Source organism: Serinus canaria, chromosome 12, assembly GCF_022539315.1.
Source record: "Serinus canaria isolate serCan28SL12 chromosome 12, serCan2020, whole genome shotgun sequence".
NCBI lineage: Eukaryota > Metazoa > Chordata > Aves > Passeriformes > Fringillidae > Serinus > Serinus canaria.
The window spans coordinates 2214118-2358296 of NC_066326.1; the positions used below are offsets into that span (position 1 = coordinate 2214118).

At 43.9% G+C, this 144179-nt stretch overlaps 1 protein-coding gene across 1 annotated transcript; it reads right to left on the reverse strand.

The window, feature by feature from the left end:
* Positions 1 to 5369: 5369 nt before the first annotated feature.
* Positions 5370 to 81646, reverse strand: CNTN6 (contactin 6). Its single transcript, XM_050979266.1, has 20 exons — positions 81490 to 81646; positions 64940 to 65035; positions 57804 to 58007; positions 55689 to 55791; positions 47597 to 47781; positions 44902 to 45038; positions 41008 to 41137; positions 39887 to 40037; positions 24169 to 24296; positions 21940 to 22115; positions 21486 to 21603; positions 20516 to 20674; positions 20268 to 20417; positions 16200 to 16270; positions 13837 to 14071; positions 13221 to 13336; positions 11609 to 11795; positions 7461 to 7573; positions 6577 to 6745; positions 5370 to 5917 (listed from the first exon to the last, which is right to left on the reverse strand). The coding sequence occupies exons 1-20, from the start codon at positions 81629 to 81631 to the stop codon at positions 5802 to 5804; spliced, it is 2886 nt and encodes a 961-aa protein (XP_050835223.1). The 5' UTR covers positions 81632 to 81646; the 3' UTR covers positions 5370 to 5801.
* Positions 81647 to 144179: the final 62533 nt, after the last annotated feature.

Genomic DNA, 144179 nt, shown 5'->3' on the forward strand with positions numbered 1-144179 from the left:
CAGAAACCAGGATGGTTTCTAAGGGAAAAATTGGATTTTACCTGAGGAGGTGCAGCAGAGTGGTTGGAGCAGGGGGATGTGATGGGAGTGTGGCTGGAAAACCAAAACAAGGAGAAACAAACACAAGAATGGGGAAAGTTTGTGCTGGGCATTTCACTGAAGGCAATCTGGAAAGGAGCAATTGTTAGGGGGTGATGACTCAAGTGCAACAATTCCATTTATCTTATTGGAATATTAAGATTCCTATCTCATATATATAATTATTTGGGACACAAGCATCATATTCCCAACCCAGTACAGCACCTTACAAGAAACTTCTGCTCTTCTGGGACCCCTCAGCATTTCAGAATTATTCCAGTTCATTCCATAAAGATGACAAACATTTGTAGCTGCTTCTCAGTGCTGAAATATATTGGTGTCTATAAAATAGGTTAAGCAAAGAAACAATGCACACCAGTATGATTAATTTGACATTTTAATTGCTACGTCAGACCTATTTTCAAGTATTTAGTGCTAGGAGCTGACAAGAGAAGTTCCCAATAAAAAAGCCTGGATGATTGAAGCTATTTAGAGGCCCTCATTGTATTGGGCTGTCAAAATGTCCAAGTGACCTTTTCCTCATGGTAAATTTTTGCAGGGAAGATTTCATACAGGCTATTTTAGCAGTGCTGATTGCCCGCCCTCTCCCTCAGTTTTTAGATTAGATAATGGTCAGAGTGAGAGAAATGTCACATCCTTACCCAGACTCTGGATTTGGCCTGGGGCATTCTGTCTGAAGTCTCTGGAACCCTATTTAAATTTTTTAGGTGGATATTTCTGAATGCCTCATTTGCCATTATTTCGTATTTCCAGTTCAGAACAATCCTGGAGGTGTTGTCCCTCCTGTAAATTCAGTCAGGAGCAGAAGGAGCCCATGGAAAAGAGCCCAGCTCAGTGGAGGGAGGCTGGGCCCCTCCTTGGCAGGAGGGATGGGCTGGGGCAGTCCTGCTGTGCCTGGGAGAGCTCAGCATCCTGCTGGGAATGACTCTGGGACTGCCCCCAGACCTCAGTCCACTATTCCCAAGGCCAGCACACCCTGGCAGTGCCCAAGGCCAGGCTGGGCAGGGCTGGGGACACCCTGGCACAGTGGGAGGTGTCCCTGCCATGGCAGGGGTGGCACTGGCTGGGGTTTAAGGTCCTTCCCAACCCAAACCACTCTGGGATTCTGTGCCTCCATGACATTGTGGCTGCACCTACAGAGGCACCTGAAACTCATTTCTGGGAGCACTGAGGTGCAGCAACCCTTGGGCACGGCCAGGGCAATTCTGGGGATGTTGTCCAGGAAATATCCGTGCTGGAGGGGAATAAATCAGACATGGGAGGATGGGAATTACCTTAGAGCAGAGATTAACTCTGGGTTTAGATGAAGTACGCTGTTTTAACTTGTTTAACTCTTGTCACCATGATATTTTCTGAAAAATCTTTGCCCAGGATTTTTCTCCTGAGAAGCCTCAGAAAGGAAATGCAAACAATAATGATCTGATTGCTTGGGATGTGGGCTGGAGGCTGCTCACCAACAGCTGCACCTTGGATTGGTTCCATGGGAATTGTTCTTAATTGATGACCAGTCCCAGTCCAGCTGTGTCAGGACTCTGGTCAGTCACGAGCTTTTATTATTTATTTCTTTTCGAGCCTTCTGATGTATCCTTTCTATTTCTTTGGTATAGTTTTAGTATATAATATAATAAATATAATATAATTTATATGATATGATATGACATGAACTAATGTAATGTAATGATATTATAATATAATGTAATGTAATTATATGTAATGATATTATAATATAATATAATATAATATAATACTAATATCATATATCTGATCTCTATGATATGATATATTGCATCATGATATGATATGCATCTGATATGATATGCTATGCTCATGATCTGCTCTGCTCTCCTCTATATCATCTCTCTCATCTCTCTCCTATCACTCTACTTACTCTCCTCTCCTACTCGTCTCCTCTTGTCAATATCCTCTCGTCTACTATATCTCGTCTCTCTTGTCGCTATCTCTACTCTCCTCTTCTCCTCTCCTGTCCTATCCTATCCGTCTCTTTTCTCTCTATCTCTGTCTTCTCTCCCTTCTTTCATCTCCCCTGCCCTCTCCTGCACTCTACTCATCCTATCTCAGCCTTCTGAGATCATGGAGTCAAATCCTCATCTCTCCCCTCATCCTGGGGCCCTCCCAACACCACACCCTGTAACTTGCTGAGCTCACCAATGCTTGCAGAGATGGACAAAAGAGTGCAAGGCTCTGCTAAGAGGAGTTTTCCACCTCTGTCCTCCCAACAAACCACATTGGTTTATTCAAACTCTGACATCTTTCGAGCAGAGAAGCCAAAGCCATTGGTTTATTCAAGTTCTCACCTCTCTGGTGCTCCCTGAGCAGACAAAAATCCACGGAGGGGAGCACGGAAGGAGCCAGGATCCCCTGCCAGCCCCAGGGAGTGCCCAGATCCCTGGGAGCAGATGAATCCTCTCCTCCACACAGAATTCCCCACCACTGAGGCACAGGCTGGTATCAATAAAAGCTTTTTTGCTCATTTACAACACATTTGTTCGTGGATGTGATTTCGAGCTCGGTGTCGAGGCGTCGCCAGGGCTGCATTCCAACCCCCCACAGAAAACAGGGAGTTTCTGCACTCTGGGATGGTGTTGATTTAGGGGCTGGTGCAATAACACACATGGGATATTTTATTTGGTTTCTTGGCATTCCTATTCAAAAATTGCCCAATAAAGAAGGGAGAAGGTGTTAAATAAAGTTTAAATGCTCGTAAATCACAAAGAAACATTGTGCTCAGAGGGAATGGAAACATTTGGAGAGGCTCAAAATTGCTTTTTTCATGGAGAAATATTTTGTTGATGTGTTAAATTCAAAATGAAAATCCCTGACTGTGAGTCTCTTTCATGTTTTGGTACTTTGCTTAGGTTATCAAAAGAAAATAGGTATTATTTTTCCAGCTGTCTGAAAACTTTGGCTGCTCTGTGATTTTCTCTAAAATCTGCTAAGTCTGGGCCCAAAATTCCCTTTACTGGGCACCTCTAAATGGGGTTTTTAATTCAGGTTCTTGGCTGTTAAAAATCAGGAGCACTGCAGAGTTTTTCTGTTGTTTTCTTTTCAACTCCTGGTTTTTAGGGGATTTGTGCTGTTCCTATTTCCAAAGTTTTTCCTGCAACTCTAAGTGACAAAATTCTTTTTGACCCTTTCTCTTTTCTTTTTAATGAAAGCTGCCAGCCATGTGAACTCTCTCCATTTCAGCATCAGCTGCTTTAATAACACTTTCACATAAAAAGAGCTGGACTCTCAGTGCTTTGGGCAGCTCAGGCTCAATCTGTCCTGGTGAAACACCAACAAAAGGACTGGGGAGCTGAAGAGGAGAAAATGAACCTGCACAAGTTCTGCCGTGATTTGGGGAGGGTGGGAGGAGCTGGATCCAAAGTTTTTTCCCCTTAAGACTGCTTAGCTCTGCTCCTGAGGCAGAATATTCACCCTGGAAGCTGCAGCTCCAGGGGAATCCAGCAAGGGAACACTCACTCTTATTCCTGGGATTCTGCAGTTGTCCCTTTTTAAAAAGGGCTGCTCCCATGGGAGTGACCAAATGGAGAAATGCTGAGGTTAAAGAGTCTGATTTGGATCTTCTACAGCCAGAAAAGAACATCATTGCTGCACAAAAGAAATCTGAAGAAATGTTTCATTGTTTACTTCCCCTGCTAGGAAAAATGTTTTTACTTCATTAAGGTATTATCAGGGTTTTCTATAGCACATTCATTTCTTTCTAAACCATTCTCCTCTTTTGAAAGCTGTGTTAAACCTCTTCCTAATAACTCCTGTGATTAGGAACTTTGTAGAAATCCCAGAGGACAGACTTCTAAAAGTGACATTTTATTTCCAGAGCCTCCCTGTAATTAAGCATCGCTCAGGCATTCTATTGAGCTGTAACTGCTCTGCAGAAAATCTCTTTTCACTCGAATAAAAGGATGTTTTGGGTAAAGCCAGCAGAGAATTACATTTATGTTATGAAGTATAAGAATTTCAGATTCAGTTTAATGAAGGGAAATAAAAGGTACCTGTTGTTTAATGGGCACAGAAGGTCTGGGAGTGAGCAGAGCTCCTGCTAGGAAGGAATGATGCAAAAAACTCTCTCAAAACCAAATAGGACTGACCTCCAGAAAATATTTTATTGAATGCAGTATGAGAGTTATTAAATATCACCAGCTGGAAGAGATCTTTAATGTCCCTTTCAACCCAAACCATTCCATGATCCTGTGAAGGGTTATTTGCTTGGACATCAGTCTCTACCATGTGGCTCTGCAATGATTTTATCATTTTTGAGTTTATTTCCTGCCAGTCCAGCCCCGGGATTCTGTGAGGAATCAGAGAAAGGTTTGGCTTGGCAGGGACCTTGAGGAGGTACCAAAGTTTTGGAGCTTCCTCTGTGAATTCCCATTGCCATGGCCACGGATAACCAACATGGTTTAATGTGCTCTTTGAAGGATTTCCACGCTCAGCTGAACTTCCTTTACTCCTTCGTGTGCTGACACATCCTCACCCCCATTCCAACAGTCCCCTTTTCAAAAATATTCGGGGTATTTGGTTACCTTGTAGTTATAAATGTTTACAAAGATGACACAACGTGGATCTGACAGTGGGGAAAAGGAAATAAACTTCAGAGCAAAGAGAGAAGGAAGAAAAGATTTCCCAGTAATGACATCAGGCAAAGAACACCTTTAATCAGATGCAGCTCAAGCTGGCAGGAGCGTGGCTTCAAGTGTTGAGCTGCATCTCCTGACTTGAAAGCCAAGCTCTGGTGTTTAATTTGTCATTCTGGGGACTCAGGAGATTGAAGGGCTTAATTAGCTGCTTTTATTTATATTTCAAGATGATGAAAATCAATGTTCTTCTCATTTACCTTCACGCCCAACTCAAAGATGAATCTACACTTTCAAGCCACAGCAAAGAATAACAAAATCAGGAGAGAGCAACTGATCCTGCTTAGTGACAGCTAGATTTCAGAAAATATTCAGGGTGTCTGGAAGTTCTGCTGATCAGAACAGTCTTTGCACGGAAAAAGTCCTTTAAAATGGATTTGAGAATAAGTGAAGTGTCTGATGGTGTAAAAGGTGCTGCTGTTTCAGCTCTGCTTCAAGGCCTGCTGATGCTACTGAAAGTTCTTCTGTGGAATTCACTGGGCTTTGGGTTGGTCCATAGCAGACTCCTTTTATTTATAAGTTTTATGATAAATTCCCCTTTTCTGCAGAAAATAGCACACGAAAATAATGTGTTTTATGTCACCTCCTCTAATAGAGACAAGTGCAAAAAGTAAACAAATACCTTTTATTTAATTGAAAGTGGGTTTGTTTAACAGGATACATTGAAGAACATGAGATAAATAATATCCACATCACAAGAGTTTTAAATCCCTGCTCCCCTCCGTGGCATCAGCTTGCACAGGTTGACATTCCATTAAAATGCTGTTCCAATAACAACTACTTGGAGAAAATTTGAGACCACCCACGAGTCAATCCCAAATTAGGTTTGGCATCACTCCGTTTAATTAATGCATGTTGATTTACCCCTTCATTTCCAAGCCTCTTTTTAAAAACTCATGGAATACTGATGCCTAATATTTTCTTAATGACAGACCACTTCCACCTCCCTCCCCCTCCCCAGTGCTGATTTTCCTCAGGAATGTTGGTTATGGTGAAGAATAAAGATAAAATCTACACTTTTTATTTTTAGAAGTCCATGGCAGATCATTGCTGGAACCAGCAAGGAAAAGGGTTCAGAAGAACAGAGCTCAGCAGCAGGATCCCAGATGCCAACGGATGGTTTATCCTTTGGGATAATTTCATTGCTCCAGAGCTTAAACCTGTAAAAACACAAACAGACAGAGGGAAATCTGTGTCAAAAATTAGTTTTTCTTTGCATTTTAGCTTAACAGCAATCTCTGTCCTCTTTTCAAGATGAAACATTATCCAGAAATGTTATTTTTATTCATTTGTTTATTAAGTTGAGTGGCCATTTCGTGGAGAAGGGGTTTGGATCCACATCTCACCTTTCCCATGAGTATCTTCTTCAGGAGGGTTTTGACTATTTTGTTTCAAACCAGGCTATGATCTATAAATATAAAAATGCTCCTTTTCTATGAATAATAAGTTATTTATGAGATCAGAGGCTGCACCCTGGCCCACCCCAGCACAGCCATGGGGCAGGGCTGAGATCTCTGTCCAGGGCTACATTATGTGTTTGAACTTTGACTTCCCCAAGAAATCTTGTTCCTGTGTCCTTCCCTGAGCTCTGCATGCCAGGGCAGAGGAGACCTGCACTAAATATAAGGTGTGGAGCAAAACTTTCTCCTCTAATGGATGCCAGAATATCAGAGACAAATTTATAGGAGCCAGCAGCAAAAATCACCAGGAGGGAGGACACCTATGGCAAGGGACAATCTGGGAATCTGTTGTGCTTAGAGGCACAGATTTCTTCTTATGCAACAGCATTCAGAGGGGGGAAAAGAATTCTCTCACTTACTGGATATTTTTGGAATCCTAATTTCCTCACTGCTGCTGCCATCGCCACCGTCGCTGACGGTTCTTATCTCGATGAGATAATCTTCCTCAAACGGGACCAGGAGTTCAGCTGAAGTGTTGTTTGTCTCCAGGATATGGGCTTTGCTCTGCCTGTTCTGTCTGTACAGAATCTGAGCAGAAAAGGGATTGGGAAACAAGAGTTAGTTCATTTTGTTTTAAGTTTTAATGGGTTTTTTTCTGGGGGGGACTGAGGGATTCTTCTGTCGTGTCCCAAAGTTTTCTGAGCACTCTCAGCATCCTGCAGGGTGTTAAAAGCAATTTAAAGAGGGGAATAAATTCTGCAGGACTTTAGGGTGGCTACCACAGCAGGTGATTTCCTAGAACCCAAGGATAATCAAAGAATGCTGCACTGAAACCAAACTTTAAAATAAATTTGTATTTCCTTTAAAAGTAGATTTATGGGAAGGCTTTTTGGTTCATACATAGATCTTTGTGTATCTTTCAGTCTCTTTTCTAAAGGTCCATTTATGAACTGCCAGGGAGTGAGAATGTTTAAATGTTGTTTATGACTGCCTTTAATGCTTCAAAGGCTGTTCTTTATTCTTCATACATTTGTGCAACTCCTTCCCTGGAGTTATGAAAGCAAGAAACTTTAGGTAAGTGAGATTATGAGGGGACAAGAGAAATACAGGACTGGGAACAGAAAATCCCTCTGTTGGGATAAAGAAGTTCTACTCTGAATGATTATTTGTATAAACATCAGCCAACCATCCCAATAAATCCAGAAAAATCAGTGTTCCAGGTAATGAGCACTCACTTTCCACCAAATCTCTGTACCTGTGATGTAACCAAAATATCTGATGGATGAGTAAAGAAATCACTTACTTTGTAGCCCAGCACCTCAGACTCATTCTCCATTGTTTTCACATGCTCCCAGTTCAGGCAGATTTTGGAATTTGTCAGCTTCCAGGCGATGTTCGCTGGAGGTTGACTTGGTGCTTTCAAAAAAACAAATAAAAAGGATTATGATAATAACGAGACAAACTGAACATTAATTTTCATAGTGTAGCTGAATGAGCTGCTGATATGGGAGTAGAAAATGCTTGGGTGATTCCAACCTAAAAGAGCAAAAAACCATTTTCCAGTCCATCATTGCTCTGGTATTAGTCAGAATAAAGATCTATTCATAGCACAGAACCTCTTACTGTGAGACTTCATTTGCAAAATTAGGCACAGCCTGACAGTGTCTGACAGTTCAGGTTATATTTGAGAGATTTTGTGGAAGGAAAATGTTGTTCCTCTCTGTATTTCCATGTCCTAGAGGAAGTTTTGCTGCCTGGATCTCAAAAAAAGCTAAAACTGGGAGCAAACTACAGAAGCCAAGATTTCCATCATCCAGGACAGGTTACAAAGAGCTGCACATGAAAGTCTCCATGTGATCCACCATGAAACATTGTGGGATTTTAGAAATTCTCAGCACAATAGGCTGAGAGCAGCTTTTTCAAAGGCTTTTTATGCCTAAGTGCGAGGACTTTGAAAATTTGCCTACAAGTGAGTGGAATTGAATCCCGTGTGAACATGTGAGGGTGGAGCTGAGCCTTTGAACTGGGCTCAGATTTAGGCCAACAAGTTCTCCCCTGTTCCATGGCACATCCTGCCAGGCCCTGCTGGGTGGTGGCACAGGAAAGGAGGATTGAAACAGAGGTAAAAATGAGGAGAGATTTGGAGAAACACGTTCCAGCCCTGATCTTAAATTATTTAATCTGGGATCCTTCTCTTCCCCCACGTGTGTTGGTGAGTGATGGATGTCTCTTGGGAGGAACAGTTGATTTGGTGATAATTTCTTTCATTTCCCACAGAGATAAAACAAATGGATGGGTGCTGCTGTTTCATATCCATCTGCCTCGTGGCTTTGGAGAAGTTTAATCCATCCCTCTGGTAGGGAATGAGGTTTTGGTGGAGCTCCCAGGTGAATGTCCAGGGGTGTCCTTCCATCAGCCACACTGTCAGTGTTGGGAAAGATTCATTTCTTTATGAAGACATTTATCTACTCTCACATACATCAAACTGCAAATTTATTTAAATATGGCTTGAAAGCTCTTTTTTTGCTTTCAGGAAATATTTTATATGTGGAATTGGATAACAAAACAGTCACAAGAGGCAAAGGATGTCAATTACTTCATTGGCTGTGCACTCTGAAGAGGTTTGAAATCACTCAAAAATGGGTGAATTACAGCCTTGACCAAAGCTTTTTGACATGGAAACTTAAAGCTATCTTAATTCATGATCTTGGGGCTGAATAAACACCACAGGAGGATTTGCAAAACAAAATTATCTGGGTTTTTTTTTCCAGCCAGAAGCCAGAATAACCGGTAAGAGCACTTTCCCAAATCTATAGGAATATCTGCTAGCAAAACCAAGCAGTTCCAGGTCTGAGACTGGCAGATTGTTTCCTCAATTAATTTCTTGTATTCAGTGCTGTCAAGAACAACAGAAATCCCAAATATCTGCTCAAGTTTATTGAGGTGCTGATGTTGTCATGGTTTAGGTAACACTTGGCTTTGTTGCTGTACTGTGCTGAGGTTTGTAAGTGCAACTATCTCCAGTATCTATAGGTAATATTGATAGATTTGGGGTGTATATGTATCCATTTGTAAGGGAAATAGAAGAGGAAGATGAAAAAATAAAAGAGGAGAAGAAGAAGGAAAAGGAAGAGGAAATGGAAGTGGAATAGAAAAGAAAGTTGAATGGAAAAGGAAGGGGGAAGGAAAAGGAAGGGGAAGAGGAAAGAGGAGGAGGAAGAGGGATTTTTACAATCCATGCCATATAATTAAAGAACCAGAAGAGAACAGCTCTTGATGGAGCCATGTCCATGGTTTGAGGACCTCAATTCCACCTCCCTCAGTACTTTTCAGTGAAACCAGGATGTCACCTTGGACCTCCCATCGACCTTAGAGAAGAACACTTCAATCAGGATTGCACCTCTTTGGCAGAAGGATCATTTCAGCTCTGCTGAGCCCCTGCAATAATGGGATGAGCAGAAGGCTGCAGGAATGCTGGATGCTGAGCAGGAAGACACAGCTATTACTTTGGAGCTCCATCTCCTGCTCCAGATGCACATTGTTTATATTCTCCTGACATATTATCTCTTCTCTTATTGCAAGTGCTTGCATCTTCCACAGACAGAGCTTGAAATTTTAATCTAGATATTTAAATATTAAAAAGGTTATTTTGACTTTAATTTTTAAATGAACCATTAGCACAATCCTGAATTTGACAGAAGATGAAGTAGATGTAAAACAAAAGCAAATTTATTCCTCCTGTGTTTTGTCATTTGACTGCCATGTCTTTAACTTGTCTTTCATAGAGGTGCACATAGGAATAGAGGGAAGAATTCCCAGAGATGAATCTATTTTCTATTGAAAAATGGACTGTGATGAATTTAATGGAATCACAGAATGGTTGGGTTGGAATAGCACTTAAATTTCATTTCATTCAACCCCCTGCCATGGTCACAGATACCTTCCACCATCCCAGGTTTTTCCAAGCCTCATCCAACCTGGTCTTGGACAATTCCGGGGATGGGTCCTGTTTGAGCCCTTCAGAAATATCTTCTCTGGCTTTATTTTTGATTGTTTTATTTACAGTAAATATTGGTTTTGTGGCAATAAAAAAAATCAATTAACTCATTCTACAAGTTGTTCCTATCTTGTACTTGGAGTAATGGCATGGAACAGCATATAGAAAAGAGGAAAATTGGTGAAACTCAGGAGAAATATTTCCCTTTTATGCTAAAGGGCTGATCAATAATTTACTAGGAAAATAGATTCCAAGGAAAACAAAACAGCAGAGTGCTTTAATTTTACTATTAATTAAAAAAACCCCAACAAAACTAAATTGAATTTATATCAATGTATCCCTTATGCTGAGCTCTGCAGTGCAAAGTTCAGAGGGGTCAAACCCCCTCTGTATTTTGTGCTTCCAACAACTTCCTTTAAAACCCCCAAACCAACACAGCCTCACCTCAGAATCTCCTGTCTGACCTGTGGGACATCCCTCCTTTATTGGCTCTGCATCCCTGCAATCCCCTGAAAGCAAGGGGGCTGCTCTTCCAGGGCACACAGAAATCCTCCCTCCTGGGCACCGATTTAGGACCAGAGAAGTTTCTCAGTCACAGAGTTTGTCGTCTGAGTTATGAAGAAATTTGGGATTCAGTTTTCCCTGCTGTTGAAGCCTTTGGCAGCGATGGGTCCTGGGGAATGTCCCTGTCCAAGCTGGGAATTTGGGATCCTTGTGTGGGTGCCATGGGACAGAGAGAGAGGAAGTGTGGTATTGTCCACAAGGGTTCCAGGATGAGGGAAGAGACGAGAAAGTTCACTCCATGTATCAGAAGACTTGATTTATTATTATATGATAGATAATATATTAAAACTATACTAAAAGAATAGAGGAAAGGATCCCACTAGAAGGCTCAGCTAAGAATAGAAAAGGAATGAATAACAAAGTCTTGTCTCTGACCGAGACAGTCTGGACTGTTGGACTGTGATTGGCTCTTAATTGGAAACAGCCCGATGAGGCCAATCACAGATTCCCCCTGTTGCATCCCACAGCAGCAGATAAGAATTGTTTACAGTTTGTTCCTGAGGCCTCTCAGCTTCTCAGGAGGGGAAAAATCCTAAGGAAAGGATTTTTCATAAAATATGTCGGTGACAAGGAAGGGCGAGCGTCTCTCACAGCAGCTCATGAGAACTTTCAGGGAGTTGTAAAGTTGTGATAACTTGTTAAGTATACACAATCTACAAATGGTGTTTGTCTACTTTTGTCTTCTTCTTCATACACTCAAAGACGGTGTATGAAAAAGGTGTTTTTGTTAATTAGCCAATCAAATAGAATCTATTGTATCACCTATAAAAACCGCGCGGTCCTCTTGAATAAAACCTTCTTTTGCTCTTTCTACAATCCTGCCTCTCACTGTTCCTGTGTCATTGTTGGCACAACAGTGACCCCCTTGTTGTGCCAGATCCAATACTCACGGGATTTTTTGGTGGTGACATTCACCGGGGTGCTGGAGGGCCCTGTCCCCGCAGTGTTGTAGGCTCGCACTGCTGCAAAATACACCGTGTTGGCTCTCAGGCCCGTGATGTTCTTGGCTGTCACATTCCCACTGACTCTGACCTTCCCAGCTGTGCTTTCCTTGGGATCATCTATCCAATATAAAACCTAAAAAGCGAGAACAAAGAACAGACAATTCATTGTGTTCCAGCAATTAGAGGCTTGGCTGGGAAGCAGACATGCTGACAAGGAAGATTTCGAGGAATAGAGGATTTTTTTGTACTCCAATCTAGCAGGATGTAAACCCAGGCATGAATATTTATAGAGAAGCAATAACATTTCAGAGACTGAATCCCAATTAAGGAACTAAATGAAATCCTTAAATTTACAGATGTCCAGAAGGAAACCTTTGATAAGGTAAGGAATGATAAAAGCTTTGTTGGTTTTATGGTTGAACACAATGAAAGAAAACCTTAAGAGATACAAAAATGCATTTATCTCAATCATCTAAAAGGTTTTTTAATTGTTTTGTATCCTGGCTCTAGTTTTGATTCAGTGACATCTATTTAGATCTGCTATTTTTTTCAGTGAGTAATTGATTTAGGAAGGTTTGTGGACTGTACATGACTCTTATTACCTTCATTTATACCTTGCAGTGATAGCACAGGAATTAAAGTGTTTTTGACTTGTTTTCCTCTTATCTACAAATTAAAAAAAAAAAAAAACAGAAAAAAAGAAATTGCTTCACTATGCAAGTAAAATGACTGGGAATGATATCTGACATTACTTAATCCTAAAATGTCAGAATCATTTAGGCTGGAAAAATATCTTTAAGTCCAACCATTAACTCAGCAATGCCAAGGCCAGCACTAAACCACGACCCCAAGTGCCACATCCACACAGCTTTTAAATCCCTGCAGGGATAGGGACTCCTCCACTGCCCTCTTCAAATGTTTGAGTTAATGGTTGGACCTAATGGTCTTAAAGGCATTTTCCAACCTAAATTATTTTATTAGGAGGAGGGAGAAATTAAAAGTGCACCACAGCACAAGCTCTGGGTAGTGCTGGAGGACATTTAACCTGCCCTGCTCTGTCAGCAGTGCCACGTGTGCCTGTCCTCAGATCTGAGCACAGAAGGTCCAGGACAGAGCTGCAGTTCTGGGCTGTGAACCCTCCTGATTATCTCAGGTGGGTTGCTGCTCATGAGAGCCAGGGAAGAGCTCCACGCTCTGCTGACTTGGAAGCAGCCGTTTGTTAATTGGCAGGAGGAACCAGAAGGCCAAAAGGATTCTGGACAGGAAAGGGACATCTTCAAGGTGTCAGAGCCTGTCAACCCATGGCCCAGCCCCTCACCTCGTAGCCCAGCCCCTCACCTCGTAGCCCAGCACCTCACCTTGTAGCCCAGCTCCATACCTTGTATCCCAGCCCCTCACCTTGTAGCCCAGCCCCTCACCTCGTAGCCCAGCACCTCACCTTGAAGCCCAGCTCCATACCTTGTATCCCAGCCCCTCACCTTGTAGCCCAGCACCTCACCTCGTAGCCCAGCACCTCACCTCGTAGTCCAACCCCTCACCTCGTAGCCCAGCCCCTCACCTCGTAGCCCAGCACCCTGCCCGTGTGCCGGTTCCAGGGGATGGGCAGCCAGGACACCTCCACCGCCGCCGCCGACACGCTCAGCGCCGAGGCGCCCGCCGGGGCCATCTGTGGCTCTGGGACAGGGAAAACACAGCTGCTGGGACATGGTGTGACCACAAGGACAGTGCAAGGGGAGGGCAAACAGCAGGAAGAGCCCCTGGTGTAACCATGAGCTCTGCTCTCCAGGTATGGAGGATGTCAGCAAAACCTGTTCTCAGAATTGTCCGTTCCCCGTCTGCTGGAGCAGGTTTTCAGAGATCAGCCACACTGAGCGTTCTGAGGAACCAAACCCTCTGAGAACAACACCTTTGAGTGTCTCCCAGTTTTCCCAACACGCTCAGCAGGAGCACCTTGGGGACAAATGAGTTGAAACAAGCCCTCTACTGAAAATCATTCTGAAAATTTGCCCCTTGCTATTTTTAGTTCAGATTCCCATCTCCTGCCTCAGGTCTTTTACAAACATCCAAGGAGCAGGTCTGAGCATGGCCCTCAAAAGCCGTGTGAGAGCTGCCTGGCCATATCTGTCACCCTTTGTTGCTGCACACCCATTCCCCCTACGAGTAGCTCGTGTTACCATCCTCTCCTGAGTAGATGATGGAAATGGAGCTCAGGGTCCCTTCTCCCTCGTTGTTGTAGACACCAACTTTGACCTCGAAAGGAGACAGGGGTGTGATGCTCTCGTTCCTGTAAATGTATTTGCTGGATTCCACCGAGGCCACCGCAGCTTTGGTCCAGCTTGTTGAGCCAAGGGGACGGAACATGACGACGTAGCCAAAACCTTCCCCGTTCTGGAGCTCTTCTGACACTGGCTGTGGTGACAAGGCAGTCAATAAAGGTCTGCATGTATCCACTGTTTTAATTGAATCTTCATTCCCTGGCTGTATTTTAGTGGTATTGATTTAGTTGGCTGTGCTTTGGAGAAGATAATAATGTTTGCCCCATCCGTCAATGTAATATTGAAATAAAGATCAAAATAATAAATCTATCGGGGCAATCAATTTAGAAACAAAAGATCTGATCAGCTCCATTAAAGTTGTCTCTTTCAGGCATGAAGTTTGCAAAATTAAAAGCATTTCACTCAGTACAAGTTGTAGCTTGTAGATTTTTTTCCTTTCCCCAAAGGGGCACAGGAATGCTAATTTTAAATAAATGACTTTAAAGGGAAAAAAAAGAGTTGGGAAGGAACAAATGTATACAAAGAAATGTGTGTCAGTTGTATAATTGCCTGCCTCTGAGTACAGTACTGATGTATTTTTTTCAGCAAGGAGAAAGCCTCAAGTGCATGAACATATTCTTATTTAAGTTCTCAGAACAGAAATGTTCCTGCAAGTCAACATGGCAAAATTAATGTTTCTATTAATAAAATCCCATGTCAAGATACGTATGAAAGGCTCAAACTGAAAAGGCAATTACAGCAACACCGTGTCCAGCATGAAGTTTGATTTTTCATGGGATAAAAATACTTCCACAGTTTCAAAGCAAGAGGACATTTATGAAATAAAATCAGGATTAAATGGAGAAAGGAAATGTTTCTCAGTAAAAGTGCATTTATTTCAGAGGCTTGCATCAAAGGAAGGGGCATGGAAAAGCAGGCATGGAAAATGGTGCAAAAAGACAGAAAAAGGGGCAGGACCTGAGTCCTGGCTCCAACCTCTTCTGCAAACTCTGGGGAGCACAAACTGTGAGATGATAGAGGAAATCTGAAAGGACTTCAGAAGACTGCAGGGCACTTATGTTATTTTTATCATAAATTCCTTCTAATTTTAATAATAAAAATAATGATAATGAGCCTGCCCTGGCATTTCTAACACATGAATTTCCTTCAGCGTTTTACCAACACCCAATATTCCCCTTTCCATCTCTTTTCCAGCCCTGAGAGAGTTAAACGTGAGGGATGATGCCTCACTGGGGATTTATAGGAGTTCAAGCTACTTTCTAGAGCATTTAATTTGTTTTTGAGGCTTCTGTGACCTCAGATTTAATCAAGACATTTAGTGAGTTCATCACAGAAAGCCGCAGAGTCGTGTTCAGGGTTGTTTGCTGGCCATAATTAGGATTTCCTCTGATTGTTTTTTGGGACACACTGCGGAGTCCAGCAGGATAATTTGATTGAGATCTCTCAGGTTGTTTTCCATTTTCATGTTCTTCTGCTCCCAAAGAGGAGAAAATGAAACAAAAGAGTGAAAGGTGCAGATGGAGGAAAACTTAGTTCAGGGAAAGTGGAATTTCACTCTGTTTGCAGCACGGGGAGGGGAAGACATCCGCGGTGTTATTTATCTAGTGGGGATTTTTAAAAAATTTCTTTTGATCTGATTTCTCACTTTTTGACCAAGCAGCTACCCCATCACTTCCCAGGCTTTGCCAGAGGCTGCCTGCCTTCATCCCAGGAAGCTGCTGGGAGGCTGGAAAAGGAGGCTCCCTCCTACAGCACTCCCTTCCTACTCTCTGAAATGACCTGCACTCACCCTTTGCAACTTGTCTGGCATTAACTGCTCTGGAAATGTGTATTCTCTGCTCTTGCTGGAGTGCTGCAGAATTAAAGGGCTCATCTCCTTTAACGCATAATAGGATATGTCTTGTCAGCACAGTGTTCCAGAATGGAAAACATGTAAACAAAAGCAGGGAAAATGTAAATGCAGAAAATGGCCAAGCAGATTAGCGTGTTAAGCACCTCCTGTACAATGGAGATAAGAGGGTTATGCAGACTTCTAAACATCTTTACAACATGCCTCTTAAAGTGTTTATTTTTACAAATTGTTCCCTGTAACACAGAAAACTTGCTGTATATCTTACAGGCTGTTTGCTCTGCACATCCAGGGTGAAATCCAGGCTCGACCAAAGCCGGTGACCAAAAGCCTTTGGATTTCAGCAGGGCTGTGATTTCAGCCACAGATTTGTCCCTGTTGGACAGCAGAGGGTAACTGGGCTCAGAATTACCTCCCATGTGATGACCAGCTCGGAGCGGCTCCCTCCTCCTCCGCCGATGTTCGTGGGTGCCACCACAGGAACTGCAGGAGAAGAGGGGTTGGTGTTTGCAGCTGCTTCCCCAAGGCTCAGCCCTGGGGCCAGCCCTGTTTTGTGCTTTTATGGCTGATCTGGACCTCAGAAGTTCACTGCTGGCACTAATTTGGGTGGGAGTGTGGATCTGGGCAGGCTGGATCCATGGGCTGGGGCCAGCAGTGTGAGGTTCAACCAGGTGAAGTGCAGGGTCCTGCTTTTGGGTCACAACAGCCCCATGGAGCACTCCAAGGTGAAGGAAGAGTCGTTGGAAAGTGGCCCAGCAAAAAAGGACCTGGGGGTGCTGGTGACATCAGCTGAAGACAAGGCCAGGTGTGCCCAGGTGGGGAGGAAGGCCGAGGTCACCTGGCCTGGATCAGCGATGGTGTGGCACAGGAGCAGGGCAGTGATTGTCCCTCTGAGGCCACACCTCGAGTGCTGTGTCCAGCTCTGGACAAAGCTGTGGTCGGCCAAATGTTGGACTCAGTGATCCTGATCACCTCCTTTCCAAGGAGCTGATCAGAGCATTTCCTACCTCACCTGCAGCCATTCCACCTCCCAGCAGTGGAGCAGGGATTACATTGCACAGCAGCCCATTTGAAATGAACTGAAATGATGTTTACACGTTTGCTAGGGCTGAAGCCATAGATGAATTTGATACATGAGTACCCTGGTTCAAAAAATTAATTAAAGAACTGGGAGCATCAAGTATCTGACATTATTATGCCTCATCAACTAATTGGCAAAATGATGTTCCATTCAGACTGTAGCTGCAACACTACTGATTTACTAATTATGCATTTGTTCAGTAAACATGTTGTTGGAGCAATATATTAATTTTTTAATTGGTTGTATGCTTATCTGACTGAATTCAAAACTCACAAGTTGCTTTTCTCCTTCTCCCAAGACTAAAAATGTCCAAAAGTTGGCTGATGAGAGCTGGATTTCTCCAGCATTCCACAGTTGTGTGGCACCAGAGGTAGAAGACTGAGACCAGGGAACTTTGTTGAGGTTGAAGGGGCTCATGGTGGAGAGACAAAGACAATATCAGCATTTCCTGCCTCTTGCTTTATATTTCTTCTTTAAGGTCCCTTCCAACCCAACCCATCCTATGGTTCCATGATATCATGTTCTTGCTCAGCTGCAAGGACAAGTGCAAGAGAAGTGCAAGACAAGAGGACATCCCTGGAACAGGCAGAGACAGGAACCCTCTACAGGACAATTGGTGGTGCCATCTCCAAACTCGATCTTCAGAAATTTCAAGATTGTTTTGTCATTGTCTTCATTCAGCTCTCACTGTCTGAAAAGCTGATGTGTAGGGTGAGAAATAGGAGGGATGTTTACATCTCAGAAGGCTTTTTTTTCAGAGATTTTGGGTAAGTTTTGCCATATCTGCTTGTCTTTCCCCTTGACAAATGCATTAACCCAGCTCCAAGGGTGGCAATAAAAGCAACAGTGCTTAAAGTTCATAGAAACTGATGCCAGCCCATAATACAATTTATATTATATGTAATTAAATATATGATTTATATATAATTTCCAGATTGTAGCCCATATCTATTTTCTTCCTCTAGAAATGGGAGGAATTTCAGAATAATTTTGCTGTGCAGCCTTAAGAGTGAGTCCAAGAGCAAACAGCCTGGGCTCTTCTGGAGGCTTTCACAGAGCTGCTCATTTTTGTCACTCACAATCAATGTCTTTGGGCACATCAGAGGCAAACCATCTCAGACTGACTAGAACTGCCTGGGAACAGCAAAGCAAACTTTCAAGCCTGGTGTTTCAGTGTTTCATGAACCAAGTGATGCTCAATTAGCTCTGGTGTTAAATGTGTTTGGTACTTGCTAGATTTGCATGGGGGGAATTTTGTGCTGCGGCTCAGCAGAGCCTCAACTGGGTCAGAGTTGAGAAACAGATGAAAATTTACAGCTGAGTGCACCAACAGAGGCTCAATTAATTCTCAGCTCCATTTTAATGAAATGAACAGTGGCTCATTTGCATTCACAAATCTACTAATGCTCAGATTTTAGCTGGCAAAGTAGTTATTACAGCAGCAGAGCTCAAATTCACCCTTTCCTGGGCAGGTATTTTCTGTCCACACTGCCCTGCTGATTTCAGGTTCCTATTCTGACGAAAAGATTAATAAAAACTTATATTGTCCCACTGCACTGCAACATTTTCAGACAGGGATTTACAGCAGTGAAGGAGTTAAACAGCTAAAACCTGAAGTGAGTCTTTCTGTCTCTTTTGTTAAACTTCAGACAGAGCTACACTGTGCAGAAATAATCTTCCTTGTGTCATTGCCATGATAAATAACAATAATTTTATTGTTTCTTTCTCCTTGTTGCCCCAGTCTTGTGAATCCCTCTAATAAATAAATAAATAAAAGCTTTAAAAGATGAAAGCTTTCACTGCCTGTCTAGTTTTGAGTACTCCACTTTACAAAGCCCCACGGTGGTAGCAGCGACAAAAACATTCTCAGGATTAATTTGCTCTTTGTGATCAATCATGTAATGGAGAATACTCATTTGAGATACTCTGCTGGGAAATTTAAAAAATCTGACCTCCTCTGGAAGGTGCTGGGGTTGGAACTAGATGGTCTTTAAGGTCCCTACCAATCCAAACCAATCTGGAATTCTATTCCCAGAAACAAATGGATTCCACATTCTAGAAGAAACGTGTTTTCTTCTGTATAATGTACAATACTGCACTGTGAGTTCTGTCCTGAAATGCAGCTTGCCAAACTTCAGAGCTTGGCAAATGAGATCAACAGAGAAGAGAAAGTGGGTTGTAAAAGCTGCTTCCATTTTACAGCTTTCCATCCCATAAACGCTGATTTTATAGGTGGGAGACAGCTGATAAGCAGGGGGCTGGGAGGAACATAAAACAAACCAAAGGTCTGGGCTGCAGATAAATTGTACCAAACTGAGCAGGCCAAAGGACTGGCAGTGTTGGTCACCCAAGAATGAGGCAGCTTCCCCTGAGGTGCCAAGTCCCACAAGATAAATGAGTAAAGGTCAGACAGACAGACAGAAAGGATTCCCCTCTGGAGTCAGAAGAAGCTGTTGGTTTCACTGAGCTTTGGATGCTGTCATTCATTTCCTCCAATATCCAGAGTTAAAATTATCCTGCTCCTCCTGATGTCCCTTGGCTACCTCTGCAGCCAAGGGACATTCAGAGATTTCATGTGCAAGTCCCTGAGCAGGGTAATAACTTCGGGTTAATTGGGAGAACAAAAATTGTTCTGCCCAATTGCTTGAGTGAAAGGTTGGTTGGGACACATCAAAGGGAGGAACACAGGCTAACTTCAGCTTCTATCATGGAATGCCAGAAGGGTTTGAGTTGGAGGGGACCTTAAAGCCCACACAGTCCCACCACCTTCTATCATCCTAATGCCCTGTGCAGGCTGCTGTAGAATAGAGGGTCAGACAGAGCTAAAGAATAAAGTAGGGATTTATCCAAAGGATCTCCTCCATGGATCCACCTTGGGCAGCACCAGAGCCCAGCCAGGGCTGCACCCAAGATGACCCAAAATGGCCCCAAAATGCCCGGCCGGGCACGGGGTCTCTCCCTGGGATCAGCTCTGCTCCATTCCCACCTTGCAGTTCATTGTCCCAGCCCAGCTTTAGCCCAGGCACTCCCACCCTTGTTTTTCTCTCTCCAGCCCACGGGGTTTGTGCTCCTGGGCTGAGATTGGGATCATTTGTCCTTGGTGCCCAGCTGGAGCAGGAATTGTTTTGTCTCCTGCTCTGTGCACAGAGCTCACCATCCCATACTATGAAGCTCAGAATTACACATTAAAGCAGCACAGAATCTAAAAAATATAAAAACCAAAACCTGAGGCATCAGTCCCAGGTTGCTCCAATCCCATCCAGTAACGCGTTCTTGTGGAACACGTTGGATCCCTGCCCTTGGAATTGGGTAAACAGCCCTGTAGGAATGAGTGGCTCTGCCTCAGTGAAATTCCTGCAGTTGGGAGCTGGAAAAGCCTGGAAGCAGGGAGGGCCTTACCTGCTGCTTTGGTTTTCAGCAGAGCTGAAGGCCTGCTGGGCTCCCCGATCCCAACGCTGTTGCTGGCGACCACGCGGAACTCGTACTCAACCCAGGGGCTTAAATCCACCACGGTGGCCTTGTGAGTCCTGCCATTAATGACCTCGGGAGCTGAAGGCAAACAAGACAATGACACCAGCAATGGGGTTTTGAGGTAATTAATGGCAAATACTAAATAAAAATTCCAAGGCAAGTCCTGGGTTGCTCACCTGTGGCGACCGCCTGCCATCCCACCGAGAAGGGAGTCCTGGTCTGGACACTGTAGATCTGCACTGGGCTGTTGTTATCTGCTCCAGGCTTCCAGGATAACCCAGCAGTTGTGCTAGAAACATGTTCAACTTTAACATCTTCTGGTGGACCTGGAGGGCCTGACACGATCAGCATTTTAAGAGGAAGGTATTGGGAAGAGAAGATTCATCCCTGGAATGGGTTGGGCAGCTCTTACTTTCTCAGTTCAGGGGAATTATTCATGAAGGTGCAGTGTCATAAAAGCTGCACAATCCCTAAATGATGGCTCCATGCCTGGATTACATTTTTATGAGTCAGGAAAATTAATGTCTTGATGTCGCTAACATGAAAACTACAAACAAAGGAATGATTCCTTCTTTGTGTCTGACAAAGAAAGGCACCCAGTGTTGTCTTTTGTTGAACCATTGAACACTCTGAGAATTCCTACTGAATTCAATCAAAACTGAGGTTCAGAAGGAATGCGGAAGGATGGGGCACTACACAGATTTCTGATTTCTCCTAGGGTTTACAGACCTGCTCCCATGACAGCATTTCCTCACTGCTGGCAGTAAAAAGCTGAGTTAGAAAATATTATTTCATATTCTCTCCAAATAGGGGAAAGGAATGAGGTATGTTGATTTTCCCAGCCTGCACAGTGACCCAGAGATGCCTGAAGGAAATAACAACACTGCTGAGATTAGAGGATTTCCCTCCCATCTGTGTGGCCCAAAATTTTTTGCCAAAGACACCAGGGCAAAAGTGCAGAGTTTCCCCTGGGTTGGCTGAACACCAGGACCATGCTGGCCACAATTTTGGGGCCAAGAGTAAAAGAAAGAGAACATTTCACTATTGAGATGTAGAATTGACATCCTAGGAGCTATTTAAACAACAGCTGATGTTAAGAATTCCTAATTCCTCTAGAAGATAAGTGTGTCTCCCTTACAGACATACCTCTCACAATTATATCTGCTGTTGCAGATTGGCTGTCTAGAGAAGTTTGCACCATGCACACATATTTCCCAGAATGATTCAGCTGAATATTTCTTATCATCAAATCCCCAGCAGATTCCTGGAGAGATATTAAAAAAAAAAAAAAAAAAAAAGTAAACGAATCACTCACAACATGCTTTCCATACTGGGCATTTTTATAAATTGCTCAATATTAATACAAAATTCAGCTTTAAAATTAAAATATTCATAGCTATCATCAGTTTCTTTCATGGGGACATTTTTATTATGGCTTCACAAATAACTCAAGCGCCTTTATGAAATTTAGGGAAGAAAAATAAATGTTTGCAGCCCTTGTAAAGAAACAGTGATTTGCCAGGCATATAAACAGCGAGGGAGGAATTCTGATAAACATTCGTGTGGCAAAGAGTCTCGTTAAGGAGTTTGGGAAACTCACCCTTCCAATCCTTTCAAAGTGATGGATTCCTCTGCTCAAGTCAATCCTCTGGCCATTGAATGACCACGAGAAGGCCACGTCCAGGGAGGGGTCGTGGGACACCTGGCATGGCAGGACAATGCTCTCCCCAACTGTGGCATCTGTGTCAGAGGGGGGAATAGTGATCACAGTTCTTTCTGAGGAGACAAAAAAATTAAATTTTTTAATTAAAGTGCTAATTAAAATATTAGTTATTGAAGGATGTTTGTACCATTCGGGGAATGATTTCAAACTGGCCCAAATGTTCTGTAATAAAGGGAATTCTCTCTAATATGGAGATGATTTTAGACCACTTCTACGGCAGCCCCACGACCATGTTGTGTGCCTGAGAGTGAGCAGATGTGAGAGGAACACCCTAAATCAGTTCATTTTTATATCAGGAACACCCTAAATTATACTACTTCATAAAACCCAGAATCAATAGTTATGATTTCAGTCAAAAGCTTCAGATTTCTCCTAAAAACCTGCTCATGGTTCTCCAAACTTGAAGAATTCTCCTGGCCAAAAACTGCAGCAGAAGCAAAATTGCTGCTCCTCTCCACTTACTTTAGACACTGACATCCTTAATCTGAATTAATGGCAGTGGTACTTTACTCCACAGCACTGCTCAAGTTACAGCTTCAAAGAGTTCCCAGGCAGGAAAATTATTTATTTGATCATTTTTAACCCATTACATCGAGACCCAGACTTGCAGCTCTGATGAAGGGAAGTATCAGCTCGCTGAAGGGGAAAGAAATGGGTTTGTATGGCTTCACTTTTGTTGATATGACTGGCAGACAGATTAGAGATAACAACCACTTTGTTGTAAGCAATTCCCTTGAATAAAGCTTTTGTGCATGCAAGTGCTATAAAGTGGTGAGAATTTAGACACACGTAGAAAATGAGAGCAGAATCACTTCAACAACATTAATATGATCTGAAAATAATGTGAGAGGAGGAGAAGGAAATGTGCACGAGCTGGGTTAGTTCAGTGCTCATCACAGATTAACTCCAGAATTGAGGTGATTCTGAAATCACAGAATTCTGGAAAGGTTTGGGTTGGAAAGGACCTTAAATCCCATCCAGTGCCACCCCTGCCACGGCAGGGACACCTCCCACTGCCCCAGGGTGCTCCAAGCCCTGTCCAACCTGGCCTTGGGCACTGCTGTTATCATAAGAAATCTCCTTTATTATTGGCCTGAAGCTGTTTACCACCACCAAATAAATCCTGAAAACTGTCCTTTTGGGAATTACACTGGCTTTGGGCATGAGGTGTGTTCTTTAGTAGTGATAACAAAAAATAAATGAATTTATTACGGTATTCCCATTCTCTTGCACCTCTTGTTGTATCCTCCTCATCCCCACTAATGCAGAATGTTCACTTGGGTGATATTTTTTACTTCTTTTATGAGCTTGTCTTCAAAACTTCTATCTCAAATACTTTTAAAAGCTTCTTAAAAGCTCTTGGTTCTGCCTTATCCATCTATCTTGCTTAGCAACAGCAAACATGCATTATATGGCAAATCCCATTGCAGAGGAGAAAAGAGGGGAGATGAGAGTGCTGGAGGTGCAATAAAGACTTCTCCCACAAAGAATAAACAACTCAATGAGCAGCAATAAACTTAATTTGCACATTAGCTATGCTTTCCCAAGTTCTGACATTTCAGTTGAAAATAATGCTGAAGCAATGAGGCCTATAATTGAACAGCCCAAACTTCTCCAGAGGGGAAACAAAAACAAATGTTCCCTGCAAACAAGATCATTTCTATACCATGTTGTTACTTGGTGTTTTAATAAACTTCATAAATGCCAAACAAAATAGGGTTTGGGGTTTTTTTTTTCACGTTTTAATGGGATTTTCCCATATTGCCACAATGTTTGGGGCATGTGAAAGGGGGAGAACCTTAATGAGGTCAGAGCTGCAGAAACTCTGAAGTTCTTGGTGTTTTCATTGCTGGCTGTGCTGCAGCCCCATCTCAGGTCTCACTCTGAGCTGTATCAGTGCTAATTGCTCTGTCAGAAGGTGAATATTAAACAGATTTTTGCCAGATGCAAAGTTAAGCAGGAGGAGACACTGCAGGCTACAGCACCATTCTGATACTGCTGAAAAAAAGGATACTGAAATAAAATAGTTACAAAATCAGAGGATCTCGGGTTGGAAGGGTTTTTGAAGCTCATCTCAGTCCACAAAAGAAGGAAATATTGAAATACCTTTCACAACCAGGTTCCCTGAGTTTCTGGCAGTTCCAAACTGGTTTGTGGCCACACAAGTGTAAACCCCAGCATCCAGCTTGGAGATATTGGAGATCCTGAGGCTGCCATCCTCCAGGAGCACCACCCTGGGGAAAAACAAACAAACTGGAGCCACAGAATCCCAGAATGGCTTGGCTTGGATGGGATCTTAAAGCTCGTCCCACCCCTGCCATGGGCAGGGACACCTTTCAGCAGCCCAGGTGGCCCCAAGCCCTGTCCCACCTGGCCTGGGGCACTTCCAGGGATGGGGAATCCACAGCTTTCCTGGGCCACAACAGGAAAATAGAAATAAAGAAGACTTCTGGCAGAGGAATGGTAACAGAAATGCAGTGCTACTTTTAATATTCAAATATTTCCATTATGATTTTTCTCTTCTAGGGCAAGCTGAATCTGTGTTAACCAATTTCCACCTCTTCTGCTTATTAATTTCTATATTACAAATGTTTTATTGGCATCCTAGGGGTGATCATTCACTTCTCCAGGTGACTTTTTACAGCAAAATCTGGAATCTCAAGAAAAAGTCAAAAGACTCCACTTTCTACATACTTGTCTTCTATTTTACCACGGTTTTGTTGGGTTTGGGGTTTTTTTAACAGATCCCAGTGCTCCTAAGCCAAGCACAGTCGTGTGTGAGCCCAGCTGCCCGTGGAGTTCTGTCAGGATTATTAAAAGATTCAGGCTGACTGAGATGCTCCAATGCCACCTCAGAGGCCAAGGAGCCAAATCAAATCCATCCCTGTCCCACGGGGCCCTCAAACCCCCCTGGTGTCGCTGAGTTGGTCACGTCAGTTTGCAGAGAATTGGGGAAATTACATTTAATGGTAATTTCAGGAGCACTCCTGGGTTTTATGGACAAAATTAATTTTTAAGCTTGTTCATGTTTTTTTTTTTCACGTTATTGAGATGCTTTGGGATGTAAGTCAGGACAAGGATTGGATTGATTTCCTGGGATAAGCTGTCACTATGCCTGGCACCCTTCTGCTGTCACAGACAAGGGCAGGACTTCAGGATTTGGGGGAATTTCTACAGAATCACACAGAACACACATCCAGAAGTAGAGGATCTTTGAATCATAGCTAAATTAGCAATGAACTTTTGCACAGAAAATATTTTTTCTGTCACATTTTGGGGTTTTTCACCCCAGTTTTTCAACCTCCACCTGGTAAATGTGGAACTTGAACAAAATTTTTCTGAATTTAGAAGAAATTTAAGACATGAAGGTCCTGGAAGTTTCATAAGAACGGGGTCAGGGTCCCTGTGTGCACCTCCTCTTGTCACCAAGCTCAGCCCTCCACAGGCATCAGAGAATCTGTACCAAATTCCACATTTCCTTACACTCAAAAAAATTCAGTGTAAACCACAACTCCACAGGAAGCCAGGCTCCATTCACTCACAGCAGCACTGCATCATTTTTTATATCCCTCATTTAATTGACATTTAACTCTAATACAAGGCTCCTTTCATAAAACAGAAAATATCTAATTCATGCATCACAGCTTGGGTATTTAATATTTATTACTAACAACGTAAGATTGGGTGATGTACTGAATTATTAAAGGAAATGAACAATCACAAGAGCAGAAGTTGGAGCTGGCAGCAGCATCAGAACCATTAAACACACAAAAAACCCATCACAGTCTGTTTCTGTTTCCCATTCTGGCATTTATACATTTGTAACTGCGAGTGGAACACACATCAGACTTTGTCCTGCTCCTGTCCCTCCCTCCCAACAGCTCAGCTGGGAAGGAGAAGCACTAAATTTGGATTTCTGGTGATCTTGTGGCTTACAGCCCCCTAATTTCATGTGTCCCACCCTCATCTGACCTTTCCCTGTGGAAACTACCAAAATTAAAATTAAGATTAAGATTAAAATTAAAATTAAAATTAAGCAGATCCTTACAAAGATCTGCTCCTGAGCAGGGCAGGGTGGATTTGGGGCCAGGACAAGCAGAGATGTCCCTGTGGTGCTGCTGCCACTGGGGTGTGCAGCTGGGAGGGGAAGGGATTTAGGCTGGAGTGAAAAATCTTTGTTTCCTTGGCAATAATCACCAGGTGCTGCAGCAGCTCTGGGCTTGCCACTTGTGGTACAGTGAGGAAATAAGTTCAGGTTTCATAATCCATCATTTTGAACAGCAACAGAGCAAAGGAGGAGGAGCAAAATCCCCTCCTGACTAGAGAGATGTGTCAGCTGAAGGGTATTGTTGGGGTGAGAAGGGTGAAGGAAGTTGTGCCAGGTTGGGTTTTTGGGAAAGGCTCTTCCCCCAGAGGGTGCTGGCACTGTCCAGGGAATGGGCACAGCCCCGAGGGTGCCAGAGCTCTGGGGGAGTTTGGAAAACCCTCCCAGGGATGCTCAGGTGGGATTTGGGGAGTCTGGGCAGGGCCAGGGGTTGGATCTGATCCCTTTGGGTCCCTTCCAGCTGAGGATATTCCATGATTCTGTGATCCCATCAACTGGGCTGGTGTCACAGATGTCACAGCAGCCCTGGCTCCTCTCCCTCAGCCACCTCTGACTGCTCCAAAGGCAGCTCTGAACACAAAGAAACCTTTCCAAGCATTCCCCTTCTGCCTCTGCCATATTTTTTTGCATTAATGATGCTTTTCTTCCCATCAGCTTGCACCAACCACCAGAAAAACTGCTGGTGATAAAATAGGGGATGCAATGGAGTGGCTGGGTAACATATGGAGTTCATCAAGCAGTGTCCAGAGAGATTCCAGTGTGAATCAGCAAATGTTCATAAATTGGGCACCTGGATAATGATTCTTAACAAGCCACCTCAGTGTCTTTCTCTCCATCAAATATTGATGACCTGTTACTTTTCCTGCAGTTGTACCTAAAAGCTTGTAGGTGCAAATTAAAATCCAGAAGTGGCACAAAGCAAAAAAAAAAAAAAAAAAAAAAAAAGACAATCTCCAACCCCAAAAGCCTCAGTGTAGGTAAATACACAGGAAAAAACAGTCAGTAAAATACAGAATAGCAAAGGGGAGAAGCTCTGAAAGCTCCATCTTAGCCCCTGTGGATTCTGGTTGCAGCTTTTCCACTGAAGTTTGGTCAGGCCTCAGATTTTTCATCCCTGTATTCTTCATGATGAATGGAGACCTTGATAATTCCCATCTCTCTCATTTAGCCACTAAGAGGGGTTTGTACCCACTCAGGAGCTGGCAGTGTCACGTTTGATCTGAAGAAATGCTGTTCTGAAACAATATTTCAGTGGCTGGGCAGGCTGAGGAGGGAATGGCTCTTTTAACGGATCAAAAAGGAGCTGAGCAGAGAGGAAATCTGCTAAATAAAAGCTCCTGAGTTGTTTGAAACAGGTCACGCTACCTAACAACAATTAGAGCGAGCAGTAAATAAGACACTCAGGCAGAATTTGTGTAACAGCACAAAGGACTCCAGAGTAATTAGTTTAGTGGGGAAAGGAATGAAAAAAAAATGTTTAAAAAAGTGAGAAATTTCCAGCTGTCCTGAGGTCTGTGACAGGAGACGGATGGGAAGACAAAGCACAGCAGAAAATGAAGATGATGCATTTCAAATTCAAGAAGAAAAACAACAGCACCCTGAGAAATGGTGCCCCAGGTGCCAGGGACAGCAAAGTTGCCCTGAACTCCCTCAGAGCCAGGGCTTTGTGCCCTGGGTGGGTTCAGAGGGGCTGCACTTTGTCCTCTCCCATTTCTCTCCCAAATCAGGGAGCTGTGATGCACAAGGCCGTGGGAATATTGTCTTTGATGGGCTCTGGATCAAGCTCTGACAAACGGTTTGAAAAGGAGCTGTGAAAGGCACGTCTCACCTGCTGAAAGGCTCGCAGGAAACCATTCCTTTTCACAACATTTGAGGCTGTGTGAAGGCTATAGATAATAATTCTTAGCAGCTGCATCACAAGACAAGGTAATTCCAAGTGCTGTGAGGAGACAGAAAAGTTTAACTTGTCCAACACAATGCAAGGAGAATATTTTGTCTGCCAGGAGAACTGGACTTCTCTCAATGAGTAAATAAGTGCCTGTCAAAGGTCCAAAAGCACAGGATGTGAAGCAGATCTGATAAATGCAGAGCTGTGAAAGAAGGAGGAGAAGGAAGAAGTCAGGGCCCAGCTGAGTTCATAAAGCACTGAGAGACCAAGGGATTGCTTAAGCCCAGGCCTAACTCTAGGCTGGCATTTCTGATTTACAAAATGCTGAAATCTTGATCAGAGTCCTGCTTTCTCCTGTGCTCCCTCTGGGTGAGCAGCTCAATTAAACCAAGCTGCTGGGAGCAAGAGAAGAGATGAAAATCCACTTCTGGCTATTCGTGCAAAGTTCCTGCACACAGGGCAAGTAGGGAATGCACAGAAATGTTATTCCATGTAGAATTGTGGAATGGTTTGGGTTGGAAGGGACCTTAAAGATCACCCACTTCCATGGGCAGGGTCACCTTCCACTGTCCCAGGTGTCCAGCTTGGCCTTGGGCACTTCCAGGGATCCAGGGGCAGCCCCAGCTGCTCTGGGCACCCTGTGCCAGCATTTTGTCACCAGCAGTGTAAAATATTTCTTCCTCATTCCTAATCTAACCTGACCCTCTTTCACTTTAAACCCATCAGATCTAAATATTGAAATTCCCCTCTGAGTGCATCCATCAGGAGAGGAGATGAGCTCCGTGTGCAGGGAGGGAAAACAAACAGCTTCCCCGGGATCTGCTGGAGCCAGAGCTCCGTGTGATGTTCAAAAAGAAGAGTTTACAAAGTTTGTGCAGAAGCCAGAGGCTGTGGGGAAGAGGTGAGAGCTCATTAAAATTGTCACACATACTTTTTAAGTAAAGAACTTGAGAAATCAAGCAGGGATGATAGGTACAGCTTTTAATTAACCAGGCCAAACAAACCATCTCCGAGCCTGTTGTCTCGTGTGAACAAAAGATTGTTGATGGCTATTTGCTTTGATCTTAAAAGCATGAAAGAATAATATCTATTTAACAAGGCTGATGGAAGAAATAAAATCTGAGGAAAGAAAGAGGTGTCAAGTCATTAGATTTAAAAGTGCAGCAGGGGTGGCTTTGTGCAGCGCTGCATTGTTCAGCCGGTCTGTTTTTGGGAGAGGGGGATGTTAATTCATGGATATGAAATGCATGGGTTCAAACAGCAAAGGGCTTTGAAATCCCCATCAAAATCTTGAGCTGGATCCGTGTAAAACTGGGTGGATTCTGCAGCTTTCAGCACTGCCAGAAGGGCAGCTCTCCCTGCAAGGGTGTAATTCCTGTCCAAATAAAGTAACCCTGATACTTTGGGAAGATTCCCTCTCCTGTCTCCTGTCTGCTCTCACATCTGACACCTCCCAGCCTTATTGAAGCCTCATCACAGCGCTGTGCTGATAAAAAGAGAGGAATCTGGATCTGATGAAATCAGAGGCAAAGTAATTTTTATTATCTGAGAAATCCTATTTGAAACCACGTCTGCTCAGCCTCCCTTTGCTGCTCAGGAGCAAACCCCCTCTTTATTTCCAGGCTGTGCAAAGATATATTGTTTATAAATTTCTCCAGACATGCTGCCAGACACTGAGACAATATCTGACTCCTCTAATTTTACCAAGATTGAGGAGCAGGAGAGGCTGCATTAAAAACTACAAAGGGAAGTGAGTGAGGGGCAGAAAGATGAGCACAACTCCCAAACGCCTCGGAATTTGCAGTGATTTATGCAGATGGAAATGTGAGCAAAGTTTGGCTGAGTGAATGACTTGTCCCTGCTGCTGACAGCCCTGGTATTTTTGAAAAGGTCCCACCGAATCCCATCTGAGATCTGACTGTCTGTATCCTATGTTAATGATCTTTGTACCTGTTTATTCTATTCTGAGCATAATTTGTATGCTAATAGTGTTGCCATTTAATAAACTGCGCTTAAAAGATTTTCCTTATCTGCATGCTGATATAAATGAGCTTCAGGGTTGACTGACAATTAACTGGAAATCAAATAAATGTCATTATAATCTTTTAACTATTTGGATCAAAACAAAATTACACAATCCAGCTGAATAGTCTTATTAAAATATTGTAGAAAATAATATTATTAGAAATTATTTAATGACACTAGAACTCTCCCGTCTTATTTCTTAAAATTCTTCCCTCTTCCTAAAAATAGAATTATTTTTGCATCAAATCCCTGCAGTTGGGACCACAAATATTTATTTATGTAAATCTATACAGCCATCTGAACTGAGCTGTACTCCATCATGCAGATTCCAGAGAAAACACAGAATTTTCAGGAGCTGCTGCTGCCTTTACCATAACACAGCAAAAATTGGTTCGCCCTATTTGTAACACACTCTAGGATTAAATGTGAGGCAGATGTTCCTCTGTGATGGCCAAAGGAAAAAGTGACAAAAGCACCCAAATGTGCCCAAATGTGCCCAAATGTCTTGTAGTGACACATCCCAGAGCTGGCAGCCAGGGAATACTGGGCAACAGCACCTCTGTGTGTATGGGAAAGAAAAGCAGAAAAGGAAGGGAATTGCCAAATAAAACAGCTGCCAATTTCCTTGTCTTCCAAGTTCTGCTGGTTTTAGGAAATCTTTGTGACTCCACTACATCAGACAAGAGCTCTTCCAGTGCAGGATGGGATGTCCACACTGCCACCATTCTAATCCCACCATCTATCATCATTCTTAGGATCCAGGCACTATCAGGAGCTCCGACTCAGCCCTTCACACAACTAAATTCACTCCAGATGTAAAACTAAGGGGATCAGAATCTTTGATTTGGCACCTGTGCAGCAAATTCGGTGCATTTTTTTCCAAATCTGGGGCATGTTTTCCAAATTTGGTTCAGGTTTTCCAAATTTGGTTCAGGTTTTCCAAATTTGGAGCAGGTTTTCCAAATTTGGTGCATGCTCTCCAAATTTGGAGCAGGTTTTCCAAATTTGGAGCAGGTTTTCCCAATTTGGTGCATGCTCTCCAAATTTGGAGCAGGTTTTCCAAATTTGGAGCAGGTTTTCCCAATTTGGTGCATGCTCTCCAAATTTGGAGCAGGTTTTCCAAATTTGGTTCAGGATTTCCAAATTTGGTGCTGGTTTTCCAAATATGGTGCATGTTGTCCAAATTTGGAGCATGTTGTCCAAATTTGGAGCAGGTTTTCCAAATATGGTGCATGTTGTCCAAATCTGGTGCATGGTTTCCAAATTTGGTGCATGTTGTCCAAATTTGGTGCTGGTTTTCCAAACTGGGTGCAGGTTTTCCAAATCTAGTGCATGCTTTCCAAACCTGATGCATGTTTTCCAAATGTGATGAATATTTTCCAAATTTGGTGCATATTTTCCATCCCGCACTGGATTTTGATGCTGCAGCAATGCCATCAGCAGCAATGATGTGCATGGCAGCACAACTTGAACAGGAAGAGAAGCACAAAGGTGGAATTCTCTCATTACTTTTTTTCCTGCAAACTCCTAATTAAGAACCTTGATTCCCAGCCTGCTCAGTGGAAAAAAAAATCCAACGAGATTGTCTGGCTTTGGATGGAATCCTGAACATCCACCAGAAAATGTGCATGGAGCAGGGACATGAGCTGGAAGGGGGAGAGGGCACAGCACTGACACTCACTGGGCATTGGGTTATGGCAATTCCTTGTGACAGGGAAGAGTGACAGATTTCCTGGGACATCTCAGCAGGCAGGACAGCCCCTTGGAAAGGCTCCCCTTAACAAGGCTGTCATGACTTGAGTGGGAACAATTTCAAATGGCACTAGAGAGGTGTCCTGCAGAGGGGAGTTGTAATAAATCCTCTTTTTCACGTGAGAACATCTGCTTCATTTGCTCCCTCCGTGCTCCCATTTCCTGGTGTGCTGAACACTGGCACTGAGCACTCAGCAGTGCAGGCTGAAATGAGGTTTGTTGGCTTCTTCCCTTGTGAAGCTCTCCAAGAAGAGAGAAAAGAAAGGAAAAACCCTTTTCTCCTGTCTTCCCCTGCACCAATTTCCTCTGGCTGCTGCTTGGGTCAGGTAGCAATGGGGGTCCCCTCCTGCCTCTGCAGTGCCTTGACTTCAAATGGAAGCAGAACAGAGGGAGAAGAAAGGGGAAAAACAGAGAAAAATAAGATAAAGAAGGAAAAATAAAGTATTTCTTTTTTTCTTCCCATCATCTGTGCTCGTTCTGCCTTCTCTTCATCTCCCTCCTCATCTTTCAGTCAAGCTTTCCATTCCCCTGCCTTCACCCTCAGGGTGGGAACAAGAATAAAATAACCAGAAAGATGGAGAAGATGGAGAAGAGGGAGAGAAAGATGGAGAAGAGGGAAAGACTGGAGGCACTTCAGGAGAGTTTGGGGCGTTTTCTGACAAGCCTTTGGTTGTAAAACTTCTCTGCCAAAATGAGCAGTTCTGGTGATTCCTGTGGCTGCTGCCATGTGTGATGTTCCTCCCAGATCCAGTGGCACTGGGAAATGCCTACAACCAACAGCAAAACCAGACAAACCCCCAAACCAGACAAAATTCCCTGCTGAGAGCAAATAAATCCTCAGTAAATTCACTGGAATGCCTCTCCCAGTTCTCTGCAATTCCCTTCTCCTTTCTGTCTGAAACCAGGACCACTGTGGTGCCAGCACTGGATATTTTTAGCTAGAAAATGCTTCCTGCAGCTCTCAGCATTCCCTGGGGAATGGTGTGAGGGTGGGGTTTGTCTGGTTAGCACCAAATGTGCTGTGACACTGGGGTTTCAGAGATAAAAACCACCTCCAAACAGCAACCCCAGGTTTTGTGGGAGTTTTCACGTCTCAAAGAGGAACTTCAGACCCAACACTGGAAGCAGACAGGTAAATCTGTGCTTTGATTCCTGTCAATCTGTTTGTAAGCAAGGAATGGAGCTGAAGTGATTCATCCAATTTAGCAGAGGTGGAATCAATCCCATTGGTTCTCCAGGCAAAAGTGGGAATTCAGTAACAGATAAGCTTAATTTGTATTCGTGTTGACATTCAGCAGTGGTGTCTGAGATAGCTGGAATTGCTCTGATTGCTGATGCCCACACTTCAAGTGCCCTATTTAAATACTAAAATAGGAAATGAACTTCTTTACAAGCACACAGACACTGATAAGATAGAAGGGTTAAAGCATCTCATCAAAGCTATGCAAAACTCCTCGTGGTGGGAAAGCAAGGAGGATAAAAACAGAGCCACACTTAATCCAGGCTTCAAAAACCAGACTTAAAAAATAAAATAATAGTAAAATTAATATCCCAGTGCTGCTCACCCAACTGCATTGCTGTAGAAAGCTGGGAATAGAACAGAAAGTTCTGGAATATCATAAGAAAAATCGATTTTATGAGGAACTTGGTAGCTGCATGCAAATATCTGGGGTATTTTATGTGCAAGCAGTGGGGAGAAAAGCAGGGGGGTTTGTGGCACTAAGCAGCCTGGCTCCTCTTTGCCTGTGCCACTCATCTGCTTTGACTTCAAGGCAGTTGTGGGTTTTTCCAGACACTGTGGATGGATTTCATTCCCTCAGCTTTGCTCATCTAAGTTTGGTGTCTCATTTGAGAGGGAGGCACCTGCCAAGAACAAGTAAATAACTCCCTTAGGCTGCATATTGACTTCAGCTAAAGAATAGTCAAGTGCCATCAATCTCCTCCTTTGTTAGCAGATTCGTGCAAATTTTAGAATTTTCCATCCATTTGGTCTTGATTCCTCCCCGAGCAGATTTTTTTATTTATTTTTAAGGCTAACGGATATTCTGAAGCTAAACCAACAGCATTGACATTCTGGTAATTGAAATGTTACCCTGAAGTTTGCTGAACTGTCCTGACACATTTCTGCTCAAATTGGCTGGAGCTGGAACGCTGTTTCACAGACAAAGCATTTTGTGTTTGATCAGGGCACTGAGGGAGGAATTCTCCTGTTCACCAATAATCACTGGGGAGGATGAGCTGGGAGGGACCCACAAGGAGCAGAATCCAACCCCAAATCCCACCCTGGGCAGCCCTGGGAGGCTTTTCCAAACCCTCCTGGCAGCCTCAGGGCTGTGCCCATTCCCTGGGCAGTGCCAGCACCCTCTGGGGAAGAACCTTTCCCAAAAATCCAACCCAAAACTGCCCTAACACAGCTCCAGCCATTCCCTGTCCCAGGGAACAGAGGCTGGAGCTGCCCCTAAGGAGGAGATGCAAATTTTAACTCCCTGTTTCTTTGATTCCATCCACAGACACAAAACAATCCTTTACCCAAATAACAACAACAACAAAAAAATTGTTTAAATGTGTTAAAATGCTGCTGGGTTTGGGATCTGGCTGGGAGCAGTGGAGGAGCAGAAGGAAAGCACAAGCAAGGGGTGGCCCAGAGGGTGGTGGGACAACAGATCCTAAGGAAACCTGCGGGGTCCTGGCTGTGCCCCTGGCAGCAGGAGGGCTCCAAGGGGCAGCTCCAGGAACTCAGCAATTCCCAGATATTCCAGGAACTCAGCATTCCCAAATACTCTCCAAGAACTCAGCCATTCCCAGATACTCCAGGAACTCAGCAATTCCCAGATACTCTCTAGGAACTCAGCAATTCCCAGATACTCTAAGAACTCAGCAATTACCAGACACTCTCCAGGAACTCAGCAATTCCCAGATTCTCTCCAGGAATTCAGCAATTCCCAGATACTCTCCAGGAACTCAGCCATTCCCAGATACTCTCCAGGAACTCAGCATTCCCAGATACTCTCCAGGAACTCAGCATTCCCAGATACTCTCCAGGAACTCAGCCATTCCCAGATACTCTCCAGGAACAGCATTCCAGATACTCTCCAGGAACTCAGCATTCCCAGGTATTCTCCAGGAACTCAGCATTCCCAGATACTCTCCAGGAACTCAGCATTCCCAGATACTCTCCAGGAACTCAGCCATTCCCAGATACTCTCCAGGAACTCAGAAATTCCCAGATACTCTCCAAGAACTCAGCCATTCCCAGGTATTCTCCAGGAACTCAGCCATTCCCAGATACTCTCCAAGAACTCAGCAATTCCCAGATACTCTCTAGGAACTCAGCAATTCCAAGATACTCCGAGAACTCAGCAATTCTCAGATACTCCAAGAAATCAGCAATTCCCAGACAATCTCCAAGAACTCAGTAATTCCCAGACAATCTCCAGGAACTCAGCAATTCCCAGATACTCCAGGAACTCAGAAATTCTCAGACACTCTCCAGGAACTCAGCAATTCCCAGATAATCCCCCCACCCATCACATCTCTGCTCACTTCCCACCTCGGTGTTTTCCTGTGTTCCCTCGGAGCAATGGCAATGACCTGAGTGCAAAGCACCCGACCCAAGAGTGCCACAGGACTCAGAACTCACCACTGTATTTATGGCACAGGATCCCTTCCCATCCTTCACAGGGCTGGGACTGAGCTGTGTCCTACAAGCAAGACTTGGAGCCAGCCAGTATTGAGCACATTTTATCATCTCTAAATGCACTTCTTGCCCGGGTCCCCAAAACCAATTTAAATTAAGAATATTTGCTTATTACTGATTATTAATGCATGGAAAGTGCTGTATGTGACTAATGCATTCTTCCAGCCTACCTCATTTCTCAGTTTTCCCTCAGCTCTCCTCATTGAAATTCCGAGTGAAGTGAATCCCATATGTTTCCATGCATTCACTGCAGGGCTTGGAGTGAATGCATGGAAACATATGGGATTATATTATATATATTATTATATATATATAATATGTATAATAATAATATAATATTAATAATATAATAATAATATATTATTATTATTATTATTATATTATTATATATATTTTATATATATTATTATATATGGGATGCTATTCCCCCAGGCGGGGGGAATAGCACTTCTCTCTGGCAAAGCAAAACCAGGCCCAGTTCCCTTCCATCAAAAGGAATTTTTGCAAAAGAAGTTTTCCACGAGAGTCCCAAATCTGAATTCACTGGAGACACAAAGACAGACGTTTGTGATGAGATTGGTGTCTAGACCTGAAAATTTGTTTTGTTTAATATATGAATCGTTCCTTTCTTCTCTTCTGTTTCCTCAGTTGGGTACGAGGGGAGAGAAGCGAGAAGGGAGATGAAGAAAACCCCTGTTGCATGCACTGAGGATGTGACACACATGGAAAGAGCTGAACTCTGTGTCAGACTCCAGGGGAAGGGAGCACAAAGCTTGGGTTTTGTTGTGTTTCCTTCCTACACTGAGCTCAAACCCCCAGCACGCACCAGGAAAAGTTCTTTATTCCACAAAGAGCTGTCCCCTGCAGAGATGGCATTGCTCCCCAGCCCCATTTCTGCTGATTTTGACCCAAAGAAGAAGGAGAATTCCCCAAGAGAGCACCTGGAGCTGAACTGGTGGATATCACATGAGGAGGGAGCAGGGAAAACCGGCCAGGAGGAGCCAGCTGTGGGATTTCCTTTGGATTGCTGCAGCTGATAGCCTGGAATTCCCTCTCCCAGGTGCCCATGGATAAATCCCATTACGTTGGCAGGTCTAAGGCCTGCCAATAAGGGTGGAGCAGAGTTATTGCTGAAAACTTGGGAGGGAAACTCAATGGAGAGGGCTGGGAACAATAAACAAATCTGGTACTGGTTTGTTCAGGCTTTATTCCACCATCTAACATTAAACCAAAAATTATTTTGGCATTTTCTGCAGGATTTACATGCGTGGTTCAAGTGCAATGAAGTGTTTCACAGAAATGAGAGCAGACCAGCTGCTGAAGAGCTGAGCAATGGTGGGTCTGAGCCACAGAAAGGATGGGGAGGACAAGTGGGGCTGGAGAAAACTCTGCCCTGAAGAGGGGACTGAGGGCTGAGGACCTTCACTGCTAAAGAAATGCAGAAAGTTACCCTTCAAAAACCTCTAAGATATTTTTCAGACAGCAGGGGCCCAAATACTGCAGCTCTGTAAACTTAAAAATGACCTCAATAACTCAGAAGAAATCTAATTAAAAATATTTAATTGTGGATCTATTAATATGGAAAATCTAATAATTAGTGCTCCTCTTTAGCACACCTCTCTTTGCACACTTACAAGCTGAATTTAATGTAATCTCCTGTGCTATCAGGAGTTCAGCTGATCAGGGAGAGTGGTTACCACGTGTTCAGGACTATCAGGAATAAACTATTATCAGGAGTGAAAGGAAAAAGATGAAAATGAAGGATTATTCTTCCCACTTTGGGTGAAACAGGTCTGGTTTCACTCTTTCTTTAACAAAAGATTAAATTTGTCTAAATAATTTAAAAGCAGCTGCATGATCTGACTTATTTAAGAACGAGCCCATCACAGAACTGGAAGGGATTGGTTTTTCCTTTTTTTAGCAACTATAACCCTACCAAATATTTTAAAAAAGGCCAATAAAAGAGCCCATCAAGGTTATAATTGCAGCACGATAAAATGGGAGCAGAAATAGGCTTTGTCAGGGTTTAATCATATCTGTGCAGAAAGGCAGACCATGTTCCCTCTCTTTTTATGTGTAATCCCAGCACTTTAATTAGCCACACAAACCCTTATTTCATTTTGTTTCCTGTCAGGGTGATCTCTGGGCTAACACTGTACTGCTGATTTATTTCCCATCCTTTTTAAACCACGACATTGGCCACTTTGTCATTTAATAATCAAACAGCCTCATCAATTCCACTTTGCACTGGCAATAATGTGCATGCAGAGAGTTCAAACTCTGTCTCCTTGGGAAATCCTGCTCCTGTTATTTGCTCCTGCCCAGCAGCTGGAGCCTTCTGGGATACTCAGAAATTCCAGAGTGCTCAGAATTATTGTTGGTAAATGAATGCAGGAGCACAGGTAAATACTGTATGGAGTGTGTAAATATTTCTTTTGTCAGTAAATCAGGTGGGGAATATCAGAGTAGTGGAACCTCAAGATCCAGGCTCAGTTCAGCCTCTGGAACAGGCAATGCAATCAAAATGCAATCAGAAGACAAATAAAGATTTGATTAAACACTGGTTAGAAAAGTGTTTTTCATGGTGAGTGGTTAAAATGAAAATAAAATGGCCACTGCTAAAGGGGGGAAAGCCATTGGAAAGTTCTCTATGGCCATGGGATGGGTTGCTCACCCAAATTTCTCTGTTCCACTGGCAGCTCCTATGTAAAATTCTCAGATTTGCACCTTCTGTCATAAATACTCCTGTGATTTATCTCTATTGTGCATTCCTGCCTCGTGGCATAGGGAAACAATTCCGTGTGCCACGGTTTGGGATGATGTTTTAGAGAATTATCATCATTTTAAGTCTGGTGTGACCCAAAGTAACCTCGTTGAGCGAGTGGTCCTGTGTGAAAATCTGGTGCTCAGTTGCCAGAGCTTCATGAATTACTGATTATAGATTTCAAAGGCTGACAACAGAAGGTGACAAGAGAGGGTTGCTGTTATATTTGTGAGCTGAAAGAGATGCTGAGAAGGACTCTCAGACATTCTCAGCACTTCTGAAGACACTGCTGCCCATTGCATCCATCTGTCTCCATTTGTGTATGGAAATATCCTCAAGCCTGCACGTTGCATACAATATCCCTCATTTCTGTCAGCAAGACCCTTGGATTTTAATATTCCCCCCTTTTATTGTCATTAGTGTGGAATTATAGAATTATGGAAAAGCCTGAGCTGCAAGGGGCCCAGAGGGATCATGGAGCTCCATGGGGATTGTCCACCCCAGCAACCCCACCCTGAGCTATCAGTTTCTCTGGGTCTGGACTGAAGGCACTTGAGATGGCAGTTCATGTTTGGACTCAGGAGTTTATTATTTCTTATCAGAAACTGTGAGTTCAGCAGCTTTTCATTAGAAGGCACAAAGTGCCCAACAATCTCTTGTTATAAGGTTTTTTAAGACTGAACTATCCAATTAAGAGCTGACACCTGGATTATTTTCCCTTTTAACCCAATAACTGATCCCACAGAGCCCCAATGGGGACTTTTCAAAATTACAAAATGCCACCCAAACCCACGGAGAAGGAAGAAGAAACATGAAGAAGAAGCCCAGGACCACACCCTGTGCCCTCCATCTTGCTTCCATCCACAACATCCTAAAAACCCCAAACCCTCAATTTCTCACCCAGTGACACACCCACACTGCTCTCTATAATCTATTGCACACTTTTGTGGATTCCAGTCTGTCTTGAAGTCTGGGAAACTTTCTCCATGGATGAGGGTCAGAGTCAGTGCTGCCCTGGGGGTCAGGGCACCCAGAGCAGACAGAGAAATATCCCCTGTGGTGCCCTGGGTTTGCACCCTGTGCCTGAGGGCATTGAAGTACAATAATGGAGATGCTTGCAGCAGCTCAGCAATAGGGAATTGCCCTCAGCAAAGCCCACCTGACCCAAAGCAGTCGGTGGGGGTCGGTCCCTGGGCAGGAGCTCAGTCCTGCCTGAACGGGAGCGACAGGCTGGGGAGGCTGGGGGTGTTTTACAGCCTGTGCAGCCACACAGCCCTTCTGCCCCAGCCTGGGGGAACATCCCTCCTCCCTGGCTGTCTCCTGGTGAAGCTGATTCCCTCCAGCCCGTGGCCGGCCATGGATTAAGGGATGCTGAGCACAGACATAGGGATCATGCAGGGATTCACTCCGGCCCAGCACTCGCCCCTCTTTGCACCCACAGAGCTCCAGGCCCACCCTAAAGACAAAGAGGCCTCTGGCATTGCCACCAACGAGCTGCCAAAAGCAATCCTGAGCCAGCTGGGCTTCAGTCAGCTCCAAATGATGCCAGAACAGAGGAAATTCAGCGGCCCAGTCGCTGGTTGCTGCCCGTACCTTTTGTTCTGGTGCAGAACCTGCGAGCCCTTTCTCCAGGAAACAGCAGCTCTGGGAGAAGCACTGGGCTTACAACTGATTGTAACTTCCCCTCCAACCTGCACAACAGACAGCTTCTTCACGGGGCTTCTGGAAAAATCCGGGGCTGCAGCTAAAGAGAGAGAAGGAAGAAGAGGTGTTACTAAATGAACGTGCCAAATTCTTCTCTTTGAGCTCCGCCAGAGAAGTCAATGATTGTGTTGGTTTTTAGATTTCTGCAAAAGTAAATCTAAATCTGACATGAAAGATGTATCTGAGTACCAAAGAATTCTAATTCTGTTTCTAAAGCTGTCTACCTGGAACTGTGTGCTCTGACAAACTTTCCTGTGGAAATCTGGAGACTGGGAGCACTGGTCTGTCCATGATGGAAGACAAGATTCCTGAGCAGATCAAACCTCACAGTCCTGGTCCAGCCACATATATTCATCAGCTGAGAGCATTCTGTCACAAGCACAGCTCTGCTCTGGCTTTCTTTTCAGAGACCTACGCTGTTTTCTGAAAATATATTTATTTTTCCAGCAGCTTATGTGAAAATTCACTCTTGAACAAGAGAAAACCCAAGACATTGGATGCTCCTGATGGCTGTGTTTTACCACCTTCACTGGGATTTGGCTGTTGAGCAAACTTTGCATTTTGAAGTCTAGAACAGAATACTTTTACAATATATGAGCAAGTTCCATTCATGTTCATCTCTGGTTGTCACTAATGAGATTCCTTGTTCCATGTTTCTTGTTTATGCCCATATTTGCCATATGCTCTTTGTTTATAGCTAAAACTATTTCCCCTGCTTCCTGAAATTACTTTAAAAACCTGCAGAATAACCATTAATAACTCAAACTAAGCGAGAAACAACATTCATTCAACTGGTGTATATGTGATAATAAAAACCACATGGATTAGATTCTTTCCCCAAACAAACCATGAAATTAAACTAAAAAAACCCCACACTTCCATATGGGTGAAAAGCAAAGAAATGTCAGGTTTGAACTGCCAGGTTTCATCTCCTCTTTTGTTAAATTCAATTTTTTTTCAACAAGTGTCCTTTTTACTGGCACCTGCACATTTTAGTGACATTTACTCACCGATCACCCTCAGCTCAGCATTGGCATAAATGGTGTCATATTTATTTTCTGCCACGCACTGATAGAGGCCTGAGTCTGACAGATTCAGCATGGGGATGAGGAGAGTCCCATTTTCTATTTGAATTCTTTCCTGATAAGAGAAAAACAAGAAAAAAACATTGTCAGAGCCAAGGAGTGAACAAATAAAAGGTTTTTTAGTATCTCACTGATGCACCTGATCAGGATTCAGGAGCAGAAATGTTGTTTTCTTGGGAGCAATGAGGATGGGTACATCAGAAATGGGATGTGGTGGTGGTTGTATTTCCAGCCCTCTGAGCTCTTCCAGCTGTTCAGGAAATCCAGGCACAGTGGGTTTGTCCAGCTTTTCCATGTGTTTCCCTGCCCTGCTGAGTTGGGAATCTGCCATTCTCCTTCTCCAAGAAGGTGGCACAGAAGGAGTTCCCCGTAGGGATGCTCCACACTGGGAGCCTGGAGCATCTTCCACCTGCATCCTGAGAGGCAGCACCTCATCCCTGGCTGGTGGGACATCATTCCATCATCCCATCAGATAAATCTGATGGTGGTAATCCCAGCTGAGCAGAAAAGCTCTGCAGGAGACAGAGGTGCTCCAGTGACAGGAACATTTTGAACATCATCACACCCTGAGTCACAGAAAAATGAGCCACTGGAAAAGCTCCACTGAAAGCCAACACCTAAATTCCACTTGGAAAGCCCCAGGCAGCTGCTCAGAGCACAGGGAGAGCTTGTGCCTCCTCCAGGCCTGGGTTTCTGCACACACCAACTTCAGCAATGCCGCTGAAACAGAGGCAGCTGCACAGTGGGTACATTTGGACCAGAGCTTGGAATTTGGTGTATTAAAAGAAGTTTTACTTGCTCTGCTTTGGAAAACAGAAAAAAGCCTGTTTCATGCTGCAATCATAACTTAAAGCTAAATATCTTGTGATTTTACAATTACTACCCTCTGGAGACAATAATAGCTGTACTGCAAAGTGGAGCACTGAGGAGGAGAAAAAAAAAACATTCCCCCAAACAGATGAGTTTGGAAGATACCCAGGGGGAATATAAATCCCATCACCAAGTGCAAGCTGGAACAGCAGATATCATGGAGAGGATGCTGCTGCTCATTTAGCCTGGCTCTCCTGCCTCTGGAGCAGGAATGGAGGAGTTTGGAGTGCACAGTTTGGGGATACAAACACTCCAGTGTTTGATGAACAGCCACAAGCACCTCAAATGGATTTGTGAAGTGCTGAACATCTGTCACAGAATCCTAGAATGGGTTGGGTTGGAGGGATCTTAAAGCTTCCACCCCTGCCATGGCAGGGACACCTCCCACTGTCCCAGGCTGCTCCAGCCCCAGTGTCCAGCCTGGCCTTGGGCGCTGCCAGGGATCCAGGAGCAGCCACAGCTGCTCTGGGCACCTGTGCCAGGGCCTGCTCACCCTGCCAGGGAGGAATTCCCTCCCAATATCCCATCTAAACCCTCTCTCTGGCAGTGTGAAGCCATTCCCTGGGTCTTGTCCCTCCATCCCTTGTCAATTGTCTCTCTCCATCTTTCCTCCAGGCCCTGCAAGGCCACCCTGAGCTCACCCAGAGCTTCTCCTGTGCAGGTGAGCAATGCCAGCTGTGCCAGCCTTTCTTCCCAGCAGAGCTGCTCCATCCTCTGCCCACCCTGGAGCCTCCCCTGCAGCAGCTCCAGCTCCTCCCTGTGCTGGTCCCCAGGGCTGGGCAGGTCCACCTGAGCATGGGGCAGGATCCCCCCATTCCTGCTGGCACCAGCCCAGGGCTCGGGGGGTTCTGGGCCAGCACACACATCCAGGGCACGTTTTCCAACACCCCAGCTTTTCCTTGGAGGTCTCCCAACCCTGAACTGACCCAGGCCAAGCTTGTTTAGCTTGGAAATGTGATGAGAGCACAGCCTGGGGCTGCAAGGCTGCTGTGTGGCAGACTAATTAACAACATTACATTTCTCAGCCTCTGATAATTTTTTCAAGGCTCTCGCTACAGATATCTTTTGCATACTTAGTTTTACCTCCAGGCTGTTTGCTATCCTCTCAATGCCTTCTATTTTTACAAACATCCTTTGAATACAAAACCCCCTCTCTGAAGCAAGGCCTCTGTTCCATCCTCATCCCAAATTCCCCACTATTCTCTGCCGGTCCCTTTGAGCCGTGCAGACAAAGGGAAGAATAAAGCACAGGGTGTACAGGAGCAGGGAGAAAGCTGGGGTGAGCAGCCAGGTGGTCAGGCAGAGAGCTGGGACAAAGAGGAGACAATCAGAATCAGCCCCAGGGTGAAAAGCATCTGGATGTAATTCTTCCTGGGAGAATTCCGACACGCGGGGTGCTGCGCCAAACTGAATATTTTATTACATCTCCCTTGTACTTTCCCCTCCTAAGTGTCCGTTCTGTCCATTGAGCAATAACAGCCAGCACTTTGTTGCCTGAAGAATTGCATTTGCAGCACGCTGTAAGTACTGTGAAAATGCTGCTTGAAAATGTGTCTGGGAGCGTTTCATTCCTCCTTCTTGAAAGGCTGCAATTGAAGAGTGACAGACTCTAAATATTGCTGCCTTCCAAGAGAGAGAAACAAGATAATCTCGCTCAGAAAAAGGTGACAATGACTACAATGAGGAGGTTCACAAAAATTGCAGGCCAGGTAAATTCTGGCTATTTTCCCCAGATTCAGGTTGGGTCTGTTTAGGAGTGATCCAGCAGAAAATTATATGGAAGATTGGACCCCACTCCAACGACTTAAAATAAGTACAACTAAATCAAATAAATGCTGGTTCTGCAGCCCAGCAGGTGCTAATTTAGCCCATATGTTCTGGAAATTCTGCTGTAGGTGCTCTTGCTAGGCAGGAATTAATCACAGAGTTAGGGTTTTTTCCATCCAAGTGAAAAGGCCTTGCAGATGAGCCACTGTGTGCCCCAGAGCTGCTGGATGGGTGCTCCATAAAACAAAATAAATAAATAAATAAATAAATAAATAAATAAAAACAAAGAAAGGGAAACTTGGCCACAGCAGAATGCAAAGAGCTTCTTACCACAGGAGTCCTCCTCCATGAGGGTGCCACCAGCTGGAGGCTGGAGGATGGATGGAGCCTCCCCATGAATCAGGGATTGTTCCTGGAAGCTGGGCTCCCAAAGCCCTGGCTGGTGAAGGATTCTCAAGTGTTTGAGCTCCAAACTTCCCCTCTCCTCCTGCTCTCCTACCTCCCTTCCCACTTGGCCCTTTGAAGTGACATTTTGCACTTATCCAGCTCCTCCTTTCACCTTTACTTGGCTTTCTTTGGATTACCCTGCTACAAAGCACAGGAAATCTGACCCTCAAAAGGAGCTGATTTTCAGAGCCGACTGATTAATTAAGGCACAGGATTAACTCAGCAGGAGAGCAGCACTCTGCACCAGACCAAATGTCCACCCAGCTACTGATTTGGACCAGGAACAGAAGAAAAGTGCAATTCAATGCTGAGCATTTTGCAATTCCAGCCCTGGAATCCTCCTCCAGTCCTTTGGCATCCTACCAGTTCCCCAAACTGCAGATTATGTCTACAAATGTATTTAGTGATTCTTTCACCAATTACAATCCATATTTTTAAGCCTTTCTATACCTACAGCCATGTCTTGTAGCAATTAGATAATTTGTATGAAGAAATTGGTGTTTCTCTCTCTCTAAACTGCAATTTCATACATTTCCAATAAGGATGAAATCCAAGAATTGAGGCTCTGTGTTGCAAAGAGTTTGTGCTATTAGATTTACTTTGATACAATAATATTTACCTACTTTTAAAAACTTAATTAATATATTGCAAAATTAATAGAATGACTAAATAATGAAACAAACAAATAAACAAATGAAAAGATGAGGAAGAAATCAAAGGAGAAAGGAATCTTACCTCTGACATGAGGGGCTGGCCATTTTTTAACCAGCTGTAGGAAGGGCTTGGTTTTCCTCTTGCCTTACATTCCCAAAATAAACTGTCATAGAGAGACAGAAAGGCATTTTGGATTTTTTTATCCCATTCAGGGGGTGCTGAAAAGAATATGCAAAGCATTTTAAGCAGGAGGAAAGGTATGCTGCCATTAATTAATGGACTGAGCAGGGCTAATTAACATCTGTTCAACACATTTTTATTATACTGCAAGTGAATTCTGTCCAACAATTCCCAGGCATTAAACTTTGGGGCAAGCTTGGGAAAATTTTAAAATCAGTGGTTAATGGGTAAGGAGTTTGGTTGAGATTTCATCCATTTTTATGGCCAAAATGTGCAGAAATGGTGATTTTAGGTGCCAGAAATTCAGGAAAGCACCAAGACATGTGCTCTGTAGGAATTCTCTGAGGTGTAAAAGAACTTGCAGGAATCACCCAGGAGCTCTGTGAACACCTGAGCCTGAAGGGCTGAGCTGAGCAGGAGCTGCCTTGGGCAGGTTAGAGGTGAGCCCTGGGGAGAATAAACAACACCAAAGAACCCCTGATCCATGGCAGGGACACCTCCACTGCCCCAGGCTGCCCCAACATCCAACCTGGCCTTGAACATTTCCAGGGATCCAGGGGCAGCCCCAGCTCCTCTGGGAATTCCATCCCAACCCCTTCCTACCTTCACAGGGAATGATTTCCCCCAAGATCCCACCCAGCCCTGCCCTCTGGCACTGGGAGCCATTCCCTGGCTCCTGTCCCTCCATCCTTGTCCCCAGTCCCACTCCAGCTCTCCTGGAGCCCCTTCAGGTGCCCAAAGATCCTTTAAGGACAGAGCTCACCCTGCTTAAAAGCATCCTAATTACATTTCATTTGTACTGCTCTCAGGAGGGATCACATAAAAAGCAGTGTCCAGGAAAGAATCTCTATTTTTTGGAGACAGAGGAAAACCCCCGGAGAACAGAAAAGGAGCAAGAGGAAATCAATTACAGAGATAATTCACCAGCACACTCCTAACATGACAAAAAAACCCTCATGCCAAGGCTCCATGAGTGCTGTTTAGACATTGCTCTGTGAACAGCTATTAATTAATGTACAAAGCACAGTTAATAAGCACATTGTTTTAGATTGAATTAACTGATCATCATTTTATAATTGCCTGTGCTGTTATCAATCTCGGCCAGGTAATCTACTGAACTTCATTTGAATGGAACTGCTTGGTTGACATGGTGAAAAAAAATTAGTGAGCAACAAGAGCAAAATCTACCCCCTGAAAGCAAGGAAATAATGAAATATTTAAAGCAGCAGCAGACTGTTCTATTCCTGGCATATATCTTGATATTAGCCGTGGCTGCAGGAGCCTGGTGGCTTATCAGCAAAGCCTGCATCTCTTCATTAGAAGAGATTTACTTGAAAAAAAGGAAAATACTTGCCAGAGTCTTCCCAACAGATGTTAACTGGAGGCTCAGTCTCGCTTGCTGTGATTTTTTTTTTCTCCTTGCTGTTATGTTTCTTTTTTTTTCTTTTTTTTTTTTTTGCTTTCTCCTTTGAAAGATTTATGAGGGAAAGAAAAGATCTCTGCTCTTATTCCTGTCCAAATGTGTTGCTTTCCCTGGGTGATGTCACTAAAGTGACATCGTTCACCCTGGCCATGAGGGAGCATCCCGTGGGACTGAGAGAGCCAATGCCCACGGCAGGGGACAGGGAAAGGGAGAACATTCCCAGATCTGTCTCCACTTTTAGCCAAGCTGGAAGGAGAGGGAGGAATGGGAGGAGTTCAGTTCCCTCTGCTTTGTCCTGGTGTGTTTATGGGACAGCAGGAGGTGAAATCACCTTCACTGCCCCAGAGCAAATCTCTGCTGGACACTGATCCCTGGCACTGGGATATGTTAGGAAAAATCCCTTTGCCAGGATTTCTTCTCCTGGGAAGCTTCAGCTCCTCCCTGTTCTGCTGCTTTGGAATGTGATTTGGACAATTGTTAACCCAGCATGTGAATTGTTTTAATTTAATGACCAACCCCAGTCCAGCTGTGCCAAACTCTGGTCAGTCACGGGCTTTTATTATTCATTCTTGTTAAGCCTTCTGATGTCTCCTTTCCCTTTCTTTGGTGTAGATTTAGAATATAATTTCATATAATAATTTCATATAATAATTTCATATAATAATATAATTCATATAATTCATATATATAATATAATTCATATAATATACTTCATATAACTAATATAATATAATATAATATAATATAATATAATATAATATAATATAATATAATATAATATAATATAATATAATATAATATAATATAATATATAATAATCAGCCTTCTGAGAACTTGGAGTCAAATTCTCATCTCTCACCCCGTCCTGGGGACCCCTCACAGCACCCCAGCAGATCCCTGCCTGCCTTTCATGTCTCACACCTGCACAGGGATTCCTCTCTGCCTTTTATTAACATTCCCAACTCCCCCCCTTCCAGTCCAGGTTTGATGTAAAAGCTCTCTCTCTGCTGAGGCTGTAACCCAGTGAAGGTCACTGGGAGCCCCCAGTCAGTTTTTAATCAGCTTCACCTGACATTCACCTTCCAGGAAGGGGCTGGGAGACTCCACCTGCACAATTCAGCAGAACTCCATCCTGCTCTGCATTAAAAACCAAAATTCACTTCCTCTGCTTACCATAGACAAACAATTGACCTCTTGCAATGTTTATTCCTCGGGTGTTTGCTGCAATGCACTCGTAGGATCCTTCGTCTTCCTGCTCAACCTCGGGGATTTCAAGAACTCCCCCAGTCCTGTTGTGTTGGATTTTCTTTGCCAAGGAGTTCCCATCAGACCTCTTCCAGCTAATACTTGGGACAGGACTAAAGAATTGTATTTATTGGAGAAAAAGAGACAGCACTGGTTACAGCAGAGCAAACAGAATGTAAAATCCTTTCTTGAGAGTAGCAATATTTTTTTTTAAATAAATAATTCCTAAGCATGACACACAGATGTTCACATAAGACTGAGATTTTATAGCATGTCCAATTTATTTAGGAGCACAGGTCCAAAGTGGGGGGAAATCTTCAGTCAGTTCTATGATTTCTCCTTAGGCCAATTTGTGTTTTCCCCTTGGTAGCTCTTACTTGGGGCTCAAACCTGGTTTTGAGCCCTGTGACACTGGAGCAATGACTTTGCAAGTCCAAATAAACACCACAGAAGTTCTGAATTATTGACTGGTTCTCCCAGACAAAGTCCCTGTAGCACTAAAGGCATTTTCATACCCCAAAATAGGAAATATTGGCCAAGATTTCAAAAGATCTAAAAATACCAATAAATCTAAATATAAAAAAACAGGAGCCAAGGTGGAAGAGAGCGGTCAGAGAATTGAGTGAGGAGAGGAAAGAACAGAACATTGAGGCTGGAAAGAGATAGAGACAAAAAAGGAATATTTCTTTTTTCATGTTTCTGAAGCTTTCTATCATTTTCATTTCTATTTGGATCAATGTATCCTGTACAACACAAAACAGTGAAGTGTGAAGGCAGCTATAAATACATCTTGGATTTCTGGTAATATCACAAACCATAGGAGCCTCACTTTCATGATCTATTATGTCACCAAAACTCTTTGAAATATTAATAGTCATGGATTTCACAGTTGTTTGCTGGTTCTGCAAACTGAAGGAAGTTGCTTTATCTAACAAATTCAATTTTGAGCTAAATGCTGACTTCTTTTCTACTGGAAATAACTTCCACAGCAACTGAAAACAAAACTTTCATGGAAGTTACAAGTCCTTGTTCCCAGTCTCCAAGGTCTCTGCCTGCAGTGCTGACTTACAAAGGATTCATTCCTTTTTAATAATAATAAATTCCTTTTATTCCATTTTAATTCCTGCTCGCACCTTAAATTATTCAAGTTCAAGTCCTTGTTTATTGAACAAAGAAATCAAGTCACAAATACAGAATGGATTAATTTCTTAATAATTCAGGAAGTTTGGGCCTGATTTCTGCATTTTGAGTCTGTGTCTGTGATGTTCACAACTTCCTCTGAGCAAGAAGAACCAGAGTTGGGAGAGATGTGAAAAAATTTCCACAAGCAGGAGTGACTGGGACATGTCAAATATTATTAACCAGTCAAAGGGCTGCAAAGAAAAACTGAGATTTTATTCTACTTTTCCCCATTTTGGTTCAAATTCTAAAAAATTCCAGATCTTTCTGGACACCAGCTACTGTCACCACCACCTTTATTAGCTGTCCTTTCCAACAAGCCCAAAAGCTATTTCAGATATTTAATTCCATTCGGGCCTAGGGAATTTCTAAGGGTTTGTTTTTCCTGAGGGAATTGTACAAGGTGCTGTCTCCTCCAGAAACCTTGGCCCAGAACCACAGGATCATTCAGGCTGGAAAACACCTCCAAGACCATCAAGTCCAACCTCCCTCCTCCTCCTCTCTAAACCCCATCAGGACGAGCCACATCTACTCATGGTTTGAAGCCTTCCAGGGCTGCTGACTCCAGAACTTCAACATTTCTCTGCTTTTCCAAAGAACCAACTTTTCTAACAATCCACCCCAAACCCCTCCTGGTGCAGCTGGAGGCCGTTGTCATGCCAGAAGAGCCCATCCCCACCTGGCTCGAGCTCCCTTCAGGTGTTTTTAGAGAGCTTCCCTCGAGCCTTCTTTCCTCCTGCAGGATTGCTCTACAGCAAGTTAGTTTCAGTTATTTATTCAGTTATTTATTCAGTTATTTATTCAGTTGTGATAAAGCAAGGTACTTTTGGCTGTTTAAAAGGAGCACAGCTCTGGTGCAGACCCAGCCTGGCTCACGTCTGCCGTGCTCCAGGCAGGAAAACAGCCAGGGGAGCTTCCCAGCCTGGCTGGGATTGATCCACAGCAAGGAGAGCACGGCTGGCTCTTCAAATCCTCCTGCATATTCAACACTGGGGGAGCAGCAACTGTGCAGCAGCAGCCTGCAGAATGCCAGGAGCGTTTAACTGCTTGCTTTAAAGGCGTCTCTTCTGGATTTAGTTTTATTTTTTTTAATAACAAAGAGATTAAAGGGAACCAGCAGCCATATGGGAGGAAAAACCCCAATAATTAGATGCATTCTGCCACCTGAAAGAGCTTCATCTCCATATTTTCTATTCTCTCAGCCATTTGTTTTCTCTCAGCTCTGGTTGTTGGTGAGCAAGGGAATTGTGTGCTGACACCAAGGCCAGAGGCAGTGCTAGGTGGGAAAAGGCTCCTTCTGTCAGCTTGGCCAAGGTTTGAGCAGAAGGTGCTCCCCTGATCTCCTCCTCCACGCCACAGACTTTTAATCACATCCTTGGGGATGGCTCAAGGCAAGCTCAGCTCACTTCTGGCCAAGCACGAGGGTGTCTGACACTCACTCCTGCTGTCAGCTGAGCAGGAGGGCAGAGGAACCTCGGAGCTCATCGGCTTTGCTGTGTTTAAAGACCATAAATAGTTAACTGCACTCTGTTCTCCTGCCAGGGAACCTGGATTTTATCAGGAGGAGGAATTCCTGAGTCAGGACAGCAGCTCCACCTGAGCTACAGGTGAAGGAGCAGAATCTGGCAGGGTCCATAACTCAGCCAATGCCATGGGATGGACCTTCCTAGAGAATATCTGCATTTCTTCATTGATGCCTCATTGCTACAGAATTCCCAGCACCTTCAATCACTGCCTTTTGCAGAAAACTGTTTTTTTTTAGCTGGTTTCACTTTTTTCTGCTGCTAGTTTCCATCTTTATAACCAAATCTCTTAATAGCAACTCTTACTCAGGCCATGTGAAACCCTTCAAAATTAAAAACAAAATAAAACCAGTTTGATTAAACTGGGTTTTGGGACAAATAATCTAGTTAGAAATGGATGCTTTAAGGAGTGAAAATTTCCATTAGAAGTAGGTAATTGTGTATAAAACCTAATTCAGCCTTGTGAATTTTGGTGGGACTGTTCTGCACGTTCATATTCCTGGGAAGGCCAGGACCTGTCATTGCTCACAGAGCAGTGCCTGCCCTTGCAGCTTTGGGGTGGCCCTGCCCCTTCATGGATCCTTCTGTCCTTCCAATAACCAGATAAAAAATAATAACTGCTTGGGCCTTAAAAGTTTTGGAGTACGTGAAGAAACAATGAGTGCACTTCCCAAATTTATTACACTTCATACACAAAGTCTGGCTTTCTCCTGAGTAAATAAGAAAACAGTGCATAAATATGAGAGTGTCTTAGTACATAAATCTGCAGTTTATTTGAAACCTTCAGAGCATCCAGGAGCACTAATTTAATTTATACTCCACCATACAGGCAGCAGAATCACAAAACCATAAGTTACTAACTGGGAAAGAAAAGGAGATGGAGAATATTTTGTGGTCGGTGACAAGTTCTTGTCACGGCGAACGCGAAATTAATTTGTCTGCAGAATTAGAACCCACACCACGAGGGAAGTTTCACCTTTTCCAGCAGAGATGATGCATTGGGACCGGGCCTCATCTTTTGTCCTGTGCATCTGGGGGCCCTTCCAAGGGAAATTCAATCTGCATTTGGGATAATGAAGCCCGTGGTTCGTTAGACAAATGAGCCCGGGCTGAGCTTTGAAAGCCGCATCGCTGCTGACACCAGGGAGAATTAGGAGCTGAGGAGCACCATAATTAAAGCATTTAATTTTGGATCCTCCTGATGGATTACCTGAAAACAGCCGTTCTCTGGAGGCACAGCCTGAGCTGCGTGAGAGGGGATCTGCTCATCCCTGGAAGGACAAACCCAGGCCTTGCTTTGGTCAGGGATGGAAAAGGGGAACTGGGAACTTCACTCGTGGTGTCCAAAGTCATCCCCACATCTGGGATTTCCCATAACTGACCCTTTGAAAGCCTCCTACAGCAACAACTTGAGAATATACCAGAGGTGAAGCCTGGGATTTTTATGTAAATTTAGTAAAAATGGTTATTTGGAACCCCCTTGGAGCTGTGTGATTATCTACTTATTCCAAGAGCTGCTAGAGAAACCCTTCTGTGAATACATTTAGAGGAATAGGTGGGAACTTCCCATGAAAAATGAATATTCTGGGGCTGAAAGAAATCTTGTTTTATGTTATTCACATATGCTTTTTACAACCTCAGCTGGCAACAGCCCATCTGCAGGGATTGTGAACTGATTATTTGCCTTTCTTTGAGAAGGGAATGAAGAAAAATATAAACCACAGACAGAGTTTAATAAATATGTGCACCAGACATGGAAACCACTTTGCTTTTTTTCATTCCAGGGACTATTCTTATTCGTGCAACAGGAAAAAAAAGTTATTTTGAGAGAAATCTACAGAAAGCAGCACAGTGTAACTCAACTGAACATAATTCTTTCCATGGTGCTCAATCCCCTGAAAGACAGGGAACAATAATTTGGATATATGGCATGATTAATAGAGCTTGATCCAAACCAGGACTTTTAATCCTGGCATAATATTAAACACTGTCATTGTAATGAATATTGGTGCAGAACACAAAGTCTCATCTCTTCTATTAAACTGCCACAGGCTGCAGGATTTGAAATAGTGGAGCCACTATTTCATATTTCAGTTTTCCCTCTTTCAAAGGATTAAGTATGGGGTGCAGTTTTTTGCCTGTTTAGATTCATCAGAGAGCTGTACTTTATTTCATAATCCCATCAGAGTGAGCACTAATTTGCTTTTCAAAATCTTCTATTTGTGGTGTCTGCTCTATAAAATAAGGTTCAAAGTCAAGGCCTGAGATCCTTTTTCCATTTGGGATCCATCCCTCCAAACCCTCTTTGCAGGGAGAAATTCTTATTTAACATCTTATTTTCCTCAAAACAAGAAGAATTCCTGGGGCTGGGAGATGATTTGTGAAAATCCTTAGAGATATTTCAATGTGCAAAAAGAGATATTAGAGATATTTCAAGTGCAAAAAGAGCTTTGCAGCAGATCCGTGTGGAATGCACCTACCCCAGGGTGCCCCACAGGAGCACATTTGGGTGACTTTGAGCTCCCCCACCTTAAAAAAGGCAAATTTAAGATGTTTTAATCCAAGTTTTAAGCTCAGCCGAGAGCCTGGCCTCTCCTAGCTGCATCTGAGCTGTGGAAGTGCCTTTTGAGCGAGGCCCAAGTGGTGTGATTTGCTGTTCCACGCCGAAAAAGAGACGCGATTTCTCTAAATACCACAAAACTACTTTCATTTAAGACTTTTGCAGCCCAAAACCCCAGCAGGTAGCCTATGATCTGCCTTCAGCATGAAAGATTTCTGTTATTCACAGTGCCCAGGCAGCAGCAGCCACAGCATTGTTGGAGCCAGCGGCCTAACAGTGTGAATAGAGAAAATTATGGATAATGGGAAAGCAGTTCTGAAACCTGAGCGAGATAATAACCACCGGTGCTCGTGGCAGATCAGAGGGGCAGCTCAACAAATGCTGGGCTGAATTGATTTTAACATAAACAGACAATAGCAGGGGCCAGGGTTTTACTGGAATTTGGGAATCTGAAGGTGCTGCTGCATTGAGATGGTTCTGCCTGCAATTGTAAACAGTTGGAGGCAGGAAACTTCCAGCTTTTCACAATGCCACTAATCACCTGCATAGCTCTGGAAATCTGGCCTTATCTAATAAGTGAAGAGTGTTTCACCTGCAATCTGTTTTGCTTGCTTTATTCACATCTAAGTGCCAGCTCTGAAATAAAGCTTTTGCACTGGTGGACATGTTGGTGGAAAGGTGGTTTAAGGCTCTGTTTAGAGAGAAAAAAAACAAACCCACAGACTGAAAGCTGTGCAGTTCTGCATGAGACACTGAACTTCTGAAAATAAAATTTATGAGGAGAAATGGTGAGAAGTTCTCCAGTATCCCCAGCCAAGAGCCTCTGCTCCCAAGAAGCACCTCCAACACGGGGTGCACATCAGCACTGGGACACCAGAGAGTGTGTGGAAAGTGGATTTTGGCTGTGGATCCCTGGGGTGTAGGAGGATAACTCCAGGGAGGTCTGGCAGCACTGCTTTCAGCTGCACATGAAGAAGAAAATCTACATTAAAGCTGCATTAACCCTCTCAGGCATTCCCAAGCACTGCATGGAAGGGTCTCCCTGAGGGATCTCCTTATCCACATGTCCTCTCAGTCCCCTTTTTTCTCCTTAAGATGTTCTTAAAATGGCAAAATCTATTCATCACATGAACATGACCCATCTTTACCCCTTCACTAAGATGTCAGTGCTTTGTACATCTCATTCCCTGGCTTTTTCTCTATCATTGTTCAATGCTTTCCATGAAACAGATGGAAATAAGAAATGACAACTTGAAATGGAGAGCCTGCACAGACTAACACACAATTAAGGAGGTATTTAAAGAGAAGTAGCTTGACAGTATTTGGGAAAGAAAATCAGCTTTACCAGGAGTGCTAAAGTCTGGTACTGCTTTTGAGCCAAAAAAGTGCATATACCTTTAATAAAAATTATCTCTGGTATTAGTTTGTATAGAAATCTCATCTGAAAGGCAAGGCCATTTCAATCTTATTAACTTTTTATTTGCTTTATTTTTCTACTTGCCAGCCTAGGTTCCAGAGGAACATTTGATTAATTTGTGCTGTCTGCAAGTCAGGCTTTTAACCTCTGGGAAAGCTCTAAACACTTTAAAAGCTTACAGCCTTAAAATGGATTGTCAAAGCGAACTTAAACTAAATAGAGGTCAACAATCTCAGGGTTATTTGGGCTTTTCCAACGATGCTCAGTGGGAAGGCCGGGGTTTGTGGGCTGGTTACAGTGATTCAGTCCCCCAGCTGCTCCCTGAATGCAGAGCAGCTGCCTGAGCCACCTCTGCAGCTGGGAACAGGCACAGCAGTGCAGGAAAACACAGGAAAACGCAGGAAAATGGATTTTTGGAAGGAAGGGCTGCTGCTGGGTCTTCCCAGGGCTCCTCAGCATTGCTCTGGAGACAGGAGGATCAGGAGATCCATCCCACATTCTCTCCAAACATAGCCTGATTCCCCACGTTTGATTTTTAGCAATGAGAGAGCCCAGAGGAGGCTCCAGGATGGGCAGAGGATGGAGCAGCTGTGCAGGGAGGAAAGGCTGGCACAGCTGGCATTGCTCACCTGCACAGGAGAAGCTTTGGGTGAGCTCAGGGTGGCCTTGCAGGGCCTGAAGGAGCCCCAGGAAAGCTGGAGAGAGACAATTGACAAGGGATGGAGGGAGGGGACACAGGGAATGGGTTTTAATTGAAGAAGGGTGGGTTTAGATGGGATATTGGGAAGGAATTCTTGGCTGGGAGGGTGGGCAGGCCCTGGCACAGGGTGTCCAGAGCAGCTGTGGCTGCCCCTGGATCCCTGGCAGTGCCCAAGGCCAGGCTGGACAGGGCTGGGAGCAACCAGAGAGAGTGAAAGATGTTCTTGCTGAGGGCAGGGAGTTGAAACTTTGCTGAGCTGGATGAGCTTTAAGGTCCCTTCCAACCCAGAGCAGTCTGTGATTCTGTCATGTCACACAAGCACAAAAACCATTCCTACTGTAATATCTATCAGGGTTCACTGGGCACTGTCACCTGATCAGGTCTCATCTCAGAGTCAAAACTACTCTCAGGAAAGAAAATCTTTGTTCCAGTTTTCCCTCCTCTTCCCACATTCCCTCCCCCTGCCCCCACGTTATAGCACAGTTATAGCACAGAGCTCTCTCTCATTTCCTTGGGAGCACAGAAACAATCAAAGCAACATTAAAAACCCACAAGATTCCCAAATCCCATTCAGACCAGAATAATTCCAAGGTGACAGGAGCAGTGCTAAAGCCCAGAGTGAATAAAACCAAAGCTCTTACTTGCCCAGGGCGAAGCATTCCAGGCTGACAGAGGAGCCCTTGGCGGCGTAGGTGGTTTCTGGAAAACGCACCTCAATCTTTGGCTCGTACTCCCCCATCACACCTGTGGAACATCAAAGAGCTCACTGCAGCTGAGCCCAGACCTCCTCGTGCAACACAGCTCCAGGGTGAAGGGGAGGGTGGCATGCATCTCCTCAGAGCCTCATGTTCCATGGAGCAGGTTCAACCTCCTGGGCAAAGTTCAGCCCTCTGCTGAAAACTCGGTGAAATCTCTCCACTCCCTGCATTTTGGAGTTGAAGAGTGTGGCTTTATGCAGGTTTTACATTCCAAATCTGCTGTGCATCAAGGTTTTTGAGATAATTTTGGGTTCTCACCTCTTACCGAGCAACAATTTTGCCACTTGTCATTCTTGTGACACTGCTTTGATCCTATGTGCAAGAAACTTAGAAAATCCCATATCCAAACTACTTGACAACTCTTAAAATGTCTTTAAAACATCCAAATGTGAGTTGCAGACTTGAGGAAGGCCGATATAATTAGATGGAATTATCACATTTGAAAATCTGGCTGAACATCTGATAACTCACAGATAATCCAGTATTAATTTAGGTTATTTAATTTTGCAGCAGGTTTGGGATGGGTTTAGGAAACCAAACTTTTTGCTGAACTTCCTCAATATCTTTTATGTGTCTCACAGTGAAACTCTTTCCAACCGTAGGGATGAGCATAAATCAGGTATTTTCCTGCAGTGTCTTTGCCCAGATCCCACACAGAAAATGAACCAATTCTTGTTTTATATTTAACAGGCATCTGCATAATCCTGCACATGCAGCTTCCACTGCTGCCTCAGAGGCTGCCAGCACTGGAGTCCATCCAGAGAGCAGCAGAGAGAATGGGAGAAGAGAAAGGGACTGAGAGAAGGAGTCTGAGAAAAGGAATAGCGTGATGAAAAGAAAAAAAAGGATCAGAAAAGATCTTAAGCATCTGCAATCAGAGTTTGTGCCAAATTATTAACTTTGGAGCTGAGGAAGTGCAGCTTTGCTTTGTGTGATCTGCTGATGTTACTGAGCAGCGGAGCCTCGCAGTGACAGCATTATTCCATGCTTTATTTATTTATTTATTATTCCATAATGCACAGCTGAGTTTTGTTTATCCTCCAAATCCAACTCTGCACAGACTTTTGTCACTGATTGTCGCCACTGCTTTGCAAACGGCACCAGCATATTGAAACTTGGGTGGGCAAACTCCCAAAACCAACTTTGTGTACAGATTTCCAGGTCTGTACTTCTCCCCGTGAACATTTAATTACAAATGTTGCCAGGAAGGCGTTTGTACGTGTGCAGGGGAGTTTCTCACCTCGGCAACTCGAAGCAGCTCCCTGGATCTGATATTTGAGCTATACTTAGATGACAAATTTAGAAAGATTTGTTGGATTTAAACCTCAGCACGGGCATGAAGTGGGAAATAATATTAACGTGCCACGTGACATTCTCTCGTTGTTCAGTGACATTGAGAACTTTCTTTGCGTGTTCATCCCCTCATCCCTGCCCTGCCAGCTCAAAAGGCACTGATGCCTCAGGATTTCAGCTTTTCTATTTCCCATCCATCTGTAACCCTGCAGCTCTTTAGTGTGGAACTCCAAACCCCACACTCAGTGGGAGCTGCTGCTTCCCCATTTGGGGCAGACACAGCAATTCCTCTCCAGGCCTGGCAGCCAAGGACCCCTCACTGCCCCAGGGCCAGAGATGGGAACAAAAGTGAGTTGGGGGAGCAAACCTGGGGTCAGTGACTGCATTCCCTGGAGCTGGAATTGGCAGATGAACCCCCAAAGTGCAAATGGACCAAACTTATCCAAGTGTGCAAACCCTGACCCATCTTCCATTTCTGGGTGCAGCCCCTGGGGCTGCCCTAAATATACCTGCAGGCCTTCAGTAAATAGAACAGCTTTTATTGCCTTAATGCTTGGTCTCTCTTTTAGGTAATCCCAAAAGCCATCGTCACCGTGGGGCCGTGTCCTGCTGCAGAGCCTTCACTGGGGCAGTTTTCCCTTGGTTGGGGATGAATCCCCCCCCGAGCAGGAGCAGCCGGGCTCTGAGGCAGCGCTGTGCACTCACCATCGGCCCGCAGGCTGAGGGCGGTGGGGGCTCCCCGGGCCTGGCGCTGCGCCCCGGCGCTGCTCACGGCACACGTGTAATTCCCAACATCCCAGGGCTCCACCTTGGCCAGGTACAGGTTCCCTGTGGCCTGGGAAACGAAGCGCCGGCTGTCCTCCCGAAGGTCCAGGGTGGTGTTGTTGAAGATCCACGTGTAGGACAAGGCTGGAAAACACCAGACACGTGTCATGAATCCTTCCCAGTGGGGCTGGCAGGGACAATGAGGGGAAACCGCTGGGGAGGCACAAATTAGCACAGCTTATATTATATTATATTATATTATATTATATTATATTATATTATATTATATTATATTATATTATATTATATTATATTATATTATATTATATTATATTATATTATATTATATTATATTATATTATATTATATTATATTATATTATATTATATTATATTATATTATATTATATTATATTATATTATATTATATTATATTATATTATATTATATTATATTATATTATATTATATTATATTATATTATATTATATTATATTATATTATATTATATTATATTATATTATATTATATTATATTATATTATATTATATTATATTATATTATATTATATTATATTATATTATATTATATTATATTATATTATATTATATTATATTATATTATATTATATTATATTATATTATATTATATTATATTATATTATATTATATTATATTATATTATATTATATTATATTATATTATATTATATTATATTATATTACATTATATTATATTATATTATATTATATTATATTATATTATATTATATTATATTATATTATATTATATTATATTATATTATATTATATAGCCTACAATGTGATATCATATATTATCCTACAATGTGATATAATATAATATCCTACAATGTGATATAGCATGATATAATGATAAAATAGCCTTCTGATAAGATGGAGTCCTCCTCATCACTCCTTCCTTGATCAGTGACCCTGAATTTTACAATAGCCAGGTAAGCATTGCTCGAATTTTCAGCTCATTTCAAGCCACTTCAGGAGGTCACAGCAGTTTCTGTCCCCTGCTACTTCTCATTTTCCTGCCTTGCCTGCTCCTGTGCAGGACTGGTGCTGCTGCAGTGGAGTGGGAAAGCTGCTTTAGGAAATAATTTCTGTTTATGGCACTTTCCCTCTGAAAATCCAGAGGGCAAATTGCTGCTGGGTGCTGCAGCTCCTTTCTTCACTCTCAGTATGGAAAAATTAAACTGGTTACAAAGAGCTTGAATGCTGCATTTTCATGGAGGGATGAGCTGAGCTGCACAAAAGTATTTCGGAGATAACTTAAAATTTCATCCTGTGGCACATTTGATAATGAACATCCCCTTATCTTCCATACTTCTTGCCCCATTCCCACTTCCTGCCCCTTTTCCCACATGGTGCTCCACAACACAATTCTTTATAACGTAGATCTATAGGATCAGGCAACTTAAAACTGATTTATTTGACTAGCCCACCCTGGAAAAGCAGAGATCCTTGTGAGTTTACATCCCCTGGTTTTGGGAAAGGTTCTTGGGCCAAGCTTGGGGCACTGAGGAGCAGGGTCAGAGGTGATCCCCAGTGTGGGGTGACCCGGGGTGTCCTGCCAGCCCCTCTCTGCAGCTGCTCTGCACCCAACAGCAGGAGCAGGACTCAAACCCTGTCTTTTACAAGCCACAGTAAATCAGAACTTTCCAAATCTCCCAGTTTAGCTCCTCTTAATTAAATGCATAATTCATAAGCTAACAGTGTTCTGCCAACAGCTTCATTTTTACACATTTCCCCCATCAACAACCCCATTCCAAAAAGATTATTTACGTTGCTTTCCCCCCCCCAGCCCCAGCTTGGGAGCAGTATGGTAATAAGTCTGCAAACTCCAGTAGTTTTGTGGAGTTTTATGTTATCAGCTTCCAGCATTTTAGGGCTCTCATTAGAAATGATGCATCTCCAGGGAGCAATCAATGCCACTTTCTGTACTTGGCTAAATCCTGCAACGGGCTCCCTTTTCCTGCAGATAATGTGAGGCTTTGCCCTGCTCTGCAGGAAACCTGGGAGCTGCAGCAATGAATTCTCAGTGTGACACAAGGGCTGGGCAGGCCCACGTGCTCAAAGCCCCACTTTTGCAGATTTCCCTGCCCTTGGACTTTGAGGTGCCTTAAAGCAGCTGTAACCAGGAGATGGAGGGGTGTTCCTGCAGGAAGGAGCAGAACTAAGGGATGCAGGATGGCGTGATCTGCCTTGCAGAGACACACAGACTGTCTCCCTGTCTCTGGAACAGGTTTTTGCTGACTGCAGACTGTCTGGGCAAGCAGACCAAAGTGTGCAAAATTCTGATTCCCACTCATTTTTTTGAAGGTCTCTAAGCTGCAAGACGGGGACTCTACAGAAAATGCTGAAGATTTGCAGGTAAATACTTAAATCTGTGCTCAATTAAATGCTGTCCACATTTCTGTGGAGGAAATACCTTGGATCTGCCTTCCCCCAGATTTCCCAAAGCACTGAGGGCTGGTACCCCAATGTGTTTTCCTGCCAGCTGGAATTCTTGCCTTCCTCCTTACTCAGACCTGCACTAAGGCACCTCTGGGCAATAAACCCACTCTGAATGCTTGAACCTGACATTTGGATGCCCAGATTTCCATGCCAGGATCGCTTATCCAAGAGAATCTGGAAATAGTTTTAAGAATGAGTCAGAGGGAAAAGCAGGAATTTCTCTGCCAAATTCTGGTGGTGGCAATTACAGAGTGAAGAAAGCCCTGACCCCCTCTAAGGGCATCCCTATACCTGCCAAGACTCCAAAAGGATTCTCAGGAAGGTTCTTTAAACTATTTTATGGCAGGGAACCAAAACCAGCCATGGGAGCAGGTGATGCAGCTGAATTCTCTGTGCAAGATGGAGTAAAATGAAACTCTATTAAAGCCAACTTTGTGCTACACAGGCATTCTTCAGGAGGTCAATCTGTGAATTAATTAATCAATAAAAGAGAACCAGACCTTTTCTGTCCTGATTTCTGTTCTCAGGGGGCTCCAGCTGACTTCATTTTCTGCAGTTTCTCCCTGTCTGCTCCCCACCATTGCTTCAGGGACTACTGAGGAATTTTCCCATTAACTGGGAACGAGCACAGGCCCCTCTTAGTCATATTTAAATCCTTTTTCCCCCCAGAATGAGGGATAGAAACACTCCCCCTCTCCTAGCTGCAGGTTCATCATCACCCATCTGCAGGCCACCCTTGCCTGGAGCCTAATTCAGCTCCACTAAACTCTGTAGAAACCCTAATTTTAATTGACTTCAGTGGGAGTTGGATGAAATCTCAAGAGGAAGGAGCCAAACTTTGGAGACTGAACTCTTTTTTTCATGCTTTTAAGGCATAATACCAACAACTTCCTCCCATACTCAGTATCTTTTCTTGGAAAGTTACTGCAGCAACAGGTAATAGAGTAGAGAATCCAGAGCTGTGCTATAAAATCTTTCATTTTGGGTCACTTGGAATAAATCAGATGAGCAGATCCACTGAATGAGCCAAAGAAGGGAGAAAAAGCCCTTTGCTCTCACTTTGATGGCAGAGCAGGAGTTATTTTATAGTGCTGCAATATTAGGGTGTGTTTCTTTGGGTTTGTTTTTTTTTTTTTAATTTGTGGTGTCAGTGTTCCTTCTCACCCCAGAGACCCCAAAAGCTGGATCCACCTCACCTTCCAGGTGGGCAATTCCTGAGCTTGGCCAGACTGGAGAGCATCTCCCACCTCTGTCAGCCCTGAGAGCTCGGCTGGGAAAGAGCTGATAATCATTCCTGCCATACAGATCTGGGGGAATGAACATCCCAGTGCTTCCCTCAGCCCAAGCAAAGCCAAATCAGCTCTGCTGGATCCAGGCTGGGCTCGGGGAGGGGGCTCTCCCTCCCCCTGGAGCTGTGGGAAAGCTGGATTAAAGATTATAGGAACAGAGAGAAAGGGACTCCCAGCCCTTGCCTGAGTTCTATAGAGGCAGAGACACTTCAAACCCTCCCTTTCAGATTCTGCACTTGATCAAGTGCAGTCTTTAATAGAAAATGCAGAAATCAAAGGCCCTTTCTCCTCTCCTCCCATCCTCTGCACACACCCAGTTCCACGTTTCACCTCCCTCCCCAGCCTTCTGCAGGCTGAGAATTAGGAAATTTTAACCTCCCCCAAGCAGGTCCACAGGGGGCTCCTGCATCCTTAGGAGTGTTTTGGGGTTTCTTCATCCTCCCTGCAGCAAAGTCAGCAGGCAGCAAAGCCCAGAGCCTCCGTCCCACTCCCAGCCCTGGCAGCTCTTGCACACCAAGAAATGCAAATGCAGAGTGATCCTGCTGCTCCTAACAAGATTTGCAACTTCCTTAAAGCTCTGCAGGGAGCCAGCTCGGAGGAAACAGCCTTTAGATCAGCCTTCACTTCTGAGGAAATAAATGAACAGTCCACCCCACAGCCTTGTGTCAAGTATTACCATTTAGGCAGCAGCTTCTGAAGCACAGGCAGGTCAAGCTCATGTGTAGCTGCAGAAATTAAAGCTTCTTCCACCTTCCTCCCTCCACGTCTTTCCCTACCTCAGAGCTCTCTAGAAACCACTTTTTTTCCCACTAGTAAAATATTACTATATGTTGATGACACGGGGGAAAAGGGCTGACCTAAAGAACTTAAAGCAGAGCTGGGAGGAGGTTGAGGGAAAAATCCAGCTCACCTGGTCCCCCCTGCCCTGCTGAGCCTCTCTAACAAGCAGAGGGGTGGCAGAGCTGAACTCTGCAAGGTGTGGAAATGAGCCTCATAAATAACCAGAGACAGCAGTGCATGGATTGGTGAGGAGGGGCTGGGGCAGGTAACCCGGGGCAGCCCTGCTCCTGCTTTAAGAGCTAATTACAGGCTGTGATGGTTTTGTTTGTTAACTGTAATTTTTAATGTCCTAATTGATCCAAGGTATAAACTTGGGTGGGTGTTTTTTTCTTTCACGCTTGTGTTTGATCAGTCCTGCAAGTCCTAGTATTAGTTCACAGCAATATGGGATTCTCTTTTTGTTCTCTGAGATGCTCTAAAGCTGATGTGAAAGCAGCTGGAGCAGCCTTTTTGTACATTTGTTTGTTTGCTTGGTGGGGTTTGTTTGTTTGGTTTTGGTTTATAGCTGACTAATATATTTTTGTCCTCTATTTAAGTGAATCACTCATTTCTCTTGTACAAAAATAGGTTAGCAGTGCTCTCAGCTAAGAAACCAGCACACAAAAAAGAAGCAGCACATCTTTCCTTGTCACCTCTATTGGAAAATTAAGTTTAATTCCAATTGAGCTTTAAATATTTTAAATATTTTTGACCATGGACCAACACTTAGGTGTCTGATAAGCAGCTGAGTGTCCTGAGGAGCTCTGCAGGGTTTTCCTGTGAGCAGGAGATTTAACTCCAGTGCTGTGGTGCAGGACCAGACAAACTTGGCAAGGTGAGAAAGAGAAGTGAGACACTTCCCTAGAGACCATGGGTGGTAGAAACTCTGATTCCATCTTCTTGATGTTATAGGGGAGGAATTGAATTAATGAACCCTCCTTGTTTTCCATTCTATTATTTCTATTCCTCTTCTTCTATTGTTATCCTGGCTTTTAGAGGTTGGCAGGAGGTTTTACCCAGAGATTCCTATTTCAAATTTCCTATATTAATAGCAGCTGCTTCAAACAGCTGCTGTGCAGAGGGTTCCTGTCTTCCTTCAAGTCATTACATCACAGGAAAGGCAACTCTTTCCTTGCTGGTAGGGCTTATCTTCCAAATTCCTTGACATCTCTCTAATTCCTGACACTTTTAAAGTGCTGCACACAGCTCTTGTGATGTGAGCTGGAAGCAGAGTTTGTAATCCTTCCTCCTGTAGGTATGGTGAGGTGGAGGCAAGGCTTGCAATTAAAGAAACCCTAAATACACAATCTTTTTCAACAAGAACAGCTTCCCAAGCATCTTGGAATAGTCTCTGACTTGTCATGGCTCACCCCACGTCCTCCACCCCCGGGGTGTGTAATTTTGGATCCTGAGCAGAGTATTCAGGGATGACAAAAGGACCCAGGCTCTGTTCTCTGGGGACTTGTTATTGCAGGGAATGGATTTTCCAGGCTGGCCAGCAGCTCCCAGCCCCAGCTGCAGGAGCACTCTGGGAAAGGCTTTGCTGCTGGATACCATTTTGTCACTTCAATTAATCTGGGGGGAGCTCACCTGGTAACTATTTATTTGTTCTGAATGTTTTCTTCCCCTCCTTCCTATTTGTCAAATCATAATTTTACCCTGCAGCAGGAGGGAAATAGATAGTTCAGTGGCTGCAGGATGGATGTGTTGTCTTTCTGCCTGTCCCACTGATACATTTGAGGAGCTCTTTGAAGCCTTTCGTGCCCTTAAGGACCTTGTTTCACTTCATCTCCTTGATTATATCCTCCTTTGGTGTGGCTGTAAACACCCAGTGAGCTGACACTTCCTCTCCCCAGCACTGGAGGGGTTGCTGGTGATTGATGGGGTTTTCTCCCTCTCTGAAATACTGCCTCCTCTTTCCACATCACTATTTACCTTCTCCTGGGAGTTTGGATTATAACTCTGCTTCTTTAAGAAGGATTGAGGGTTGCTGGGAGCAGGACATGGAAAGCTGCAGCTCCTGTGGATGTGTGGTCACTGCTGCCAGAAGCAGGAGGGGAGTGATCCAAGAGCTGCTCATTCTTTAAGGGCAGAACAAGGCAATTTGGTAACTGTGCCATTGATGTTTCCCCTCTGTTAATAAAGACTTGCTTTACTTGGGTAAAATTTCCACCTGGATTTACCCCAGCCAGAAAGGAAGATCTCCAGGGGCTCATGGTGAGCGCTCCAAATAATTCATCAGAAAACTAATAATAATAAAAACAATAAAATTATAAATATGAATAAATGAATAAAATAAAAATAAAATAATAAGAAAATAATAAGAAAGGGCCCTAAAAATGCATGAACCCAGCGTCCTTTGAAGAAACAAAATCCAAATTTGTTGTCAACCCAGGTAACTGATGCAGGAGCAAATTCCAGTGCTAATCCCCCAGGGAATTTGCCCTCCTGAGGCAGAGCAGGGGCTGCTCAGGCTGTCCCCTCGTACCTCCGTGGTGGGGGGGAGTCCCACAGAGCAGGACCACTCCTTGTCCCTCTCTCACTGACACCGGGCTCCTCGGTCTCGTCTCGAAGTTTTCCAGGTCTTGAGGGAGAAGGAGAAAACAAGGCCTGGTTATTGTCCAGCAGATTTATCCCACCTGCATCCCAGTCATTCCAATTTATTTACTCAGGAACAGTCACATACTGGACAGCAGGATTTAATTTCATGGAGAAATTGTATGCCAGAATAGCCTGTCCAGGCTGAGATTGTGGAATTACAGGATCATGAAGGCTGGAAAGGACCTCCCAGCTCCTCCAGTCCAACCATCACTGAGTCCTTTGGCATTCACAAAATATTTATAATATTTATTCCTGCAGCATTTCTACTGCAACTTTGGGAATTTGTGTTTGCAGTTTCTATTTGCAAAGCCAGTCTCTTATTCCACTGCTTTGTCCAGCATCATTTTTTTTTGGATTTTGCGAGACTTAATCTACATGAGTTGGACAAAAAATGCATTTTGTGGTGTTTCCTTTCCTATAGAAATAGAGAACAGCTGTGTTCTATATATACAAGTGATAATTAAAGATCAGCAGGACTCCCACAGCGTGTAGGTTTCAATGATGATAAAAATATTCATATTTTTCTTGAAGATTCTGGGCTGGCCCAAACTGGCTGCAGTGCTGGGATATGTTTGAATTGCCTTGAGCTTTAGCACTGGTTTTAGAGGGGAGGAAGAGAGGACTTCCATTGGGGAATCTCCTGTCCATGCCCATCTCCCACAGGTGATTTTTATAGCTCTTAATGTCTATTTTTCACCTGCTGCTTCCTCATGTTTCACTGAGATGTTGAAGAATTATCAGCTTGATTCCTGTTAATTCAATTACAAAACATGACAGAATAGATGTGCTTAAGAAAAAAAAAAAATTATTTGCTTTTTGATCCAGTTCACATCCTAATGAGAAGCCTTCCCATTTTCTTAGAGCCATTTGGGAAATGATTGCTCAAAACTCATTCAAAACATGCTTTAATACAATAAATATCAGCTTCCCCTTAAACCTCTTTATACCACAGAGCTGCAAACTGCCTGCCCTAAGCTCATTTTATTTACCTTGCTGCAGATTCTTGTTTCAAACAATTGTTCCATTTTTCATCAGCTGAACACCAACCTGAGCCAGAGTTCAATAGAGAGGAACAGCCCTCGTTGGTCAGAGCAGTAACGATTACTGCCTGTACAGCCTCAGCTATTTATGTCAATATATCAATTTTCTCCCCCTTAGCTGAACTTTACACAGTTAATTTTTCTTTTCCTCCTCTTCATCTCCTGGATATTGGTCTCCTATGAAGACATGGTCTGCTCAGAGGGGGCTGCATTGAATTGAGCACCTGTAGCACCTCCTGGTGCTGTCATAGCACAATAGATGGGGGCTGTCAATACACGGGGAAAGGGTTTTAAACTCTGATGTTCTTTTAATTGCCTGCTGGCTACAGCTCTGCCTTGGATTATGGGTAGTCCAAGGGGAAAAAAAAAACACAAGAAAGGCCAAGAAAAATAGAAAAAAAATCATTTATTTAGTTGTGTTCCATCCTGTAATGCTAAATAAAGGACAAAATAGTAGATGGGCGTAATATGATTAATTAGGGTTTGGATTCATTAGAGTCCAGTCTCTGAATTTGTGGATTTATTTACTCATTTTGAAAATTCCATCTGAGAATTTTTACCACTTTTTCTTTTTTTCCTGGCAGTTGTTTTCTGAGAGGAAAAAGGCCAGCACCAAATATTTGTGTGGAAAAGTGGACCCTGGAGTTCCTGTCAAGATTTGCTTGGGGTGCCTGCTCTGAGGCTTTGTGCCCTGGGACAAGGAGGGAAAAGAGCCTCAAATTCCCATATTTATTATATTAAATTTTTTTTAAAAAAAATATTAGAAAGGTGTAAAAATTCAAATTTTTTTAGGGTTCAGGCAGTAACAGCCAAACTGGTCACAGTCCCCTTTCCTATCTCTTTCCTCCATCTGTCAATACAAAACAAATTATAATTTCTACTTAAAACTAGAGAAAACTCTGGGGCAGTGTGGAAAATCTGTGCACTCTAAGTAATTCTTCCCAATATTTCCACTGTGGGAAATCAGCCCTATATTTGGTGGTTTTTTTTGGCTGAGAACAAAATTTCAGTTGTTATGAGACACCTGAGAAAGGAGGGAGAAAAAAATTCAAGGAAGCGCAGTGCAGCAGGAGGGGAAGGTTTTCCTGACAATTGAGAATTAACTGGGTAATACCTCGCTCTGAAATGGGAATAGATTTTGGAAAGTAATGAGCTGCTGGTAGCAATTTTTAGTTTAATGCCACAATATGTCATGTTATCAGTTTTACTCTCCTTGTAGGTGCTGTGTCACCTGTCCGTGTCTCTCCATTAAAAGCGTGACGAGTGTCCCTGACTGGAATCATTAAAAGCAGGAGGATGAGATCTCTTAGGGATCCAGTTTTGCAGGGAGCAGGGACATTTTTAGTTGTATAACAGGATCATGGAAAGCTTTGGGTTGGGAGGGACCTTGAAGCTCATCCAGCCACACCCCTGAGACACCTTCCACCCTTCCAAGCTGCTCCCAGCCCTGTCCAGCCTGGCCTTGGGCACTGCCAGGGATCCAGGGACAGCCACAATTTCTCTGGGCACCTGTGCCAGGGCCTGCCCACCCTCCCAGGGAGGAATTCCTTCCCAATCTCCCATCTAAACCCACTCCCTTTCAGTGGAATCCATGTGGGGAAGAAGTTGGCTGTGCCTTTTCAATCTCCACTTTTCAACCTTGAGGATCAAAATCCGTGGGCAGCAGTTTGGGCTCTTTCATGGCCTGTTTGTAGTTTTGATACACAAAGCAACTCGGATTTTCCAGTGAGGGAGAGGAGATTTCCATCCCTTTGTGCTTATTAATCAGAGGTATAAAAAAGCAGCTGTGGAGGCACATAAATCATCATTTAATCTTTTCATCTCGCCCATGACAGGGACAAATATGCAATGTCCTTATTTAACCCAATTTTTAAAGGCCTTTAGGAAAAGACATTTTCTTTAAAAAATTCATTGCGCTGCTTAACTCCGAGATCTTCATCACTCTGCATCCTTTGGAAGCCCTCACCTCCCCAAAATTTCACAGGCCAAACCAGAAATGATCTTTTGCTTTGATTGATTTTGATAGATAATTGTACAAAGTGAATCTATTCGGTGCCTCTTTCTGTAATAAAGAATCATTGAAGAACAAAAGGACCCCAGACCTCTGAAAGAGCAAACCAGGGCAAAAGAGATGAAGAGAATTCATCAGCAGAGTCAGTGTTGCTTCTGTTTTCATCTTCATTGGACTCCTCCTGCAGGCAGGCAGCATCTCCCATGGAATGTTGTGACACCTCATTTAAATGGGTTCAGTAATGAGCTATGAAATAATCCACTTTTGCTTTGCAGCCCAGGTGGATGAGAGAGGGAAGAGGTGGACCCTCAGAAATAATGTTTGTCTTTGCCACAAAGATTTCTCCATCTATTTCCCAACCTATGGAGCTGCATTTCCAGCCATTTATTGCAATTTGAAATCTCTTAAGTGTATATATATATATATATATATATATATATATCAAAAAGAAAAATTACCTGAAGATACAAATGCAGATATTCTACTTTGTTCTTGTTATTCTGAAATCCTGGCTGCTGTCAAAGCCCCTTCTCCTTGCCCTGGGTGTTGGTTTACACCAGGAGAGCACAAGCTCTCTGTTCTTCCAGCTCCTGTTCCCTAGCACAGCTCTGTAACGTAACATGACATAACCTAATAAAGCAGAATGTTGCTTGTCAAAAAGAGTATCAACTAAGAAGGCTAAGATCAGGTGTTTGGCACACATTTAGATTGCTAATATGCACTTAGGAATAAGATGACTATTTAACAGATGGTATATTTGCTAACTTCAGTGTTTCTGCAGAGATCTATAAATAAATTATCACCTAGTTCCTACATAATTCCTTTCATTCTTTGTCTGTATTTATCTCACTTGAAGAACAACGAGTTCCCTCACACTCCACTGCTCTCTCAGCTGCGAGTTTTAACAAAAAAACCACTTTTTTTCCTTTTTTTCCCCTGGATCTGTGGTGTTGGCAGACTGCTCTTGGTAGGGCAGGATTAATCAGTTGGATGTGATAATGAGGTCGTGGGGGCCAAGCAAAATGCTCAGATGCACGAGTGATCCTTCCCAGGGAGGAGTGGGAATGCAAGGACTCAGCTCCTGCTGGGAGTGTGGCAAGGCTGAGCGAGGAGGGGCTGTGCTCACAGCCCCCCAAACACATGGCAGTTTGTGGGGGGAACTCTGGGAATGGCTTTCTCTGATGGGAGCAGGAATTCTTCAGGTGGAGGAGGCTGGAATGAAGGGAGGAGTGGGGAGAAGAAATGGCCCAGAGCAGTTTTCACCTGGTGTAACCCAGCTTTACCCTCTGGGGTCAAGGATATCATCATGGAATTGCAGAAGGTTTGGGTTGGAAGGACCTTAAAGCCCATCCCAGTCCACCCCAGCCACGGGCAGGGACACCTTCCACTATCCCAGGGTGCTCCAAGCCCTGTCCAACCTGCCTTTATCCTGATTTATGGCCTGAAAGTCTTCCAGGTCGATTTTGAACAGACTAAAACCAGAGGCTGAGAAGAATATCAGTGCTGGATGAAGGGGACCGTGGGTGTCACTTTGCTGAGCACAAACTGCCAGTGAGAGAGGCAAACCCAGGCTGGGGGAGGTGTTCCCTGAAAAACATGGTCTGTGGAGACAGCAGCAGAATGGAAGTGGTGGACAGAAACCTTTCCTGCTGAAGCAAGTCCATTAATTAATAGGTTAATTAATAGGTTCAGCCATTTATTATTTATTCCTTAATGTTTTAAAGCTCCTATTAATAGAGATAATCAGAAATTCCAGAGTGCTTTGGGTTGGAAGGGGCCTTAAAGGCCACCCTGTTCCACCTCCTGCCATGGGCAGGGACACCTTCCACTAGACCAGGCTGCTCCAAGTAACATCCAGCTGCTGACTGCTCATTAATAGATTTATTCTAATTTCCCCACTCTTACCCACACATCTGAGTTTCTGTTTGCTTGATTTTAATTTAAAACTGCCTTACAGGTGTTGGAGTAGCAGCTTAACTGCTCAACAGAGTGAAAGGTCAGTTTTCCTGGGATTAGGAAACTGCTTCTTAAATATGTTGGATGGGAACAAAAACCAAATCACGAGCAGCAACTCATTCATTTCAACCTCCCAACTGTGTTTGAAATTCCTCAACCTGCTCAGGGACAGCCCACCCAAATCCACCCTTTCCAAACCAGTCCATCCTAAGAAGGAGCACAGAACTTCTCCAAGGAAGCCAAGGAAACTTGGGTGGTTTAATATATGAAATGGTTTCAGACAATTAGAGAAACTCCAATTTATCACCTTGCATAATTACCACAGTTCATCTGAATTAATGTGATTTCATGCTTTCTTGAACTTTTGATGCTTTTTTTCCCCCTCATAAATGGTTTGTCATTACATAATCCCAAATATAATGGTTGTAATTACTTGGTATTGAAATGTGCAGTGAATGTTAAGGCATGAGGAGTAAGAGCTCCTTACAAATTAGCCACGCTCCTGAGGACAAATCAATACAATTCCTCACATTTCCATGTGCCTGTGTCAAATTGTGATAGATCACTTCTGCTCCCTTTTTTTTCCTTCTGTGTCTCTTAGAGCCTGTGAAATATTGCAGGAGGAGAGGTGTTCCTGCAGTGATGCAGCACAACAGGAGTTTCCTCACAGGGAAATGGGGTGCAAAGCTCAGCACTTTTCCAAGGAAGCTCCTGGTTCGGATTTGCTGGGAGTGTTTCCAGCACCTGTGTTAGCAGCTGACAATCAGTTACCTTCCTTTGTAATGAATTAAGGGCCCCATTTGAGGCTGAATTTGGTGCCTGAATCAGAGAATTTAGGTCTGTTGTAACTACAGATAATAAAAATGAATCTTTAAAATTATCTCAAGTTCTGGAAGGCCCCGTGCTTCCAGATTTTTGCTTTGCTATTTCTTCTCTCACATAAAGGAAGTCCCAAAAATTTGGGGTTAAAGCCCTTTTAGCCACAGGCTTGCCTATCCAGACCCCTCCTGGACATCAATCCCTGTTCTTTGCTTCTCCTGAGTGTTTTTGCACTGAATTGCCTTGAAGGAGATGAGCACCAATCTCTTGCAGCCTGGATGCTACAGGGTGTGTTCTGGAAAAATCCTTCTTTCTCCAAATATCTCCCAAAGGAATGGCTAATCTCCTTCCCTCCAACTTCCACTGCAAAGTAAACTCTCCTTTTCAGCTTTCCAAACTGCTCTAAACTTGCTGAACAAACCCTCTGACAGTTCCTTTGTCTTGATAATACTGTCAATACATTAATCTTCCCCCGTTAGCATCTAATCTCAATTTTTTAAATGTTCTAATTGATTTTCTATGAATTCAATTCCGAGATTAAGAGTGGTCTTATCTCTAATTAAGGTGTCTGAAAGCCGCTTACTATTTCCCATTTCCTGCCTTTTAAAAACTCGGATTTTCTCCTCCACCTGCTGAGTTCCCCTGCTCCATCCTGAGCACTGTGAGCCTTTAACACCTCAGGGCTGGAAGGTTTGGAGCTGAGTCAGCCTGGGCAATGCCTGAGTGTCTCCTTTCACCAGGACAGGTTAAAAATCCACTGGAATTCCCACTTTTGTTCTCATTTCCAGCCTAGGGGAGCCCTGCATCCCAGAGTGGGTAGAGGGAAAGCTGCCCTGTCCCCAAAACTCCCTGATGGAGCTGCTTGTCAAAAAGAGAGGGAAAACCACAATCACTGCTGTGTAAAAACCACTGCTCACTGCTGTGTAATCATCCAAAGACCTTCATCGGTGCTTCTTTATTTAGTTAAATTACCTGGGAGCTTCCAAGGGCAAGGACCTGTAATTTACACTTCAGGATGGCCACAGGCCCTGGGTCCTCAGTTCAGCTGAAATGATCTGAATGGCCAATCCAGGCACTCACTTTCAAGTCTGATTGTCTTATTCAATTAAAGAGTGAAAATGCCCTTTACAAAGTAATATCAAGCTTCTCTAGAGGAAGAAAGTGGAAGGTCACAATTAAATTAAACAGGGAGGGTGAGGTGAGGGGGGAAAAACCCTGAGCTGGCTTGATTTTTGTTCATGCACCAACAAACCCAGAGCACAGGAACATATGCTGGGAAGCTGCAGAGCTGGTCTACATCTGCCCTTTGTTATTTTTTTTCCCCTGCTTTTACAGAGTTAGCAGCATAAAATATTAAATTTTTCTCCTGAGCTGAGCACAGGACTTGCTCTGAGCAGTAAGTGTTGACACAGCCTTAGGGCTCCTGCTCCAAAGCCCATCTGCAGGCCAGAGGCACAGCTGAGGAGCTGCCCCTCTCCCTGGGAGGGGCACTGAGGGAATATTACTTAAATATTTCATATTCCTGAACAGTTTTCTCACTTGTCACGGCGCAGTTCATTTGTCACCTGTCATCACCAGAGTCACTTTGCCGTCTGCAGGAGTTTTCTCCAGATTGGAGAGCTCTTAAAGACAGATTTCTCTCCCTGGGCTGAACCTCAAGGGTTGGATTTCTCCCTGCCACAACTAGAGTGATTCTCCTGACTTCCAGGGCACATGGCCCTGGCTGCTGTGGCAAATGTCCTTTTGGCAGGGGGTTAATTCTTACCAAACCCTCTCTCCCTCCTATTTCCCACTGCTCCCACAGCAATCTGGTTTGAACTACAGGAGGAGATGGTTCTGGACCTTCTCCCTTCCCTCAGACCTTGGCCGTGTTGTTTGGGACACGCAGCTGTACCCTGGTCCTGCAGGAAGCACCTCTGGCATCCCTGCCCTGGGTTCTGATGGATACAGTCCCACCTAAGGCACATAATTCATTCTGTAATGCTTCTACCAACAAAACAATAATCAAGGCTCGTAATACACTCAATAAAAAATGGCAGGGAAGAGAGGAAAACTGATGAGGAAGAGAGGAAAAGTGGCAGGGAAGAAAGAGCCCTCACACCCTGCTGACAATGTCTGTGCCCGTTTCAGCCCTCCCCAAACTCCTGCCCAGCCCTTTGAAGATCTTGATCCAGCACAGAATTACTTCTTGTGGAACTCTCCTGAGTTACCCTAAGCCCCTTGTTTACCTCCCTCATTCCAGCTGCAAAGCCCCCAAAGAATTCCTTCCAATGGGAATGTCAAGATTTACCCGAGCGATCGATGGAGGGGATTTTGGGATGTGAATCCTGTCACTGGGATTTCAGGTGTGGGTTACATCATTTGTTCTTGCTGTAGCATTCAGAAATGGATATTTACAGCTCAGTGCATCCTCTGTGCCAGATGTGGCTTTGCTGTTGAGAAAAGCAACACCTGTGACCTCATTCCTTCCCTCCATGCAAAGTCCAAATGCTACTCACTGTTCCTCCTTCTCCAGTATCAGCTACAGAATAGACATTTTATCTGCTGCCTTCAAACATTACACAGGAGCAACCTTCACTGCAAAAATAACTGATCAATCAATTTCATTATTTTTATTAGGAAAAAAGAAGCCAATCATTTATTCCAAATCATTTAGTATTTTTTTTCCCTTGCAAACCACCACTGTAATTTCTTTTCTCACGCCAAAAAATGAACAATCTGATGTGAACATCGTGGATATTTCACTCAATAATGTATTGGAATCTACATCATCTTGTCTGTAATGAAAGGAGAGCAGATAAAATAGCAGATCTAGACTGCAAACATGGACAGGTTTTATCCTTCCCCAGTATTAAATTTTATCAATCAGAATCTATCAGCTCTGGGACCTGTGGATGCTTTGTTCCCCACCATATCTCAATCACATATATTGCTTTTCCAATACAACTGGCAATGGGTTGATTTAGGATAAACACTTTTAAAGGACTTAAAGAAGAGTAAGTAATATAGAACTAAAAGATAATCTTCAAATGCTTCTGTGTTCCCTATTGCTACTTTATCTGCCTGGTTTGCTGCCTGTAATGCTCCTTACAACCTCTCTGCAATGTAGATCTCTGTTGCACAGATAAAGAACCTCCTTTTATAATAAAAGTCTAAGGAACTAACCAGGAATAAAGCAGCTTTAACCAAGTGCTGATAGACCAGAGCCTTGAACACGGTGATTAAATACTCTTAGAGAGATGTTTAAACCATTGGAGGGGCAGAAAAGTGGAATTTCTGATGTGCCTGGTCCTGTTACAATTTAAAATAAACAGGACACTCGGTGTCAATGGACATCATGAGGGCTCTGAGAATGCAGAGGAGACTAAAAGAGGGAATGTTGGAGAAAGCAAACCCCCTTCCTTATGGAGATATCTTCTGGTTTTAAGATTCCAGGCTGCTCTCTGTGTCTTCAGGGATGTCAGGAGATTTGCATAATCCCATTCTTGTGATACCAGAGTTTTAAAATAGAAGTTCTGTTATCACCCTGCCTTGTCCTGTCAGCAGGCAGGTGAAACCCTTCCAGGCTTCCTGCTTCATCCCTGCTGAGTGATGGCTCCTGCTTTTCCTGGAGCCTGTGAGGGGCTCTGTGTGCACAGGATTCTGCAGAGAAATCAACGTTGGGAAGCTCAGCGGGGAGATGAGCTCAGCATGGTGAGGTCTGGCAGTGGAGGGATTAAATTGCAGCACTTCAGAGGGTTCTCTGCATGTGTTCTGCTCAAAGTGGCCTTGAAGGATGCCCAGTGCCCCAGCTGGGGTGGGTAGAGCAGGACAGTGACCCCTTAGAGTGCCCTCCCTGTTGGAACCAGCCCAGAGGAGGCCACCAAGTTGATCAGGCTGAAGCACTTCTCCTTTGAAGACAGCTGGGAGAATTGGGGCTGTTACTCCTGGAAATATTCCTTACAACAGTGGCTCTCACCAGGTTTTTCATGATTTTCTGAAGAAACTCTGTGAAGCAAAGGGGCAAAAAAGGAAAACAAGCCTGAGGCTGCTGGGTCTGCTCCATGGAGAGCATCCATTAAGCAAAGACCTTGGTGTGGTCTCCTGCCACGGGAGCTGCTGCAGAGAGAGCTGGAGCATTGGCACCGAGTGTCCATAACAACCAGAAGTGATAAATGAAAGTTCTCTCTCTTTCCACTCCAAGCAGAATTTTGACAAAACACAGGGTTTATTTTCTGTAACTCATTCTGCTCAGAAGCTGGCCCTCAGCTCCCCACACCAGGGAGGGTGGCTGCTGCTGCTGCTGCTGCTGCTGCTGCTGCTGCTGCTGCTGCTGCTGCTGCTGCTGCTGCTGCAGGGTTATTGGATTCTACCTGTGCTTAAAAGTCCAAAAGGCAATTTTGAGCTGTGAGCCTGTTTAGTGACATATGGAAGAGATGACAGCAGCACTTCCATCCTCCAGACAGGATCGATCCACAGCAAATGTTCCCCCTGCAGGTTGCATTTGTTCCTCCCCAGCTGAAGGGAAGACTGGGAGGTGTTACCAGGATCACCAGGAGGGCTGTGCAGAGCGTGCAAAGGAGAATTTTGTGGCTGATTCTCCACGTGTCTGCAGCTGAGATGTGTTTCTGCATCAGAGGAAGTGGGGTTGGAATGAGATGGGCTCTAAGGTCCCTCCCAAACCATTCTAGGATTATACAGAAAGCCACTTTTTTAAAACAGGTGGGGTCAGTGCATTACTCAGCATGTGGAGGGTAGAGAGTGGTGCTAGAATGAGGATAGAGACTGACAGAATTGGGATTGTTCAGCCTGGAGAAGAGAAGATGTGGGGTGACCTCATGGGGGCCTTCCAGTGCCTGCAAAGAGCTACAAGAAAGAAGGAGAGAGACTTTGGAAAGGTCCTGGAAGGACAAGACAAGGGGGAATAGCTTCCAAACTGCCAGGGGGCAGGGTTAGGTGAGATATTGGGAAGGAATTCCTCCCTGTGAGGGTGCTGAGGCCCTGGCACAGGGTACCCAGAGATGCTGTGGCTGCCCCATCTCTGGAAGTGTCCAAGGCCAGGCTGGACGGGGCTTGGAGCAACCTGGAGTAGTGAAAAGTGGCAGAGGGTGGAACTGGATGATCTTTAATGTCCCTTCCAACCAGACCATTCCATGATCCCCTGTAGGTAGAGGCAATTCTATGGCTTCACCTGACACGTCCCTGAAGGGGAAAAGGGAATTTAGAAAGCCAAGTCAAACTTTTGGGGATGTATTTTTGATGATGAACTTTTCCTGGCACTGGCAAGCTGAGCTCTTCCTGCTCCTCAGTTATCATCTGGTCATCCCTGAGTGCCTGTTGAGTGCTGAACTGAGCAGTTTATGTCTCCTTTTGAGAAAGAAAGGCACTGCCAGAGTTCATTCCTGCAATCATCTGCCAGGGAGCCTGATCAGCATTCCAGCCCCTGTGTGCTGTGATGAATTAACAATCAGCTTAAAGACCCAGAGAGCTTTACTCCAGGTGGTAGTTACAACAGCTAGCACACCTTTTAATCAAATACAATTGTTACAGAGGGATTTCTGGACACACACAGCACCACAACACAGCCCAGCCAGAAGTGTAGGTGCCATTTAGCCTTAAATTCATGCATGTCCAGACTTTGCAAATTCAGCCTATCTGATCCAAGCCTATTGATTTTTCCATTTTCTGTTTCAAAAGCATACACTGCCAGTGGAAAGGGTTATGACATCCTGAGGCTGCTGGATTGCTTTGTGATGTTTGTGTAATTTGTGTGCACTCAGAGGTAAATAACACGATGAAGTAATCAGATGAAAAGTGGGCTTTCATGCTGGCTGAGCATCTCCCAGCCAGCCCCTCCAACAGGGCTCTGCTCAAGCTCAGCCTGTCACCATCCAGCCAACACTAAATGGGTTTGATTTGGTTTAATCTATTCGTCCCTGAAAGGGTTAAATGCTAATGATGGGCTGTTATTTTTGTGTTTCGGAATGACAAAAACTCAGTCCAGGAGGAAATGTTGCCTCTAATTTGTTATTTCAGCAAAACTGTGTCTTCTGTCTCTGACAAAAAGCACGTGGAAGCTCTTGGGAGCTGCAGATTTCATCCCAAGTGCTCCAGCACTGTCACTCTCAGCCACACTGCTGTGAGCACATCATCACTGGCCAAGAGCAGGGAGGGTGGCAGTGTCTGGAAAATGCTGTTGAGAATAAGCACCAAGCAAAGCCCTTGAGCACCGCTTTGAAAACCAGGAGAATGGGGTTGGAGCCCAAAAACTCCAACGAGAAATCCTCCCTGGGTCTGTAGCATTGTGGGGAGATTTAAAATGCAGGGACTCATGGCTTCACTGTGTGCCCTTCTGTGAGGTTCAGGGCAAAGTGACCAATTCTAGGCAGGAAATTAGATTGTGGTTTTTGTTTCTCAAAATTCCAGGTCTGAGAAAGCTGCAATCATCATGACTTACATCATCAAGGGTAGAACAATTTGACTGAGAATCTGATTTAAGATCCCTAAGCAACAAGATGCTTTCAATTAATACTGAATTTTCTGGGTTTATGCCCTGAATAATTATGAATTCGGTTTCCATTTGATTCTTTTTCATTGTGGAGTCCTTTTTTATCCTGGTTTGTTTAATTGCACTTCTTAATTCTCCTGCATATCCCTTAATGCCTCTGCTATAGATGTGTTTGAGAACTAAAAGAAGAAGTAACAGGCTTGGACAGGCTGTTTCATGCAGCCTGTTACAGGGATTTCCCTCAAGACCAGTTGTTTGCACACAGTTATTTTTGCTTAAAACTGAGGAAATAATTAAAGCAAATCCCCTGTGTGCCTTGGGAGAAAGTTCTGGTTGAAGCCATACTGAAGCAGTTTTCCCCAACAGGTTTTTTGTTTGTCTTTTTTTTTTTTTTTTTTTTTAAGGCAGGAAATGCCTTCAAGAAAAATGCCTTAGGAAAAAATTCACCACTGAACGAGTGGCCAAGCTTTGGAACTGGCTGCTCATGGAAGTGATGGAGTTCCCATCCTTGGAAGTGTTCAAAAGATGAGTAATGTGAAATTTGTGATGTGGTTTGTGAGCAGGGGGGGATTGGGCAAAGGCTGGACTTGATGATCTCAAAGCTCTTTTCCAGCCCTGTTAATTCTGTGATTCTATGATTAAAGGTGAAAAAGACCTCCAGCCTGTGACCTAACACCACCCTGTGAGCTACACCAAGGCACTGAGTGCCTCATCCAGCCTTTTCTAAACCCCTCCATAGATGGTGACTCCACCACCTCCCTGGGCAGCCCATTCCAATGCCCAGCCACTCGTTCTGCGAAGAACTTTCTCCTAATGTCCAGCCTAAACTTTCTCTTAATGTCCAGCCTAAACTTCCCCTGGGGCAGCTTAAAATCCTGAACTGATTCTGTGTGGCCATCTGATTGCAGGGGTTCCATTCTGTTATCTCCTTATCACAGGAGTGGCACTCCTTCTTGGTGTTTCTCGTGGGCAGATCCTCAGAGCACTGACTCTTTCTTCTTCACAAAGGAGCCACCTAACTCCAGTTCCCTCTCAGCACCACCCCACTCTTTTACAGCTCTCTTCTTCTCACTGTACAGCTGGGCCTGGTAAAGCCAGGCCCATTCCTGATCTTTGATCGTTGGCCCAGCTGCAACTCCTTAGGGCTGAGATTGCTTTCTACACCATCCTTATTTTCTTCTGTTTGCTTTCTACACCATCTGTATTTTCTTCTGTTCTATCCCCCTACGGTTCTGAGCTGTGGAAAAGCTGAAGGAAAAGCTCTCATGTCCTCATCTCCTCCTTCAAGCTGAGTCAGGCCTAGCTCCAAGAGGAGCTTCCCAAACCTCTGACTTCATTTTAGGCTGAGCTGAAGAGTTCCAGGTGACCTTGTGCTGGGTGTCACCACTGACCTGGCAGGGGAGAAGCCCCGTGGGTGGCAGGCCATGACCCCAGCCAGGACAAGGACAAGGACAAGGACAAGGACAAGGACAAGGACAAGGACAAGGACAAGGACAAGGACCCTTCTCCTGTGCTTGGTGCTGCCCAGGCCTGACACCAAAGCTTTACAAACCTCCACCCCAACAAGTGCCAAGACACACAGCAAAAGTACTGCTGGCAGGGGAGCAGATGTGCAGGATTTATGGGAGCTTTTGAGTTTATTTATGACAAAACCATCCTCGTGCAAGGATGCCGAGGGCCTGCCATCCTTGCATCCCCCTAATGCATTTACGTGCTCCCTCTCCCTGACACTGCCTCTCATTTTCAGCTTGTAGCTTTAATAATCTATGCCACTGCCTTCTGTACAATATTCCTCCTGCAGCTTTCCTTTGACAGCTCTGGTTTGAATAGAGGATAAGCACCAAACTCCAGCTGAATCTGAAGACATATTTCTAATCTCGCCCCGCATTTATTTTGCTTCTCGGAGAACTTCCTATCTTGAGCAGAGGAAAAAAGTATTTTTTATATTTAAAGTTGACATGTTGAATAGGTTTCTGGAGGTATCATTAATTCAAACTCCAACTCAGAGCTAGTTAGCTTGTAGTAAAGAGACAAATACACATAAACCCTGGTGCTTGGATAATAGGTTTGATTCAATTCTTTATCAGGGAGATTGCAATAATATGCCAGGCATTCCAGTCCAGGGAAAAATCCCATTTTGTGAGGTGTTGAATGAAAGTGTCATCACAGCAACGTGCCTGCCTGCCTGCCTGGCTTTTAAGATATAGCCTGAAGTATTGGTTGAAACAAAGAATTAAATTGGATGGCAACATGAAAATAAGAAACAAGGAAATGTTGACTGTGAAATAAGAGTTTCAAGGTAATTTGTTCCACTATTCTCATCAGGTCATTATGACGTTTTCCATGCACTGTGGGGTTTTTTTCCTATTGTAAGACAACTTAAAACTCCCAGTTCTGCAGTGATGCTGCTAAATTGAAGCATTTTCCTGTAAATTTGTGCTTGTCAGTGTAAATAACAGTCTTTGATTTGTCTGTCCTCTCTCTTCTCCATGGGGAAGGAGGTAAATGTCTGTCACCACTACTGGAAAAGTGGTGAGGTGCTTGATTATGGCATAAATTTAGGATTCTGTGGTGCTGGAGGACTGGAGCAGGCTGAGATCCCACCCAGCTCTGGGATCTGCTCCCTGCAGGAACTTTGGGAAGTGTTTGGGTGGGGGTGTAAAGCTTAAATAAAGGAACTGCTTGACATAAAATGCTGAATAATCACCAGAGCCTTCTTTCTTTCACAGATATTCCTGGTTTTCCTTTCTTCCTCCCACTTTTTTTTTCAGTTTTATTTTTTTTTCACACCTTGTTGCTGCCTTCATTTAAGGATATTCCCTTTCCTTAGATTTTTCCCCAGCTCCCTGCCTGGCCTGCCTTGGTTCCTTGGGGATTACAGACTCCATGGACAATTTTCAGGTGGCTTTCTATTCCTGCCCCTTTCTAAAATGGAATTTGTTCTGTCACTCACCAACTTTCACCTCCAAATCTCAAAAACATTTTCCACACAGGAAGTCTGGTTTGAAAAAATGTTTCAGCAGAAAAAGTGGTAAATAATGAATCTTTTTTTTTTTTTTTTTTTTATTTTACATTTGACCAGCTTGGAAATCAAAGCTGTTTGAGAAATTCAGGGTAAAACATTATTAAATGAGGTACCAGTGCTACACCTTTTGATCAGCCCTGCTGAAAGACACTCTGTGAACCAGCCTGACCTCTGATGTCTCCTTTGTGTAACCCCTGTGACACGAGGTTTGCTCTGAGAAATGGAACAAGATTAATAATTAATCCGTTTGCTGCTGTCTGAAATAGTGACACGAGGTTGGCTTTAGTCACATGTTTTATTAATGAGCTTTGAAAACAATTGCTTTCTCCCAGCAACAGACTGCTCTGAGCTTTAGACTGAGAAAAAGAAGAAGGGCTGGAGGGAATATCTGGAGTTTTTTGGTTGTCACTGTTGTTCCCCCCCTCCCCAGGGCATTCACAGAACTCGGTCACCGCGTCCAAACCTTGTGGAAAAGGTTGTGAAGTTGTGAAGGAGTGAAACGGGGAGCAAAGATGAAATAAACTTTAAATCATCTCGAGACAGACAACGTGCTCGACCTGAGGGAGCTGAAATATGAAATATTTCAGAGAGCAGCTCACACTTTTACACATGGTGTAAGGAAAAGGAGTGTTTCTTTGGTAATGTAAAAAAAAAAATCAAAATCAGCCTGCCAATTAGGGGAACAATGTTTTTGTGTCTCAATTAGACCTCATTAGCTACAGAAAACTCAAAGCTCAACTTTTTGCAACAATTTCCACCGCCCCCCAGCTGAAGCTACCTGTGGGATGACAACAAAACCACTGTCCTAAAAAGTGAGAACACCTTTATTAAGTGAAGATAATTGTGCTCATCTTCCTTGACCTTTCCATTTCCTGATTTTTATTCTGGCTCCCGAGGGCAGCAGCCATCAGATGTCTGGTTTTGTTATTAATATTTGCTAGGAACATTTTGGGGTTTTTTTTGGAATAAGCAGTGCAGAAAGAAGTCAAACCTTTTGGACAGAATCCCCAATGATCCTTTAATTACCCAATAAATTACAGTCCATGTGCAGAATTAATAGGAAAATAATGCTCTAATAAATGTGATCTTCCCAACTTACATGCAAATTGAAGCTTTGCCTTCCTGCTCAGAATTGTTCCAAATGAATTTGTGGCCAAACACTGGTATGTTCCAATATCCTGATTTTTATGTGGGTTATTGATTGCCAAGCTGCCTCCAACCAACCTGTAGTGATAACTCATGGTAAGATCAATATCTGTGCCATTTTGCTTCCACCTTTGAGGGGAAAAAAATCAAATTATGCTTATAATTTACAGAGCCTATTCATATTTATCTTAAATAGTGTGCTGTAGCATACCTGTAATGATAAAAATGTAGTTAAATATCACAAAATTAGATCATTTTTCACACACCACTGCTTCTTACATCAATCATAATGATAGCAATAATGGCATTCTTTGGAAAATCTTTACTTCAGTCACCAGTGCTCACCCAAATGTCCACAAGAAGTAATTATAACTTATTCAAACAAAGTTATCCACTCAGACCAGAGGGGGGTTTATACCTTGTCTACAACTACATTATTTTTTATTATATGAAAAATGACATTATTTTTTGCTTTACAGCCCTTGCAAACGATTAATCATGAATTTAGCAACCAAAATGCTTTGGAGATGTGGATCAGGAAGGATGGAACTTGAGAGGGCAGGACAGGAGCTGAGAGGGAAGTGTTTATGCAGAGAGTCTGAGACTGATCATTTAACAATGAGAACGCTGCTATTTTAAATCTTCATTTGTCCCCGTTAGTCCACTAAGCAGAAAATGGATTGTGTCTGCAACATTGCCCAGCTGTTTACAGATGTCAAAATACAATTTCTCTTTCAAAGAAAATAAATATTACGCGTTTCAGGAAGGGAATTTTTGTGGCTTTGCCATTAGTCACGCCAGGGTTGAATTTTCCTCGCTCAGGTGGGGGCCAAAGGAAGGATCAAGGATCAGCCACTGAGGCCTGCCAGTTTTGGGGTTGGTAATGCCACTTTTTAGGTGGTCAGCAATCCTAAAATGACACAAGGAGGTGTTCTGTTCTCCTGATTTTATATCAGAGCCACCTCCTCAGCCTTTCTCGTCTGTGTTGATCTCTGGGTGGGATTCCAAGCCCTCCAAGGGTGGAAGGTTCACACAGAAATTGCCAATGGCTCACTTTGGGTTCCTGGCAGTGCCCAAATCAGGGCAATCATCTCCTTGGTAATAACCTGGAGGATCACAGCACAAAAAGGATCCATTATTGCAGAGCTCCTGGCAGCGAGGGCAGCTCCCTCAGGTAACAAACTGAAGCAAACTCACAATTTACCCCTGGAAATCCAGCCTGGATACACAGCAGAGGATTCTGACATCCCCCCAGCCCTCTCTCCACACACCCACACTGCTCAGAGCTGGTTCTGTGCTGGAGCATTTCCACACTGGGCTCTGAAATGCAGTTCTGTGCTCCAAGTACAGGGAGTGCCCCGACCTTCAGGTGAGCACTTGGTGTTTTGGGATAATGACTGATTAAATATGAAATCAATGGAATCCTGGGAGCAAATTCTAACACATGGAATCATTTCTTTGGGCTGCTGTCTCCCCTTCCATGGATGCATCCACACTGAAAAATTTGGGTGCAACTCTCAGGAATTCTTCCTAAAAATTCCAGCTGATTTTGGTGTTTCTGTAGCTCTCCTCTATTCCTTTTTGATATTTTTTTTAGTTGGTTGAGGTTTTGCTGTTATTTTAGGATATCAGTGCTAGCATTTTGCCATATTTCAGGATTTACATATGCTCCAAGTTGTCTCAAGCTTTCCATTTTCTAATCTAAGATATTCTGGTATTTAATTTGCCAGTTCTCTTTAATTTCAGAATCAATCACTGAAATAACTGCTGTCATCATTGCATGGCTCCCAATTAAGATCCATAATTGTTTTTCCAAACAAATGTGAAGACGTTGGCTTAGCTGCTGCAAATGAATTCTTCACAGTATCCCCATAATCATTCTAATCACCATGGTACAATGATTATTAAACTTTGCATATAGATCAGGGGTTCAGCTCCTGGTGTGGCTTTTCCCTAATTAATATGTTTACATCACTGAAGGAAGAGAATTAATGAATTCGTGTGGTAGACAATGATTTAATGACTCTGTGTGTTCTGCAGTGTATTAATACACAGAAATCTGGATAATTATTTTAAGGGATTTTTAACATAAGCCCATTAAGGCAGAGATCATCGATGTATTTTTGTGAATTTTTTCATGCAACCATTGGAAAATATTTTTCCTCAGTTATGGGAAATACATTCTGCATTGTTTTTCTTTCACCAATTGTTTCAGAACCTAAACTTTAAAAAATTTCCTATTTTCTGATGCTGAATTGATCAGTTCCCTAGGAGCCCAAGGACTGTGAGAGCGTATGTGCTCACATGATTTAATAAATTCTCTTTTCAGCATGCTGCTATAATAAAAATATCAATATTTTTATGACTTCATTGTGCTCCATATTTCTTAGATTATTTGCATTCAAATGGAAATGTCCTGCCAAGCCACCTGAGGCTTTGTTGTAATTGGGAAAAGGATTTGCAAAACCTCCCTTCGTGTACAGCACTCCCAGCGAGGAGGAAAATGGGAAGTGTAAAAACTCTTCCTGTGAACAAGGCAGCAGAGGGTGAAGGAGTTTTTAATCCCAGCTCACTTCTGAGGCAAAATCTGCACTGAGCCAAAGAAAAGCATTCCAGGGAAAAGGACACGAGGGCAGAGCTGCAATCTCAGTGCCCAGGGTGGGATTTTGGGATTGCTGGGAATGGTTCTCCAGCTTGATGCAATGGTTATGAGCAGATTTGATGCCATTTGCAAGCCTTGTAGAGTTTGGGCTCTGTTCCCTCCCTTCATTTGTGTGCTCCAGTTATCCTGGTGCTGCTTGGATTTGGAGTGGATTTGGGATCTCTTTATCTCCTTTTAGTGCAGCACTCTGTGTTGGGCTGAAATATTCAAATGTTCTTCTAGCCAAGGCTGCTCATGCTGCCCTTGGATTTATTTATTGGTTCCATTGACTCCTCCCTGAGAAGATTATGGAGGGGAAAACACCCTCAGTTCCCAGCTTGTAGGAAAATTCAGGACTGGGGGATTGCTCTGGATATTGAATGGAAGTGCAGGAAAAGACAGCACCTGAAATCAAGCCAAAAAAGTCAAAATATTGCTGGAAACACTGCAGGGTGTTCATGGATAGGCTGGAAGCAAAAAAACAAAAAAATTATGTAAAATTCACTGAGTTAGTTGGTGATAAACCCTCTGCTGGCTATAACCAAAAAAGCTTAAGTGCAAAAAATGATAAATCTAACTTAAAAATTTGTGTTTATTTACCACCAACTTCACACCAGGAACTACCTGGAATAATGTCCCTGATATCACAGACAATTTTGACTTTATAAAAAAGACATAAGAGATAAAATTATACTTATGAGAACATTTCTACAGATTTCTGAATGGTTTCAGAGATGCTTCCATCCATATCTTTGTTTCCAGGGTAATCTGTGTTCTCTGTTACTTCCAAAGGGAAAACTGTGCCTCATTTTTATTGCTCAGCCCTTCCACCTGCATTTCTACACAATCCTTGCACTGTGCTTCTCAGACACACAATATTTTCAGGAGGAGTTGCAAAAAATTATCACTTTTTTTGACAAGTCTATAAGACTAAAAGAGTACCTAGTAAAATCAAACTTTTAGGAAATGCTAAGCATTTTTTTATTTCAAGAAAAGGCATTTATCAGCGTATTTCCTGATGTAAAAACTGCTAAGTAGCAAATTAACTGGTCTCTAACTTTCTTCCTGTTGGGGTGGTTCTGCATTCCTGAATCAAAGAGAAACCTCCAGCAGTCCTTGCTGTTCTTTGCCATCACTCTGCAAAGGAGATGATTAAAATTTCATACTGGGCTTGATTTATCTAAAATTGTGGCAACTTTAAATAGATGGGCTCAATCCTTATCTGACAAAGGCAGCATTAGCTGTGGTGAAATCAAAGACAAGTGAAAAGCTCCCAGCTCCCTCCAAATCGTGGTGTAATTGCAGCAGTGATTGTCTGATAACTTTTAATTGACCTCAGGGCTCCAGGATCCATCCCCAGATGTTGATCTCATGTCCCTGGAGCCACTGAGGCTTTGCAAAAAAAAAAAAAAATGGGAATGGTGATTAAAAACCCAGGGAATTTAATTAATGGGTAGGGAGAAAAAAATGACAGGTAAAATATGGATATAAAATATGGGATGGGGGAGACTTCCCAGCTCTCCTGCCTGGTGGGAGCTGCTGTCTCTGCTCTTTGAGGGTGTGAGGAACCCATGGGGGGATACAAGAGCCCAGGAATTTTCTGGGAATTTTCTGGGAAGCTGATTAAATATGAAACAGGAGGGTGGATGGTCTGGAAAGACTTGAAATTCTGTTGATGTTCATGTTGAGAACAGGGAGAACAAATGGACTGGGAAATACCTGAGGGTTTCTACTCATAGGAGGAGAAGATGCACTGTGAAAAGGAAATGAAGGGTTCCTTACAAAAGGAAATTAAAGAAATGAAGGGTTCCTTTCATAAAGGAAATGAAGGGTTCCTTCATAAAGGAAATTAAAGAAATTGAGGGTTCCTTTCATAAGGGAAATTAGGGGTTCCTTCATAAAGGAAATTTAAGAAATGAAGGGTTCCTTCATAAAGGAAATGAAGGGTTCCTTGATAAAGGAAATTAAAGAACTTAAGGGTTCCTTTAATAAAGGAAATTAAGGGTTTCTTGATAAAGGAAATTAAAGACATTTAGGGTTCCTTTCCTCACACAATGTCTGGGGACAAACCAAGCCAAGAAGTCCAAAAGCCAGGCTGATAACCAGTGGTGGCCCTTTCCAGGGAAGGCTCTGCTGGGAGCAGTTAAAATCCCTTCAATAAATATTCTCTAAGAATTTGATAGCACTTTATTTTCCTTCATGCCTTGCATGAATGATTTATTTTTTATTTATAATTTCCTTTCAACTCAACCACTGCTTTCCCCATTATTTTCTGAAGGAAGCACAATGTCTTTTTTTCCCCTAGGTTCTCAGATTTTCCTCTTATCCAACTCGGATTTCCAGATCCTTGGGGCAACAAGTTATATTGTAAGTGATGAATCCAGAGTTACCAAATAAACAAAAATCCTCTCTACCAAGGTTTTATGAAGTGACCCTTGAAAGGTATTGGAGCTGTTTCTCTAAACAAACACCATAAATATGAACATGAAATGCTGGAATTAGAAAAGGGAAGGATGTTGCTCTTCTGCTTCCCAAGCATTTATTAATGTATGGAAAGTTCTATCGAGTACAGATGCTCAGTGTTTCCATTCTCCCATTTTTCACAGCTGTTCTGTGGATTCAGAATTAATTCTGTATATCTTTAAATACTTTGGGGATGATTTTCAATTATTATGTTTTCCTGTTTTAATTTGCTTTACAGCAAAGCAGACAAAATATTTTTCCTTCATTCCTCAGAATTTACTCTAAACTTTGCATATTCTTGCTGTGAGCACTCGACAGATTTGGGGTGTTTATTTCTGGTGATGCAGTGGCTAAAACACAATCCAAAGAGTGAGACAGTATTTCCCCAAGGTTGACTTCACCTGTAGTATGGCAGTGGGTATCCTTTAGCTGTGCAGTTCAGGAGGATCTCTGGATTTGCTGAGCCCATGGAATAAGTGATATCAGATGGCTCTTGGATAAAAATAGGCCCATGAAGGGTTTCTTCCCCTGTGAAAGAAAAACAATAATTTCAGATTCGATGTCTTTAGCGTGTCCTTCCACATTAAATTGTCCTTTGGAGCCCTTTGCTTTCAGCTGCAAGGTGAGGTCTGCTGTCATATCCACCAGAGAATCCACCTCCAGACACTGGGCTGTCAAGGAGGAAATATTTCAGGGCTGACTGAGGATAAAATCGCAGAGCTCAGCTGCTGCTGATTTATTTTGCAGGTGGCAGTGAAGCTTCTTTGCATGTTTCCCATGGAAGCTCCCAAATGTGCCCATCCACCTCCTCTTGGTGCTGTGCATCAGGAGAGGCAGCAGGAAAGGATGGAATTGTGCAGTTGTGGCTCTGGTTTGGTGTTCCCTGCTCACAGCACAGGCTAAAGGAATCACTCACCCCCTCCTCTTCTAACCCTCCCCATCCTTTGAAATATTATTTTTGTATATTTTATGTATAATTTTTTATACTGGTCTGGGTTTAGGGTTGTTGATGGGGTTTTTGTTTGCTTGTTTATTGGTGTTTTGGGGTTTTTTCCCCTACCCTTTTTCATTCCTTTTAAAACAGGAGTAGCATTACATAAGCAACCTTTCTATCATATCTAAAATGAAATGATTGATTGCAAGGCAAATCAGAATTATGTCTATACTTCATGGTGATCTCCCTTGTCCTGGGGAGCAGGGGAGAAGACAATTTGTTCAGCAAACCACGAGGGCAAGGCAGAGCAGCCCTCTGGGATGCTTAAATAATCTTTGTTCCTTGTCCTGCCACTCTTCTGGGCTCAGTCCCTTAACAAATTTGAAGATTTCTTTTTTCACTATTGCTACAATTGACCCTTTGACTGACTTGTCTTTTCTTTGGGAGGAATTTGCTTCCCTTTCTGGGTTCATTTCCTCAATCCTTCCCAGAACTGCCAGGCAGAACTTTTTCTGAAGCCACAAAATGACCCAGGGATCATCGTTCTGCATTTTAAATCCCTGTACCCACCCGGGCCAGTGGTGAACTACCTGATGTACATAAAAACCCCTACTTCACCTCATAAAAATGTAAATATTTTGGTAAACCTGGGATTAATTTCCCATGGTTTTTTTCTAAATGGAATTTAGACTCATTTGTCATTTATAGACTATTGAATATTTTAATTTATTTCCCCTTCCCATGCCCTTAATGTGCAGAGTAAGGACACAACATTTTACAGCTCCTTTCCAGTGGACATGCCCCAGTCCCTGTCACAAAAATACTGCCCATGAATTTTAGTAAAGGCAGCTTCTTGCTGTTGTTTTGTTCTCTCTTTAATATCCTTTCCTCGCTGGCTGATCTGCAGCAGAGAATAACATCAAATTTGTGAGAAATGATGTGCACTCTCAGAGCCAATGGTGTCCTAGGAGTCCATCTCTTATTTATAGAAAAGGTCAGGCTGGTCATTTCTAATTTCCTGATGCATCCTTTTGTGTTTCCTATAGAGAATGGCCATATATTTCTTCTCCATCCTCCAGGTTCACTACAGTCACTGTGATTTCTCCAGAGATACACATGACAAATGCATTTTTGTAGGGCTGTTTGCTTTTGTTAAGGTTTAAATAGTTCAGATTTTCTTAAAAATCAATTGGAATATGAATATTTGCTTAAATGCATTGTTTCTACACATAAAAATCATGTGTGAATCCTCATCACAGTGCTCGAAAGTCAATATAAACTCTTGTTGTGGAATGTTTGATAAGAACTTAAAATGTATTTCTTTATGATGCCAAATCAGTTTGATCTCCTTAAAGACCATAATTATACCAGCCTGAATTCAAAGCTAAAGCAGGAAAATGAATCATCATTCCTTCATTCATTGCATGAAATTGTCTTCAGCCAATCCAGGCATTAACACGGTGCTGAAAAGGAGGAGCCCTGGTTTTTCCATCATTATGGGAGAAGCAGAGGGTGTCCCAGTGCTTCCCAGTCACTGCTTTATGGGCAGTGGGTGGAAATGCCACACCCTGATATTCCTGTCAAATTCAGTTCAAGAGGTTTCACTCAGCCATAATAAATATTTAGATATTTATGCTCTTCCTCATCCAGACAGGGAGGAAGAAGAACAAATCCGGAGTTCACACCCAACCAACTTAATTTCCAGCCAAATCCTGCTCCCTGCTCTTTCCTGTTTCTGACTCTGGCTGGATCCATAACCAGTTCCCTGTGAGGTCTCTGCCCAGCTGGAAATGCAGAGGAGAACACTCCAAGAGCAGTTTAGGCTGGCCCAGGCTGATGTGGGAGTGTGAATAACTCAGTTGGCCAATACTGTAAATTAGCTTTCATCCCTTTGCTGCACAGATCTTCCTTCCCATTAGGATTTTTTTTCAAAGTGGAGATGGAATTACCATCGCTCCCAGCTGCTCAGTGATAGCAGATAAAATCTGTTTGGTGAAATTGAGATTGCCCCAGAAACATCATCATCCATTTGCAGGGAGAGGTTTTAGGTTTGTCTGGGAGAATCAGCTCCAAGGAGCCAAACTCCAGAGGATTCACTGCTCCAGGACCAGGAATGGGGAATTCTGGTGGGCTGGGAGCACAAAGGAACTGTGGCCCCATCCCTGGAAGTGTCCAAGGCCAGGTTGGAGGAGATTTGGAGCCACCTGGGACAGTGGAGGATGTCCCTGTGGCGTGGAAGTGAACGAGCTTTGATGTCCCTTCCAGCCCAGCCCCTTCCATGATTCTGGATGTACCACATCAGAGAATCCTTAAGGAAGATCACGAGGAGAAGCTTCCAAATGCAAAACTGCCATAATTCACATAAGCAAAGCAGATAAGGAGGAATTTATCCAGGCTATTAAGTTCCAGGAAGGCTGTAAATTCCAGGGGTAGTGAGTTTCTAATGAATCTTCCTTAATGTGCCTTAGATGGAGCTTCATATCTGATCCAAAACATTAATATGACTTTATGGGCCAAAGCTGACACCTGATTAAGAGGCGTCTTTTAAATCAGTGTGATAGTAAAACACCTGTCAGCTCCAGCAAAAGGGATGGGACAGGTGAATTAAACCCTTCCCCCTTCCAATGGCAGCAGAGAAACTATGAAAAATCCAACTTATTCAAAATCTGTTTAATTTTTTAGCTGAAGATATGGGGAATTTGGAATTGGAAGATGGGGGGTTTATGGGGTGCACAGATTTTGAAATGCCATGGAGTGTTTCCCAGCACTGGGGATTTTGATTGAATCTTGTCAGGAGCAGAATGAAATTATTATTTCCTTCCTCAAAGGCCTGGAGCAGGGAGCTCAAGGGCTTTGAAAGGAGCCTGACAGATGCAAAACGAGAGGTAATGGATGAGACACTGCTTGGTACCACCCAAAGTAACACACATCCCTTCAAAGAGTCGGATTTTTACCCTGGGAGAGAAGGTGGGAAAAGATGAAGCAGAGAAATGGCCAGGAAAATGTTGTGTGGAAAGCAAAATGCCTTGTCAGGAGCAGGGGCAGGGGTCCCTCTGTCCCTCCCAGGGCCACCCAGCTCTCTGAGGCTGAAGCAGGGACACACAGAAAGGCAGATCAGAGCTTGTGGGTTTGAGCAGGAAGAAACAACCCAAGACCTGCAGGATTTTCCCAAAGGGCCTTCAACTTTGATGTGATTTCTCCCTTCAGATGTTGATGTACAGAGCTCCAGAGACACAGGGCTCCTTTCAAGCCTCAGCTTCTGTTGGAAGAGTCAATCTGGGAGTGCTGGTGGAATTCCAGAGTGTCTACCAGGGAGACATTTAGCTCCCTGTGATGTTGGGAGAAGGGGAGGCAGGGATGAGGCACACACGGGGAGGTCCTGGCACTGCTGAAGTCAGAAAAACTCTCAGTAATGATGGAAATTTAGCACTCAAACCCGGGGTTTATAAATGGAACTGTCTGTAAAATGACAGGCAGGAGTGCAAGGCATCCCTTGCACAGAATCATGGATTCATTGCAGCTGGAAAAGACTTCCAAGCACAAATCCATCCATCCCAGCACCATCACCACCCAACCCTGCCCTCAGCTGCCACATCCATACTTTTGTTGAACTCTTCCAGCCATGGTGATGCTGTTCCAAACCTTTAGAACCCTTTCCACAAAGAAATTTCCTCTGCTATCCAATCTAAACCTCCCCTGTCTCAACTTGAGGCTGTTCCATCAGGGAGACAGTGGGAAAATTGTGCCCTCTCCTTGAGATTTGGAAAATAATGAGGACAAGGAGGCACAATGCCAGCTGGGATCTGGCATTTCCCAGGAGCTGGCACTCCCAGTGCCCCTTCCTTTGTCCCCTCACCCCTGTGGGATGGATGGAAGCTGCCTGTGGCTCCCTTGGAGAACCCCCTTTTGCTTTGAGTTTGGAGATAAAACTTTGATTTAACCAGGGCTCCTCCAGCCCTAAATAGCACAAAAATCTGAAATGTTTTCATTAAGTCGAATCTGCATCCTGACAGGTTTTTTTCCTTGAGAAATGAGTCAAATATTCCAATATTTTTCCTGGTTTTTAGGCAGGATGTCCATGGTGGGGCAGGGAGGGTGAGCTGAGGCCGATGTAGCAAACAACATGCTCAGGTTATGGACCAACTGCACATTTTCCTTGGGTGTGAAAACAAACAATCAAGCCATAAAATACAGATTTAATTCCTAATATAACTGTTATTGTCAGAACCTAGCATAGGAAATTAGGGTGTAATAGATCACAGGTGATAATTATGGCAGTGTTATGCAAAAACTGTCATAGTCCTGAGAATTATGAGCCTTTTTCAATTAAATATATAGAGTGACAAAAGATTTTGTCAAAATGTGACACTCCCAACATTTTTTAAAAGTTCTATAATAACCAGTATTGCTTCAACACTTTCTAGGAATATATTTGGGTAGCAGTGAATTTATTACCCAGCTAACAGATACACACATTCTAATCCCAAAATAATTTAGGATGGATCCCTAAATGCCAAAAAATGACATTTTCTCCTGCCATCACCCTGAGTGCAGCAATCAAACCTCAGATTTACGGGATACCAAGTTCCATACAAACCCCAAATATTCCCCAAAGATTCCAGAGCAGGAGTTCACATTGCAGAGAAGGAAAATTGCTCCTAATGGATGGGCTGTGGAGAGCATTCAGTGGAGCTGCACTGATTTAAGCTTTCCACTGGAGATGAGCACAGATTTATGAACAATTCATCGTGGGGATGTGTGGGAAGGTGCTCCAGGAGAGGGGCTACAAATACCCAATGTGTCACCTGTATTAATAATGGAATATTTTACTGAAAAATAAACAAACATGTGAGCAACATTGCTGGAATTCCTACCTGGGCCTGACTTTTATTTTTTGGCTTTGTGAAAAGACTTCCCAAAGACTTTGTGCTGTTGTGGGAGCTGCAGAGGAGTGAAATAAGAGGTGAAAAATCACCTTTTCATTAGTGTGGGTGATTTGTTTCGTGTCATGAACTTGGGCATGTCCTTCAGATGGAGAGCTCTGGTGGAACAGACATCTAATTATGGAGACAAATATCCCTGATGGAGTTGGAGGGATGCTCCTTTCTGATGGATACCAATCCTGACGTGCCCCCTGCTCAATGAAACTTCATCAGTTTTTTGTGTTACTGGGCAAGATGAATAAATAATAATGAACCTTTTCCAACCGAGAGCACGAGTATTTTGCTCACTGCAATTCCAGCTCTGAGATTCAGTGACAGATTGAATCCACCCAAATTCAATGGCAGATTCTGTTTGCTGCATTGTGCTCCTGGAATATTCATTTGGCACTGGTGCCAAACTGACTGAAGGCTTAATTCAATAATTTATGCTACAGGAGAAGATAACAGCTCTATCATTTAATATCCTGCCACGTGAAGAAAGCCAGCACTTTGTTTCTCTCTAACTTTTCTCTGTTTAAAATGTAACTGTGCTTCGTTCTCTTAGAGGATGGGCAGTAATTGGGCTCAGCTGATTTTTGTCTCTGGAATTCTGTGTGATGACTCCCAAATTCCATTGATGGATGCCCTGTCAATGCCTTCTCAATGGGAGAGAGTGAAACGTTGACTTGAATAAGCACATGGCAGCATGAGATACTGCAGTTCTGCTTGTGCAGGAAATGAGGGGGAAAATAAAGGAATTTGGGGAAATTTTAGACCCATTTGAGTCTTTGCAACTTTTCTTTGCCACCCAGGGACTCTGGGGACAGAGGGGACAAAGCAGAATTGCTGCACTCAAAGATCCAGCCACACTGGAATGGAGAGAATCATGGGAAAAGCCTGTTTGCAAATAATTTGAATTTCCTAAAGCAAGCAGTGATTCATCTTTGTTTCCAGAGGTCACACTTGGTAATTCCCACTTATGCTCAACAGGAAAATTGCTGTAATGTGGAGCTGTATTTTGGTTCTGCAGCACTGAGAGTCTCAGACCTTGTAGAAATCCAGACACAATCTCCATTCTACAGCCCTGAAATGCAGGTGGGTGTTTAAGCTCCTTGTACAAGTTATTTAAATTTGGTTTATTTATTTTGAATTCCTGGAACAAGATGGCTCCTTCCCAGATGCTTGTTTTTCTCACTAGGGCTGCAGTAAGAGGCATGAATTAAACCAGTCAGGAATTAGCTGTAAAACCCTGACATCAGAGATGATTTTAAATGCAGATTACAAGGTTTCTATCCTGGCATAACACTTAGAAATAATCGAGATCATGAAGATAATAGAAAAACACGTGGAGACCATTTATTTTTGTAGCCCAAATTACTGCCACAGCAAAAATTCCTCAGGACACAGAGAGATCTGATATAGAAATTTCAGGCTGCCACCTACTTCTTGCTTTCAGATGATTGATAACTCAGGAAGAAAATCTTGGGGTATAAATCATCTCAAGCAACGATCCAGGCAAGATTAAAAAACTCTTTATTTTCTTACACATAATTGAAGAGGAATGCAAGGGATATTTAAAACATTTTAAACCTCAGGCAGGTCCTGATTTAAATTAGATGATTCAGGCAGGATATTATCAAAATATTTATTGTATTGACTGGCTGATTCACATGCATTTGTCATCACAGTACTGGCAACCATCTGAAGGATCAAAACTAAATTTGGAACTTAAACTTTTAGGAAAAAAATCGATCTTTCTTAACCAAAAATCAGGCTGCAAAATTGACAGCTGGCCAGAGAAGATCTACCTGAGGTAGATCAGACCTCGTGTGGCTTTTTTGTGCCTGCTTGGGTAAGATGAATTTTCCTGGCCAGCAGCGCTTGCAGATGTGCCTCACCTTGAGAATATTTATGTTTAATTCTTATTTTGGCATCCTGGCAAAAAAAAACCCAAAAAATCCAAAAAAAACCAAAACCCATCTCAACTATCATGAGCAGCAGAAGGAAAATAGAGATTTAAAGAGCAAAATGTGGTTGGGATTTCACTGGACATGGTTTTACCCTTTGACTCCTCCTGCATTCCAGCAAAGAGGGGGATGCAATCACACCCCAGGAAAAGGCAGGATCATCCTCTGTTGTGGAAAATACCAGGCCAGGAAAATATAATTAGCATTGAGTATTCTGTTATTGTGTCTAGCCCGCTGAAAGCTCCCAGGCACTTTCAAAATAAATAGAATAAACAGAGATGAATGAAACTGAACTCTGCTAAATATCATCAATGAGGATCTGCTTTATTGCTGGCAATTAAGAAGGGAAAGTCAAAACACAAGCTCTCATTATCACTCATTGATTAAAACCCAGTTAGAACACTGCAATCCCAACCAGCCCACTGCTCTGCATTCAGCACAGAGAACAGCACAATATTTCAGAAATAATTAGGAACACAGAGTTAGTGATCAGCCTTAATGGTCCCCAATAAAATTGCCAAAGCAAATGATTATGGATCAGCCAAAAACCACTGTTTGAAGCCATCATCTTTTGTGGCTGTTTAATACCTTCATGATGATCTTTTATTTTTCTGAGCAAACGCAAAGGAAGTTAAAATCCTTCCAGAAATGGCAGCCTGGAATTGAGCAGAAGTCACAAGGATAACTTTGCAAATGCTCTTTTTTTGGGAGATGACTGCCAGCCATGGAGTGCTCAGGCAATTTTTGTCTCTACTCTCTATTTTAGAGGAGCTAATATCAACATTTCTGATGTAGAGCAAGCTGGGAATGTCTCACTGTCAAATTCACTGTGCTTTTCCACTCAAGGAAAAATGACCTTTATCTGATGTGTTCTACCAAAAAAAAAAAAAAAAAAACCAAAGAAAAGACAGAAATGACAGCATAAACAACAAAACAAAACCCAGCTGAAAGGAGAGGGGAAATGCAGGCTGATAGGGCTGCACTGAAATCCTGCCTTGGAGCAGAGCTGGAAAGGGAAGGGTCAGCAGGAAGGGCTGTGAGCCAGCAAACGTGGGGTGGAAATGCTGCTGGCCAGGTCAGCAGGCTGAAAATCCAGGGAAAATTGGAAATGATCCTGTCTAGAAACTCTTCCTTCTCCTTATGTCAATGTTTGGTGCTGTTTCAAAGCTGCACAGGAAGGGCAGCAGCCCAGACCTGGGTTTGGGGGTCCCTGTTAACCCTGCCCGAGGGGCTCAGCCAGAGAGGAGCCTGGAGAACCTGGAATGCCAGGCCATGGCAGGAGTTTGCACCATTTGTCCTCCTGGACCTCCTGTGCAAGTTTCCAGAGGGAAACCAGAGCCTGAAATGCTTTTTGTGAGCAGATATGAACAATTCCTTAACTCTGGCAGCTGTTCCATGGCCATGGCCAGTCCAGCTGCTCCATCACCCTCTCACCTCCTCCCTTTTACCTCTGCTTTTATTGTTTGTTAAAATCCAGACATTTTAGGAAACAGGAATGACTTATTATTTAAAATTACTATTTTCATCAATTTTTACAAGATGTAATTTCCAATCAAGCCTTCACTTATTCTATCATCAAAATTATTTTGCAAACCCATCTTTTTTCCAGCTGGGGTTTACATTGATCCCTCTGCTTTGGATTCTACCCTTGCCCATTATTTCACTTCAACTCAGTGAAGTGAAATAATGGTTTTTAAGAAGCTCTTAAAGATTAATTTATGTCTTTTTCCCACCTGGAAACATTCAGAAAGGACATAAGTGCAGGAGAAAAAGTGAGTCCAGGTTTAGGACTCCTCAGCCCATTGAGTTCTCTGTGATTTTTGTAGAATTTCTCTGCTTGGGTTGGAGAAAGAAATAAAAATCAGACAATCTAGAGCAGGAATAGCCTGATGGGAGCTTTAGCACCGGGCCAATAATGAAATGCAGGGAAAACATTTCATATCTATTTCTTTGGGGTAATTTTTCTCTAATCCAAAAATCACAAAACCGCTGTAATGCTGTGGAAATCTCCCATACTTGGCTGGCGTTTTTTCCCCAGCTCTAGGAGGAGCTGATAAGAGGCTGCTGAATTACTGCTTAATAAACCACTAAATGAGTGCCATCCGAGATAACGGGGCATTAAATGACGGCTATTCAGGGAAAAAGTAGAAGTGAAGAGAGAAATGCAGGAGGGCTCTTTGCATAGAGGGAAATTGGATTAGTCATCCCATCTCTGCCACTGGTGGGATTCAAACTGCAGCAGATTGGGGGGGAAAAATGGGAAGGGTTTTGGTGCCAAGGAAAGGAGGACACTCGATGGAGGGGCTGCTTGTCAGCTCTTGAGCTGGGACAGTGCTAAAATTGTGGGGGTAATGTGAGCTGTGAAATGCAATAAATGTAAAGACAACATGAAATGAAACGCAAAGATGAAATCCAAAAAAGGGGAAATAATATACGGGTGAGTTTGTAAAACAAAATAAATCAAGAGGTGTTAATAATATAACAATATATATTAATATAGATTATATATTATATCATATATATTTATGATATATGATATCTGATATGTGATAGATAATAGATATTATGTATTATATATATGATATGTGATATGTTATATATGATATCTAACATATAATATATTATATTATGTTATATTGCATTATATTATATTATATTATATTAATTATAATATATTATAATGTATTATATTTATTATAATATATTATAATATATTGTAATATATTCATTATATTATATTATTATATTATGTTATATTATGTTACATTACGTTACATTACATTATATTATATTCCATTCCATTCCATTATATTATATTATTATTATATTATTATTATATTTATAATTTATTTATAATAAAAGAAGGAAATCAATAAATATAGAGGTTTTGGAGAATTTCAGGACGTAAAGACAAAAGGGTAAGTGTTGAATTCAGGCTGTATCATTGAACTAAACAATGGTTTGGTTTGGAAAGGACCTTATATCCCTTCGATTCCCACCCCTGGCATGGGCAGGGACCGCTCCCACTGTCCCAGGCTGCTCGGAGCCCTGTCCAGCCTGGCCTTGGACACCTCCAGGGATGGGCAGCCAGCCCTTCCCTTTCCCCTGGATTCTGTGGGATCCAGAGTGGGAGTGCCTGTCCTTCCCTAAGGACCCAGCCCCGATGCCATCCCCGAGGTGTGTGAGGAGCTGCCCTGTCCCTGCCATCCCTCTCAGCCTGTGCCATCCATCTGCAGCAGAACTTGTCCCACAAGGCTGCTGGAGCACATTTCCCTGACTTGTGGTGCTTGGGAAATTGTCTCCTCCTGACTGATGGCCGCAGCAGCACCAGCAGAGTGATGACAAACCTGCCCAAGGCCATATTTCTGGGCAGTGACACAATCAAGGATGGACTCAGCTCTAATTTCAGGAGATTTAGACTGCAGAGTTTCCAAGCAAAGAGAGGAGGCTGCTCCGGGTTCCCTCTCCTCAGTAATTGCATCCAACTGAATTTACAACACATCCTCTCTCACCACGTTCATTTTCTGTGTGTTTGTGTTTTCACATCCCTAATATCTTGAAAACTATTCAGACAGCTGGGTAAAATGTCAGTGCAATACAAGAAATTGTATAGTTTGAGTGTTTTGACTTGACTGGACATCGACCTTCGGGCTGACAACAATTCTCTTGTCTCGGTTCCTCCTGTGAGTTTGTTGTGTATATGCACAAGAATTTACACATATCAAACTGGGACAGAAATCTCGATTCAGCTTTGGTTTCCTTAAAGTTTGCATGAATTTCTCTTGGTCCTGTGGTTCAGATTTTTATCCAAAACTCTTAACCCAAGTTATTTCAAGGCACAAAATACGAATCAGACTGGATTCTGTTCACAGGATTTTGTTCTTTTCCATACAAATTCTAGGTCACTCTCACCTTTCATTAATCACCATTATCTGTAATTTTAAATTTTTTTTTTAATGAAGAACTGGGGCATTTCTCTGGGAAGGAGATTTTAGTAATATGTAGATATTTCTGCTCTCTAAATCTCACAGTGCACTCTCAGTTTTATGTGATTTTTCTTAGATTCTCTGAAGAAAAGACATTGTTGTTCCCTGCCAGTGAGCACTGAAAGTCAGTGGCGTCACTGGCAATAAAACCATTTTAATTTGCAGTCAGACTGGTGGGATATTAATGAGGTTTACCTTTCTTTGAGGCAAATTTGTGGAGTACATGTGCAGCACCATTTTAATTGCAGCACCACACATAATTTCATGTATCGCCAATTTATCTCCTGGAGAGGCTGGGGGTTAATTGAGTGAATAAAATAAATGTAGACTAATTAGGAGATGACAAGTTATAGCTGATAAGGTCACTCGTCAGGCAAATATGAATTCAATATCTATTGCATAAATTGTTACATTTTCTCTGGCCTAGAGCAAACTATTTGTGTTTTGCAAACTCACAAATGTGCAAGGAAGACACAGAGAAAAGTCTTTTATTTCTGCCATATTCAGTGTAAATCAGAATAAATCTAAATGGAAAGAGAAGTTGGAGGTATCACATTATATTCTGATTTAAGCTGCATTTTACCATCAGTGATTTTAGTAGCTTTAGACTAATATGATTGAAATATGAATCTGATTAATTCTCATTAAGTTACTCAAGATTAACCCCTCCAGTTTTGTTGACATTGTATTGATACCCATTTTTTATAAGCTGTAGGAAAAGTAATAAATCATCAAAAACTATTTGGCATAAGTGTATGAAGTGAGACAATGGTAGAGGATGAAGAAATTGCATTCCATAAATCACATGGGGGCTGGGGGGAAATCCTTTCTGAGCACGTGAGCCAAAGTTGGGATGGATTTTACTCTGAAGCACTCTGAGTTTTCTAGGGTGAGGTGGAGACCATCCTAAGGTTTGGACTGGCAGCCTGGGCACCTGCTGGGCAGTGAAACCAAACAACCCCAGCCTGGCCAAGGGCACCCAGCAATGCCCAGAGGACAGGGCACTCCCAAGGGACAAGGTGCTTTTCTGACAGGCTGCTCCTGCCCCAGACAGCTCTCCCAAAGGATAACGAGCCTGGCATCTGCTTTTAGGGAAACCTGGTGGTGCCCAACCCAGCCAGGCTGGAGTGCACAGGAACAACCTGCCATGGAAATCACTTTTCCTGGGCTTTGCAGTGGTGCTGGAGTGGTGCCTGAGTCCCTGCCTGCCCCAGGGCTTTCCTCCCTGGGATGCAGGGATGCCGCTGGAGCTGGGGGTGCCCAGAGCAGCTGGGGCTGCCCCTGGATCCCTGGCAGTGCCCAAGGCCAGGCTGGACATTGGAACTGGAACACCTGGGACAGAGGGAGGTGCCCATGGATGGGGTTGGAAATAAATGACCTTTAGGGACCCTTCCAACCCAAACCATCCTGATTCTGTGACTCCCTGGTCCTTCCCACAGCCATTTATACCCAACCTGAAATCCCCAGATAAACCCAGAGACCAAATCTGTCCTTTTAACCTTCACCATTAAATTCTGAAGATTGTTAAATTAAAGCCAAATTAATATTCCTGGGAAGAGTCACTTCTGTCCCTCTGCCACTGTGTAAAACCTTGGGGGAGCCAATATAAATACAGATATAAACTGGCACAGGTGCCCAGAGCAGCTGGGGCTGCCCTGGATCCCTGGCAGTGCCCAAGGCCAGGCTGGGCACTGGGGCTGGAGCACCTGGGACAGTGGGAGGTGTCCCTGCCATGGCAGGGTGGCACTGGCTGGGATTTGAGGTCCTTCCCAACCCAAACCTTTCCATCACTCTGAGATTCCATCACAAAAGAAAGGTGAAGCTGCTGCCTGTGTGCACAGGTTTGTTTGCAGAGCAGCTCCAGCACAAACCTCTGCACCTTTTCCACACCTTTTTTCCACGCCCCTAAACTGGCTGCAGAAAGAACTGTGCAGGAATAAACCCTTTTTTCTCCTTTTCCTCAGACTGCTGCAACATTCAGGATGTGTCAGAGGCTGTGGCACTGACAGAGCCCTGCTGATGCCAGCCACACCAGGAAGGCCCCTGGCCATTAATGTGAGTTTCCACTCTTGGCTCAAGCAGGACCTTTGTGTGTCTCCTGTTTGCTGGCACCAAAGTCAGCAAAGTTCCCAGGCAAAGAACGAAGAGCTGCTGCTGCTCCAGAGGAAATACCAGCCCAGCAAACATGTGACAGATCTGATCTCACAGAGAGGACAATTTAAAGCTACAGCGATTTCCTTGCTGATACCTTGAGGAGTTGGAATTTTTAAGTCACCTTTCCCTTTTCCCTCAGAACCCTCCTCCTTCCTTTGTGTTTGGAAGCATCGAGGGCAATTATTCTGTTTCTAAGGAGCTCCGGGGCTGCACTGAAAGGTGAATTTGTCATTGCAAACATCTTTGTCCACGAGAACTTTTCATTCCCACCACGGCAGAGCTGGAAGGAGTTTGATTAAAAGCTGATTTCTGAGTAAAATGAGTGAGTTACAGGTAATTAGAGCAGGCTGAAAAGCAGGACGGTGATGTTTGGAGTGCAACCATGTCACACACAGTGCCTTAATTAGCAGCAAAAATGATTTAGCAAAGTAATATTCTAATTCCAATCCAATTGCTACAAATTATTAATAACAATAAGCATGGAATAACCAAGATTCACTAACAATGAGACGCAATATCTGTCACAGGAAAACAGAGGGCCCTTTTCATAATGAGATTGTAATTAGAATAGGACAATAAAGCAGATATTAATATTGAACACAGGACAAAATGCTGGTTATGCCATAAGCAGAAGGGGAAGAAAGTGCTATTGCTAAAACTCTACAAGGGTCTAAAAATCAAATATATCAAAATAAAGTTTATAGTGCTGCAAAGCAGGAGGGAACTTAGGGAATGTCTGACCCACAGGACAAGGATTGGCACACGAGGGGAAGCAGAGACCCAGGAAAATGGGGCTGCAGCTCCCCAGATTTGCCCTCCTGTTCCCCTCTCCCCTCCTGCCAGAGCAGCCTTGGAGAGCTTTATGTGCCTTTGGGGGTTCATGGTGAGAACTGTGCCAGCAACCCCAACAGATACTGAGATAAATCCTCACCTGGTGCAGGTGGGGCTGCTCCTGCAGCTCCTGCAGCTCTGGAATTCCACGACAATTAAACACTGCTTTTAATTTTTAATTTATTTTTTTAAGAGTCTAATCCTGAATATGAATGGAGTGATGGAGAAAAGGGGTGTTCTGGAGGATGAAAACCAAATGTAAGGCAAATAAAAAGAATGAATTCACGTTATTACTGGCTGGCTCAGGGCTATAATCCAGTCTCCTGGGAAATGGGTACTTGGCCTGTGATTTCCATTGTTTTGGGAGCAAAAACTGGGAAAACTGTGGGACCTGAATATCACAGGAGCAATGAAAGGAGAGCTGTCCACATGGGCCAGCTGTGGCAGCTTCAGAGAGAAGCTCAGAGCTACCCCAGACACCTCCATCCATCCATCCATAATCCATCCATCCATCCATCCATCCATCCATCCATCCATCCATCCATCCATCCATCATCATCCATCCATCCATCCATCCATCCATCCATCCATCCATCATCCATCCATCCATCCATCCATCCATCATCCATCCATCCATCCATCCATCCATCCATCCATCCATCCATCCATCCATCCATCCATCCATCCATCCATCCATCCACCACATCCATCCATCCATCCATCCATCCATCCATCCATCCATCCATCCATCCATCCATCCATCCATCCACCCACATCCATCCATCCACCATCCATCCATCCATCCATCCATCCATCCATCCATCCATCCATCCATCCATCCATCCATCCATCCATCCATCCATCCATCCATCCATCCATCCATCCATCCGGAACAATCCATCCCCATTTCCTCCCACTGGCCCAGGGCTTCCCATCCACACCCCACACTCCACAAGCAATTTTTTGTGGCAATCACCAGATTTCCCCTTGCAGACAGGGATGGAAAAACACCTCCCAACCCCAAGAGGTTTAGTTTTGTAATGTAGGCACCAAAACCACAGCCTAAACCATCCTGAGGGGTTGGAAATGACTCTGGGAGCTCAAACTCTGTGACAACAACATTTTCTGTCCCAGGCAAGTGCCAACCATAATAATAATAATTTTAAAATATGCTCTTTCTTACTCATTAAAAACCTTTTTTTTTTCTAATAATAGATTTTTTAATTTTTTTTTTTTTTTCTGCCAAGAGGCCAAAGTAGAAAACACCAATTTTTGAAACCCCCAGCAGGAGCAGCAAGATTTCCCCAGGAATGTCAAGTAGGTGTGAACGCAGTGAATTCCGAGAAGTTTTCAATGTTAATTCCTGCTCAACAAAAAACACGCACATCAACAGCGATCAATGGCAGCTAAATGAAAACCAAGTAGCAAATCAATAACCCCAGACGTTTTATTTTCCAGCTTCTGCAAACAATGGGAGGGATGATCAGCCTGTGATTACCTGGAAGTCCCAGATATTGTCCCAGCACTTCAAAGTTTGTGGGCAAGATCTTCACCCATGTCAGGTTTTCATGGCAAAATACAGTTAATTTTTTGGGGTTTTTTGGTTGGTTGGTTTTTTGGGGGTTTTTTGGGGGTTTTTTTGGCTTTTTTTTGTTTGGTTTTTTTTTTTTTTTTTTTTTTTTTTTTTTTGCATTCCCAAGGTCTGATTGCTGGAAAAACAAAACGAAATTCTCATTTCTGCCAGTGGAAAATGAGACTTCAGCTGGGTTTTTCTCTATTTCATGTAGGACACAGATGATCCTGGAGGTCCCTTCCAGCCCAAACCCTTCATGGTTTTAAGGCTGTCATTCTCTCCTTAATAAAATCTGAGGTTTCAAGTGTCCATTCTTCAATTAAGCCATTGGTTGTGGAGAGTCAAAGGGAGATTAAAATTGGATTTGGTTCTCAAACTCAAAAAATCCATGTTGGTGACTCTGAAATGGGGAATCTCAAAATTCAGCTTCTCTGGGCAACCTGTGCCAGGGCCTCAACCCTTTTAGGGAATAATTTATCTCTCAAATCTGATCTAAACCTACTCTTTCTTTAAGCAATTACTTTGTTTAAGCAATTACTTAAAACCAGCAATTTTCCTTGAAAATGTTGTGCTTCAATAAACTGTTTCAGTGATATATTTTTGTGCTTTCTTACGTTTAATTTCTTTATACTTAAATTTGCCATTGTTGACAATAGAAAATGCTCAAAATATTTGAAGTGCTTAATCACCTGCTAATTTCAACTTCTTGGCAGTGATAATAAAGTAAAATTGAATTGTCTTTGAAGCTGTTGCAACAAAAAAAGTGGGAAAAAAAAATTAATGGTTTCTAAAGTACCAGGATGTTATTTTAAAAAGTTAATGAGCCTTTTGTGTTGGGAGATAAAATGGGTTGATATGAAACAGGAAGAAATCGTGTAAAATTTAAATAAAAGGGGAAAAAATAATGCAAAACCAAGTAATTGAAAAGATTGGGAAGCAATAATTATTTAAACCAGCCTAAAAATAGACAGGGCCTTTCAGACTAAAGAATTTGGACACTGGAGCCATGTGGAAAACAGAAAACTCTGGTGAATTCACAGCCATGAATTGCAGCATCTCCACCTGGCTCCAGGACCTGCACATAACATTTCCCTGCCTGGGAAAAAGGTGCAGGCTCCAGGCTAAAGGGGAACCTTAAACCAGCAGCTGAGCTGCCTCCAGCACGTCCCTCCAGCTCTCAGGGATCCCACTAGGGGATTTTCTGGGAGGGGAAGCACCACGAGGGAGATTCTTCCTTGGGGTGAGTCCAGCCCGTGGTGGGGAATGTTGGACACAATTCCTGGCTCCATTTTTGGGGTGCTGTGGAGTCCTGTCACTGTGGGACACCAAACAACACCAGTGCACACAGCGCTGCTCTCAAGGTGAAAAAAGGGAAGTTTAATTCCTGACTCCAACATTTACAGATTTCCAAAAGTGACCCTGGATTGGAGGGTGGCAGTGCCACCTCTCCAGTGACAATGGACAAACCAACAGCCCATCAAATTTCTCCTCCTCCATAAAAGAATGAAAAACAATGAGTTATTTACAGACAGTGTGAGAAAGTTCATTACAAGAATGTAAACACCAGAAAGCTTTAAAAAAATCTTTAAAAAATCAGGGTGACAGAGTCCTTGGGAAATGTGAGTGGCACTGGTGTCCTCTCAGGGCAAAGCTCTGAGGTGGGTTTAGGTCAGTCTGGTGGGAAGCCTCAGACCCCCTCCCATTCCCTAGATGTCACCTTCAGGGCACGGGGCTCCCTCTGTGCACCAGGGGTGGCTGTTGGTCACTGGGGCTGGGGAATGAGCTGAACCTCCAGGCACCCCACAGCACCAACCAAAAGTTCTTCAAACGTCACTGCTGCCCCTCCTGGGAGGGACACTGCAGTACCAGCCATGTCCTGCCACAGCCTTGCAAGCCCTGCACAGAAATCCAGATTTATTTCCCAAAACCATGAAAACCCCCATGCTGTCCAAGGGACACCTCATTACCATCATTGCCTGACCCATCAGCACATCTCCAGGTGCTTCTGGTTGTTCAGGGAAGCCTCAGAATCTCCAGGCTGGACCAGTTCATCTCCACACTCTGCTGTTAGAAATAGCAGAGATGTCACTTGGCTTAAAATATCTGGTGTGCTGCTCCATCCCTGAAGGTGCTGTTGTGCCAACAATAAATCTGCCAGACACTGCAGGCAGAGTGTGGGATGTGCTGTGTTCAATATTCACCCTGCTGTGACCCAGAGGAGCATCAGGACACTTTGCATCAGGAAATGTCTCTCTCTAATTGAACAGGTTCAAAATGAGGGGCCAAAAGCCCAGCCTGGGAGGTCGGGGCTGCACCTTGGATGGATGTGGAGGCAAGGAGCCAAAGGGCTGTGTGAAAACACAGCTGATGCCTCAGTGCCAAATTCAGGTCAGACTGGCTTGGGATATTTCTGTGTCCATAGACTGGTAGAATTCCCTCCCATTCTGCTTTTTCCTTGTCTTTAATCCTGGAAATCCTCTTTGCTTGCATGGTGGGGCCAAGACCATCAGTGACAAAGGGAAGTAACAAAGGACAGTGACAAAGGGCAGTGACAAAGGACAGTGACAAAGGACAGTGACAAAGGCCACCTCTCCATGGATGGATTTGTTTGAAGAGAAGAAGCCACCAGGAATCAGGTCAAAGAGGAGCCATTTCCCTTTAGGAACAGCAGGGACACAGAAAATTGGGATCAGCTGTCCAGGAGGAAGAGAGACCCTTGAAATTATCAGGAGGTTATTCCTGATTGACACCTGAGAGGATGGAGGGAACAAAGAGAGAGAGAGGGGAGGAAATTTCCTCCAGCCTGGTGGAGAACCTGAGCTGGCACCCCCAAAGAACAGCCTGAGGTGCATCTGATGGACACTTGGACAGAAATTTGATATTAAAAATGAAAATAAAACTCTGCCTCATCAAGATATTCTTGGCAACCTGCCCTGCACAACAACTCCAGAGGAAGCAGCACCATCCAGGAGCAGCCATGGGAGGAAAACCTGAGAGAGTTTTGGTGTGAAGAGACAATCATTTTATTTTATTGAGCACTTTGGACAGGTCTGTTCATTTCAGCTCCCCAAAATCCTGTCTGCATCTTTAATCCAGAAAGGGAAGGCTCTTTGCTAACACATTCTTATCAAATAATGTTCAAATTGCAATGATGTCGGGAGATGGTTGTTGTACATCCCTATAGCAAGTACACAGAATTTAAAGTAATGATCTCTGAGTTTATCTTCATCACCCTTCTTGCCTCTGGTGCTCTGCTTAGATCAGATTATCTCATTTAAATAGCAATGGCTTATGGAAAAATAAAAAATCTAATCTGTTCCCTCGCTGTGTCACTGTGCATGCATTACCTTATTTTATTTTGTCCCCTAAGGCACTGCAAGAAAACCCTAAAGACCCTCGTTGAGACACATAAAAAAGCTTTGCTGGAAAATAGGAGTTGGAGAGAACATTATTCTTTCCACATTTTTTTGCCTATAAAGAGAATATAGAGGGCACTTTGATTTTTGAGTAATTGAATTGCCATTTTTTGGGGGCTAATAACATCCAGTTCTTCTGCACAGCACATTTAATCCTGAGGTTTAAAATTAATTTATGGGTCAGAATCATTTTCATTTTACATGTCAGGCAGAAGTGAGGTAGGAACAAGGAGGAGATGAGTGACCAATCCATCCAACCTTCCATCCCCAGCCCACAGCCCTGCTCAGCACCAGGGCTGCCTCCTCACCCCCCTGCTCTTTTCTGTTATCCCTAAATTGATGGGAGCCCTCCATGTGATAACTCAGAGAAGCTGTGCCCTAAGTGCAGCTGGACTGGGAGCATCAGGCACATTTCAGAACGTCATGGAGAGAAAATCAGCGGGGCTCTGCTGAAATCAATGGAGTTCATTTAGACCCAGGAATAAATTAACTCATCCCAGTGAAGTCAGTGGGAGCTTCTGCTCTTCCTTTAACTGAGAGCAGGACAAAAGTTCTGCTGTGAGCTGCTCTTGGTGCCTGGGAATATGGAACATTTACATTTTTAGCTGGTTTTAAGTCTTCAAAAGCTGAATGTGTTCATCTAAAAGCGAGCTCCCAGCACCTTTAAACTTGGGTTTAAAGCTGGGACTGGGCTTGTTAAGGAGGATCCTTTGGCAAGAATGATGAAGATGACAAAAGGATTCAAAAATTAAAGCCTGGGAGGAAAAAAAAAAAGAAAAAAATGAAGGAAAAGGTTCTTTTTGGAGATACAAATCGTGGGTGTGAGAACATCTCATTCCTCACCCAGCTCTCCTGCTCCTCCTGCCACTCACATTCCAGGACCACCATCCATTTCCCAATATTTCCCAAGAAATCAAGGAATTGCAGGGGAATCCTGTGCTCTGCAAGACTTTACTCAGAGTAGTAAAGGGGGGAAGGATCTGTGAGAGGTACCCAGAGGGCTGAGTGGGGCAGTCAGGAATTAAAGGGAAGATTTGGGTCCTAAACTCGTGGTGGGTGAGACTAGTTCAGCAAAGCTGGGCTTAAATGAACAACTGCTCCCTTGGAATATTTTATATATCACAATATTTTATACACTCCAAGATTTTTAGTCCTTAATGTGCTGGCTGTTTGTAACTGAAATAGCAACTTTGTATTGATTTAACAGAAAGTCTGATCCTGAGATTTGCTTTTTTTTTATCCTGAGGTTTACATTTCACATTTAGATAAAACAGCATCGAGGTTCATTTAAATTGTATTTTCAAATGGTACTGAAGTCTGCCCTCTGCTCTGTTTCTTCACTTCAAACAGCTGCTGACTCATGCACTACATAATTAATTTAAGTACCATTTGAGGTTACTTTAATACAATTTCCTTGTAAGTACATGAGTAATATCCTGGCTATTTAGAGTTCAATGCATTAATTGGAGACAAAAGTCAGTTGTCATGGTTTCTATCACAGCCAAGTGTGAAGGGTCAGCCCATCCCCAAAGTCACCAGGACCTCAAAGGGTTCAGTTCCCCCTCAGAGCCTGTTTGGAGATGGGGCTCTAATGAGCCACACGAATTAATCCCATTTTTGTGGCTCTATGGAGCAGGATTGTCAAGTTATTTGCTTTTAATTAGGAGAAAGGTTCAGAGCAGGAGTGAACTCAGAATGCCAAACCCTCCCTGTGAGCAATGCCCAGCCAGGCAGAAAAGAACATTTTACCTCACAATGTGTCACAAACTGTTGATATTTTAAATAAACACAGGGAAATTCAGGAAGGAGAATGGGGGGAAGTGTTTCTGCTCCCTCCAAGCACATCCTGTCCTCTGATCCCAGCCTGAGGAGTGTCAGGGTGGGAGGATCAGGCTCCATCACCACTCCAGCAGGAGGCAAAGAAGGAATGTTGGCCTTTGCTTTGGGCTTTAGGCAAAATTTCCTTTTTGTGTATTTATATTGACAGTCCTTGATTCTCACCCATTGTTGGACTTCATAAATAAATCCTTTAATTTGCCTTTCAGTTAACTGTGATTTAAAGACAATAATTCCCTTGCAAGGTGGGATATGAAAAGTGGAATCAACACCATTAATTCAGTGCTCCCAAACTGGTCTGGTTTTCAGTCCAGCTTCATTTGCTGATATTGTGGCCAAGAAATGTTTTCATGATGTTGTCACCCAAGTAACAATTGTTTTTGTTCCTCACTGTTACAGCTTGAACTATTTTTTGAAGCTATTACCTGGATCCCAGCTCCTGAAAAGTGTTTTTCTGGTTCAAAGGCAGCACCTGGAGTTGTATAAAATGAAAGTGTGTCCTAATGAAAAGCTCCTTAGTCACTTGGTCAAACAAAAAAGGGCTGTTAATTTTGGTAATTGCTTCTCCAAGAGCTGTGACACTGACAGAGATTTATCAATCACAAACACTAATGGTGGAACATTTTACCTGTGCTGCAGCTCATGAATGGCAGCAGACTTATTAGTTTCCATAGCAACACCATCTCCACTTTCCAAGGTCAAAAATTCCTCCCATCCAATCAGTGGAAGAAAGCAAAGTGTGTCTTCCTGTGGCTACCTGGATATTCTGCAAAAACAGGAAGAGATATTGGGCAATTAAAGTACAGCCTCCAAATCAACACCCCAAATTTCCACAGGTTAAATCACCTCCTACTGCACCTTTTGGAGACTCAGGCACTACAATGCAATGGGATAGGATCATCCTGGCATTAAAAAATCCAAAATGCCTCAAAGTTGGACTGAAAATCACAGGCAATGCTGGGGTTCCTGCCATCCCCTCCACGTGGCACAGAGATCTCTTGGATGGGAGGGAGTTTCTCCAGGTAGGGAAGAAAAATCTGCCTGTGCTCCCTCTGCCAGACAGTGCTGGGATGGAGGAAAAGGTGTTTGGAAAAATGAGCTTTTCCCAACTCCTAAATGTTCATCTAATGTGAAGATATTTCTTGTTCCATCAAAGGGAGCCCCTCTGCATGGAGCCAGGCTGGGAGAGCTGGGGGGGCTCCCCTGGAGAGGAGAAGGATCCAGGGAGAGCTCAGAGCCCCTGGCAGGGCCTGAAGGGGCTCCAGGAGAGCTGGAGAGGGACTGGGGACAAGGATGGAGGGACAGGAGCCAGGGAATGGCTCCCAGTGCCAGAGGGCAGGGCTGGGTGGGAGGTTGGGAATTGTTCCCTGGCACAGGGGCTGGGGTGGAATTCCCAGAATCTGCCCCTGGATCCCTGGCAGTGCCCAAGGCCAGGCTGGACGGGACTTGGAGCAACCTGGGACAGTGGGAGGTGTCCCTGACATGGCAGGGGTGACCCTGGATTAAGGGATTTAGGGTCCCTCCCAGCCCAAACCAGTCTGGAATTCCAAGATTCCATGGTGGTGTGGTTCTGGTCCCAGCCAGGATCCCTTGGAGAATGTGCTGTGTCCTGATGAAAAACAACTGATCTCCCACGGGAGGAGAGGGGATCACAGTGTCACACACAGCCCATGTACAAAGGGATAAAAACCTTTTCTGTGGGAAGTTTGATCCTTCAGAAATGAACCAAGGATTTACATAACAATTATCTCCAATTTCCTTTGACATTTCAGTCAACAGATGATGAATTAAGCCAGGAAAAAGTATCTGTTTGGCCTGTAGTCCCAAAGGGCAAGCGAGTGATTTACTGTGGGGGATCAGTTCATAAAGCAGCTGAAACCAGAAATCACTTAATCAAATGAGTTTACAAAATTGCAAAATCATTCCAAACCTTTTAAGAATTTTCCACTGAGAAATTACAATTATGAGGCACACTTATGGATCCACAGTCTCTTCTCACTTGTCTCATTTTTCACAGCAGAGTGAGAAGATCTCATCCAGGGTGGCCCTGGAATTTATTGCTCATAGGAGTGAGAGATGTTTTTTAGCAAATTAAGAAATCCAAATCTTCTGGAAGCCATCCCACTTCCCTAAGGGACTTAATTTTGTTAATATTTTCCATAAACTTTACCTAAAAAAAGGAAGGTGGTCTCGAGGGAGACCCTTAAAATCCCAAGGAATGATCAAAACTTGACAAGCTCTTAAATTTTGGAAAATAAAAATATGGAAAAACCCAGAGTTTCTTTTAGCTTTTCATGCTGTCCTACTTCACACACAGCTGTGATCTACTGAAGAACATTTGCAAAATTTATAAGTGTTTGAAAGGAAAAGGATTAAAAAGTATTAAATTCTAATTCTGTCGAAGCAGGAGCAGAGAAGGATGAGCTGGGTTGGACCTTTATAAATCAACCCTGCCCAAAGTGGCAGCAACTGCCCCTAAACACCCCCAATCAAAATTTCCTTTCTTTTTTAATACTTTTGGGGGCTTTTCAGAGCACTGGCCTTCAGTTCAGGTTCCACTCCAGCCCCTCCTTTAAACCACCTGGCGATACAAAGGTAGGCATTGATTGTTTCTGCTTCAGTGGAAAACCTGGTGCTTTTCCTTATTGAATCACATCATATTTATTTCACACCCTTTCTCCTGCTTGTCAATATTTGTCTTGAAGCTCAGTGTACATATCTGTGATATCTGAGACAAAAAAAAAACCCAAAAAATCCTCTTTAAATTTGTTTTCCCTTGTCCTTCCTGAACAGAATGTATCCCTTCAGATAAAAAAAATGTAAGTTAGGATTGTAATTAATTACTTAGATGTCACCTAATTCCTCCTGTATTAATTTTGTGACTTTACCTGTCCCAGTTTGAGATTATTTTTCCCCTGGAGGAGGGAGAAGCACTCCAAGCACCCAGGCCTGTGTGTGCAGCACCTGAGGGGGCTCAAATTGCCCATTTGCTGACAAATCATCCTGCTGGGTGCCAGGATAACAACCAGCAGATAACAACCAGCCTTTGTCTGCAATTTGTCCCCTTTTGCTGAAGTTATTGCCACGAGTTGTGCACATTCCCAAGTGTTTTCCTTGGCATTTCAGCCTGGATTCCCCTCCTGGGCTGGGTATTTTTCTGTGCTTGTTTTCTTGGACAGGGAGCACCTCCCAGTGCTGGTCCCACCCAACTCCTTTTCCTCAAGATCTCTCCAATAGATCCAGTTTCTGGTCCTTCCACATTGGGTCTGAGTTATTTAGTGCAAAAATCCCTTCTAAAGGTGCAGGAGTTACCAAAGAAAATTGGGAATGGACTTGGACCACCCGGAGTTACTCACATGCTTCCTGATATTCCAAACAAAAAATATTCCAAACAAAAAATAACCAATAAAAGCCAAATAACTGGCCAGACTTACTCACATGCTTCCTGATATTCCAAACAAAAAATAACCAATAAAAGCCAAATAACTGGCCAGACTTACCCACATGCTTCCTGATATTCCAAACAAAAAATTACCAGTAAAAGCCAAATAACTGGCCAGATTTACACACTTTCTGATATTCCAAGCAAAAAATAACCAATAAAAGCCAAATAACTGGCCAGACTTACTCACATGCTTCCTGATATTCCAAGCAAAAAATAACCAATAAAAGCCAAATATCTGTCCAGACTTCCACTTCCTGATATTCCAAGCAAAAAATAACCAATAAAAGCCAAATATCTGTCCAGACTTACCTACTTCCTGATATTCCAAACAAAAAATTACCAATAAAAGCCAAATAACTGGCCAGACCCTGCCTTTTCCAAGAGGACAGATCCTTTTTTTATTTGTTTTTGGCAAGGAAATATCCTTTTGAACCCTCCCTTCTTTCTGTTCTCCTCTTGTTGGGTTATGGATGAGTTTTTTGGAACCCTGAAACGAGAACCTGCCAATGCCCAGAATATACAGCCCAAACTCTTTGTATTCATACAAGGTGTTGATCAATCCTCAGAACTGCAATTCTTCTGCTCCTAGGACTGCAAATTATTGTGAATGCACACACAAATATTTCCTCTCAGTTACCCAACTGTTTTATTCCCTTCCCTTTGACACACACAAGGACCGAACGGGCAAAGCAAGCTCTTAATATTTTTTACAGCATCTTTCCAACAGCTGCTTCCATGGGATTATTTACTGTCAAACTAAATCAAGAATAAATGAAAAATCTGAAATATTTATAGCATAAGAAAAATCTGGTTCAGACCAGAAATCCCAGACTGGCGTTAAATCAAGAAATGTAACAAGATAAATTCTGCCATCATGCCCTTTGTTTCCTGGATCTGCTGCTATCACTTATTCTAATTGTTGTGCCATGGTTTGAGCAGAGAGATGGATGGAAAACAAAATATGTTAAATATGATCTTGGGGGAAACATTACATTTCCCCCTAAAAATCCTGGTGGTGTGTCCATTTGTCAGCAGGATGTAATTTATACAAATATGTTTGCTACAGAAGGAGGCAACATCATTTTTTGTTGTTTTCCCATTAGAGAGAACAAGTCCATGGGAAAGAACTCAGTCCTCAGATACTTTATACCTGTCATTTTCACTTCTGATCTGGGGGGGAAGGACAGAGAGATCTGCTCCTGGGACATCCAAATGTGTGGGACACACGGGGATATCCAGGAGGTGAATAAATGGAAAAGGTGGATAAAATTCCCAGGTCAGGAATGGCTCTGTGTGAGCTGAGCTGCACCTGCTCCTCCTTGCAGACACTCTGGGTAGTTTGGAAAGAAAGTGCACAAAACTATTGCTGTCATCAAACATTCCCTCCTGGACACCTGGGATATTGAGGAATTCAGTCTAAAAGTGGGACTTGACCCTCAGCACAGGGAAGGAAAGGCTGGAGGTTGCAGCTGTACAGCTGTTTTCCTTGGAATTTAGAAGGGAACAGGCTGTGGATTCATTCATTAATTAAAATAATCTGACATATATTTAACATTTCAATGTAACTGCCAATTTCTTGTTCTTTACTGAGCCCAACCTGGTGCTGAGGCTTTGGTTTTCAAGACCCTGAATTTCTACAAGCATTTATTTTTTTTGAGTAACAAAACATTTACAAGACCAAATCTGTGACAAAAGACAAAACTGCTCTTCTGGTGTCATCTGAATTTTCATGAAAATAGGCCCCATTTCCCACTTCTGCCACAATTTTCTGTTAAGTTTTCTGCAAGTAAAAGTTGGTTCAGGTGGTGATGTGACATTGAACTGGGGTAAAACCTGTCAGGCCCTGGGAATGATGAGATTTTGCTCTCAGCTAAATTCCAGCAAATTGACATTTTTACCCATGGCAAAATGTAGCTGTGTTTGCAGAAAGAGCAACTTTTTGACCTGGTGGGGAAAAAAAAATTTAAAAAGTGTAACAACAGGGATTTGGGGCCAAATTCCACAGTGGTGCTGGTGGAGGAACTTCATTCCAGGTTTATTGGTGTAACCTCCCATGGAATGAGATCTGCATGGCAGGAGAAAGGAATGGAAATGTGGAGGGGAAGGCTCTAATCCAGAGAGTGCATGCACAGCCTTTTTGTTCTGCAGCCTCAGCTTTCCCTCCCACCAGCCTCCACACATCTCTATTATCTTTTGAATTTGGCCTTCCACACTTTTGTATTCCTGGTGTGCCAGGGAATGAGTCTGTCCCAGCCAGGCTTGCATTCCTGGCACACCATTGCTCCTGATCTCTCTATTGTCTCCTGAGCACCTGATTCCAAGGCATCTGATGTGAATTTTCTCATGAATGCCAATGATACACAGCCACATTTTTCTTTTCAAACTTTTTATCCCCGAGGCGCTTTCTGCACTCAAACTATTTTCCAGATATCCATAACAGAGTGAATAGCAAACACTTGCAGCTACCAGAAGCCACCAGATTTCCAGGCTCCAGCAAGATTTACGTATGCTGTTGGAGTTCTCCCTGCTTATTTAGAGTTATTGAACCATACTTTGAGGGAGAAAAGCACCCCGTGCTATTTAACAAAGGTTTCCGATACCGATCGCTCCTGTTTCTCCTCTCTCACAAAAGGACTTGGATTTTCATTTGGTTCTCACTCCTGACTGCTAGTGCTTACTTTTCCTAGAGAAACTGAAAATACTGTGGCTCATTTGCAATTCAAATTCAACGCATAAAGCCTTCGGGGAGGGTTTAAATCTCGTGTTTTCAAAACATTTTCCTAACTCCGAGCAAACAGCTCGTTGTGTTTCAGGTGACATTGAGATCCCACATGGTGGGACACCACGGGGGCTTTTGGTGTCTGAAACTCCCCAAATTAAGACATTTGAGGAGAAATGGGATGGACTTTGCTCTGGTTGCTGATGAGGCCTCACTCCCTGTCCCAGATGGATTCATCAGCACTGCAATGGTCCTGACATGGGGAATTTGGGGATGCACATCCCTGGAAGTGCCCAAGGTTGGATGGAGATTGGAGCAGCCTGGGATAGGGAAATTGATGCCTCAGGTTTTGGCTTTTCTATTTTTCAGATTCTGTGCTGCTTTGGTGTGTGGGTCTGGGTTCATATTATGGGATGGTGAGCTCTGTGCACAGAGCAGGGAGACAAAACAATTCCTGCTCCAGCTGGGCACCAAGGACAAATGATCCCAATCTCAGCCCAGGAGCACAAACCCCGTGGGCTGGAGAGAGAAAAACAAGCAGGGTGGGAGTGCCTGGGCTAAAGCTGGGCTGGGACAATGAACTGCAAGGTGGGAATGGAGCAGAGCTGATCCCAGGGAGAGACCCCGTGCCCGGCCGGGCATTTTGGGGCCATTTTGGGTCATCTTGGGTGCAGCCCTGGCTGGGCTCTGGTGCTGCCCAAGGTGGATCCATGGAGGAGATCCTTTGGATAAATCCCTGCTTTATTCTGGGACTCTGCCCAGCCTCTGCTCCAGATCAGCCTGCACAGGGCACCAGGAGGTGTCACTGCCCATGGCAGGGGTGGCACTGGATGGGCTTTAAGGTCCTTTCCAACCAAACCATTCCATGATTCCAAACATCCTTGTAAGGATTCACATGTTCTTTAACAGTCAAGTACAAGACACAGCAGGCTTTAAATATCTTCAAAATTATTTTGATTTTTCCCTGTGTTTTTATTTTCACAGCAACAATTAGGGATCTCGAAGCAGGGTGCTGAAAAAGAGAAACTCCTCTGTGCCATCAGTGCCCTGCAGAACGAGTCCAAGGGCTTCAGGATCCCACTGGGTGGGCACTCCCAGCTGTGAATAACCCTGTGTCCACAGGCAAGAGCCAATCCTCTCCAGTGAGAGAATTGCTGTGCTTGACCCAAATACAAAGACTGAAAGGTAGAAACCCCAGTGGGCTGTGCTGTTGACAAATCAGCATTAAAATGTCTTTCAACAGCAAAGTGCTCAAGTGATAATGAATTTAACAGAGAATAAATAACCCAGTCCCAGCCCTGGAGCTGAACCCAGGTGCAGTTTTCTCATACAACCACATTTGGAGCTCTATTTTGACACCCTTTTTTAAAATCCATACACTGTGCAAAGCCAGTAATCAGCCTGAAAGGGCTGATTGCTCATTCTTTGGTTAAAACAATTCTTCTCTCATTTTAATCCCTAAATATGTGGGAATGGACCTCCAGCACCTGTGTGAAATCTGTCCTGGAAGCCTTGAACAGCAGTTCAGCCCTCAGAAATTATTGGGAGCTACAGAAGAGAATGAGAGGACATTTTCCATTAGAATTTAGAAGTTTTCATCATCAAGATCATTTCCAACATCAAAAAGATTCTCTCCCAATCATTTAGTACAGTCTGCAGCAGTTACTGAGCAAACATTGAGATGGAAGAAGTCTGATAAAAATGCTTCCAAGGCCTGGCTGGAATCTAAGTGTGGATCAATTTTCAATACAATACACCGTGAATAAAGTTTTTGAAGAGATCTGAAAGTGTTAAATTTACCAAATCTGATAAATTCACTTTTGAACCAATTATCACTTTTCTTTTAACACGTTCAGGAACACTAAAGCTGCAGATCTTGATGGCACCCAAGCCCTGGGAATGAAGAGCTCACATTGTTCTTCCCAGGTGAAAAGTTTAATATCTACTTCATATCTATGGGTAAAAGCTTAAATAAAAACCTCCTTCCAAATATTATCAGTGTAATAATGATAAAAATAAAATGATTCTGTTTTGACTGAAGTCAGCAGCAAAATTCCCATTTCTTCAGCAAAAGGAGGATCAAAATGAGAATATCATCAAAAGACAGAGTGCAGATATGGAGGTTAATAAAGGCATTGTTGATAAACTTTTACAATGATATTCTGAAGACTTCATCTCTTTCAAGATCTTGTTTCTCCCTGGGCCTGCTATCCCAGCAATGCTTTCATTTGTGCCACCCCAAAGTCTCTTACTGGGTGTTTGCAGTTTAATCTTCTGCTCCTTCACATTCAATATCCCAGATCTTTTTATTAAAATCAATATTAAAGGCATTGTGGTGTCTTTATGGGCTTCTCCTTTCAAATAAACAGTATCTTTAGTATTTATTATTTTTGCTGCTGCACTTCTCACACACCTGGTCCTCCAGCTGGTGGCCCTCACAACACCTTAAATTAAAAAAAAAAGGCAATTTCTTTGTTTCTTTGCCCACTGGACACAGAGAACTCCAATCCACCAACCTTTCTCCCCAAAGGGAAGATGGAGTTGAGCAAAACATCTTTGGAGTTTTGGAGTTGGAGAAATGTTCTTTTAAACCAGGAGGTTCAAGGCTTGGGCAAAGGGGACCAGGGCATCCACCTGACACTCCTGCCTCAGAAATTTCTGGATCAGGGTTAAGATTTGCCAAAAAAAAAAAAAAAAAAAGTGAAACTGGAGCTAATTTTAGACAAGAACCTGGAAATCTTCCAGATTATTAACAACTGGCTTTCAGCCTGTCAGGAAGTATTAATAGTGCCATGAAAGGAAATTATGAACTGTAGATTTCCCCCGAGAGCTGTCAGGAAATATTTGGATTTTTTAATAGCCATGCACTGCAGTGCAGCAATAAATAAAGTGGCCAGGACTAGATCTGGGCTGAGCTGGGTGACCACAGATTTAAACCATGATTAGGTGGAATTCTAACCAATATCAACAGGAACAAGCAGAGCTGCAAGTCCAGGGTGATTTTAAGATTAGCTGAACCATCCATGACCATTATTTTTGCCCAAGATGAAGGCTGTAATCACTTTATTTGCATTTGTGCATGCAGGGGTGTCAGGAGGGAAAGTTAATTTCAAGGTTTATTGTTTAACAAGGAATGATTCAGTGTGAAATGAGGATCCTTCCCACCCCCTTCCTCCTTGGTGATGCTGCTGCTGTTTGTTGCTATCATTTAGAACCTCTTGGATAATGAGGAGAAGGAAGAAAATAATCAGGTGGTTTCTGGATGAAATTGGACCTAATTCAGCATAATCTCTGTGTTTTAAGATGGGGGACCCAGCCAAGTGGAATAATCAGTGCAGCAAACAGCTTGCTTTAATGTCTAGACGGCTTTGAAGATGATCTGGAGATGGGAAGAGGAATACAAATGATTTCCCTCTTCTGCTGGAGCTCCAGAGCTGGATGGAATGCAGGAGGAGAGGAGGGAGAGGAGGGAGAGGAGGAAATCCTTTAAACGACACCAAGGAGCAAAGCTGGAGTTTCTGAAGGATCCCCATGGAAAATGCAGAAGGGTTTGAGTGACCCAAGAGGGATCCCTGGGTGGTGAAGGGGATGCCCTGAGGCTGCTGCTCCACACCAGCCCCGCCAGGCAGGAGGAAGGACAAGGACTGGAAATTGGGAAAGCCTGGGAAATGGATTTGTAGAGCTTAGCAAATAACTGAGGATACTTGGAGAAGCAGAACTGTGAAAGATGCATTGGAGTGGGACCCACCAGGGGTAATTTCAGATGTTTGGCTTTAAGGCATTTACATCTGAGAGGCCAAGAAACACTGACAGTGTCTTGGAATTAAAAAATATTTGGCTTCTGATTGTGATGGCGTGAATGATAACATCTGTATTGTCTCACCCTTCACATGAGACTGAAAATGGAATAAAAGTTTTTAAAACACCTCTCAGTTTCCCCATCTCTGGGTCAAAAAGAGACTTAATCCAACAAGAAAGCTTCCAGAGTGAACTGAAATTCCACTGTTCTCCATGAAAATTATCGAGTTATCAGGGTTTATTAAATATAAATAACCATGTCCTTCTTTAAATACTTTAACAATAACCACTGTTTGGATTTTGAGAAGATGGTTGGGTTTCAAGTCAGGGAATAACTTATAGACTTATTTTTTTGCATTTAAATTGGCAATTTGAGAAGAAAACTTGATTATGAGCTGTGCATTTGAGTGTATTGGAGAAGAATTTGTCAGTGTGAGCTAAATGGAGGTACAACTTCAGAGATTCATTTTATTACAGAGAGTGTTTTGGTGCATCTAAACCAAAATTATCTATTTTTCCCTTTTAATACATGAAATATGTTTTTATTTTTGCTACAAGTTCCATATGAACATCTAAATTCCCTCAAAGTCATTTCTCGTGATCAGCTGTCTCAAGGTGCTCGAAAACCATGATGTGATCCTGGGCCCAAAATGAATTGATTTGTGATTATTTGTTGCTTATTAATTAATTCCTTCTGCAGTTCATGCTCTTTCCTAGAACTCATGTAGGAGCTGTTTTTAGCAGTGGGTAAAAGGAAGAGATGGAGAGAAACATTAATCCATTTTACGACTTTAATTACCATCAGAGGCCTGCGTTGCACACGGCAGATGATTTGTTAGAAATTGATTTTATTCCTGGATAATTGCCCTGCACTCCAAACCAGTCACACATGCAGGGATTGATGCATTTGCATCTGCTGGATATGCAGCAGACAACTCCTACAAACCCAGAACAGGTTAGGAAAGAAAAATGTCAGCTGGAATAGTCATCAGGATTTAGGAAAGTTTTCCCTTCCTGAGTACACTGAAGAACTTGAACTTGCTATTCTGGAGATGCTCTGGGTTTTGAACAGGTAAACAGGGCTGGCTGCCCCAGGGTGAGAGTAGGAAAACTTTGACCTTCATGGAAAAATGCAAATTTGCACCAGCTGGGAACCAGGACCAAATCTATTTGGAAGAAGAACTCTTTAAATTTATCTGTTTTATGATAAGAATAATAATTTTACTTAGAGCCTCCTAACACACAGAGAGGTATATTTAGGATGCACTTATTTATGTATGCAGGTATTTAAAATAAATCGATTTTAAAATTCAAAAAGGCCCGTGAAAGGCCAGGACTGGATATAAATATTTAGCAAGAGATTTCTCCTGGCAATGCTTTATTTTTTTTTTCCAGAGGCAGAACTTCCTTTTCATTTCTGCTTTGTTTCCTCACCCATTAAACTGGACACTGCAATCTAACAGGATTTTCACCTGTTGCCTTTTACCACCAGCTCTCCAAGGAGCCTCTTTTATCCCCCTCTATTCAGTGCTTTCATTTCCACTCTCTTTATGCACCCAAATGCGTTGTTGGAATCACAGAGAAGAACTGAGAGGAGACAATGCCAAACGATCTGCTCGAGCACAGACAAGAAAAAGGGAATTAAGCGCTGCTGTCTCACCCCAGGGCGCTCTGAGGAGCACTTGGCAAAGTCCTGACCAAAGGATTTTGCTGATGAAGTGCCCAAATTACCACGGGAGTGCTGGGGAATTACTCCCATTATTCCCTCACCACCACGGTCCTGAGCACCCAGGAAAAGTGCAGGGAAAACTCACAAAGAGCCAGAGAACTCTCCAGAGGGAAAAATCCTGAGGGTTTGAGTGATGCTATTGTGCCAGTTCAAGGGAGCTGGTGAAAATTCCATGTTTGGCTGCTTCTCCCTCCCTTTTCATCCCCCTGCTCTGTATTTTCCTTTCCACTTTTCTATCGTATTTCTGTGTGCTTCCCAAGCAGTTCCTGCCCCCTTTGTCCATTTTGTGCCATCGTGGTGGCACAAGAAGTGAAAATTTCTCTGCTTTCTTTCCTGTATCAAACTGCTTGTTGTAAACTCTTGCAGCTGTTGGTTCAGCAGAATTGAACAATATCAAAATCTGCCTTTCCACAGCAAAGGGGATCCTTCCTCATTCTCTTATCAGTCCTTCATCCCTTATCAAAATCAACTTTTGCCTCTTGGAGTCTCTACTTAAGCACATGATTTCACCAAACCTCCTACAAAGGTTGTCCTTTGTTTTAAGTCAAGACCACCACATTTAGAACATGAAAGAAAAAATGTTCTGTCCCAAGAAATCCGTGAGTGCATTCATGATCAAGGAGTCACCCTTTCATTTTCCACATCCATAAAAACAAAACAATTCAACATCCCGAATTTCCCCTTCCTTTTTAAAGGTGCCCAAGAGAAATTGCCTTCAAAACTGGAGGCTGGTGGTTTAACACTGCTAATATTCCAGAGGAAAACAAGGATTTGTTCAAAGAAAACTTTGAATTTAAGGGGTCTTTGGAATTTAAGCTCCCTGCTTCAGTGTTTGTCTAATGCCAGCTTTGTGGAATGGCTGCTCCATAGCAGAAATTGCTAATTAACAAATTTTCAGGTGCATCCTTTGCTGAAGCATCACTCTCATCATATCAGCTGCAAAAGATGGATTTAGGTGTTTTGCAGAATTTGGGCAGGAAAAAAGGAAGGAAAGGACAGGAAAAAATATTGAAAGGAAAAAATAAATCCTTTGATTTATAGTTTGATTGGTAAACCTGAGCAGTGAAACCCCCACGGTTACATCTCTCCTTCCTCTCTGGTGACTCTTTCCATGGGACAAGGATGGAAAATATTTAGCAATAAAGTTTCATTTCCAAGTCTTTTTTTAAGCTCTCAGGGAGCTGTGCTGGTTGTGCCCCATGTCAGGGAGGTTCAGACCAGTTTCACACCAACACTTCACCAGTTCAGAGCCACCTCTGGAGCCCTGGCCAACCCCGACCTGCTGCTCCCCCAGGACTATCAAATCCATCCCAACAGCTGCAGAAAAAACACGGTAAAAGCCTCATTTTCTGCTCACATCCCTGCAAAGCTGCTCCATCATCGAGTTTCTACACATTTCTGCAGTGGCAAAACCCCAAAATAGAGTTTGGTCTCTAATGGGCTTTAAAGTGCTTCTGGTTTTGAGGGAGAGACTTGGAGGAGGATCCCGAAGTGAAGTGTCTGCACTTTGTCAAGCTCATCACACCTTCCCTGGAGTTCTGCTCTTCATAATGCAGATTGTTTCCTGGGATACTGCAGCTCTTGCCCAACTTCTTGTCATGCTTGTGTCTGATTGTGCTCATAAATTCCTCTAATAACTGCTGCTGGTGTCACTCTGTGTCACTCCCAGCCTTGGCTCGCTCTCAGCCCAGGCTCTGTTGCAGGTTCAGCAGGAGTTTAGGAGATTGAATGGAGATGATAAGAAGGAGATGGCCCTGCTTTTCAGTCTTAAAAACATCCATTTACTGGGGCTGATCTAAATAATGGACTATTCCTCTTTTTCCCTTGACACATAAAACAACGCTGTTACCTCATAATGACACAAATCCATTTATTTTCACCAGTTCTGTGCTAAGAGCAGCACACAGATTGTTTCTGTTCCTCTCTGGGTCTGCTCCTCTCACAAAAATCTGTCATTCTTTAAGGGAAATAGCAAGTTTGGGGGCTGAAGGGATCCACTCTGTGGCGTTCACGTTCTCTGAAAAATTTCTTTGCCCAGGATTTTCCTGCTAGGAAGCTGAGAAGCCTCAGAGAAAAATGAAAACAAACATTATCTGATTTGTTTCTCCTGTGTTGTGCTCATGTGGAATGTGTTTGGGGGTTGTTCACCCACAGGTGATTGTTCCATTGCATTCTGTGATTGTTCCAATGCATTCTGTGATTGTTCCATTGCATTCTGTGATTGTTCCAGTGCATTCTGTGACTGTTCCAGTGCATTCTGTGATTGTTCCAATGCATTCTGTGATTGTTCCAATGCATTCTGTGATTGTTCCAATGCATTCTGTGACTGTTCCATTGCATTCTGTGATTGTTCCATTGCATTCTGTGACTGTTCCAGTGCATTCTGTGATTGTTCCATTGCATTCTGTGATTGTTCCATTGCATTCTGTGATTGTTCCATTGCATTCTGTGATTGTTCCATTGCATTCTGTGATTGTTCCAATGCATTCTGTGATTGTTCCATTGCATTCTGTGATTGTTCCATTGCATTCTGTGATTGTTCCAGTGCATTCTGTGACTGTTCCATTGCATTCTGTGACTGTTCCATTGCATTCTGTGATTGTTCCATTGCATTCCATTGTTTTCACTCTTTGGCCAGCCAGGGTCAGGCTGTGTCAGGACTCTGGAGAGAGTCAGGAGTTTTCATTATTATCTTTTTAGCCTTCTGTCTGTATCCTTTCTGCACTCTTTAGTGTAGTTTACTATGGCATTCTTCAATATAATATAGTATGATAAAATAATAAATCAGCCTTCTGAGGACATGGAGTCAGATCCATCATTCCTTCCTTCATCACAATTCCACTCTCTTTTCTTTCTTTAACAGGCAAACCAGCCCTCATCAGAGTGCAAGTTCATCACCACGTCCCTCAATTCCTTTATCCAGGCAAATCCCACAGCCACAGCTGCCCTGTGGGGAGGGGAACCCCCCAGGAACTGATGGAGATAATGAGCAGCATGCAAGGGAAAGGGAAACACATCCCACTGATTTCAGCAAGATTTGGATCAGCTTCCCAAGGCCTTGGAGCTTCACTTAACTTATGAGACAGCCTCAAATTGGCTTTTACTCTGTGTGTATCTCCAGGTCAGTGCACTCATACTTCAAGCAGGACCTACTGAGTAAAAGCTCCTTTTGTGTTTGTGTGTTTGGCTCCAAAAAAATAAAACATAAAAAAGAAAGTTGGCATTTGCTCCCGAGTTTTGTTCCTTTGCTTTGAAATTACACTGGGAAAAATGATGTTGTGTACAGGCCAAAGGATATTGCAGAGAGAAAAGTTGTATTAGAGAAAGAACATCTTAGTCATAAGCACCAGGCACTGCAGTGAATTTCCTCACTGGGGTGGGGATCATTCTTCCTGAGAGCTTTTCCAGCCCTCCTGATCCAAATCTCTCTCTGAGCAGCCCCCAGGCTGCTGCTCAGCCTTCCTCCCCTTCCCTCATTACTCACAGCCAGCAGGAAATTCCTGCCAGGAAATAAACAGAGTGTGCAGCTACACCTGAACATCTCTCCTACACTCGTTCCCTGTCCCAAGCTTTACACCCTCATCATTTTCCTGGATCACTTTTTATTCTGTTCTCTGATATTATCAACTGTGACATCCATGTGGCCAACCTGGGCAGCTACAGGCTTGATGGAAACAAAAGCTGTCCCTTCAAGAAGATTCCAGGCAGTTTGTTTCTGTTTCCTTTGGCCTCATTAGGCTGCCAGCACAAGATTAATGGTTTGGGTTAAGAGTAATTTAGTTTATGGCACAATAGGTATGAAAGGTTATTCCTTCTTATGCCCTCCTCACATAAAACCTCCCTTAAAAAAAGCAAAGTCTTTATGTCTCAATAAACAGAAGCCACAGAGAAATTGTGTAACAAATTACATATTGGATAACCATCTATAAAATTTTATTGGCTTATGAGGTTTGCATTGATTTGAATTTTACCCAAAGCATTACTGCTCCTCCAAAGCAATGAACTAAAAGCAAAACAGAAACATCCATTAGGGGGTTTTGAACAGTGAAACACCTCTGAAGAATGTGAATTCCTGGGAGCAGCCCAGAGATCCCCTGGTCCCTGCCCTGTGGGTAGCTCAGAAGAGAACAGCTCTTCCTCCACTCTCCCAGCTCATCCCAAGCCCAGCCTGGCCTGGAAGTGTCCCGGGGTCTCTGTGGCCAGGGTGACCCCAAGATGTGCCAGAGTCTCCTTTCCCAGCCTGGCAGCTGGAGGAGGAGTCAGGATTCCTCTGCTCTGGTTCTCAAGCTTGTTTATTTGCTGTTTTCTGTAACAATCTCTCTCTGACCCGCCGAGGTCTGTCTGGCAGGTTGGGTTCAGGCACACTGACTGCCTGGTGCTCTTTTATACTAAAAACTACCTGTTCATTATTTACCAGACCTTCCCCATACCCATCACCTGTGTTAGACAGAGAGCTTCTGCTCCAAACCAATCCAAAAGTGCCAGCACCACCCAGGAGATGGAGGCCAAGAAGAAGAAAGAAGAAGGACAGGGCACACCCAAATCCCTCCACCTTGGCTTCTGAACCCCCATTCTAAAAACTCTAAAAACTCAAAATTCTACTTTTCTATCTTGTCACAAACTCACCATCATTCTACCTAAACTTTCGTGGCTTGGGAATGCTCACAGAAGGTTGGTAATTGTTTTTTCCAAGGGCTGAAATGGAAGGCACAGGTGGGTTTGACTCTGTGCCAAGGTCTCTGAGCCCCCTGTCCGGGTCTCGAGTGCTCCAGGGCAGCCAGAGGGATGTCCTGGGCTCTGACAGAAGTGCAGAGTTAGGCTGGGCTTTAGAGGAAAGCAGGAGTTTAACCCAGGCTCTGGGGGCTGACTGGTGACACCTTCCTGGAGCATCTCCTGCACCTTTTGCTGTGCAGGGGGGCCCTGGGTGGTCCCTAAAGTCCCTCCCTCTCTGTGTTCTCCCATTTTATATCCTCACAAACACTTCCACACCTGCTTTTTGCTCCCTCAAAGTGTTGCTTTTGCCTCTGTGGATTCCAGGGAGAGGTTTTGTGACTGACTCACACTCCAGTGAGCCCAACAGGGCCCCCTGGTTAGCCAGGGCTGGGCTTTTATTTTTGGCTCTTGCTGCTGCTTCCCTGGCTGCTCAACCACCCCCTCAGCATCCTCCAACAAAGCAGTTTCCTGCTAATTCCTCTCAGGGCTTAGCTGGATTTGGAATCAATCTTGCTGAGAAAGTCAGCCAGACAAAGAGGTAAAATCGTGACAGGCTTAGTCATTTTTATTTTGCCTGAATCGGTGAGAAAGGTGCTTTTCTTCTCAGCTCTTCAGTTCAAATGTGACTCTCATGCTGCTAATTTTTGACAGCAGTCAAAAATTTGATTTTGGGGCTGTCTCACCTGTGTCTTCCAAATCAATCCCCTGAATCCCTAACCCAAAGTTTAATATCATCCATTATTCAACACCTTCAGCAAGACTAAGCTGAAAATGAGTAATCTCTGAGTAAAGCTGTGCAATTAATGCTGAAATACCCCAAGTACAGAGGAATTCCAAGTAGCACTCCCCACAGCTTTGCTCAGAGCATCCCAAAATACCTCTGAAGTCTCTTGTTATCAGGATTTCTCTGAGATTCACTGGTAGATCCTGGCTCACCTTAGTGGCCATTCTGCATTAAACTGAAAATATATTTTTCCTGTAAATTTAATCCCACACCAGCTCTTCTTCCACTGAGCTTTGCCCACTTTGCTCTGTCATTTTTATCACTCTTTAATTTGCTGTATCAATTATTCCACAGGTGCTGCTCCCAACCACAGCCTCTCCTCACTCTCACTGTGGAAGGGCTTTTCACACCCTGGACTTTCCCTTCCCCTTGAGGCATTTTTTGGTCTCCTTTGGACAAATCTCCCACTTTTGCAGCCTTTTCATTCTCTGTAGCTCCAACAGCCTGTATGTTATTTGGACACATTGCATTTACTGCAACCTGGAGTGGTCATTATTGCTCAGCTGTGCTCAGCACTGCTCTCCTTTCCCTCCCCTCTCTTTCCAGCTGCTTTCCCAACTTATCCAGCGTGTCCAGGCTCACTTATCCCTGCCTGCTCCAGATCCAGCACAGTTATGCTTCTTCCCCTGAGCTCAGTGTCCTCAGAGGAGTATTTAGGTTAAGAACAGTTTATTCCTGGCTGGAACTGCAGCAGTTGTGAGCAGGTTCATAAGGAGGATTCTCCTTTGCCTCAGGCAGTTGGGTGGAAGCTGAGGGGATGGCTCAGGTGGAGTCAGACCTGGGCAGGGGCAGCCCTGGCACCGTGTTTGGGGCATGGCAGCAGCACAGGGGGTGGGTAATCCTATTAACAGGCAGGGAGAAATATGGAAAAGTGGCCAAATGGGGCATGGAACATCCAGCTCTGTGCTCAGCACACAGGGAACAGGAGCTGGACTCAGCCTCAGGGAGCCCCACCTGAGCAGGGGCATTCCACAGAATCCCAGGGTTCTGAGCTTGGAAAAGCCCTCTGAGATCATCCAGTCCAGGCTGTGCCCAATTCCCACCTTGTCCCCAGCCCAGAGCTCTGAGTTCCACCTCCAGCCCTTCCTGGGACACCTCCAGGGATGGGGGCTGCACCTCCTGACCCTTCCTCCCCACACCTCCAGTCTGGCACAGGTGATTTTCCTGGCAATTTCCTGGTGATTTTCCTGGCAATCCAGGTGATTTCCACCTCCAGCCTGGCACAGGGGATTTTCCTGGCAATTTTTGCACAGACTTTAGCCTGACTTTACCCTGCACAAAATGTTCTTGGTACTTAAACAGCCACAACAATTATTTGGAGTACATCCAGCTCTACAAGAACTCTCTCCTTTTTACAAAAAGGAGTCTGTTTCCTTTTTTATGTGAAGTTTTTCAGAGAATCACTGAAATTTGGAGCACTTTGGATTGGAAAAGACCATAAAGACAATCTTGTCCCAACCCCTGCCATGGGCAGAGACACCTCCAGCCCAGGTTTTGCAAAGGAATTGATGAATGCCTGCTCCTGTTCCAGGAGGAAACACAGGTTTTCCTTGTGAGTAGCAGCTCCCTCTGACAAACCTTTCCCCTGTGGCTCTGCCCTCACAGGCAGATGGGAATGCAGCTGCCCAGCCATTAGAGTTTTATACCAAATATTGGTATTCATTTGGATTTTGGAGTGGGAAAATTGAGCCAGGACTGAAAATACAAACCCAACTGATGGATTTGGTGGAATAGAGGAGCCTGAGTGTGTTCAGGGAAGAAATTATACCTGCACCTCCAGTGGCTGTGCAGTAACACAGGAAAGGAGGGGGTTAAATATAATATTTATGGCTTTTAGCTTGGTGTGATAGCTCCAGAAAGGGCTGGGTGACCTCTGTGGAGAGGCTGCAGCAGTGTGTCACCACTAATGATATCAGTGCTGAGGGAAAGGTGGCAGTTTAAGTGACTTTAACAGGGGTAAAACCTCTAAACCGCTGTGCAGCCCAAGTGCTCCCTCTAAACCAGCAGACAAAACAATTTCTGGGAGAGAAATTCCCTCTCTGGGGCCTGCAGAGCTTCCCTGCCCTTACCAACCAGAGGAAAACAAACCCATCAGTGGGGAAATGAGGGGATGAGCAGGATGGGTCAGGGTGAGGAGTCTGGATGTGCAGTGCCAGGGACAATGACAGTGCCAGGGCTAAACCAGCTCCCAGCTGTGCCCAGCCAGGGCTGTCCCCCTCTAAAGCACCAGGAGCAGCTGGAACTGTGGCTGATGGATCAGAGGAGGGAAACTGAGGCACGAGGGAGAGCCAGCAGCTCTGCTGTGGGTGCCCAGTGTGGCTGTGTGGAGAATTTTGGGTTTGTTTTTCATTCCTTGGCTCAAGGACAAACTCCTTGGAAGCAGCAACACCCTGGGGAAGGCAGGGGCTCACAGATCCACTGCACAGCAGCCCAAATTCTGCCCTGGCTGAGGGTGGGACACTGGGTAGTCCATGTGACACAGCTCTCTCATTTAGCTGATAAAAATCTCCCCCTTATCTGGCTTCCTTTCCAAATGGAGGGAGCACAATTTCCAGGCAGGTTTGCTCTGGTCCCGCTGCTTTTGTAATTTCATGGTAGGATTATCAGAAACTGCTGGAAGAGATGAAGTTGCAGAAACTTCTGTGCTTTTAATCCCCATTTCTCTCACCAAAGGCACCACTCGTGTTCTGCACACCCCAAACTGGCTGAGGGAAGCTCTGGGAGAAATGGATTTAAATGCCTGAAGAGCACCAGGGTTTCAGGACAGTGCCAAGCATTGTGCCCATTGCTGCTGTCCTGACCCCACAAGGGACCAGGCAGTGGGAAAGGTGTGTGTGAAGCAGAAATAATCACTAAATGCCTGAAAATCCATTTATTTCAGTGAGAAACTTGGTGCAGAACTTCATCCCAGCCAGGTTCTGCGTTCCCAGTGTGAATCACAGGGATGGGAATGAAAACCAGGAGCTGCTCAAAGGTGCACACCTGATATTTACACTCCTTTGTGCAGCAGAGGATCCTTGTTCTCCAGCCAGTCTCTCTCCTTTTAATAAGAGATAAGTTTAATAAGAGAATTTTAATAAATATTCCTTGCAGGCATCCCCACAAAGAGGGATTTGGGATCCTCAAGCTTTGGTTGCAGCCATGGGAGAGCTGAATTCATTCCTAAATAGAAAGCATTTGTATTTTTTCTGAAGAATCTCATTTAAAAAAATGGATCTTATTGGTGGTCACAGCAGGGTGTGCTGAAGAGAAGGAAGGGTTTGTAGTAGGAAAAGCAGGCAGAATGTTTTTCTTTGTTTGAGCTGCCTCAGGTGGGAGCTGGACCAGAGCCCTGGGGAGGGTTTTTGTGTACCTGGTCACTCGTGTTTGGATAGAGCCAATAAAACCAGAGCCTGGGAAAGCAATCCCACTCCTGGCCATATTATTGTGTTGGGCAAAGAGCAGGGACAGAACACAGCTCCTCTCATCATTCTGATGTTTTCCATCTCCTTGAACAAGAGCATTACAGCAGATGCTGTCAGGAATTTTAATAAAACAAACTTCTGCCTTTCTGACTCACTTGGTCCTGTCCTTCTGCACTTCATTGGTTAAAAATACACCTGAGGGTCTGAGTGAGGGAAATTATTTTTCTTCTCCCCAGCTCCTTCCTCCCATCCCTCTCTCTCAGTGTTTCCCTGCGTGCTCTGGAGTTTGAACTCTTGCAGGAAACCCAGAACACAAAGACCCCCAAAATGAATAAAGAGATGAGATCAAATAATGGCATTTCTTGGCTTGGAAGGGACCTTAAAGCTCATCTCACCCCCATGGCAGGGACACCTCCCACTGTCCCAGGTGCTCCCAGCCCCATCCAGCCTGGCCTTGGGCACTGCCAGGGATCCAGGGGCAGCCCCAGCTCCTCTGGGAATTCCATCCCAACCCCTTCCCACCCTCCCAGGGAACAACTCCTTCCCAATCTCCCACCCAGCCCTGCCCTCTGGCACTGGGAGCCATTCCCTGGCTCCTGTCCCTCCATCTCTTGTCCCCAGTCCCTCTCCAGCTCTCCTGGAGCCCCTTCAGGCACTGGAAGGCTGCATTGAGACAGATCAATCATTTTTCCCAAAAGTTTTGGGAAGAAGCCCCAGTTCCCTCCAGAATAAAAGCAGCAGGAAGGGCTGACCAGCTGCTCCTCATCCAGCAGGAAAAGCCCCAGCTGGATCTCCTGCACCAGGAGGAGAGGAGACAGAGCTGAGAGCACAAAGGTAGGGAAAAATTCCAGCTTTTCCTCACTGCTTCTCCTCCAGCCTCTGAAAGTGAGCAGTTCAAGTCCCCACGAGGGATTTTTGTGCAGAAATGTCTTGCTGGCTCGTTGCTCTCTGCTGGCCTGGTGTGTTTAGCACTTTCCTGGCTCCAGTAGGGTTTCCACGGCTCTGATGCTTTGTCTCACACTTGTGTGTGGTTTTTTTCCTCCAGAAGATGGGGAATTGTTTAAAACAGTGCTTGGATCTATGTTAATTTGGGTTGTTGTTGTTTACTGTGATCAGGGCACTTGAAGATGCTTTGTTCTCTTTTTAAGGCCGTTTATTTTTTCCTTGAATATTCCGCCCTTGTGGAAAGCCTTTGTGTAAATAAGAGACTTGTGGAGCCTGATTGTTTTTGGGTGCAAACAGGGTCACCTAATCACCTGAATTCTGCTGTGTCTGGGTTTTTGTGCATCCCAGGGATGGCTTTTGCCCAGCAGGGAGTTGTAGCTGTAAAACTGTGCCTGAATTTCTTCGTGTCTCCACTTCCCCTGGAGACAGACGAAGCCCAAGCACAGAGTTATGGCCAGCTCTGAATGCAGCCCTTGGGAAGAAGGAATAAATGACTTTTTTGGGCCAGACTTGCTGGTTTTGCTCCTCTGCAAAGGCCTCCCCTGCTCCAGAGACAGGGTGAGAGGCTGGGGACCAGCAGGGCACCATTAAGATGGTTTTTGGGTCTCTTTGACCCTGAGGAAGGTGAGCAGAGGCCAATCTGTGTCAATCTTCTGCAATAAACTCAGTTTTTAACAGAAGGAATACTGTAACTGCAGCTTTGGGGAGGAAAATACAAATTTGATGCTGTTTTGTAGAGCTGATCTATTCCCACATAACTTCTGATGAAAATTCTCAGTTCAAACACAATTAGTGCTCTGAGGCACCCAGCTTTGTGCTTTAAGGCCCCTTGGGCACACTGGCACCTTGTTCTGAGAGGGAAATACTCGCTCCAATGGCAAGAAATTAATTTTAGGGTAGCTTATTATGCACCACAAACCTTTTTAATAGTGGTCATAAAGCTGGGAGCAAAGGAAAAGAGACATGGCTCCTGCTTGATTTAAAGCACTTGGGTTGTTATGGATTATTTATAATTTTATCCTCAGCATGGAAGGTAAAACTTGTAATGCATGGCCAGCAGTACCTCAGCAGCATCTGAAACCCACAGCTGCAAACATTGGGGGGTTTTATTTTTCTTTTTTGCCACAATAAACTGTGATCTATGGCTGTTGCTGACTTCATGGAGGTACTGATTTGGGACTTTTTAGTGTCATAAAACCTACGAAGCAGAGACTTGTGGAATGTGAAACACTGACAGTGCCTCTGGAGCACCACAGGCAAAGCTGGCTGATGGAGAGGGGTTATTTGTGGGGATGTGGTGCCTGGAATCACAAACACTGCAGGGTTTAGTGGCACACGCTGAAAAATTCTCGGAACTTTCAGGACTTTGTGTGGAAGTCGCCAGTCTCCTCTCTCCGGGGGAGAAAAATTAAAGGGGAGGTGGAAATGCTACTTCAAGGAGTAAATATCTGGATTTTAAGTCACAATATTTATCTGCAAAGGGTTGCAGTGCTGATAAAAGGAGAAGTAACTGTTATTTGCAGAGTGTTTGCATCTTGCTTGATCATTGAGCTCCATAAGTGCTGCAGGAAATTGTCAGCTTGGAGCATCCCCCTCTCCACATGAAACAACTGTCTGAATCCAAGGATTCACCCCAAAAGCACCATGGGAATATCTGATTTAGCAGAAAGTTCTAGGCAGGCACTGGCTTCTGGAAGCACAGGCTTCCCAAACTTTTGAGAAAGTATCATATCCTTTAAAGCTGTGTCATGCAGTGTAAATTAACACCAATATCCAAACCAACACTCCTGCAGGTCCTGGGGTGCAGACCCAAAGTTCAGCACAGGCTGTGAACTCGCCTTCTGTTTTCCTCTGATGATTCAAATGAGCAACAGGGGAAAACTTTCCTTTTAGGACTTACCTACATTTCCCTGCAGCTTTATGCTTATTGCTTTTCCACCTTCAGCTGGCAGAAATGAGGTTAGGCTCCCATTACCCACTCCAGCTTTTCATATGCTGCAGAAAGTCACCTGGAAGTGCCAGAATTAGCACTGTCATGCTCTGTGTGCCCGTTGCACTGCAGCAGGGAGCTGTGATAGCCTCGGTGATGTACCTGTGCTGCCCGTGGCCGGCACCGTCTGCGCTCTGCTCGCCTCACCCTCACCCGCATACAAATTCATCCCACACCCCCTTTTCTGCCCAGAACACACCCGTTTGGAGCAGCAGCCATTTCCAGGCACGCAGAGGAAATAAAGCAGCCGGTTTTTCCCCCTTCTCTCCCCCTTATGCAAATGGAAAGGAGCGAGGAAGGATAAAAACGCAGCGCAGCAAGCGCGGCTCCGCAGCAGCGCAGCAGCCAGCACGCTCCTGTACTTACAGAGCAGGGAGATGTCTCGGGGTCTCCACAATCTCCTGCAGGACTCTTTGGAGCTCTCAGCCAGGCAGAACGGAGCCGTGTGGAAGGTCTGTGCAGCTGGGAGATAATGGAACTGTTTTCCCAGCTGGGACCACGAGCCTTTTATCCGCTGAGCGTTGCGCGGCTCTTCCCCGGCGCTGAGCGTGAAATGCGCTGCCTTCCCCGCGCTGCTCCAGCCAGAACCCACACAATTAGTGCCTCAATCAGATAAACAGCTCCTCCAGCTCGTGCACAGCCCTGTCTGGAAATTGGGGATGTGTAAAAAGCAGCTCTGCCTGGCTCATCCTTCAGGAAAGCTGAGCGAGCGAAAGCGCAGCTGTCAGAGCGGAGCATGAAAGATTAAATGTGCTCTCGCTGTTCCTCTCGTACAAATATGAGCTGCTGTCAGGTAATCACAAACCTCTCTCCTCAAAAACTGGGTCACTGCACGGGCCCAGCTTTGGAACAGGAGTGGGAATAGTTTTGTTTGGTCCTGGTCCCCACAGCCGCGTCCTGAGCTCCGTCAGGCTCGCTGGAGGGGTGGGAGCTGTCACTGAGTCCCATCCCAGCCCTGAGTGACCTCTCCACGCACTCAGAGCCCCTTCCTCTGTCACATCTTGAACCCACTGAAATGGAAGAAGGGAGGGGAGGCTTGCTTGGCTAAAGTAGCACAGGCATAAATTCTGATTGAGCCCAAACCTTCCTGGATTCCCATTTTCCCTCTAGGGACTGCTTCAGCAGGGAAAAGGCAGAGCCAGGCCGGGGAGAGTCCTTCCCTTTGTGAGAAAAGTTACCTGAATTCATCACTGAGTCCCAGAGGGCTTTGGGCTGGAAGGACCTTAAAGCCCATCCAGGGACACCTTCCACCATCAGCCTGGCCTTGGACACCTCCAGGGATCCAGGGGCAGCCACAGCTGCTCTGGGAATTCCATTTCAGGGCCTGCCCACCCTCCCAGCCAGCAATTCCCAATTCCCAATCTCCCATCCATCCCTGCCCTCTGGCACTGGGAGCCATTCCCTGGCTCCTGTCCCTCCATCCTTGTCCCCAGCCCCTCTCCAGCTCTCCTGGAACCTTCTCTGATGACATTGGGAGCACCTCAGCTCTCCTGCTCTGCTCTTGGGCTGGGAAACGGGGACAGCAGGGCATGGCAGCCCCTGGGATGTGCCCACAGGTGCCCAGCAGCCCCTGCCAGCCCCTTTCAGAGCTCTCCCCCTGATTAACATAAACAATTTGGCACTTTCTTCATTCTCAAATGAGCTTTACTGACAATTAATTAAGCCTTGCAGCACCTTCTAAAGGAGATAGGCATTATAATTAGCAGCTCCATTTTTAATTAGGAATAAAATTTAAAATGGAATTTTAGGTATTTCCTCATTAAAATTTTCTTCTAAATAATTACGGGGCTTTTTCTAAGTGGTATCAAGAGTAAATAGACTAAAAGTTGCTTGCAACAGATTCACCCAAGCTTCTTGTAGCCAATTTTAAAAGTTTATGAAAAATTTAGCCTTTTCTATGTCAAAACAAAAGAATTTCCTTATGCCTTTCTTATGGAACAAGACTGGGAACAGAATTTTTCAGCTGCTGAGGAAATTAATGCTGTTAAAACTTTTCAATTTCCAACTGAGAATGTAAAAAAAAAAAACCATAATAATTTTAGGAATATCTCTTCAAAAGGTGAATTGTTCATTTCAAGATTTCCGTGGAGCCAGGCTGGGAGAGCTGGGGGGGCTCACCTGGAGAGGAGAAGGATCCAGGGAGAGCTCAGAGCCCTGGCAGGGCCTGAAGGGGTTCCAGGAGAGCTGGAGAGGGACTGGGGACGAGGATGGAGGGACAGGAGCCAGGGAATGGCTCCCAGTGCCAGAGGGCAGGGCTGGGTGGGAGGCTGGGAATTGGGAATTGCTGGCTGGGAGGATGGGCAGGCCCTGAAATGGAATTCCCAGAGGAGCTGGGGCTGCCCCTGGATCCCTGGAAATGCCCAAGGCCAGGCTGGATGTGTCTCTGAGCAGCCTGGGATGGTGGGAGGGGTCCTTGCCATGGCAGGGGGTGCTGGATGGGATTTGAGGTCCCCCCAACCCAAACCTTCCCATGGTCTCACTTCTTTCATTCACCAAAGGCTGTAACACTCCTACAGCTGAATTTTGAACTTCTGAACATCTGAATTTTCATTTTATTAGAACTTGTAAAGTTCTGATTTAGATTTTTCTGAACTGTCTTATACCCTGTTAAAGATTCTGCCCATATATTTGAGAAATGACACAGAAAGTGATGATAAATTAAACCAGTCTTTTCCTAGAGGTCAGGATAAAACATTTGCATGTTCCCAAAATTTTCTGGCTTTGCCCAGTACCCTGTCAAAACAAAAATTCATAGAGATCAACATTCCTTTTACAAAATTCATGAGATCAAGTCTTTACAAAAGTCATTGAGATCAACGTTCCTTTACAAAAATTCTTTGAGATCAACGTCCTTACAAAATTCTTTGAGATCAACGTTCCTTTTACAAAAATTCTTTGAGATCAACGTTCCTTTACAAAAATTCTTTGAGATCAATGTTCCTTTGTCAAAGATTTTGCTTTTGAAGAATTGTGATAATCTATCAGAAAATAAAAGAAAATCACATTAAAAAAAAAAAACAAACCCAAAGCAAACGTTGATGATCAAAAAAAAACAAAATCAAAACCAAACCAACTGAAACTCTGTTGTGTTTCCAGCTGTCAGAAACGGACAAGCAAAACTTTTCCACCTTTAAGGAAGGGCTGCTCCTCCTGGGGTTTTGACAGTGTCAGAGCACAGAGAGCTCCTGCAAGCTGGGGCAGCCTCAGCAGCCTGGGCTGGGCCTGCAGTCACCCCAGAAGTGGCTCTGGAGTGACAAAAGCTTCCCTGTCTCGGGATGAAGTGCACGATGTCCTTGTGCAGGCTAAAAATACCTGGGCGATGGGATGTGGTGTGTGGAGAAGACAGGAGAGCACCAGGAGCTCGGGCTGGGAGGCAGCAGGGAGGCAGAGGCTGAGCCAAGGTGTCTCTCACAAACTGGAAAACACTCCCTGCTCTGTTTGCTCCTGGAGTTGGAGATGCCTTCGGGTGGCACTCGTGGGGTTTTGTGGCTGTGCCTTCAGGAGCTGGAGCTCCCTGTGGCTCTGTCAGCTCTTCTCTCTCTCCTTCAGACACAGCAGAGAGTGTCACAGTGAGGGAGGCTCGGGACAGTTCAATGTGAGAGCTCAGCAAACTTCATTTATTGATTAGAGCATCAGACGTTTCAGCACAACACGTAATAAGCTCATGCATATTCTGTAAGCTGAGCAATCTATTGGTTATTCTTACTTTTTCATTCTTTACAACTTACATCTCCCTTTTCTCGTGTCTCTCTGCTACAGCATCTTGTTATCATAATACAGCTATACTCAAGTGTCACCGACATGTTTTATGAAAAATCCTTTCCTTAGGATTTTTCCCCTCCTGAGAAGCTGAGAGGCCTCAGGAACAAACTGTAAACAATTCTTATCTGCTGCTGTGGGATGCAACGGGGGGAATCTGTGATTGGCCTCATCAGGCTGTTTGCAATTAAGAGCCAATCACAGTCCAACAGTCCAGACTGTCTCGGTCAGAGACAAGACTTTGTTATTCATTCCTTTTCTATTCTTAGCTGAGCCTTCTGATGAAATCCTTTCTTCTGTTCTTTTAGTACAGTTTTAATATATTATCTATCATAAAATAATAAATCAAGCCTTCTGACACATGGAGTCAACTTTCTCATCTCTTCCCTCATCCTGGGACCCTTGTGGACAATACCACACTCAAGGCCACAGCGTCTTTGCAGGTGCAGGGACTCAGATTAGCTGGGTCTGGTGCTTTTCCAATTCTCAGCTATCCAGAGCATGTCTAGGTGGCCTTTGTCATGTAACTAACTCTCTACAGACAGAGCCAGGATGTCTTTATCAACTTTCTAACTGAATTAGATCAAGGACTGACATGATCTAAACTCTGTGCACAAGCACCGACTTGCTCAAGGGCAAATCCCTGCGCCCACAAAGGCAAAATTTAGGGCCTGAGATGAGTTTATTTAAACAAAGGAATGTGATCCCCTCCCATGAGGTGCTTTACTCAGTCAGTGCCACCTTCTGCTCTGACATTCCCCCATTAACCCACCTGAATTGGGGTTCTGGTTACTCCAAAATCCTGAATCACAGAATTGCAGAATGGTTTGGGCTGGAAGGGACCTAAAAGAGCTTCTCATTCCCACCTCCTGCCCTGGGCAGGGACACTCCACCCATCCAGGGTGCTTCTCTTCATGCATCCAGGGTACTGCTCGAGTAAGATTGAGTTAATTAATTTTACAGTGCTAATCAGTAAACATTTCCCAAATTATTGGCTTCATTTCCCCTCAGTCCTGTTAGACACGTTCTAAAGTAAATTTCAACGTAATTTTTTCATGAATGAAACCTTGCAATTGTTTTTCAATACAGAGCTGATGCAATTTCAGATTCATGGAGCTACACTACTTTTGTCTTGTGAATATTCCTTGAAGTCTTGTCAGGGACAGGTATTGGAAACCTGAGAGCAAAAATCCATCATAATTCACTTGCATTGTAAGAATTAAAATGCACTGGGAAGGGAATTGAGCTGCTGGACAGGCTGGGTGGTTGAACAGCACAGGCATTGGGGAAGGATCTGCTCTTGCATGAAAGAGGTTTTGAAATGCCACAAAAGTGGATTATTGCACTCTGAATTCCCCAGAAAGTTTGCTGCTGGAGCAGAGGAACCAAGAAAACCCAATGAAACCAAACCAACCTGAATTCCTGATGGCTTCTGGGCAAGTGACCACCACGAGGGAGGGAGGTGGCACAACCACTGCAGCAATGAAGCTCCAGGAGAAGGATCCTTCCTTTGGGATCCTTGGGATCCTTCCTTTGGGATCCTTTGGGATCCTTCCTTTTGGATCCTTGGGATCCTTCCTTTGGGATCCTTTGGGATCCTTCCTTTGGGATCCTTTGGATCCTTCCTTTGGGATCCTTTGGATCCTTCCTTTTGGATCCTGCCCTGTTGGGATCGCTTTGGATCCTTCCTTTGGTGATCCTTCCTTTGGGATCCTTTGGATCCTTCCTTTGGGATCCTTTGGATCCTTCCTTTTGGATCCTTCCTTTGGGATTCTTCCTTTGGATCCTTTGGATCCTTCCTTTGGGATTCTTCCTTTGGATCCTTCCTTTGGATCCTTGGGATCCTTCCTTTTGGATCCTTGGGATCCTTTCTTTGGGATCCTTGGGATCCTTCCTTTGGGATCCTTGGGATCCTTCCTTTGGGATCCTTCCTTTTGGATCCTTTGGGATCCTTGGGATCCGTCCTTTTGGATTCTTTTCCAGAAAAAAGGAAAGGAATTTGCTCTGAAAGCAATGTTCACCATTTTTGTGTAAATAATTTTTATTATTATTATTATTTTTAAACCCTTTTCTGCTCTTACCCTGAACTGCAGAGACTCTAAGTGCCTTCTCCGTGTGTTTTAGCACTGTGAGTGATGTTGAAGAACATTAATACAGGAAAAATAATGTCAATTATAGAAAACACGCCTTCATATGCAATAGCTGTTTCTTCTGTAGTGTTTGTAGATTTTATTTTACTTGGGGCACACACAGGTGATGGGGACATGACACTGAAAAAAAAGAGATCTGCAGGTTTGACAGACAAATGTTCAAACAGATTTTCTGCTGAGTGTAAAAGGACACAATTCAAAGTATGAATTGTATTGGAGTTCCTTTTCACACTAGATCCATCACAGAACCAGAATTAGGCTACTTTATCCCTTTGTGTTTGTGTTCCACAAAGCTCCTTCCTCTGCCTGAACTTCAGGCTTTGTCTCCACGTGCTTTGTTCAGGGCTCCACTTTGGAGTTATGGACAACCCCAGTCAGAGGCTCTGCTTTGATAACGAGGGGATTAATTAGTTCCCAGCTCCACAAATAAACCAGAAAACAAACCCTCTGAACTGCTGTACCCTCCCAAGATGATTAAAGAGGGAGAGAGGCAGCTCAGGGATGTTGTTAGTCCTGTGCTAAAGTGCCCCATTGATCTCTGTCTCTGGAATGAATGCCAAGGTTTAGTGGGTGTTAATCCTTGCAAAATGTGCAGCTTATTAATGATCCCCCAGCAAAGGTGACCTCTGGAGCCAGGAGTGACACTCTGAGAGGAGCCTGAGCTGCTCCTCTGCTCCCAGCTGCTCTGCTGCCACTGAAAAACAGGTTTCAGGTCTGTGTCCTGGTTCTTGGGGTGGGAAATGTTCTGATCAATAGCTGGAGGTTTGCCTCTAATGGAGCTGGAATCTCTCTATCACCAGGACAGCCCCGGATGGAAATGGTTGGACAAGGAAATTTTAAAAGTATAAGCAAAAAGGAGTATGAAGGCTTTTATTGGAGTTGTTTGTGCTACAGCTGGTGGTGTTATTGGATGTGGTTTGTGTTTTGAAGAGCAATCACTGCTGAACAACCTCTGCTCTCCAGACAATCACTGTGACCTTAGTGAGACTTTCTAATGGCTAATCCTGCCATGATCTTCTACTCATAAAATGTGGGCAGCTTGCTGATCTCTTTGTTTCTTCAGGATTTTGTGTGAGATGTGGTTTTTTTCCTTTTATTTTTACACCTGCGTTTCTTTTGCAATTCTTTTTAATTTATTTTTTGAAAGAAAAAAAAGCCATCTGAGAAAAACACCAGCTGTGCATTCCCAGATTTCCGGGGCTGTGTTCCTGCTGGTACCTTCCTGGATGTGAACTATCTGATAAGTGACTCACATTTTGCATTGATTTTCCTCAAGGGAGAGAAAACTTGGAGCAGGGAGCCTGGGAATTGCAGTGTCCTTTCATTTCTGCCCCTCCCAGTTGTGCTGAGCAGTCCCTGGCTCAATGTCCACCATCTGTGCCCTGTGGAGGAGGAGACCACAGAGGCATCACTGCCTGCAAGCCCAGGGCACCAGATGTCACCTCATGGGTGTCAGCTGCCAGGAGCCACTCAGCTGTGACAGGGAGGGCTCAGAAACCCGGGCTGGAGCAGGAAAATGCACAAACCCTCCCTGGCTGCAGGAATTGGTGTGGCTACAAACCAAGCTGCTCCTTTTGAGTCTGGTTGGCAGAGGGGACAGAGGGGACAGGAGGAGAGGGAACGGCCTCAGGCCTCCAGGGGAGCTCAGGGTGGGCACAGCAGGAATTTCCCCCATGGAAAGGGGGCTCGGGAATTGGAACTGCCCAGGGAGGGTTGGAGTGCCCATCCCTGGAGGTGTCACCTGGAGGTGGCACACGGTTCTCTGGGCTGGGGACAAGGTGGGGATTGGGCACAGCTTGGACTTGATGATCCTGGAAGGCTTTCCCAGAATCCTGAGATTCTGGATCTAAAACCTCAGAATCCTGGGATTCTGGAGCTACACTTGACCAGGTCTAATATTCTAGTTAATGATATGATATAAAATATTCCAATCTATAAATTCTACATCATAGGCACAGTTCTCACCAAGACAGATATAAAGTGGATTAAAACCAGCAAATATGTTCAGTTTTCTCCATGGTTTTTGCATCCTTTCAAGACTTGTGTCTCGCTGCTCAGTACATTTCAGCCCTGCAAGAAAATGCTGGGTGTAAACTTTAAAAAAAATACATCTTGATCTGAAAGAAGGAAAGAAAAAATATGAATATTTCATCAGGAACTGTAGGGACAGGACAAGGAGAATGGCTTCAAACTGGGAGAGAGTAAGTTTGGATGGGATATTGGGAAGGAATTGTTCCCCATGAGGGTGATGAGGCCCTGGAATGGAATTCCCAGAAAAGCTGGATCCCGGCAGTGCCCAAGGCCAGGCTGGATGGGGCTTAGGGCACCCTGGGGCAGTGGAAGGTGTCCCTGCCATGGCAGGGTGGCACTGGATGGGATTTCAGGTCCCTTCCAACCCAGACTAATCTGGGATTTTGTGATAATGGCATTAGAAAATTCTACAAAAACCCTTCAAGTGCTGTTGCTCCCTCCTGGTTCCTTCATTCCCAGCCGGGTGTTGATGGCAGTGGGATCAGATCCATGGGAGAGGGAATGTCACCAGCTCTTTTTCCAGCCACTCTCCCCAGGGCTCTCCAGGATGATCTTGGAGCATCTCTGCCCTCCCCACAGTCTGGTCCAGCTGGAAACAGGCACAGTGCAGAGCCTGTGGTCTGACAGGGGCTGTCATTTCAGCCCTTCTTTTAGGGAACCACTCCATAAAATCCACTTATTAAAAATGTATACCTGGGAAGAGTGAGTGGAATTTTATAGATCTGGTTTTACTGCAGAAAATGTAGTTATTTGGGGCTCACAAAAGCTGTAAAGCTGCACCTAGGATTTTACAGCACAGACTGAGCTTAGATGAATTAAAGCATAACATTTTCCTGCATCCTTCTTTGGATTATGTTTGAGGACGTTTTTCAGTCAGGTTATTATTAATTTTTTTTTAAAATTTCCAATGGCAAACAGAAAATATTCCTCTTTCCAGCTGCAGATAGATTTAATGAGGAATATAATATGCAGACAGGGATTGTCTGTATGAAGTCACTGGCTGGGTGCTTTGTACAGAAATATCCTCGTGTTTTGACACACTGATTTCTTGTTCTCTGACAGGGCTATAATTTGCTCTAAGAATTGTTTCAGTCATTTCCCAAATATTTTTCATGCTGCGTTGGGAAGAAATAATTGAATTTGGTAAAGTTATACCAACTTTCATTAGGCTGAAAAAGAGCTCCCTTTATGTAATCCCATCAACCTCCTCCTCAAAGATCAGCTTAATTAAAACTCCTCTCTCTTAAAACAGACCACTGCTTATGATTTGAATGAAGTTGAATGAAAACTGATGGAAATTAACTCATGCAGGTCAGTTTGTGCACCTCACAGGATGATTTTGGACTGCTGTTGCCTTGCAGAACTGTAATAAGAGGGGCTCTGCTCAAGAATAAGCCTGGCTTTGTGTTTTAATGCCCAGTAAATTTCAGGGGGGCATAAAAGCCTGCAAGGATAAACCCTGCAAAGGAGGCAGCACAGTGAGAGGCAAAGCTCACAGTGAAGGGTTTTACTTGCTCAGAATCTCCCCAAAATGCTGGGGGAGCCCAGAGGAGGTTTGCTGTGGGTGCTCCTTGTCCTCTTTGGAGATGTTTGCAGGGCTGATAGCGATAAATAACAAACCTGACAAAGAACAGCTTTACTGGAGTCAGATTCTTTCTTGTTTTTCACACAACCACAGGGCCAGCAAGGCTGGAAAAGATCTCTGAGATCACCAGGTCCAACCTGTGCCCAAACAGCACCATCCCCACCAAACCACATCACCAGGAGTATCTTTACAATGTACTTTTACACAGCTTTAGAACAACTCCTTGTGCCATTTCACAGTGATAGAGTGGTTTGGGTTGGAAGGGACCTTAAAGACCCCCCCAGTTCCAACCCTCCACATGGGCAGGGGTGTCTTCCACCAGCCCAGGGTGCTCCAAACCCCAGCAAGGGGCTCTTCAACAATTCAGGTGCAAGTTGTGAATTTTTTAATAGACCAGGTGAAGGGCTGACTTGCCCAAAATGTAAAATTTCATTAAATCAGGCAGAAATGTGGGGACCAGCTTTTCAGAACAGCAGTGGCACAGGCTGAAGGCAGATTATTGGAGGACATGGATTCCTTTGGATTTCTGTGCTCAGTGCTGGAAGCAAAAGGAAAGGTCCAGACTTGGTCTCAGGAATAAAAAATATCCTACAAAACATCCCTCGCTTCAGAATCTGGTTGTCATGCCCTCCTTAAAATGAGAGTATTTACCCCATTCTGTGTAGCTCTTACTCCAACAGTTCCCAGCAGTTTAACACCCCATCTCTCTTCCCATAACACAGCCAATCTTTCCAGGAGGAGTCCTCTCCACTATCCAAATCTTTGTGCATCTTTCACCCGTGCAAGGGATTTTATCAGACTATTAAAAAATAAATTATGCAGGCTTTGTGCCACACAATCAAATCTCTGCTTGTTAAGCATTTAGTGCCAGTGATCAAACCCCCTAAATGTCACTGAGGTCAGAGCTTGGTTGTGCTTCCTGCATAAAAGAGAAGCTTGGCTGATGTGCATTTTCCTGAACAGAAATGTGCTGGATAAAACAATTGTGTGGAACATTCCCTTGGAAATTGTGGGGCTTCTTCCATCAATTTGCAAGAGTTTCAGCTCTTGGGCAAAATCTGTGAGGAGGGGTTGGACTTAATGATCTTTTTCTTCTCAGACCTTTATGGTTCTGTTACATGAGGGATGTTTTATAGGATATTTTTTATTCCTGAGACCAAGTCTGGACCTTTCCTTTTGCTTCCAGCACTGAGCACAGAAATCCAAAGGAATCCATGTCCTCCAATAATCTGCCTTCAGCCTGTGTCACTGCTGTTCTGAAAAGCTGGTCCCCACATTTCTGCCTGATTTAATGAAATTTTGCATTTTGGGCAAGTCAGCCCTTCACCTGGTCTATTAAAAAATTCACAACTTGCACCTGAAATGTTGGAGAGCCCCTTGCTGGGGTTTGGAGCACCCTGGGCTGGTGGAAGATGTCCCTGCCCATGTGGAGGGTTGGAACTGGGGGGTCTTTAAGGTCCCTTCCAACCCAAACCATTCCATCACTGTGAAATGGCACAAGGAGTTGTTGCCCACACTTAAATCCCCAAAACATTGATTTACCTTCCATCAGTGCATTAATCCTGGATGAAATCTCCCAGCTCCTCAGCCTACTTCTGCAAGGGAAGACAGGAATGATTTACCAGATCCTCTTCCACACAGAGATCTCCCTGTTATCTGTTGAACACCAGATATTTCCACTTGCTCATGGAAATTGTTCCTCCAATTTTTCTCCTCTTGGTGCATAAAGTGTGGTGAAAAAACAAACATCCCAAATTAACTCCACACTAGCTCATTTTAATTCTGTCTTGTGCTATGAGGGAGCTGATAACCTAAATCAGCCTGATTGTTATTTCAGCTGGTAAACAGAATATTTTATCCTCTGTGTATCTCTGGTAATAGCTGGTGCTCAATCCTTAGGATCTGTGTATTCATCTGATTATTAATTTATTAATATCGCCCTCGTTGAAACCACAGGGATGGTTTGGGTTGGAAAAGACCTTAAAGTCCATCTTGTTCCACACCTTCCACTGCCCCAGGGTGCTCCAAGCCACGTCCAGCCTGGCCTTGGACACTTCCAGGGAAGGGGGACCAAGAACAAAGGAGTCACTTTGATGCCCTGTGTCAAAATCCCTGGTTAAGAACACCCCAGAGGACAGTAATTAGCTGAGGGGCAATGACCACTCAGGCTGTCACTGGGTACAACCCCTAACTTAAAACCTTTATTTGCACTTTCTCATGTCTTAGAGTGAAATTAAGTAATTTCTTAATTATCTCAGGAAAGAGAGATTTTATTGAGAGATTTTATTGACCTTTCAGCAGCAAAACACTCTTTAAACATAGAGTGGTTTGGGGTGTAGAGTGGGAAGGGCAAAGAAAGGTCAGCAGCTGGAGGAGAACCAAAGAATTCCAAATGTTTTGGTAAGAGAAGCCCTTGGAGGTCACAGATCCCAGCAGTGACTCCCTCATCCAGGTTCCCACGTTCTGCCCTGCCCCAGCACTCCTGGAAGTCACTGGAGAAGGATTTTCTGGGTTCCCTTGCAGAGACTCACGTGCATAAAAGACAAAGTGCCCATTATTACCCCAGTAATGGATTTACTCTTTATCTCCAGTAATAAATGTCTGTAATTTGTGGTTTGGAAAAAGGTCATTGTTGTGGAGGTCATAATCACCAAGTGTGGCTGTCCTGGTGTGGAGCCTTTAGCTGATATTGGTCATTGGGTTCTCTGTTTTCTTGATAAATACAAGAGATTTTCCCCAGATTTCCACCAAAGCCTTTGATCAAAATCTTTGAGCAAAGATTTTGACCTCATCCTCTCATTCACTGGAAGGAGAAAATCTCTTGGCTGCTCAGACTTCCTCTTGCACTCGTAGAAAATCAGAATTAAA

What these genes read in the sequence shown, in the direction of transcription:
- CNTN6 (XM_050979266.1), bottom strand. Translation starts at nt 81,631, where the DNA reads ATGAGTTATCACTACAGGTTGGTTGGAGGCAGCTTGGCAATCAATAAC. An exon ending in GGCAAAGCTTCAATTTGCAT is followed by an intron (nt 65,036 to 81,489) that starts GTAAGTTGGGAA and finishes TTCTCCCTCAAG; the next exon opens with ACCTGGAAAACTTCGAGACG. An exon ending in AGCTGGTCATCACATGGGAG is followed by an intron (nt 14,072 to 16,199) that starts GTAATTCTGAGC and finishes TTGTCACCACAG; the next exon opens with CCAGTGTCAGAAGAGCTCCA.